Raw genomic sequence first — 144,179 nt, 5'->3', positions numbered from 1 at the left:
TTTCCTATCAATTTGTGCCAACCTCTCATGGACCAACATCTAAATATTTTCAAGGGATCTCTGGAGTTTGGATCAATCCTGTAAATCAATGATTGGACTTGCTTGAGTAGAAGCTCATGTGTAAAGTCTAATCAAAACCCTGCTGGAATCAGGGATATTCCAGGCAAAAAAAAACATTTCAGAAAACCAGGGACTGCCATATCCATGGGGCCCACCTGTGGAAATCCTTCCCAGGAGAAATTTCCCTCTGAGGGTTTGGAAATTCTTTCTCTGGAGGTGTTTGTTATTAACATTTGATGTTCTTCCAGCCAAAGCCAGATCCATTGGGCTTCACTTCAAAGAAGTCACTGAGGACCACTGTGCTTCCACCTGGAGGGGCTGGACCACACCTGCAAAATCTGAGGGTTTTGCTGACACATTCATGCCAGGGGGATGAAAGAAGAGAGAAAAAAAATCAAAAAAAGGAAAAGGAGAGTGAAGAAATATGGCAGATTTTAGGAAAAATAGACTGAGTATTTTTCCATCTTGGCCTGGCCCTGCTCAGAATGTGTGATTTTACCGGCCTGTGCCAAAGGCTCATTTTTTGGGGGTTATTTTTGTTTATATAAAGGAATATATTTCACTGACAATATTGTAGCAGAGAAGGAAATCTTTTGGATGAGACACATGTGCTCAGTCACTGGGCATTACATCCTCTGCTTTCTCTTTCTTGCTTCCTATTCCTCAGCAAGCTCTGAGGGAAGCCACAACAGCCCTCACGCCAAAAACCATCTTTCCTTTCCTCTTTCCTGAGGAACTTTGAACTTTTCTCCATGTCCTCGACAGCTCAGTGCTGTCAGAGGGGAGAAAAAGACCCTTTAGAAGCTTCCTCTGTGTTGTGATTGAAGGATTCTCCATTGGAAGAGGCATCCCCAATTATCCCTGTGGGTTAATTGATTGACAGGGGCATTGTGAGCTCCCAGCTGGATGGACAAACACCTGGATTCACCTGAGAGGGTGGAACGTGGATCAGCCTGACAGCCTGAGCCCCATTAGCAGAGGAAGGGTCATTAGAGAAGCAAACTCCTGCCTTGTTCTTGCCACGGCCGTGCCTCGCACGGTCCAACTCAAACAAATGTCCAAAGTGACATTCCAAGCATAATAAAGAGGTTTCCATATCCGTTGCACTCTCGTTGCACAACACCCTTCAATAGAAGTGTTCAGCTAATGGAAAACCGAAATTGCTCGGGGAAAAGAAAAATAAAAAGGGAAGAAAGAAAAGGGGAAAAAAAAAATCTCGTAGGTTTTTTCAACATCCTCTCTGCTTTCAGATGAGGAGGGAAAGGGGGATGTAGAGAAGAATGCAAAGAGCAAACACCTTAAAATGCCAACGAGGGCCTTTTGGAAGCTGATTAGAACCATTTGTGTGTGGTCAACAAAAAAAAAAAAAAAATAAATGGGGAGAGTTTGCAGAAAATGGAAGGGAGACAACCTCTGCTCTGTTCTGAGCCACAGAACCGATGCCAGCGCTCCTTCTGACTTTACAACTTCTTCTTGGCCTATCTTGATTAAAAATGGGGGCTGAGAGTGCTTGTTGAGAAACCTCCCAGGCTGTAATCCCAGCACGAGGGCAGAGGGAGAGCTGCAGGAAATCATTCCTGCCTGTCTGGGTCACTTATCAAACACAGCCAGCAAAGACACCCAGCCACAGCCAAAGGAAACCCAGGGACCTGCTCCTCACAAGGGAATTTTTCCTTGTGTTCAGTGGGAAACAGGGAGGAGAAAACAGCCTCTGAATTACAGCTGAAAGGGGGAAAAAAACCCCCAACCCCTCAAGATTTTCTGTTAAAAAAAAATATAGGCATGGATGGAAAGAGATTTATCTACTCCAAACCCATTTTTCCTTCAGTGGTGTCTTAGGTAAAATGAAATAAACCAAGAGGATTGAATTTCACTGGGAGAATGACTGTGAGGTCTGCTGTGCAAGCCAGATTTTCCAACCATACATTTAAAAGCGGTTACTCAAGTTTGGGTAAGAGAAAAAAAAATTTAAAAAAAAAATAAAAATAAAAAATACACTTACCCAATTTCCGAGCAGGCTGTGAATGGTGAGCTTGGGAGATGCAGAGGAACAGAGCCTGTATTTACAGCTCACACGGGGATCTTTCCAAAGGATGATGGTGTCAGGACTTTTTTTTGCTGCCCTCTTGACCTCTCGTGGGGGTTGTGTTTTATTTTTTGCCATCAGGGGCTTTAGAGAACATCAAATTCCTTTCCCCTTGAATGCTCCCAAGAAAAATGGGCAGCCAGGACGAGCTGCCAGAGGTCTGTGAGGTGCAAGAGCCGTGAGCATTTTGAATTTTGGAGTGCCAGTGATCCACACAGGCAGCTCAAACTGGAAATATCGTGCTCATGGTCAAATTAGCATCCATTATATCCACCATAAAAGCAGCAGCTGCTGAAAGCACTGGAGAGGGAAACCTGAACTCCAGAAATTCACTTGAAATTCACATTTCAAGGAATTTGACTGAAGAAGAGAGTTAGAAATGCAAGAGGGTTGAAATCTGGGAAGGGTAAAGCTGAGATCTTGTGGAGCATCCATTTATGAGCTCCACATACAACATGGGTGAAGGAAGAAATTTTTTTGTGCTGTTGATTTTTCCAGGATTAAAGGAGATAATTAATTTGCTAAAACTTCAAGCAAAAGATGAAGAATGAGAGGTTTGGCCTCCAGAGCTGGTGATAACAGAGTGGCTGGGAGCTGATACTGATCCAAGACTCCAATTATCCATGAGTTTCTCCACATTTTTCTAAGAGTAATTCAGTGACACTGACTGAATATTGAACCAGAAAATTAAATTATTATATTCATTATTAAATTATTATAAGTTAATTAAATAATATAAATATTGTTATTAAATCCTTGATGGGTACCTCAATCTAAGAAACCTCATGAAACTCCAAGAACTTGGTTTTATTTTGACCTGCTGGAACAATTCCCCTCATGGCACCTGTGTCTCTGTATGGACCAGGCAAACATTGCACTCATTTTTCTGGCTGGCTGCTTTTCTTCCCACCAAACCTGGTTTCTATATTTAACCTGACTTGCAGCAGCAGCATCACGGATTTTGTTTTTGTACTGAATGTTTGCAGCTTTTTGGCATATCATAATCTCTTGGCACACCTAATGCTTCTAAATGGTGCTGAAATAAATCACTCCTTTGCCTTCAGAATCCAAAATGTTTTGTGACTGGAGCTGAAATAGTGCAGTTGCTGTTCAGTGGTGCTTTAGTGGTAGAAAACAGAGGAAAAAACCCAAAATTTGAGGAGGAGACAGAATTCTTGACCTTTTTTTCCATAGCTGTGATGTTAACAGATGAGAATTCAGCAATGGGGAGAAGCAAACATATCAAAAATAAGAATTGTCTTAATAAAGAGAGCAAGATGGGACAAAGTTTGGCTAAAAATGGGATTTCTGAACATGTGGGTAGTTCTGTTGTAACCACACATTGGGAAAGTCTTTCCTAAATTACATGGGAGTCTCAGCTTTTGAGATCCATCTTCTAACCAAGCTCCTCTAATATCTTGCACTTACTTCCTGAAGAGCTTTAAAAATAATCATAATGTTTGAAATTTGTCTGCTACCAGCAGAAAACCAGCAAGGAGAAATCCTCAATTTAGCAAAATATATTGTTAATGCCTTCCTAATTCTAAGAGCGGTGGATTAGCTCATGAGGAATCCTTATTTAACTAATTAGTATTACTTTAAAAGTTTATCTGTTTACTTCCTCCTTTTAAACCCTGGTGAAACATCCATTCTCCAGCACAAGAACTTTTGTTTTAGTGAGAGGTGTGGGCAGAGCCTTCTATTTAAGGATCCCCTGTCTCTGTGTGGGGTAGGTTTGCAAATTATTATTAATTATTATTATTATTATAATCTGATTAAAAATGCTAACCCCTACACATTGCTGGATGAAGGGAGACAGGAAAAGAAAAAACAGAGCTTTAGTTTCCTCAGTTTTCTCCATAATTCCCAATGCTTGGGCTTTAAGAAGGATTTTGTAAGATCATTTGCCATTGTCCAAGAGGGTTCTGGTGAATTTGTGCTGTGGCAGGGTTACTTTAATAAATTCTGAGAGTTTTTGTCTGAGATTGCCCTTAAATTAACATCAGGTCCTTTCTTCGGCTGATAAGCAGCTCTCAGGAAGAAGGTACCAGAGTTTCTCTCCTTTTCCTCCCTTCTGACAAAGGAAATTCCTCTTTTCTCTCTCCAAGGAAGTAACTTCATTTTTACAACCCTGATGTGGAAAACTAAAAGCTCAGAAACTTTATTTTTTCTAATTTTATTTTCATGGAGATATTTTCTCTGTCTTTGCAGCTTCATCAAAGCTCTAACAACCAATAACCTCTTCAAAAAGGATTTATTTTTTTCCAGGATTTTCTTGTTTTTGCTGATATGGGAGTGAGGAAAGAATTCAGCTGTATCTCTTTATCTCCACTGGAAGGAAAGAAATTAGACAGATATATTACAAGCCTTATCTTATCCCCTGTGTCTCACACATGTGTTGTTGGAGGGAAATTTCAGTTCAGGGAACATGTGAAAAGTTAAAGGAGGATAAGGGTGCTCAAGGGACAGGGATGAGGTGGTGGGGAGAGTTTGGCTGCAGAGAAAATGCAAATTACTGCTGAGAAAAGGAAAGATGGAGCTGCCACTTCCACTCTTTCATCTTTTCCAATCAAAAATAAATTAATTCTTTTTTCCCCCTGACTTGCCAAGGGTGAAGGGGGATGCCTCTCAGCAGAAAAAATTGGGGAAAACATTTAATCCCTCAGAAATTCTGCTGCTAGGCTCACCTTTTATCATGAACCCTCACAATGCAACATGCTGCTCTCTTATTTTTCAGTCCTTGGCTACAAAATTTAGCTTCTATTAAATGGAGCTATTAAATACTAGAAAACAAGTTTTGGCCATTTTCATAATTCTATACCATAAAATCCTCCATGCTTTCATATCTAAAACAAGCCCAATATTGGGACTGTTGTCAGGATTAAGATTATGGATTTGTTCTACCAGCCAGAAATACCCCAATCCATATCAATTCCCTCCCATACTCCAAGTATGCATATCTCCTAAGGACAGATTTCTTTGTTGCTGTTCTCTTTAAAGAGAAAAAAAATATTTTGCTAAGAGATATTGAAGTCAAGCCTCCGATGTTTTTTTGCTCACTTGCTGAGAATTCAAGAAACCTTATTACTGCTGAGCAGGGAGTGTCAGGTTTAAACTGCAGGACTGTGGAAGTTTTAGGATAATTACAGACAGGAGCTTCCAAATTCACTTTTTTTTAAATTTTCTGTTTAGTGTTTGCTATACTTCATATTGAATATTTCAGATAAATTATGCTGGTGATTAGAGAAAATAGGGTGAGGAAGGGTAGAATCTATTTTAGAAAATAAGACATCACCTTCATGCCCAAACAACTTTAGTGGTTTTATCTATGGGGGAAAAACGCATTTCACACGAGTTCTCCTCCTTTACTGCATTCTCTGCATAGTGTAGAAAAGCAACAGAAAATTTGACAATTCTGTAATGAAGACAATGAGTTTTTATGGATGAATTTTGATGAGGAAGGGTGAAGGAAGCCGTTTGCTCCCAGCCAGGGCAGCAAGGGCTGAGAAATGTTCCAGAAGCAGCCAGGGCAGGGTTGCCTTCTCCTGACCTTGTCGTCTCATTAAAGGGGGATATTCAGAATTCCATATTCAGCCCCCTGTGGACTCCTCTGGGTCTCAGCTTTCTGTCTCTGGCAGGAACTGGTGCTGATGCCAACTTTTGCATTGACACAGATTGGAGTTGACACTGGCAGCAATTCTTTTCCAATAAATTTGACACCAGACACCAGAAATGTTTGCCACGAGGCGAGACTGTTCTCCAACTGCTCTCCATCCCACCAGTGCAGATCTCTCCTAAAAAAAAAAAAATAAAATAAATCTGTCAGCTTAACTCTCTGCAGCTTCTTTTTTGCTGAATAACACCTTCCTGCAAGGGGAAGTGCAGTGAGTGAGAGGTGATTGGGGAGCACTGCCAGCCTGCAGTGGCACTCAGGATTTGGGCACTGGGTGTTTCCAGCCCACCTGATGCTATGGCAAATGGGGTTCTACCATGAGAGTCCACCCCTGGAACCTGCCAGCTGTTGGCTGCTCCATCCCTTCTGGCTTCAGGAGTTTTAACAAGACGTTTCTGGTCTGTAATCAATGTAAACTTCCCATGCAAAATCTGGTGGAATGTCCTGATCGCTGAATAAAACACTCAGCGCCGCGTTTTCTCTCGAAGCACAATGTTCCCTGCTTTAGCCACGGCTCTGGAAGCGAGAGCAGCCTCCAATATCTCCTTTTGCCATCTCACATGTTTTAGAACAGGATGGAGCTGGCAGGTGAGATATCAAACAGAGAGCAGCCAGCACAGCTGGAGTATTTTGGAATCAAAATGCATCCCAGAGCCTTATCGCCCTCGGCAGCGTCTCAGCCCCACTCCTGTTGATACATACCCATAAGCTTTGGATTAGGTTTCTGCAAAGCCAGGAAGCTGTCAGCCTCAGCAGGACTCAGGCACGGGAGAAAAGTTATTTCCATGCATAAATCCTTCAAAATGAGCCCCTGGGTGTGTTCACACGTGATATTTTTAGGGTTATTGTCACTGTTAATAAGTGAACTAGTAATTAAGCAGCATTAAAAATATCTGTTGGCTCTGCACTATTTATTGAGTCATTTGATTGAGAGACACAGCTGCGGTTTGATGGAGTTTTATTTAATATTAAATAAATATATTTATTTAATGTTTAACAGCATTGCCCAGCCTGACATCGTGGTGTTCACAGGTGTGCAGGGGTGAGCAAGGCACCCCTGGAAATAAAGATCAGTGATTCAGAAAGGAAACCAAGGATGAGTCAGGAATGCCAGATTTGACCCTTGCAGGCTTTTGGGATGAGGATGGATGGTCAACAGTGGATGCCCAAAAGCCTCAGTTGCCCATGCTGTGGTACATGTGGCTTCCCATGGGGATCAGGGCTGCTCCCTGTGCCAGTGGAACCCCCAGAAATGGCTGAGTTGATGCTGTGCTGCACCTCAGCCTCATCACACTGGACAAAGTCACGTCCTCTCAGGCAGGTTTCTGGAGTCAGGTTTGTGTTTGTGCCTCCTCCCAGGGCTCAGAGGAGTGACTGCTCCCCCAGCTCAGAGCCCATGGAAACACCTGGAGAACCCAGCATGAGCTCCTCTAACACAAAACTGGCTTCTTTCTCCTGCGTTTTGAGCAAAACAACCCAACATTGTGATGCTGTCCCCTGCCTTGACTTGAACCCAGGCCTCCCAGCTGCAAATCCAACAGCAAATACCTGCTCTCTATTGAAAGCTGCCTAACTGGCTGCTCTTCCTGCTCCTCCAGCTGAATTTGCATTAAAGAAAGACCTGCAATCCTTGGCATTCCCTGTGCTGCTCCACATTTAGCCTATGGAGCTGGCAGCTCTCTTTAACGCCCACATCTGTCTGAGCTGGCCACAGCTGATTTATGTTTAATATCTCAAAGGCATGTGGTGCCAGTCCCACGTCGAGCTCTGGATTGTGGTGGTCCGTCTGTATTTGTTGAAATTGGGCCCAAAGAAGCTGGCTTGGAGCAGAGACTGCGAGGAATGTGAGCCAGTGGCCGTCCAGACAGCTCTGTCAGCAAGCTCAGGAAACTGGCTGAAAAATACTGGGAAGAGGCCCAGATTTCAAACAACCTGTGGAGCTCTCATGAGAACACACTGTTTTAAAACAGAAAGTTGAGTGATATTCTTAATTACAGATATTTTTTTTTTCGTTTAAAAAAGAAATGTTAATCATGGCCTTTGCCCTTGCAGAACACAAGGCACGTTCTCCAAATTCATGGAATGAGCGCCCATCATCCCCTGGTATGGAGGTTTCTTCTCTGTGCCCTGCACTGAGCATTTTTAATTCCCAGGCAGAGACAGAGATCAGGACACTCTTGGGGGTCTCACAGCTGTGGGACTTGTGGGTCTTTACACTGGCCTTATAAAGAAATATTTGCCTCAGGGGCTCCATTTGTGTCACCACCACTGCACAGCTCAGAGCTGAGGGTGGGTTTGGCTTTTCCAAGCTGTCATCTCATAAACCAGAAAGCCACCAGCCCAAAGTTCGGGTCCAAAGGGTTTTATCTCCTGAAATAATGAGCTCCATGGTCTTACACCAGGGACAGGACGATGTGAGCACAGAGGATTTAACCAAGCTCTCGATATTGGGGGAATGGGGTGAAATGTAAGTCTGTGGTGTCTGCTGGATGATCTAATCGTCCCTTTTGGTCTTAAATTTTATGAATTTAGTGTAATCTGGTTCATTGAGTTGATCAGAGTTTATCCTGGGAGAATGGAACACGGCTTTCAATCATGAAGAGGCACCTTGTGCCCTGCCTGCAGCTGAATTGCACTTGGATGCTTTCTCTTGAGAAATCCTCCTTGGGTTTTTTGCTCTTTATTTATTGGTCATGTGAGTGGGTCAGCATATCTGGAGCTTGGGAAATGGCACAGATTTAATATTAGACCACAATTCGTTATATCTGTATATGTTGGGACAGTGTTTCATTGCTTTTTCAGGGCAGGAAGTGACTGCCCCATATCCTGACTTGCACAGAGCTTGCAAAAACAGGTCAGTGAAACCTTGGATTTAATTCATAGTTTACTTGATTTTATAAGATTTTCTCTCTATTAAAAAGTACTCAGAGGATGAGTTTTACAACATTGAAAGGCACTGCTCATAAAATGTAAATTGGGAAAAATGAAAGTCAAATTTGGTAAGAGTAAAGTGTTTTATTTCATTTGAAAATATTGCATATGAATGAAAAGAGATTTTTTCCCTGTTTATAAAACTGTTCTTATTATTATTCCACATGTCAGTGCTCTACAGACTTCTTTGAAAATCAGTGATGACATTAGAAAGAGTAAATAGAGGAAAACACATTAAAAATTAGCTCTTGATAGTGACTCAGGGTTTAATAGCATAAAACCTTCCTTGTGGTATTTGGTAGAGGCTAAAATTACATGGCTCTGTCAAACTCTAACTATCAGTGAGTTACACAGGAATTGTCTGTTAAATACAGACAAGATAAATTAAAATACAATATTTTAATTAACCAAAATGCTTCTGTTGGTCAGCAGCTCGGTTTGTGCCAGCTGGCCTAGAAACTGTGAAAATTAACTTTACTGCTCAGTCCTGACTCTCTGGTAAAAGTGTGTTTGAAGAATAGAATTGGGAGGGAAGGAGAGGATTTGGGAAGTTTCAAGTGTAATGGAAAACCAGTGAAACAGAGCCCTGGATTATTTAATATTCATGTTTTGTACCTCTGGATCCCCACAGGCTGCTGCATGGACAGCATTAAATGCTGGCCTTGGTGGAGAGCTCTGCACAATTTAATAAGCTCTGGACAAAACCTCAAATTACCAGTCCAGAAATAAGGAACTGCAAAGAACTTCTGGGGTTCTGCTTCCTCTTTTTAATTACTTTGCTCCTTACTCTGCTGCTTCTGCAGGAAGTCTGTTCCAGAGACTTTTGCTGCCAGTGGAAATGCCTTGGTCTGAAGGGACCACCAAATTCAGCAAACTGGACATTTTCAGATCATTCGTTTCCCCTCTAAACCCACAAATGCCTGGCTGGCCAGCATGTGCTGTGTAAGTCAATATTGCCCCTCATCCAGGGAGTTTTCCCTGCTCCCAGAAGGTTTCCCTGGATGAATTCCCAGGGACAGTGGTGTCCCTGCTCTGCCTCTGCTTGGCTGAGGTGAGGAGAGCAAGGTCCCCATTCCAGGGAACGTCCTCATGGCTTCCCAGATAGATCTGCCTTTTCCTCTCTTTTCCCTCAAATTGGAATGGAATGGAATGGAATGGAATGGAATAGAATAGAATAGAATAGAATAGAATAGAATAGAATAGAATAGAATAGAATAGAATAGAACTCTGACTTGAAGAAATGCTCACTCTCATTCCTTCAACTTGCTATCTCCCAGTGTTAAATCTATTTTTTTTTATATTATTTCAGCCTTCAGGGTCCTCTGGTTGCTTACACTGAGCTTCTTTCTCAAGGTCGAGGTCTCCAGAATTATTTGGGATTCATTGTCTAATACTGTCTAAACTTTGGTGCTGTGGTTCTTGAGGACACCACTTAAAATTGGTCTCAAGATGGATCTTTGGAAATTGATATAAACTCCAAGCATTCCAGACAATGGGATCAGCTCCCCTTTAGCAGGTTTTGCTCTGGGTTTCCTTCTGGGTTACAATTTGCTCCCTTCTGATTCATTTAAAACCAAAGTCTTCCTCTGGAGAACAAGGTGCTGTTTAGAGATTGTAAAGAGATCAGGGAAAGGCTTTATATTAAAATTTCCTCAGGCAAGCTCACCTCAAAATTTGTTTCTTAACTTTCCTCGGTGTCTATCTTCACCCTTATTCTCTCCTTTAATTCCTGAAGTTTTCAGATGACCAGGACCAAGTGCAGCTGCTCAGGTAACCCCAAATTGTAACCCCTAACAACAATGGAAACATTTCTTCCTACCAGGCCATTTTTTCTACTCTTCTGGGTGATGATATTTCCCTTCTGTGCCTGATTTCAGACACTGAATCCTCTGAATTTTCTCTCCCCCCTCCAATGTGGGAACTTCCCACCCACTCATGCGCCCTCCAGCCTTTACCCCATGTTCTGTGCACTCTTTCTTGCTGAAAACACATTCAGCGAACTCATTTAATTTTGGGAATTATGCTCAGTTGCTCACAACCCCACCACCATCCTCACTGCACAGCAAACCCACGTCATCTTTTCTGCTTCTCCTTTTATTCTTCTGGTGGAGGAACTTCTGTTGTTTATTTTAATATCCTTTGCAAGGTCTAACTCAGCTTGACTTTTGGCAGTTCTCACTTTACCCCTGTGCTTGCTGACCTCTAAAATGCAGCTTCCTTTGCAGATTCATCTCTTTTTCCACTCCTATCCCTGACAGACCCTATGGAGCGAGCCTGTGAGCTCCAAACCCTTCAGGCTTTTCCTCCCTTGTTTGCAACGTGAGTCCCCACATCAGTTTTCCACTTGTGGTGCAAAGAATTTTCAAACATCCTGCAAGAACAGGTCAGCAAAAGCTTTTAGCTGGAGCTGCTTGCCCTAATCAGAGCCTTTCATAATCAGAGATCACTCTTTGAAATAAAATTGGTCAAACTAGAAACCCTCACAGCCACAAACTCTGGGGGTTTTATTTATTCCCTCTCTGTTTGGATCACCTCGCAGTGGCTGAGGTTTTATTCTGATTCTTGATCTCCTTTTTGAGAAGATTATCTCTAAGTGCCCCAAAACCCCCCAAAAGTTTAAAATGCATTTACTTTTTGTGATTTTATGGTCAAGGTATCTGCTGGTGATCACATCCCAGGTAAAAATAGTTTGGTGTTTATCCTCCATGTGTCTCCCATGTTCAAACAATTCCCTGTGGTATTACACTATCTAAAACCATTTCAGGTCTTTTTTCAAACCCAGAAACTTGAATAATTCTCTAAAAATTAAAGATAGGGCACTAATTTGAGCTTGAAATTGCTGAAATGATGTCAGATAATAGGGTATCCCCAAAAAACAGACCAAGGCACTGCAAGGGGATGAACTGGAGTGTCAAAAAATGAATAAATTAAACAATACCAGCACTGAACCTGGGAAGATCCTGCATTTATAGGGCTGTTTACACCCACAGGAACTTAATATGGTTTAGAGAATAAATAAATTTACTCTCTAAATCTCTCATACACTGGGGTATAGCAATAAAATACATAAAATTATTGACTTCAGAGAAGTGAAGAAAAAGCTGCTTGCACTGAAAGCAGGAACGACTTCGTTCCTTCCAAGAACCTTCCATGATATTTTCTGAAAGAAACTTCTATAATATTGTCGAAGGGCTTATCCCTGCAAGGAGATGAAGAAATGAAAGTTACTCATTTCTTGGGTTGCCTGAAAGCATTTTTCCTAACCATTATTTGACCAAAAATGAAAGGCTTTATTTAGTTCAGTGAGTTTTTCCAAAAGGTGTCTGCTTTGGTTGCCTTCATTTTTGATTAGGAGCTTGCAAGGTCTCTGCAATATTTCCAATGAAAACTGGGAGATGTGGGCTCTCTTAGTCATCCTGCAATTTTTTTTTTTTTTTTTTGCATAATTTTGCTTTTGTGGCGGAATTTTGTAAATGCATGAGTAATTTTCAGGAAAAACAAACATTTCTTTTTCCTTTTTTTTTTTTTTTATTTTTTAATTTTTATTTTACAAACATCTCCCTGGGATAATAATGTGCCCTTGTTGAAATCTGGTGCAGAAACCAGCTCCATTTTTCCTTCCCAGTGCCACCAGTTTCTCAGAGAACATGGAACAAAAATTAGAGGAGCACGCAGCTCCTCTCCCACAGAAATGCCAAACTGCAAATGGAATGGAACAGCTGAAACTCCCAGCGAGAGGCACGAGGGCTGAGCTTGCACAATCAGGGTTTCATCCTCTGGCACTATTTGTTTTAGGCTTGCAAAATCTGCACAAATATCCAGAGATTGTATTTATCCAGCACCTCCGCCACGGGACGTCGTGGGGGCCTAAGGAATGTGTTCAGGAAGGGATTAGAACAATTATTGGTGAATAAATTCACCAAAAATGGGAGTCTGGATGCAATATCTGGTTTATTTAGGTTTATTTTGTTCCTGGGCTGGTGGGAGCTGGAAGGACAAAGCAGGGAAAGGATCATTCTGTTCTTGTCCTTGTTTTTAACTTCTTTTCCTTAACCAATAACTGGCTGCTACTAATAAAGCACCACGATGATGATTGTTGTGATTATTACAAATGATCCATGTCTAATTTGAATTTTAAAAGTAACTGCATTCTGCTGTAACTTCAGATCTATTTTCTCATGTTTCTTGTGACTCTGAAGTCTTCCAATCCAGACTGGCTTTTCCAATCAAACATAATTTCATCAGGAAAAACAGATTATTTCAATAGCAGACTGGATTGCCTCACAATCCCATTCAAAATATCTGGTACTGTTCATGAGGAATAAATCACTTAATCATTACTCAACCATGAAAGAATTTGATGGAGACCCTTCCTGATTTTGATGTCATCTAATCATTCTTGGAAGTTACCAATGAAGGATTTGATCCCACAGCTGTTAATTAACTCATTACTTCTCTCTCATGACTCCTTTACTAATTTTCCTTCCACCAAGAGATGCTCTGGGGGGATTTTCTCATTGTCCAGCTGGGACAGTCATGTTATCATCACTTGATTTTTCAGCCTTAATTGGTTTGAGTTTGGACTTGATGATCTAAAAGGTCTTTTCCAACCTAGGTATTTCTGCAGTTCTGTCATTCTGTAATCATTAGTATTGGTGGAATTCGTTGGGACTGTGAGAAGTCTCTTATTTTTTAAAAAGTTCTCTTTAAGTTGGTTTTGAGCTACAGTTAAAGTTGGTGGCACACGTGGCATTAGTGTCTTGTTCCTCTTTGTAAATCAGAAGTGAGTATTCAACAAGGATTAAATTCTTTGAGACACAACTACAAAGTTTCCACCAATGTTTTCCCAGTAAACTTCAATTCTTACAGTCCCTCACAAAGCAAAATGTTTAAGGCTTTATTTAGATGCTGAAAGGTGTTGATGAACACAGATGGACTTAAGAGCTCAAAGTCAAGTGCATAAGTAAACATTCTGCTGAATGAGCCCAAATGATTGCAAAGTGTGATTTCCCCTTCTTAAATACAAATGAATGCTCACAAAGGTATTTTGCATTTATTTCCCATATGGTATTTGGACTAGCAAGCAGGGGAGCAGGACAGTCTGCTGCAGTCACAAATAAATACTGCAAAGAAGGTTTTGTGCTCTGGATCCATCTTTCACAGGGGCAGAACATTTGGGGAATGAGGATTCCAGCAGGTTTTGGCATCAGGAAATAGCAGCAGTGCCATGGGAGCTGCCTGGTTGGGGCAGTAACCAATTAATGAACATCAGCTTGATTTAAGATTTATGCAAAGATTTCTATCTATATTAGAGCAAAAATATTTAAGAAGGCCCATTTAAAATAATGGTCTTTCAGAAGCAAAAATGTACATTATTTTTTTAGTTGATTAGGATATTTTTTCGTTAATTAGCATATTTTTGGTGCTAAATGTTTGCTAATTTAATTAGGATATTTTTAATGCAGTTATGGTAAATTTCCTGGACCATTGCACAGGAGACATTAAACTTTGCCCTTTCTGAAAAAAGCAAATTGCTGGTCAACAAACATGATGGCAGTGGGCTCACAAATGTCATCCTTACTCAGGTGAACTTTCTGCTGGCTCCAAAGAGAATTTGCCCTTTGGAAAAGAAGAATTAAAACTTCAGGATCAGGCCTAGGGTTGGTCCCAAACAACACAAAGAGTCTTTTTGGATCAGTGTTAATTGCACTTTCCTGACACCATCAGTATCTTGCATCCCCTCTATGAAAAGTGAGAAAATTTTCCAGAAAATTAGAGATTCCTTTAATCTTTTGGGGTCTGCTGCACTTTACTGAGACCATCAGTATTTTGAATCCCCTCTATGAAAAGAGAGGAAATTTTCCAGAAAATCAGGGATTTCTTTAATTTTTTGGGGTCTGCTGTGCCCAAAGCATGGCAGATCAGTGACTCTTGTGCTCTACAGCCAGGCAATGGGCATTCACTGCTTTCCTTCATTAAACTGGAGACCTTGGTGGGCTGCTGGAAAATTAAAAAAGAAAAATAAAAAGAGGAAAGGGGTACTGGAGAGGGGAGGGCGAGCGCGTGAGAGAAGCACATGTTCACGGTGCCTGTGTATGAACAGCAAGCTTTTGGCCTGACATTTATTGAAAAAATAGATCTTACACTGTATCCACCCATCACCTGTTGAGAAACACTGACCCCATTACAGAGGTTGGATTTACACTGGCTCTGTATAACACCCTATAAAGGAGGCCACTGGTGCAAAAGATTAAAGAATGCTGTTAAGTAAGTTGTTTTATTTCTTTTGAGACCGAAAGAAAGCTGCAAAGTGAGAGAAAGCTTTCCTGGGTTATTTACTCTTCATTACCGGGGATCTTGAAGGGCCTTGTATAAACTGCTCCAGTCGGGTCATGACAACACTTTATAAGGTGCAAATGTTGGGGTGGAGCCAGGGCTGCACTGCCGGGGAAGGGAATGGAAAGGTCCCTCCCGAGCCCATGGAAAGTCAGTGCTAATAAAAGCTCGGGGCTTTGGCACGGCCTCGCAGGCACCAGGGGCCCATGAACACCAGTTTGCACCAGCAAAGTGCCCCCTTTGCACGCCCTGGCCTCCGTGCAGTTTCTCCAGGTGAACTTCATAAAGTCCTGGTTGGAGCTAAAAATCTCATGTTTAAGGGTTGGGGGGAAAAGAGGGGGGAAAAAAACCCCAACGTGTTTTTTACAAGCTGCTGTATAATGAATAGCCCATTTCAAGGAATGTGTGAGTTCCTATTAGGGCTCGGTGAGCGCTGCAAAACGTTTTCAGCCCATGTGTGTCCCACTTTTCAGACAAATGGCTTTCTGTGTGTTTGCTGCCTTCTGCTCTCTGCCTTCCCAAATCACCTGTGGGATCTTGTTCTACCTGGAAAAGGCTGTGTGGGGAGAGCTCACCTGCCTGGGATAACACCGTGTCTGCCTTTCATCCCTTTCTGTTCAGATAAAAATGAACAAAGATGAGAACCTTCAGCTGGGAACCTTCAGTTTTTTGGGGCCAAGCAGGCTGGAAGGTGAAGCAAGGCTTCCAAAGAGGTGTGAACGTTGATGGAGTAGCTACATCCAAGCTGGGAGATGGAGGATTGACCAGGTGATCCATCACATGATTTTGGGGTTGTATATATTGCCTGGAGACATCCTCAAATATCTGGGGCATCTCCAAGGGGCTGACAGATTCCACACAGGATCTGTGGGAGACCCTTATCCTAAATAACCTTAAACAGCCACGTGTGGCTTGAGCCCTTTAATCACCCTCTGACCAAAGGCTGGCTGGAAATGTGGCGACTCAGAAAACCCCAAAGGAGGGCGACAAACAGAAAAGGCATGTGTCCACTGCTCAAAAGAGGAAAAAGCAAAGGAGACACAGAGGCAGGAGGTGTTTGCTGTCACCAGCCATGGTGAAGGCTCCTCAGAGCAGTGAGGATCCTGGTAAGAGCTGTTTTGCTCACTTCTCATTCAGCAGAAGCCTGCAACTCTTCTCAGAATGAGCCCTTTGCTTTGGAGCAGATACAACCCAAAACCCAAACTCCTTCTTCTATTTTCACATCTGTCTGAAAAAAAAAATTGAACCACAGCTACAAAAACACTCTGGAGAAGTGGGCAGAGCAGCTCAGGAGGCTCTGGAGGATCTCTGCTGGCTTTGGGATGTCTCATGTCTGAGCTATGGCACGTTGCATCAGAAGGGTCACTTTAGGCAATGAGTTCCCCAAGCACTCCCTGGCCAAGGGCAGAGATGGATGGATGATGGATGGATGGATGGATCCATGGATGGATGGATGATGGATGGATGGATCCATGGATGGATGGATGGATGGATCCATGGATGGATGGACGAACTCTGGGCAGCAGATGTCAGGGTGTGAGAAAGTCTCCATTTATTCAGCCAGCCTTTGAGGAAGCTTCTTTCTCATCCCACCCTTTCCACAACTCTGTTTGGACACAAACATGATTTTTGTGTAGGAATAATTTCTTCATAGCCTGGAAATGGACAGTGAATGAGACCTTCTTTTGAATTTCTTTTTTTTTTTCTTTTTAGCTCCTCCAGGCTGGGAATAGTCCCTTATTTCCCAGACAGGGCTGTGAGGCTGGCATGTGCTCTGCATTTGCAGCAGGCAGAGCAGCTGCACGGAGCTCGAGGAGTTGGGCTCCTTCTGTGTGAGCAGGACTGAGCCCTGCAGGTTCAATTTACAGACCTTGGAAAGGCACCAAGGCCTGTCGATCCCCAGGCTTGTTTCAAGGGAAGGAAGGTGGCTTTTGGAGGAGGGCTGGAGCTGCCAGGTCTGAACACAGCTGGGACACACAGTGAGAGGCTGAAAAGGCTGGAACCTGTGCTCTGATGGTCTCTGTGCCAAGTCCCATGGCTGGGACAATAAACAAGCAGGAATAGGCTGTGCAGATGAATGCCTTGTCTTTGGGTTGTAAAATCCAAATGCTTCCCAAGTCACAAGCACCAGCACTTAGCTCGGAGGTCTTTAATGAAAGGGATGAACAGAAAGCAGCTTCACAAAGTAAGAAAAAATGGGATTTATATTAAAAAAAATACATCCAACAGCACTTTTCAAACTCTTAAGGGCTAATTAATTTAAAAAAATCTTTCCATTACTAATTTCAGCTAATTACCATCTTAAACTAATAAAGACCTTGGCTTCTGGGATCAAAGGCTGGTGCTTCAAACCAGGGCAAACTCCCTTGAAGTCACAGCTCCCAAACACACAGAAGGCCAGGAGAGGTGAGCACCAGGAGAGCTGATGGGGGAGACAGACCCATCCCCACCCCCTGCACCTTCACCTGGAACGTGGGCATGCTCCACTCTGGTTTCCACCACCCAGATCCAGAAGAAATTCCAGGGTCTTTACTGGCTGCTGTCAGCTGGACATTACTGCTCTCATCCTCCTCGTTAAGCCTCTGCGTTTTGGCTCCCCGGGTCAGAGTAAAACATCCTTGGTTGCTGATGGTTGATGACTAATTTGAGGTGAAAAGTCCTGAATAAGGAGTTTTGCACCCAACAACCTAAATCCCCCACTCTGGCTCTGCTTCTTTTAGAAGAAGTCCATTTAAAAACTGGATTTTGGGATGAATCAAGCGAGCAAAAGGAAAAACTGGCTTGCCAGCTGAATATTTAATTGTATCTGTGAAAGCAGTAAAGGACTAGGAGGGGGCAGGCAACGAGGGAGGAACAGAAATATTTTGGGATGGCTGGGAAATGCGCAATTTTTTTTTTATTATTTATCGACTCTGTTTACTTTAAAACACATCCAACTGGAACGCTAGGTGCAGACATAAAAATTAAAATAGAAAACATCCTGGGCCAGCCTCTCGGAGGATGCAAATTGGCATGGGAGTTCCCATGGCTTCCAGCACGGTCTGGGAACAGCTGCAACCCCAGTGAAGGCAAGAAAAATCAACTCCGCCACTGATTTTGTGAGGAGAGAGGGAGATGAGGTCTCTAAGTGCTAAATGATGAGGGGCATGGTGGCTCTGAAGGAGAGCAGAAAGGAAGGGGAAGCCAAGGCAGGTCAAGGAGCACAGGTGGGCTCCAGATCCGAGCCGGGCCACGGCTTGCTGCCGTTCCTGGGTGGTCCAAAGGTGCAGCCCCACCGAGGGCTCGTTGCTGTAAACCAAGCCCTGGCCTCCTGGACGTGCCATGGGCCCGGGGGAAGCGAGTTCAAGTGGGGTCAGCAGAAAGAATACGGCCGTTGAGTGGTAACAATGCGCGCAAATTACCGACAGATCGTGAAAGGCGGCCCCAGTCTGGGAAAACGCTGGGAATGAGGGGGGGAAAGTACAGTTAAACTTCATCTGCACCAAAGGGGGTGTTGAGGACTTGCTTAAAGTCTGTGTGATGCTCGTTGTTGATAGGAATAATCCCACGTTTTCTCGCTGTGTGGGTTTATTCCTTCTGGAAGGGTCAGAATGGCTGGTCCAGGCTGTGATGGAGCTCTGAGGAGCACCAAAAACACCTTCAAATCCATGGGAGTGACTGCAAATTATCAGATCTGCAATTGAAATTAAGTTTTCCTTCTCCTCAACACGCAGGAATCTCCAGGGAGACTGGAGGTGCAGAAAAACACTTTTTTTCTGCAGGAACCTGGAGTGTAAATCATGGTTTAGTCCCATCTGGGCAATTCTCTCAATTTATAAATAATTTCCTTTCTCCTAGCAAGTACTTCATGCATGCTGTGGGGTGCTGGAGAGCTTTTTCCCATTGAATATATGGATTTTCCCAGGTTACACACAATTCCATAGGTGCAAGACTCTGAAGAATAGACATCCAAATGTTCCTTTCACAACTGGAGCCTCTCTAGTTTTTATGTGGGAAAGGCAGCAGATAATCATTCAAAATTGAACAAAATATGTAAGAAATAGAATATTTACTTCAAAAATTATCAAATGAAATTAGAATCAGCTCACATTTTATCAATTTTTCCTTTTTAACACACCTTTATTAGCTGAAGAGAAGAGCCAGGCGACTGCCTTGGCAATAATACTGTCACAGAAACACGCCCCAGTGAACTCTCCCTGAGATAACATCTTCAATAATCTTTCCACTGTTAAACAAACAGCCAGAAAGGAAAACAAGAGTGAATCCAAATATTCATTTCTCCCTAGCAGTTGTGTTTTTGGGAGTGGAATGGTTCTGGATGGAGGAGCCTACATATGGCTTAGTTAATGGGTCGTGATAAGAGTGCAAACCTTCCTAAAGAGGAATTTAAAGTTGAGGGCACAAAGAAGAGCCTCTCTTGTCGTAACTTATGGGCTGAGTGCTGGCTTAAGGAATGCAAATAATCCTCAACAGACATGGCTGACACCCACTGACATCCATGGGAGATTTCTTTGGGAGAAAAGCAGCAGCATCTGGTAGTGCCTTTAAGGAAACCATGAGCTGAGGAAGCGACTCACGTTTCTCTGATTTTATTAGTGTTGGCCAAATCTGGGAGTTCTCACCTAGACTCTAATTGGACAAAATGTCTCTTGAAGGCAGCTGGAATTTGCCTGGGTTAGGAGTTCCATACCAGCTGAAAAAGGTCTTCAGGGCTGAGCCCCACTGCCCTTTCTTGTACCAGATGCTCTGATTAGGTGTCAGGAAGCCCCCACAAGGCTGTTCATAGCCAAGAGCAGGGCTCAAAGCTGAACAAGCACTGTGGCTGACAGGGAACAATATTTTCCCTTGCATCTGACCACGGTTAGAGAGAGAAAAGAAGACAGAACCATTCCTAAAAAAGTGAAGCACAAGCAAAAATTTAGATGGAGACATGCCGGGCCTGCCAACACCGTTAAGAGCACATATTCTGCTGTTTCATCTCCATTTCTACCATTTTATGGGATTAGGGAATGGTTTGGGTTGGAAGGGACCTCAAAGCTCATCTCATTCCAACCCCTGCCATGGGCAGGGACACCTTGTGTCTACCCCAGGCTACTCCAAGACACATCCAACCTGGCCTTGGACAATTCCAGGGATCCAGAGGCAGCCACAGCTGCTCTGGGCACCCTGTGCCAGGGCCTCATCACCCTCACAGGGGAGAATTTCTTCCTAATTTTCCACAAAACAGCATTTTGCCTTATTTTGGTCCTGGGAGTAGCTGTAGTTTGGTGTCCTCATGGAGGCCACTCTCACTTGAGAATTGAGGGCTATGGAACATGGTCAGTAATGAATCTAATTTGATAAAATTTAGAAAGAAAAGGCTTTGGATGCTTTTTGGACTTGCAATGCATGTTTTTAAAGACCTTTAAAATACTGATGAGTGCAGTCTCAGCAGCACTGAGCTTATTTCACTTCAAAGCTTGACCTAAACAACTCTTTGATGACTTAAACTTCAGAATCATTTATCCACCCCCTATTTTTTTCATTTCCATATAGATTTTTATTACAAAAACACCAATGTATGTGTTTTGATTTAAACAGCTAAAGCACTGGTTAACAGTCATTATTTTAAATGGTTGAGGCTTGTTTTGCTACATTGAACTTCCCCTTTCTATGGAAAATTGTAGGAAATTAATAAAATGGTCGTAGTTTAGGCTGTCTAAGCTTATAAATATTGAGATTTGGGTGGTGGTTGTGTGTGAGTGTGTAGGGACATACAGATGGATGGATGGATGGATGGATGGATGGATGGATGGATGGATGGATGGATGGATGTGTGGGAATGGAGAAGAACCTTGGACACACTGTGAATTTCCTAGCAGCACAAGTGATAGGCCATTTTTCTTAAGGGTTTTATTGGGATTTTTTTTTTTTTTTGGCTAAGGTGTGAAAATTGGCAGCTCGCTGCATTTTCTGACAGACTGCTGAAGATTGGCTAATTAGAAATCATGTCTAATTCCAAGTCAAACAAGCTGAGGCCACTAAATCTTCATGGGATGCTTGTCTGAAACGTTTCAGAGAGCGCTAACGTTTGCAGAAAGAACAATATTGTTGATCCATGTTCACAAGTCCAATCCACCACTTGCTGTAAAGCAAAAATAGTATAAAATTCTCTTTCTGTGAGTGATCAGTCCTCACACTCCTTCCAGGCAGGAAATAGAGCCCAAACCATACGATTTGTTTGTTATTTGTGTAAGTGATAACACTGATTTAAGTGCAGAGCTGGCTTTTTAGCAAAGGTTTGGTGGTTTGTTCAGTTCCCCAGCTGGGGTGATTAATGTTAAAGGATTTCCCAAAGGCCCCAAAATTCAGTGATGCACCAGCCCCTGTTGAAGCCCCCCATCCTCCTCCCCTTGTCATTCAACAAGTTCCTCTGCATTTTAACAAGCACCACACCGGGCAGGCTGAGGACAGAATTTTGGCCTCGTTTCCTCAAGCTTATTAATTTCAAAGTGCTCTTTTACTAAATCCACACCATGGGCTTCATGAATCCACATTCCAGCCCCAGAGACCTGGTGGACAGCGAAATAATTTTCCCCAAAGATGTGATTGGAGCTCCATAACTCAAACCAGGCAGAACTGGGTCTGACAAAGCCCGGGTGAGCACGTTGGTGCAAGCAGAGCTCCTCTGGCAGTCAGAGCAGAGGACTCAATGTGCTCCCGTGCACCATTACTCACCCTGTGGTCTGTGAACCACTGGTGGTCCGTGAGGCATCAGAACGTGGCCCCAGAGATGACGGAAATGTCTTTGTTGTGTTTTTGTTTTTAATAAAAAAAGGCACATTCTGAAACAAAAATAAATGAAAGGGGAGAAAATGTAAGCCCAGAGCACTTAAAACTTACCCTGGTTTTTATTTGGTTATAAAAGAAAGGCCTCACAGCAGCACCACACAGGAGGAGCCTGGGATTTTACATCCTGCATTAGTGAGGTTGTCCGTGGATTAAAGGATCATAGAATCTGTCTGTGAATTAAAGGATCATCATAGAATCATGGAATATCTTGGGTTGGAAGGGACCTTAAAGTTAATCTCATTTCAGCTCCCTGCAGGGACACCTTGCACCGCACCAGGCTGCTGAAAAACACTCAGGCAGCAGGTGAGGATGGAGACAGGAATGCCAGAAGCCTTCTCCTTCTGGGAGGGATGGCAGGCTCTCCAAATGAATAGGTGATGCCATTCCTCATTCCTGTGTCCTACCAGATATTGATTGTGATCCCATCTCCACTTTGGGATTCAGGAGCTCTGCTTTCCTCCCACCACAGCTGCCCTGTCACTCTACATGCCTTCTTTTGCCTCTGCGTCTATAAAATCAGGTCTTTTTAACTGAGAGTCACATTTTTCTACTGTTTTGGGGACTGACTAAACCACCCAAACCATCTGCAAATGCCTGAGGTGCTGCTGGAAGGTCTCTTCCAATCCTGCTGCCCGAATCTCCCACCCAACACAACCCTCAATAAAATAAATGCTGCTGGTTGAGAGGTTTGTGGTGAAATTCTGGATTTGGTGGGCAAGGTATGGTGAGATTATTGTGAAAACCAGCTTTGACAATTTGCATTTTCCTACAAGGAGACAAAATAATAATTTCATCGATTGTGACACTACCTGGCAATGGCATCACAGGTATGGCACCACAATGGCTTCACAATGACACCACAGAAGGGGTTATCCTAAAACATTTTAAGGATGAAAAAAGGCTTTGGGTGAAAGCAGAGAGGGCAATTCTTTGCCTCTGAAATCAGCTATTTTTTTTTCCATGTGGAGACTGAACCCACAAAGAAAAAAAACATCCTTATTTTCCCCCTGTGAACAGTTTGCCAGAATATTGGGAATATCACCCATTGTCTCACACCAGAACTGCTGGATTCCTTGGGCTTTGAACATCAGCATGACTTGAAAATGAGAGTAAAGTGTCTGGGATTTCATGGCCACCACGGGGCCATGCTGAGGTGGCCTCAGAGGCCATCCACATTCCCAAGATGTGTGGTCTGTACCATGCAGGCTTGGGAATGCTCTTTGTGGTCCAAAATTCAGCCTTGCGCCTGTTTTATTTATCCTGACCATTTCAACCACTATCTCTTTTTGAGCGTGGACGTTTTTTATAGATTGTGGAGATCATTATTTGCACTGTTAACTGCCCTCCCTTTCGTCCTTAGCTGTTTTTCTTATATACATATGAAGTGCTTTGGATCCAGCAGAGTTCATAGAGTACAAAGACTTGTGCTGCAAAAAAATATTTGCATTTCGCTCGTATTCGAGAGAAAGGTCAATAAAATAAAGCAAGATGAGAAATCGTGGGGTGAAATGCTGGCCCCACCATAGTCAATGGGAGTTTTGCCATTGCCTTCAGTGGTGGCCAGAATTTCACCCGTGTTGCCTCAGACATGGTGAATGACTCCTTTCTGTCCACATTTTTCAAGCCTTAGGAGGCAAATGGAACAGAAATAAATCAGTATCCCAGCAGAAATGCAGATTTCACCTTGTCCTCTCTGTTTCTGAATCCATAAACCATAAATTCTGGGCAAACTTTGATCTGCATGTTTGACTTGGGTTTTTTTGCTATTCCTGCGCTTTTCAGGAAGGCTGGCTTTGCAGAGGCTGCCTGGATGGGCTCTCTAGGTGGAACAACCTGAAATGCACAGAATTCTTAGAGGATGAAAGCATCCCTCACAGAGATCCAGGAGTGGACAGGCTGTCTGCTGCACGCAGTAACAAAGCCTGGAGCCAGGCTGGCCCGGTGCCTGACACAACACTCAGATCTTCCCCGTGGCTTTTCGCTCCCAGGGAGAGACAGCAAAGGAATCAGCGGGGAGACCAGTGGAAATCATGGTTTGACAACATCAAAGAGCAGCTTGGACCCCGTCCTTCCAGAGAGAAAAAGGTTGCCAGGATCCCATGAATTGGCTGACTAATAAGTGAAGTGCTGCCAGCGCTCCCAATTCAGGATGATTTGGGGGTGACCCACTGAGTGATGGCCACCGCCAGTGGAAGAAGTTAACAGAGGAAAAGCAGGGAGATAAAGGAAAATACTCAAGCAAACAGAGGGGTTTGGAATGCATAGGAGCACATAGGGGGGAATCTGTCTCTTGGATCAGAGCTGTCTGTGTGAGTAGTGAGGTCAGCAGTGACTCCCTGAGAAGGCATTTGCAGCTTCTGTCCCCTGACAGAGACACTGGGGTGTGGTGCCATTTGTCTTGTCCACACTGGCCAGGGCAGAGGGACAACACTGGGGGAAGGAGGAACACATGTGATTTATGAACAAGGAAACACATAATTTATAAACCAGGGTGGCCAGAGGTGCATTTGCACTGGGGCTCACTGGGGTCAGCCCCTGCTCGTTATTATAAATGATCTGGGGTTCCTTTATGGACACCAAGTCCCCATAAGGGAGGGCTGAGTGATTTGCAGGGCTGTGAGAGACAGCAATGACAGCTTGGGACAGCCCAGGACACCCAGGACAAGGAGAAGGGACAGGCAGTTGCTTTTGGGCAAGAAAAGATTTGGTGGCTGCTTTGTGGGTCAAGAATTGCTCACAGTGGATAGAAAACATTTTCTAGTTCTCCAAAGTTTGAATAATCCATAAAATGGTTGAAAAGTGTTGTAATCTTGATGTTCATTTTCCAAAAAGAGATGTTCAGAGGGATGTGATGAGCAGGGTGGCTCCTGGGCTGCTGCAAACCATTTTTCCCTCTCCTAGAGGTCAATGCAGAACTATGGAATCATTAAAGCTGGAAAAGACCTCCAAGACCCAGGCTTAGAGCTATCACCTCCCTGACAACTCAGCCACAACACTCTGTGCTGTGCCTACTCATTTTTTGAGCATTTCCACCACTTCCCTGGGGACCCTTTTCCATGTGCTCTGTGCCTCCTGAATTTCAGTTCACTCTAAACAGCATTGCCAGACCTTGTTCTCTCCAAGTACAGCATTAAAGCCAACACCTAAAAAAGAGGAATTATTTTAGCCACAGCCACACCTGTGGCAGCTGGGTTTTGTCTTTAGCTGGACCACTGGGTGACCACAGCATTGGGGAAGGGGAGCTGCTTCCAGCCTCCCTGGATTTTTGGCAAACCACCTCCCTGTATTTCCATACCTCAGATTTTTGCCTTGGCTGTTTACACTGTCAGCTCTTCAGAGGGTTTTGTGCAGCACCTTCTGCAACAGGACCCCGATCTCTGCAAAAGCCTCTGAACGCCACAGGAAGACAAATAGAGCGAGAGCATTTATCAAAACTTACAAAGGCAACGCTCTGCGCTTTGATTTAAAGCGTGTAAAATGAGTCTTGGAAAACATTCCTCCCAAGGAGCCGAGGATTCATCAACAGCAGGGTGGTGCTGGGAGCCCTCAGCACCCACTGGTTTCCAGCAGGATTGGCTTTCACCAAGAGGGGTGCACACAGGCACTGGATCTCACAGGACACCACAGATCTCCCTGCTTTCACTGGGTTTCCTTTTCTGCACCAAAATACAAAATCAAAAATTAAAGGGCACAAAATGCTGAGATGTTTAAAGAGATGAGGATGGAGAAGTTTAGCATCTTTAAAGCTTGAAGTGCTTATTTCTAAACTTAAATCTCCTCCCTTTAATTTGATTAAAAACTGTCTTCAAATCTGAAATCAATGAATCATTTGAATCAATGAATCTCCTCATGGATTGAGAGGCTGCCCACAGGGGTTCAGCTCTGTCCCGTGGTTTTTCCACCACAGGTCCATGGGGAGCCACACTGATCTGTGGGGAGGTCGAGTGCTAAGAACCAAGTTCCCAAACCCCATTTGGTCTGAATTCCCCTGTCAAAGCTACGGAATCATGGAATCACAGAATGATTTGGGTTGGAAAGGACCTTAAAACTCATCTGCCATGGGCAGGGAGACCTTCCACCATCCCAGGTTTCTCCAAGACCTGTCCAGCCTGGCCTTGGACACCTCCAGGGATGAGGGATCACAGCCTCACCTCTGCAGGGCCTCACCACCATCACAGGAATGAATTTCTCCTCCATATCCCATCAAAATCCACCCTCTTTCATCTTAGAGCCAAGCTGGAGTTCACTGTCTCAGCTGGTTCACATTGCAGAGCACAAGAGGGGAGAATGGCTTTCCAGCTTTTAAGCCAGGATAATTTGCTTGCTTTATTTTTATTTTATTTTATTGTAAAAATGGTTTAAATCAATCAAGTCACTCTTCAGAGTTATAGAGCTGCAATAAATCCTGGTCTGTTTGGACTCAATTTCCGATTAATTTTTTTGCCAAGCGCCCCAATAAAAATGGATTAATTTAAAGCTATGGGGAGAAAATATATATATAGAATTTTACAGCAGCTATTTCTTTAGCTGGACTGTGCTTTTCTTGTATGCATGTTCGAATCATTAGAATGGAAATAAAAAGAACTGGTAATTGCAGTGCCTGTAAAAAGTCATTAGACAGGAATGGAAATTTATAAAACCCCACAATTAATGGTGGATGAGTCCATACACACACACATACACAGATGTCCTTGAAAAAGTATTAATGTAGAGGATAATTTGGGATTTGGGCGAGGAAGGGGGCTTCTCTGAGGTTTAAATGCGTTATCTTCTGGCAGTCTTAAGTTGCCTAAGAGTCATTAAAAATTCAATTCTCACTGTTCCATCACCAGACACGTCCCTGCAGGAGTTTCCTGGGCCAGGAGGAACGTGGGGTGTTTTGGGGTGTAAAATAGGGTGCCCCACTCACGTGTGGAACATGCTGGATGGGAACTCCCACACCCACAGCAGGTCCTGAAACATGGATGGAGGAGTCACAGCTATGAGGGGCTGTGCCATTTCTGCAGCCAGACATAAAAACAATTTCTAATTTCTCTAAAATGCCCTAAATTCTCAAATTAACTCTGTAATAATAATGAATGCCAGGGCTTGACATTCATTGTCCAGAGTCTTGAGCACTGGCTTGAAGCAGGGACAGCAAATAAACCCTCCTGGCTTGGGACAATCCCTGTCTGCAGAGCATTTCTTTCTGGGAGTATTTCTGACCCCCAGTGTGACAGCTGCTGCCCAGACAGGCAAAAATCATCCCCTGGATGACCTGGGAGCAAACACCCCCTGCTCCAGGCTTTTGGGGAATGATTTTTGTGCAGTGATGCTGCAGCAGGACAGGGAATTGCTGGAATCCTGCAGGGACAGGTGATGGGAAACCTGGAGCAGCCACCCCTGGCCTGGGAGGGGAAGGTGGGAGTTGAGCTATGGGAAAGAAGAATCAGTGTTTAAACACTCAGCTTCCACCTTTTCCCTGCTCAGGAAGGACAGGGATGTTCATTTCAGGGCAGCAGAGATGGGCTCCTGTCACCTCGGGGTTACACCACACACAGGAGGTCTGGGCTGGCCTTGGTGAATACGTGGGAAACAAAAAGGGAAACAAAAATCATCCCTCCTTCACTCAACCATCACAGTACAAAAGGATTGTTCTTAAACTTGTGATTTAAAGGCATTGTCAATCCTTGAGGTCGGTCGTTAAATTTTAAAAGGAGAAGCAGCTGATGCTCAAAAACTGATCAGAGGGATCATTTACATGCTCAATTCGAAGGAAATTTAACCAAAAAAAAAAAAAATCACACTTCAAGAGAAATAATCTCAAACAAGTGAGATTTTCTTGCCAAATTCATTCAAAGGATATTTTCCCTCCTCCCATCAGCTGCTCTTGTATCCAAGGACAACAATCTCTTCTCCTTTCCAGAAAAGCTTTGGACTGACAATTTGTTTATAATATCTTATTAGAAATTACTAAAATATTTTCAGCATAAGACCCAGGGCACCAACCCATCTTTCCTCACTGGAGCAATAAGCAGCCACTGAGGCTCGACGTGTTGGGCTTCCTGTTTACATCCCCAGATGGCAAATTAATGTCTGCTCATTCCTGCCGTGGATTAATCTCTCCTTTTCCCATATAATCTGCAAATGAAGCCCAGATGGAAAGAATTAGCTGGAAATCTCCCCCTCCTCCTGCCCACCCTCCCTGAAAAAACGTTGGGAGAGGGGTTTTGGTAGCACTGATTACACTGCAAAGTTCTCCAGTGGTTCCTTAAGTCTGTTGGAATCTCCCACACAGCATTATTCTGCTGGTGTAACACAGCACATGATATATTCTGTCGTTACCTGCTCACAAGAGCAGGGATATTGAAAAGAAACCATTGGAAATGTGGAAAATAAGTAGTTTGAGACTAGTGGACACTAATTGCAGCTCAGTGAATGCAAGGAAGAGACTTCCCAAGAGCAGACAGGGACTGAACCTCCCCAGGCCTTCCCAAGCTCAGCCTGTGCAGACCATCAGCTCTTACACTGTTTTTGTGGTTTTGACACTGGTCTGGCTGGATATGAGTTCACAGTGGTGGGATTAAGCTTTTTCTGATCTAGAGATGGGGTAACTGAGAGGTCTTTTAAAAACATTTTATTTTTAGGCTTATCTGAAGGGTGAGACAATACAGATTTTATAATTTACACTATCAGAATCAGGAGCTATTTCCTAATTACAATACACTATTAGTGGTTTTTAACTTATCAGCTTTTACTACACCATGTTATAAATACCTTAAAACAAATATAAAATTACCCCTTATAAATCTTACTATAATACATAGTTTATAATTCTATTTCTCTAAAATATTTAATCTTTTTTTTACAAAACCATATTTTAAAACTTTTTTCTATTTCCATTTTTCTCTCAACAATATCTATCCTATTCCAAAACATTTCTAAATCAATATTACTTATCTCAAAATTCACATAACAATACAGAATATACAAAACTCCTATCAGATTTTAAACATTTTCTAGGAATCCATTTCCCACAATAGTCTGTATTCCTTATTTTTTGAAGGAAAAGCTCGCCATGAGATGCCTGTGATGCATTTTCTAGGCAGTGGCTCTGAAATCCCTGGATGGATGTTCCCTGTGGCACCTTGGCCGGGTGATTGATGTCACATCAGTGCCATCAGCTGTGTCCAATGCCCACTGGAATTTAGGGAATTTATAGCACTAAAATCACCCATAGGTGCCTTCCTTGCACAACTGGGAAAGGAAACATGAGCTGTGCCCTGAGAAAATGGGAGCAGGAAGGGTCATGTCCAACCCAAACCTAAGACCTTGTGCCTCTTATTAACTGCCTTATTAACAGTATTAATAATATTCATACCTGCTTTATTAGCAATATTCACACCTGCCTTATCAGCAATATTCACCACTGTCCGTGCTTCAAACACACGCCTGGATCTCTGAAGATAATGGAAAATGGCCTCAGGTTGTGCCAGTGGAGTTTCAGGTTGGATAATATGAACAATTTCATCACTGAAAGAGTAATGGAGTAGTGGAACAAGCTCTTCATGGAAGTGTTGGAGACACCATCCCTGAAACGTTCAAAAAATGAACACGAGTTCATGAAAATGGACATGTTCAAAAAATGAGTAAGGTGGCACTTGGTGACACAGTTCAGTGGGAATGTTGGTATTTGTTGGAAGGTTGGACTGGATGATCCTGGAGGTCTTCTCCAACCCTAATGATTCCATGGTTTCATGATTATTGGTGCCTTTTTCCAACATTCCCATCTCCAGAGTCGTTGTGTTGATCAAACCTTTAAGGCTGGGAATGTCCCACATTATAAATTTTCTGCAATCTCAATTTTTCACGATCATCCCTTTGGGAAAAGCTGAAGCTCTGCTTCCAGAGGGGCTTTCCCATCTGACAATGGATTTTTCCCATGGGAAAAACTCATCAAAGGGAATTAATGAGTTAATTAATGGGAATTAATGGTCCAGCCTCGCCTTCAATCCCATTCCACTGAAAGCCAAACCACAGATACACTTATTTTAATCCTCAATTATAAAATGGCTCAAATGAGTTGCCAACACTGGAGAACTCTGAAACATTTCAGACACGATGCCAACAATTATTTTATTTTATTTTATTTTATTTTATTTTATTTTATTTTATTTTATTTTATTTTATTTTATTTTATTTTATTTATCTACATGCTGCCACATGCCCTGAACTGCTCCTGAACCTTCCCAAATCCCAGCCCCAGAGCAGAGTTTGGATCCCAAGTGGAAGAAATCCATGTACCAGGGATTGGCTGAGAGGAATTAAGCCAAGAACCCAAAAATGTGATTTGGGTTTTACCCCACCATCTTCTTCCTGCAGAAGTCGTTAAATTCCATGGGGAAATGACACTTTAATTACCAAGAAAAGCTGGAAGATCAGCATTGATTGTCATGAAAATGACACAGATTTTCAAAGCTTTTTTATATGTGTAATTTTGGAGTTATTTGGATTAATTTTATTTTATTTTATGAGCATTTTAATAATTAAAAATGCTATTTCTCTGTTTGAGTGCAAGTGGTTTATGTCAAAACAATTTTTTACCTTCAGAAACACCCAGCTGTGAGGAAATAGAGAAATCCCTGTGGGCAATGGAGAAAACAGATCTGAGCTGAAAACCAAATGAAAAATGAGAAGAGAAATGAGAAAATGAAAATTACCCAAAATATAGACATAAAACCAATTTAATAATGATCAGTGACCTTTAATGTTAAAAAATGAGAAGAAAATAGCTAGAAAATGATAATGTTTGCAAGAAAATTTGCAATAAAAAGTCGTCTCTCTCCCAGTAAACATCAAGGTAGGACCCAGTGGAGAATTAATTATTTCCCACCCACAAATGCTTTAAAAAAAAGGATAATAACAATAAAAAAAGAGTTACACAACTTCAGTGTGAGCTAATTGTTCAAGGAAACAGAGTTTCCTCCAAGACTGATAAATCCCACAGGCTATTTCAAACAACTGGGCAGTAAATCACAGAGAAGTGCTGGTCCATTATACAATGAAATCAAAGTGATTTGCAGAACCCTAAATGTTTCTTCATTGCCCTTAATCCCACACCATTAAAATAACAAGGAACTCTGATAAGGTTTTCAGACAGTGACAAGGCAACAGGAAAATTATGGGCATTTTTATTTCAGGCATTTTCTCTTAGTGGTTTTGGTTTAAAATATAATGAAATATTGTAAATACTTTTATGAGGTTGTCATAAAAAAACCCTAATGAGCCTAAAACTGTGAGCTTTGTTAGAAGTTGGGAGCAGGACTGAGTCATGCTGCTACATTGGATTAAAAAAAATAAAATAAAAGCAAAAAAACAGCAGAATATTTTAAATCTAATATGATTTTTGCATTTAGAACATTTGAAAAAATAACAAGCCATTACTGTTCAGTGGCAGACAGAACATATTTAGAATATAGAGAACTAAGACCTAAGGGTTTGTAGTCAGTACAAAGAAGTGAAAAAAGAGTTATTTCCTTAAATCCCTGATGCCATTAGGACTTTTTGGCATAATTATAATTATAATATAATATAATATAATATAATATAATATAATATAATATAATATAATATAATTAATATAATTAATATAAAATATATAGTATATAGTATATACTATATAATATGTATTATATATTATACATTATATATTATATATTATATATTATATATTATATATTATATATTATATATTATATATTATATATTATATATTATATATTATATATTATGTATTATATATTATATATTATGTATTATATATTATATATTATATATTATTATATATTACAGGTTGCACCAAACCTTTATCACATATAGACATGTACAGAATAATTTATAATGTAGGGGACGTGCTGGCAGAGAGATGTTCCCTGTTTTTATATGACTTGTGTGTATGGATGCGGTGAGAATAAACATTTGTTGTATTCACTTTTGCTGCAGAGTTAATGACGTCTGAGAATGTCATTAATTAGAATTTATGACATCTGAGCCAACATTTGCACCTGTATGGAAGCACAGAACCCCAGAATGGGTTGGGTTGGAAGGGACCTTAAAGATCACCCCAGTCCATGGGCAGGGACACCTCCCACCATCCTAGGGTGCTCCAACCTGGCCTTGGACATTCCAGGGATCCAGGGGCAGCCACAGCTTCTCCAACCTGTGTCAGGGGAGAATTCCCTCTGAAAATCCCACCTAACTCTTCCCTCTGGCTGTTTGAAGCCATTCCCTTTGTCCTGGCTCTCCATCCCTTGTCCCAAGTCCCTCTCCAGCCTGTTTTGTCTGAAAATGTGATGCTGAAAATGTGACACTGAAAATGTGACACTGAAAATGTGTCAGTACACACAGAGAGCCATGGAGAGAAACTCAGAGCATCAGACATGACTGAATGAAGCTGCATGGATCACTTGCTGGTTTATTTTGGGATGTAACAGCTCCTGTGCTGTCATTTGCTCCCAGGAAATGGCTCACTTGGGGTGACACTCATTCCCGTGAGCCCAGTTGCTTGTGGAGTGACTGAGAGCAGCTTTCCTTTCAGCTGGGCAGGGTTTGAAGGTTTCTCTGTTAAAACAGAGTTTTTCAGGAGTGTGGATGATTTTCTGCATTGGCAGGGGCTGCCCCAGGGGGGTTTGGGGTCCCCATCCCTGGAGGTGTCCAAGGAATGCCTGGATGTGGCACTCAGGGCTCTGGGCTGGGGACAAGGTGGGGATCAGTTGGTGGACTCAATGTTCTTGGAGGTTTTCTCCAACACCAGTGATCCTGGGATTCTGTGCTGAGGTCTGAGCATCTCCTCCACATCAGGGCACCTCTGAGCAGCCCCTGCTGCCTGTTCAGAGCTTCACCTGCTCAGTTTATCCAGGATCCCATTCCCAGGGCTGGGAACACTGCTGGAATTCTGCAGGACTGGACTGAAAGCTCCCAGTGCTGGTGAGGGGTGGCTGTGAGTGCAGCTGCTGCACTCAGCCATAACTCACTGCTACCACTGAGCTATTTATTTACTGAGTTCAGCCAGCAGACTCCAAAGTGATTTAGATGTTCCTCCAGATAAAAACAGCAGAGTAGTCAGGGCTTTTTTGGCTTTTTTGGATTTTTTTTTTTTTTTTACAAATCCAGCATTACATCAGCAATGGAAAGGGAGCAGAAATGGCTTGGGTGTCACTGGGCACAGTTTGGTGTTTCTGCTGAGCAAAGAGCAGGAGGTTTTTCTGCTCCCCAGGCCTGTTTTGGTTTGGTTTTAGCACAGAAAAGCAGAGAATATAGGCATGAAGGGACAGAGGAGCACACTGGTGGAACAATGACAGTTCTCTGAGGTGCCAAGTAAAGTAAAAAAAAAAGTAATAAATGAGAGCAATCAAAACAAGGGAGGCTCTGGGGAGAGGCAAAAAAATCAATTACTAAAGGGAATAAAAAGATCACTGTCAGAGGATGACAGGAATTCCTGACATGAGGGATTTAGCAGTAAAGGACAGATTCCTTTTATTCTTCTTTTACTTAAAGGCAAAATATACATTCAATCTGATGAGAATTTTTGAACTTTGAACTCTGTGACCTTTAAAGCCTCTGAAATAAATCAGCAGAAATGGCAACAAACAGCAGAGCTGGTCCCTTGGGTGCCTTTGGTCACACACCCATCGTGGCATCGTGTGGCTGCAGCTCCTGGGGACAGACAGACAGACAGACAGACAGACAGTGGCCAAACTCTGCCCCCGTGCCCCCAAAGTCTGGGGGTGCAAAAATCCTCGTGGATTTTTACAGGATTATCCTGGCAGGGCTGATAGAATTAGGCCGGGGAGGCAGAGTGGGTTTTACAACAAACACCAGAAAAGTCACATTTTGCCCCAGTTTGCAATTTTGGTTCCTCCTCCAGTTTGCCCAAGTGAGGTTACAACACTGAATGGACCACAGAGTGGTTTATGCCAAGATCTAAAACACCCAGAGCCGTTTTACATAAGAGAAACCTTTAAATCCTGCCCAGCTTTTAAACCTTTCCCAGAAAGGAAAGCTGCTCTCAGTCACTCCACAAGAAGCCGGGCTCACAGGAATGACAGTGTCACCCCAGCTGAGCAGTTTTTTGGGAGTAAATAGGACCACAAGCCATGGTTTGGAGTGATGTGATTATTTTCTGGGCAGGGTTAGCTCCAGATTTTAATAAACACATGGCGGCATCCCTGCCTTAGCATCCCCAGGACCATAAATGACAGAGATCTCCTTAAATCTTAATTTCTGCCAAAGTCTCAGCACAAGGAAAGGGAAGAGAGGAAATCACAGAGAGCAAAGCCCTCAGCTCTTCTGCTCTGATCCTGGTGGAGCATTTTTGCCCGGAGGAAGGAAATTGTGTTCACAACATCTCCTGAGCTTTTCTGCTCCTCCCTACCTGTCCTGGGCCCTCATACAGTATAAAATAGTGCCATCTACTGAGATGTGTTAGCAGCTCCTGGGTACTCAGAAAAGCGGTTTTTACTGCTTCAAATCCACTCATTTTACCTTGAAAGCTGATTTTTCTATCCCTTCATCATTGTATTAACTCTCCAACCAGGACCTGCTACTCCAAAGGTATTAAAGCAGCTCAAACTCATCCTGGAAGAAATTATCCCAATGTTAGCAGGGCATTAAACCTACTGGTGTTAACGGAAAGTCCCTGATGAAAGGGCAAGGATATTGTGGATTTTCCTGTGTGGAGCACAGGGAGGTGTCCTGGGGAATGCAAAGAGGGCGAGCTGTGTTCAGCAGTGCTCAAAAGTAGTGGTTTTGTTTTGTGAGATGCACTGAAATCCTTTTTTTGGGATTTAAAACAGGAGGGAACATCTGAAAGGAAGGACCAGACAGACAGAGGCAGCTTGAGGCAGTCAGATGAGAATCTTATATAGAGATGGTGGAAAATCCTTCTTGGGAGCTGCTGAGCTGTGGAGCAGAGGATGCGACATCTGTCGATTCAGGCATTTTAGAGAAAGCCACTTCACAGAGGAAATATTTCCCTGCTAGCTTAAAAACAGGGGGAAAGGGAGAGAGATTTCCCTGCTTTGGAGATCTGTGGTTGGAATCTGCCAGTGTTGGTATCATTATTTTTGGCTCACACCAAAGGGGCTCCAGGAGAGCTGGAGAGGGACTGGGGACAAGGCATGGAGGGACAGGACCCAGGGAATGGCTCCCACTGCCAGAGGCAGGGATGGATGGGAGACTGGGCAGGAATTTCTGGCTGGGATGGTGGTGAGGGGTTGGGATGGAATTCCCAGAGCAGCTGTGGTTGCCCCTGGATCCCAAGGCCAGGCTGGACAGGGCTGGGAGCAGCCTGGAACAGTGGAAGGTGCCTGTGCAAACCCAGGGCACAAGGAATATCTCTCTGTCTGACCCCCAGGGCAGCACTGACTTTGACCCTCATTCATGGAGAAAGTTTCCCAGACTTCAAGATAGACTGGAATCCACAAAAGTGTGCAACAGATTATAGAGAGTAGTGTGGGTGTATCATTTGGTGAGAAATTGAGGTTTTGGGGTTTTTAGTGTGCCGTGGATGGAAGCAAGATGGAGGGCACAGGGTGTCATCCTGGGTTTCTTCTTCTTCCCCCTTCTCCATGGGTTTGGGTGGCATTTTGTAATTGGGCAGAAAAGTTGGCATTGCAGCTCTTTGGGATCAGTTATTGGGTTAAAAGGGAAAATAATCCAGGTGTCAGTTCTTCATTGGATAGTTCAGTATTAAAAGACCTTGTAACAAGAGATTGTTGGCCATTTTGTGCCTTGCTAATGATAGGCTGCCAAACTCATGGCTGTGAGACTGTTTTACTGATAAGAAATGATAAATACTTGTATTTGAGCATGAATTTCTGTCTCAAGTGCCTTCAATCCAGACCCAGAGAAACCCACAACTGGGAGACCACACCTGCCCATGGTAGGGATGGAATGGGATGTTTGTCACTGACATCTTTTATGAAAAATCCTTTCCTTAGGGTTCTTCCTCCTGAGAAGCTGAGAGGCCTCAGGAACAAAATGCAAACATTGATTATCTGCTGCTGTGGAATGCAACAGGTGCATCTGGGATTGGTCTCATGTGGTTGCTTCTAATTAATGGCCAATCACAGTCAGCTGGCTCAGACTCTCTTTTGTTATCATTCCTTTCTATTCTTAGCCAGCCTTCTGATGAAACATTTTCTTCTATTCTTTTAGTACATTTTTAATGTAATATATATCATAAAATAATAAATCAATCCTTCTGAAACATGGAGTCAGATCCTCGTCCCTTCCCTCATCCAAGAACCCCCATGAACACCGTCACAGGATGAATTTTAAGGTTCATTCCAACCCAAACTCTCTGTGACTCTTCATGTCTGCAGATCCCTGTGTCCTCACCATTTCTGTGCCTCCCTGCCCAGAAATCCCCGAGTGACAAATGAACCCCTGTAATTTTCCATTTGCCAGCCTCCTGCAGGAGGATGTGCCAGCGCTTGATTACAGCCCCTTATCAGATCCCAGCGCTGGGATTTTCCCCTCTCCCGTTGTTTTTATGAGCAGGAGAAGTTGTTACAACCTTTATTTTACAAGGCAGCACTGGTGGGGTCGCTGATTGCCCCGACTTCCCTGCAGGTATAAAGCTGCTGATTTATGGCAGGGGAAATTCATATTAACCATAAATATCCTAATAAGTGGCCATCTGGGAGAGAGGGCAGGCTTTGGATCCAGCAAGGACTAATTGCTGTTTAATGGGCAGCATCTCCAGCACCGTGTAAAACAAAGCTTTTGGCAGGGGGTGTTGCTGAGGTTACAGAAAAGCTTTTCATCTGCCAGGGGAAATGTGGCTGCTGCTGGCCCGTGTCCCAAATTAAACACAGAGATTCAGGCACCACCCTCAGCCACGTTCAGACATCACCTGGTTTTCCATCAGCGCTGCTATGATGCTTTAAGTTTTAGTTTTTATATTTTTCACATTCTGTGCTGCTTTAGTGTGTGGGTCTGAGCTTCATATAATGGGATGCTGAGCTCTGTGCACAGAGCAGGGACACAAAACAATTCCTGCTCCAGCTGGGCACCAAGGACAAATGATCCAAATCTCAGCCCAGGAGCACAAACACCGTGGGCTGGAGAGAGAAAAACAAGCAGGGTGGGACTGCAGGGGCCAAAGCTGGAATGGGACAATGAACTGCAAGGTGCAAATGGAGCAGAACTGATCCCAGGGAGAGACCCCGGGAGCGCTCGTGCATTTTGGGGCCATTTTGGGTCATCCTGGGTTCATTTTGGGACCATTTTGGTTCATCCTGGGTTCATTTTGGGGCCATTTTGGTTCATCCTGGGTTCATTTTGGGGCCATTTTGGTTCATCCTGGGTTCATTTTGGGACCATTTTGGTTCATCTTGGGTTCATTTGGGGACCATTTTGGTTCACCTTGGGTGCAGCCCTGGCTGGGCTCTTGTGCTGCCCCAGGTGGATCCATTGAGGAGATCCTTTTAATAAATCCCTCCATTATTCTATAACTCTGTCCAGCCTCTGTTCCAGCTCAGCCTTCCCAAGGCATCATCTGAGCCACCCCTCCAGGTCCCAGGTGCCCAAAAGGGATCTCCCATCTTCCAATTTCAGCATGGAAGTGTCAACTCTGATAAAAGTTTGCTGATTTTGTGACATTTTGTGTCTCCCTGCTGCAGGGATCCTCACAGGTTGTGTGCTGCCAAGTTGGCACTGGAGGTGGAAGGTGGGCACCGGGATCCTGTGGGTTTTTACCCAACCTTCCTGCCCAAAATGGGAATTCTGGAGACTTCTTAGATCTGTGTGATCTCCAAAAGGAGCTGCTTCTCACCAGCTCACCCATTGCTTTTTCATTCCAACAGAAACCACTCTTTGGCCAAAGTTTTATCCCAGATATCGACCTCCCTCCCTCCCTCTCCTCTCTTGAATCAGACTTCAAAGCCACCAAACCTCAGCAGCACTGGCACCGCAGGGGGAGACAACTGACTCTGAGGATAATTCTCATTTTTTCACACAAACCCCGCGGTTTTTGGTTCTCAGGGAGGTTCCATCTGTGCTGCAGAGCCCTGAGCCAAGGGAGCCCCTCACGGTTTACACCCAGCTATCAATGAAAATAATAATAATAGTAATAATATTAGTAATAGTAATAGTAGTAGTAGTAGTAGTAGTAGTAGTAGTAGTAGTAATAATAATAATAATAATAATAATAACAATAATAATACTAATACTAATAATACTAATACTAATACTAATAATAATAATAATAATAATAATAATAATAATAATAATAATAATAATAATAGTAATAATAATAATAATAATCTACCTCGATGTGGGAGCATTCCCTGTGCATTTGGGACCAGCTGAGGCCTGGCAGGCAGCCCTGCTCAGGTGTGAGCTGTGTCTCCTCCCTTTCTGTTCCAGATCATGATTAAGGAGAGAGCCCTGTGCAGATGTGAGTGATGAGGAGACACAAAAGCAGTTCAAAGGTCTGGCCATTTCCCTGCTCAGCCAGGATATTTGATGGAGTGCAGCTGAAAACATTATTAAAGAACTCAGCTGGTTTAGCACAACTCTTCAGAGTTCTCTGAACCAAGGTGCAAACAGCTTTCTGCTGATCTTCCCTCTCCTCACTTCTGATTTATTTAAAAGCAAGAGCTATGAAATACTTGCTATAATTTTTTTTTTAACCTCAAATTTAGTTTAAAGTTCTGGAAATAGATTACAAAAATGTGGTTTGGGTTACTCATGGTACGTGAGCTGTAGACACTGACAGAATTAAATCCTGGGGAAATTCTCTATTAAAGGAAAAAAAGAGAAAATTAACGTGGAGAGCAGAACATGGACAAGGCATCAGGTTTGTTTAAGCTGGTGGCCAAACACCAAGGAATAGGGCAGCTGGTGAGCTCTTGTGGAGGTGACAAACGCTCTCTGTGCTGTATTTATCCCCCATCCCTGCTCCTGTTTCCCTCTCAGCTGTCGCGGGGCCGGGCTGGATCCTGCAGCCTCCATCCCCAAACACCCCAGGGCAACAAACAAAAATTCCCTCAAGGTGTAGGGGATTGCTCCTCCTGTTCCACGTCTCCTTTTTTACTGCTTGTCACTCAACCCTCACTCAGCACTTTCGGTTGGAGTATCAGCACCGACACATCAGAGAGTTGGTGCAGATAACTGGAAGTGTTTGGGTGCTTAAATCCCCTCAGCATCACCCAGAAGAGTTTAACCTGTCAGAAGCTGATGGGGAAATTGCTGCATTCATCACCACGAGGTGCAGAACCAGCCTCTTCCTCAGCCACCTGGAAAAATAAACCCCAGAGCCACTGTGCCTGCCCAAATCAGCATTTCCTGCAGGGGTAGCAGTGCCTCACGCTGCATGGATTGAAAAGCAGCTTTTTCACCTCTCCTGGGTTCAGGATGCACTGCAGAACATCAGCAAGCTTTGGCTCCTCTGAGTGTGGTGACTTGTTCATGCTGAAAAACATTTACCTGTGTGAACAACCATCCCTTGGAAGTCATCTTTTGGAATTGGAAGTGAGCACCTCACTTCACTGCCTGGAATCTCTCCAGTGCACTTGGACATTTGCCTTTAGCAAGCAAAGCCACTGTGAGAGCACCAAGAGGAGAAACAAATCCCCCAACATGTGCAGGGTCCTGCTCCATGGTGCCCACACTTGTGAAAAACAATTTCTGCATTGTTTTCAGCAAAACCACTACCAGAGCACCAAGAAGAGAAATAAATCCCCTAACATATGTAGGGTCCTGCTCCATGGTGCCCACACTTGTGAAAACCAATTTCTGCTTTTGTTGGGAAGGATGAAAGTTTGACAAGAATGTCTCACAGATATATGTGCTTAGCAGAAAGATTTTTGAATGTGGAGTCTGATGAAGGAATAGAGATGGAAGCAAGCCAAGACAGAGACTGAAGGGGTTTATCAACCTGTGTGACCGTGTTCACAGGGATCTGAGGATGAGGGAAGAGACGAGGACCTGACTCCATGTTTCAGAAGGCTTGATTTATTATTTTATGATAAATATTACACTAAAACTATACTAAAAGAATGGAAGAAAAGGTTTCATCAGAAGGCTGGCTAAGAATAGAATAGCAAAGAATGATAACAAAGGTTTGTGGCTCGGACTCTCTGTCTGAGCCAGCTCCCTGTGATTGGCCATTAATTACAAACATCCACATGAGACCAATCACAGATGCACCTGTTGCATCCCACAGCAGCAGATAATCAATGTTCACATTTTGTTCCTGAGGCCTCTCAGCTTCTCAGGAGGAAAAATCCCAAGGAAAGGATTTTTCATAAAAAGATGTCTGCGACAAAGCTGTTCTTAGACAGATCCCCAAATCCCCCTCCCAGCAGAGCTGGAGGCAGCTTTTCCACACTCTGCCTGCATTTACAGCTCTCCATCAGCTTCTCCTCAACCCTGCGAGCCAGAAATGCCCCAGAGCCTCCCAGCTGTGCCTCCACCTCCTCTGCAAACCCCACCACGCGTGCAGCCCTCTCCTCATTCTCCCGCTGGAAATAAATCTGACCTGAGGAATTGCGGTGATAAATGAAGGAGCAGATTCACTCCTGGGAGGAGAGGGAAGGGCTCAGCTTGGCAGTGAAACCCCGGGCAGGGCTGGCACATAAATTTCTGCTGAGTGTGGAGATGAGTGGCGGGCAGTGTCAGGGGCATTAACACCTCCCATCAGGTGTGATTATTCCAGGCCGTTCCCAGCCTGGCATTTCAAAAACTCGGAGAGAAATCAAAGCCTGGGAGGTCTCTGGGAGACGTTTCAGGAGGCTGTAAATTTTATTTTAAAAGGAAGAATCTGGAATTGCATAAACAGCCAATCTTTTTCCTAACAAAGAGTGGGGAGTTTTACATCATCTTTTGCCAGTGATCAAATCACTTCTTGTATTAATAAAATGGTGAAATTCAAAATTATAAGCACATTCCAGAGGAAGAAAACCCTTGGTAAGATTAAACACTAACAGAGAACGTCTCTTCCCACGTAAAAGCTTATCCCTTGAAACACAGTGAGTGGATTTTGATAAAGCCCGTTTGCAGATGCTTTATTCAGACAAATCAGAAATGTTTTATCCACACTACAGACATTTCCCCGCTCGTGGTGGCCACCAAGGAATTCATAAGCAGCCAGCTCATGGAAAAGTCTCCCAGATATGAGCAGGGAACAAAAATCAGCAGCAGGGAAAGCGCAGCTGGGAGCTGAGGGGGAATTTCTGCACTGGGTGTTCCCAGTTCAGGACAAGGCTCTGCTGCCAGGGTTCTGCACTCCTGCTCTGCACCTGCACACGGGGCAGAGCTCAGGGCACATGCTCAGACCTCTCTGAGGTGTGGAAAAATGTTTTGGGGTTCAGCTAACAAGCAGCTCAAAGCTGGCACCATTCCAGCCAAATACAATCCAACACAATTCTCATAAAGTCAGATAAAATCAAGGAGCTTTGTGGCTGTGATCTTGGAGGAGTTGAGCCTCCATCTCTTGGAAAACAGAGAAATGCCCCTGGGAAATCCCATTTTCAATGCCACCTTCTCCTTTCCTTGGTTTCTGTGGTATTTAAAATTTGGCAAGACTGGGGATATTTCCTGCCTGATTACAGCTGAATTCGTGAGAACATTCTACCAAGGTGTGCAGGGGAGGGGGACTGGATGTTCACAGGAGCAGTGGAAAACAGTTTGTTTCATCCAGAAAAAATGGGAAATGGAAACAATCCTTTGCTCTGAAGGGTTTGAAGGATGATTTCTGAAGAAGTTTCTATTTAGAAGTGACACAAAACCTGTCAGGGGTAGGAGTGGAGTGCAGGAGCTCCAGGCAGCAATTTAACCAGTGTTTAATAAATACACACCAAACAATAGCTGGTGCTCAGAGATAATTTTTTTAGATATAGAATTTAAAAAATAAATCTGTTTTTATTTTTCCCTTATGAATTTACAATAAGAACAAAAAGCAAACCCACCCTGGCACCTTTGGTGCAAGAACACTGCTCCTCTCTGCTCCAACAACAACCTCTGTACCCACCAGGGAAAGGGAAATTCCATTTATTCCCTCAAAATCTTCCTGGGCTTTCTTCTCTTGGAGTGAGGAATCACAGAGAGGAACCAGAGGAATCTCTGTCCTTCTGCAGGGCTCCAATCTCAGTTTCTTCACTTCACTTCTGCCACATCTCTGCCTTTTGGCATCTGCAGCACCACCAGATACAAAAATCTACATTTTTTCAGTCTCCACCGCCTAATTCCTCAATGCCAAACAAAACCCTACCCAGTTCAGAGACCACTGCTCCAAACACCAGCCTCCCCAGCTCCTGCTTTCTCCTCCCCAGCCTAGGACAGCAATCTGGCTGCACTTAAAACACTTTGCTTCCCATCTTTCATCCCTTGGAAGGGACTGGAGAGGTTTATTGCACTCTGTGATCTTATCACAGCCCTTGGCAGGGAATGGGGTGTCCCATGGAGGCTGGAATTGCACCATGGTATCTGTGCAAGGGCTCCCTTCCCATCAGGAGCAGATACATTTATATTTATATTTATATTTATATTTATATTTATATTTATATTTATATTTATATTTATATTTATATTTATATTTATATTTATATTTATATTTATATTTATCCATATATATCTATATCCATATCTATATCTATATCTGTACCTATATCTATATCTATATCTATATCTATCTATTTCTATATGTTAATATCTATATTCATGCTTATATTTATGCTTATATTTATATTTATATTTATATTTATATTTTATATAATTAATTAATTATTTTGTTTATTTAATATATTTTAGATAGATAAATATTTATCCTAATCCTTCCAAGCCATGCTGGCAGCTTATTTCTGCACCAAATACAATTTTCATGGAGTATTTTCATGGAGTTTTTATAAGGGTTTTAACCCATTTTGTCAAATTGAAGGTGATGTTAAAGCACACACTGAAAGCTCTTCCAGCTAAAGGCTGTTGGGCACTCGTAGAGCTCATGGCAGCTACATAAAAAAGAAAATAATCTCATTTTTCAGTTATTTCTGTCATGAATTGTCCGTGGGTTGGGTTGCCCTGTGTATCAGCCACCCACGAAATGGGTTTAATGGCTGAAGAGCAATGCTGAGAAAGGAAAAAATGTGAAAATTATCTTCTCTCAATGTGTTCAGCACTCCCAGGATCTGTTTGCATGGGGGAGGACAGAATTTCATGTTTTCAGAGTACAAATTCACCAGGATTGAACACCATGAGCTGAACCCTTGTGCGAGGGAGGCCAACCCAACGCTGATTTACACCTGCCCAGGAGTCAATCCTCTGAATCCAGCATTAAAACCCTCTGAGAAAAATAAACCCAACAACAGCAGCTCGTTCCATTAAACAACAACAATTTTAAAAAGAAGAAATAAATTAAATGACACGCGGAGGGGGAGAAACTCTTCCAAAATCAAAGCTCGAGGGCAACGGCCAAGACGAGCCGGTCTCATCGAGGGGCAGATGAAAGAACATGTGAGTTCAGCATGATGTCATGGCTGTTTGTGCACTCAAATGGCCCTTTATCATCCAGCAGACACAAAATGACTTTCCAAGGCTCCCGCTGGACGGATGGTCTCTCTCTGGAATAAATGTTGACAAGTTTTATATCAGACCGCCGATCGCTCCCAACTCCCGGCCCGTGATTAACGACCCCACAAATCTTATCTGCTCCAAAACGAGAGGAGCTGGGTTTGTTTCCTCCAGATTAGGGTCCAGGGCTTAACAACAGGAAAATTGCCTGCTGAGCTCACTCTGCTTTTGCAGAGTGGCACATGAAAACGCAGGGCCAGAAAACAGAATTTCAGAACGCGCTCAGCCTCTCCTATCACAAAGCAAATAAGATACTCCAGGAGTGGTGATAACGCTGATTCCTGGAGCCTGGGAGCAAGGAATTGTTTGGTATCAGGCAGAATAGCTGTGAACAGAGAGATAGGCACTTGTAGGTTTCAATTCAAACATTAATTGGCTGATAAGATGTACCACGAAAAAATAATATCCAGCCTCGAGCTTCCTGGTGGTTTGTCCAAAGTGGAATGAGAAAATTTAGGGGGTGAGAGCAAAATGGGGCAAGGATTTGGGATTCCAGGTCTGTGGTTGGCCTGGATAAAGCTGATAGACATCACTGAATAAAAGTGGGAGGAAAAGGGGGAAAAAAATTAAATCCAGATAGGCACTTGTAGGTTTCAATTCGAACATTAATTGGCTGATAAGATGTACCACGAAAAAATAATATCCAGCCTCGAACTTCCTGGTAGTTTGTCCAAAGTGGAATGAGAAAATTCAGAGAGTGAGAGCAAAATGGGGCAAGGATTGGGGATTCCAGGTCTATGGCTGGCCTGAATAAAGCTGATAGTATTGAATAAAAATGGGAGAAAGAGGGGAAAAAGGTTAAATCCACCACTACCACATTTCTCCAGGCTTTCCCTGCTGCCTGAAAATGACCTTTATTGTCACACTGGTTTGAAGACAGCACAAAGACAAGAACTAAACAAAAAGTGGTGTCAGAACTATGCAGGTCTTGAAGTTGAGCAGAGCAACCAGCTGAAAGATTAAATTCCTTTAAAATCTGCTTCAAAATCCACTTAAAATCTGCACAATATGTAAAGTATTAAAAAGGATATAAAGCATTCCTAGCACAGTTTGGGAAAAGAGGAGCTCACCCTGAATGCAAACATCTTCATCCTTCTCTCCCCAGTTCCAACATTCCATCTTTGCACCTACAACCAAAGCTACAAAGAATAATTTAAAAATATTGCCAGACCTTTCCCCTGCTGTAAAAGGGCAGAGAAGAATTAAAAAGGAATTTTTTTCTCCCTGCAAAAACCAAAGAGTACTCAGCTGAAATACATTTGGTTTTCAGCACTCTGGCACGTTGAAATTTCCCTGTGAAATCAAGCGCTGCTTGCCAAGATTTTAATTTATTTTTGAAATGTAGCTTTTTGTCCCAAATGGTCAGTGGATTTTCTCTTAAAAGAGCTCAGAGTTATTGCAATATTAAAAAGAAAAATTGCCTTTGCCTTGCACACAGTGGGCTGCAGATAAGCACAGAGGGCTGAGCAACTCCTTAATTACCTCTCCTTAATATGAAATTCTTTGTCTGCCTTTAATTTTACAGCACTTTCATGCAAAGCCAGGGCGGTGAAGTAAACAGAAATTTCTCCTTATGCTTTTTGTTAAGTGAGAACATCAAGGGCCACCAATAACTCACCCAAGTGAGGAAAGGATGGAGCTGCAAAATGAGGCGGATTGTGGAAAAAATCGAATAATCTCTGTGGAAAAAAGCAATTTATCCCCACACCGGCAGATGGCTACAGACAGGGGATTCGGGGATAAATCTCATCTCATAGGAGTTACCTTCCAGGGCCTGGGCACAGCCAGGTTTACACATTTCTCAGGGGAAAAAAATGGAGTTTTTTAATCAATAAATACAAATTCAGTCGCTGATTTATTTCTTGTTTCAGAGTGGTGGGTGTCAAACACTGAACTCCCCCTGCCAGCCTCAGAAATATTCAGAAAATCCAAGATTTTCCTCTGGTTGATGGAAATTTTCTGCTTAGTGACAAAAAATGGGCATTTAAATTGAGGGCGGAAAGACTCAATAAATTGATGAATCTTAATAAGTTTTCCGGATGAGGAAAAAAATCACCATATTCCAAATAATTTACAGACAACAATAAATACACAGGAATGAAATGTAGTGCTGCTGGTTTAATTATTATTTTCTAGCATCTTTATTGTCTGATTAGTCAAAATACTAAAAAACCCAAACTCAATGTGAACTGAAATGATTTTTCTCTGCCAAACACCACTCCAGAATGCAAAAGTCCTAACAAAATATGAATTGAGGACAAGGCAAAGGGGATAAGTGGAAAATATTTAAGATATTATTTGCTTGATCATCACTTGTAGGAGTAGAATCCACCTTTGTGCCATTATGGAATATATTCATAACCTGGAATGTAGTTATATTACATTCTATTATTATTCTATTATTAATACATTATATTACATTATATTATAGAATGGAATTATATTATATTGTATTATATTGTATTTATACAATGTATTACAATATGAGTGTATGTTGTATTTATATATTGTATATATTACGTTATGTTATGTTATATTATATTATATTATATTATGTTATGTTATATTATATTATATTATGTTATGTTATATTATATCATATTATATTATATTATATTATATTATATTATATTATATTATATTATATTATATTATATTATATTATATATTTATATGTTGCATTATATATATTTATTTATATATTGTATATATATTTTTATATTGTATTATATCATTCATATATTTATAACTTATATATTGTATTTATATATAAATACATATATTTATATTTTAACAGTTTATATATTGTATTATATTGTATTGGATTATAAAATGTAATAGAATAATGATATATTAGTAATAAAATATAGTAATTAATAAATAATAATAACATATAAATAATAATACTATTCATAATAATAGTAAAAAATGTAAAAAATTATTGGCAAATAAATACACTTTATCCCTGAAACAAACACGTCACATGAAGGAAGGAAATGTTTGTCCACGAGAGGTCTCTAGAGCCCTGATAATCACAGGATATTTCCATGGATTCTGGTGCTCCTGCTTAAAATGAGACAAATATTTGGAATTTCACGTCCCCTCACCATCTCACTGGGTTGTCCCCTCTGGATCTGGCACATTTTGGGTTTCTTCAGCCAGAGGAGGAGGAGGATGGATGTGGGCACAAAAAATCCCAGTTATCCCATAGCTGTGAGAGCAGATCAGGCAAAGAGCAGCCTGAGTGGTTCTGGGGTTTTGGGATTCTCCTGCTGCTCATCCCAGAGGGAAAGGGAATTCTTTACTGGGTGAACACCCAGTGCCACTTCCTCCTGTCCCATCATTTGTCACCTGGGGGGAGAGGCCAACCCACACCTGGCTGCAATTGTAACTTGTATTACAAATTACAAAAGGTATCAATTAACAATATTTCTGTTCAAGTCAGAAGCTCAAGAACTGCCAGATGTTTACAGCACAACCACTTTTATAAGTAATCCCCATTTCAAGAAGACTTTATGAAACAAAGACAGTCTGGAAGCATTTATAGCTGATAATGTAGAAATCTTTGGAGAGCCCATTCTCACAATTTCACAAGTTTATATTTTTTGTCTAAACAATATTGGCCAGCCCCAATATTCCTGTGGGATATTGGCTCTTCAGTCTCAGTACTACACCTTTGAGTCCAGGTAAGAGTAAATCCAGGCTCTGCATAGCATTGCCTCAAAATGCAGCTCCTTGCTGAAGAGCTGGAGCCTCCTCAGCTCCTGGGGATCCCTCTCACTGCCCTGTCACCACACAGTGAAGAGTAAGACACATTAAACAGCTCACTTAAAGGAAAAAGCAGAGTTTATTTATGGGAGTCTCCATTTCCCTGCGTTAGTGACTGGGAATTGCAGAGAGAATCAATGGAGAAGCTGAGGGGAAGATAAAAGTTGGAATATGCTGGATTAATGCTGGGTTTATTACTTTTGAAAATTTCAGCCGTCACTTTTGGCTTGATCAACCAGTGTCATCAAAGGATGTCACGAGGACAGCAGAATTCTGCTTTAAAGAGGAATAAAATCAGTCTTTACCTCTTCTGACACACATTCCAGCAAGCCCCTGCCACAAGCAGGGCATTAATCTCCATACCCAATACCTTGGCAGATTCCTCCTTGGAATTTTTCCTGCTCGCCTCCCGACCCAAAAATGGAAACATTTCCCTGAAAAACAAACAGAGAGTGCCTGAGAGCAGCAGGCCTGGGTGAGGGGGCTCCCAGAGCACAGAATTCCTTGGATCTGCCCCCATGGAGCCTCCAGCAACCCCAGGGATCTGGGCTTTGAACAATGAATGCCTTCAGTGTGGTTTTCAACTCTTTTTTTTCTTTCTTTCTTTTCTGATTTGTGGACCATTAAAAATGTTCCAGCGGGGATACAGGATACCCTTTAAAATATGGAGATTTCTGTGCAGCACATGTGAACTCTTCTTCCTCGCTCCCCTTTCATGGAGCCCCTGGGAGCTGCTGGAAATGCTGGCCCTGGGAGATCAAACAAACTGGGGGTCTGTGAATCAGACAGGAGAAACAAATCCAAGAGGCAAGGTCCTGGAGCAAACACCCTCTGGAGTCATTGGAGATGACAAATGGGAAGTGCTTGGTCTCAGGAGGCTGAAAGGGGAGACACAGAGAAACATCCCAGATTGCTGGAAAAGGAAAGCAGCATCCTGGAGGTGATGCCTTGGGTTTTGGATTTTCTATTTTTCACATTCTGTGCTGCTTTAGTGTGTGGGTCTGGGCTCACATCAGGGGATGCTGAGCTCTGTGCACAGAGCAGGGACACAAAACAATTCCTGCTCCAGCTGGGCACCAAGGACAAATGATCCAAATCTCAGCCCAGGAGCACAAACCCCGTGGGCTGGAGAGAGAAAAACAAGCAGGGTGGGACTGCAGGGGCTAAAGCTGGGATGGGACAATGAACTGCAAGGTGCAAATGGAGCAGAACTGATCCCAGGGAGAGACCCCGGGAGCGCTCGAGCATTTTGGGGCCATTTTGGGTCATCCTGGGTTCATTTTGGGGCCATTTTGGTCCATCCTGGGTTCATTTTGGGACCATTTTGGTTCATCTTGGGTTCATTTTGGGGCCATTTTGGTTTATCCTGGGCTCATTTTGGGACCATTTTGGTTCATCTTGGGTTCATTTTGGGGCCATTTTGGTTTATCCTGGGTTCATTTTGGGGCCATTTTGGTTCACCTTGGGTTCATTTTGGGGACATTTTGGTTCATCTTGGGTTCATTTTGGGACCATTTTGGTTCATCTTGGGTGCATCCCTGGCTGGGGTCTTGGGCTGCCCAAGGTGGATCCATTGAGGAGATCCTTTTAATAAATCCCTGCTTTATTCTGTAACTCTGTTCTAGCTCAGCCTTCCCAAGCAGAGATGGGGATGGGGTTGTGCTCTCTGCTGGGGTTGTGCTGTGTCAGCACACCTCTGGCAAATATGAGAGGCACAGAACACATCTGGGGCCTTTTCTGCTCCATTTTGTGCACCTCAGCCTGCACAAAATCCTCATTCCTCAATCAGCGGGAATTAATAAAGTGCCACAAGTTACAGCCTTTCTAGGAAATATTGCTCAATAATGTTAGCAAATAGCACTGAAGTCAGATGTGGTGTGAGTGAGGATGGATTTAAATAAAATAAAGAATCTCCATCTTATGATTTGATATTTGTTCCTCAAGAGAGTTGGTCGAGTCCATGTAAAGCAGGGTGCAGAGTCACAGCTCTGTGACACTGGGAAAGCCTGAGGGAGAAAGGGATGGTTGGAAATGGGTTTTCATTGTCCAGTTTTTACTGACTGCAGAAGAGCCTCGAATGTGCTCCAGAGCATCCCTAAGGTTACAGGAGCCTTTGAGGGGCTGAAATCGGGATCCAGCTGAAACCAAATCCAATAATCCCTACCCAGAGCAGAAACATTTAGTGTTATGGTTGAATCAAGACTGGTTATCCATGAGAAAACATGTGAATGCAGATCCTGACTCTTCCTGTGAGCATCACTCTGTGTGCTTCAGTGGAGAGCTGGACTCCAGTGGAAATGTCCCACCTGTGGCTGGGGTTGGAATGAGATGATTTTTAAGGTCCCTTCCCTTAACCCAACCCATTCCATGGCTCTTTTTGAGTGCTTTGCCAAGATGTCCCTTTCTCTCTGAGACAAATGGAAAAAGATGGAAATAATGTTTAAGGAACAATTTCTGCACAGTTCATTAAGGTGAGGGATAACTGATCTAACCCTCACTCATTTCAGTGCTTTTCCATCATCTCCAGAACACCCAGTTATCCAGGAACAAGGTGCTCCCCTAAATACCCATTCAATGCTGAGCAGATCCAGTTGCGACCATGAAACCCAAAGCCAAGCAGTGATTGGCAGGGAAAACCTTGGCATTATCATCATGGCACATTCCTAATGTGCATGAAAACTGAGGATTCCTCATAGCCCAACACATCCAGCATCACTTTTTGCAGTCACAGTTTTAGCCATTTTACTGGGGGTGTTACAAGGAGCATCTACAGTGGGTCCTGCCAGGTTTCATTTACAGGTTTGACCATATTTGGGGGTTTTTTTGCATACTCTCCCCCCATTTTTCACCTTGCCTGCTCTGTTTCCCATCCCAAAAAGCTGAAATGCTGCTGTAGGTCTGGGCAGGGCCCAGGAGGGGCTGTGAGGAGCAGAGAGCAAACTCTGGGGTTAACAGCTAAAGAATGCTGCCATAGAATTGGCCAGACAGCCTCTTCCCCAGAGCTTTCCCGTGGGTAAAAGGCAGATCACAGCTCTTCCTTCCCATGAAAGGCCCTTTGATCTGCCTTGATGAAATGCTTGATGTATTTGGGGAGTTCAGTGTAATTGGCTGTGATGGCTCAGGGCTCTTCCCCATCCCCTGAGCTCCCTGTGCTGGGGTTTGTTCTGAGAGCCTCACACAGCACTCAACAGAGCATATTTATGGCTTTGGGAAAATCTCTGAGGGGATCAGTCCAAATCCTCCTCCTGCACCATGAAAAGCATTCTGTGGGGCTGCTCTGCCCTGCTGGGAGCCCAGCCTGTGTCCTCAGGAGCTGCCTGACACGTCCAATTATGGATTGCTCAGCAGCGTCTGCCGGGATTTATTCTCAGATATTTGGGCTGAGCATGTTGTCAGCCCTGCTGTCACCACTGAGGGCTGCCAGCCCAGCAGAGCAGAACGTTCCTCACCCACAAGGAGATGCACAGCTCTTACATCAGCGTTTAGAAAAGAAACCCTCCTTTCCTCACCTCGCCATGAATTATGACATTTATTCACAACGATTGTTTTGGTGTAGAAAGTCAGGTAAACAAGGCTATATCTGCAAAGTCACTTATTTTGTTAATGCAATAGGGGAAGGAAAACATTCCTGGCGTTATGGTTTTATCAGCTTATAAACATGTGGGAGAAGCCTACGTGCCTTGGAATAACAGCAGGAACAAGAGTGGGAAGGGAAACACTGGGATCTGGATGCTTTAGTAGAGACAACCCATTGTGTGACCTCACAGCTTTTCCCACTCCTCACCTCTGCAAAACACTATTAAATATTCTTAAACCCGATTTTTATAATTAATTTTTTCATTCTTTATCAACCACTTACCCAGCCCTCTCTCAAAGGGCATTTAGGAGTGACAAAAGCAACAAAGAGTGGGATTTCCTGTGCCAAATCCAGAAGGGAGGTTTGAAGGTTAAAAAAGGTTGTTCAAAAGGTATCAAGCGTGCATAATTTGTGGCAGAAGTAAAAATTGAGAGCCATCATCTGGATTTCTTTCTGAAAATCCATTTCTAACCCCTACAGCAGCCAGAAGTGCCAGTCTCTGATGTCCCAAGGGCTGTGACAAGGACCTCAGCCATGAACCTCTCCAGGTTTATTGTGCCCAGGGCCATTTCTGCCCTTCTTTGACCAAAGCACGTGGGGTCAGCACTTCAGGCACGCTGTCCCATGCTCAGCCACCAAGAAATGAGAGAGGACATTGTGGCTGAGAATGTCACTCCCGCTTTCCCTTCTTCATCCTTCTTGGAAAAAGGGACAAAAACGTGACATGCTGGGACATGTCAGATCTGCATCTCCACAAAAAAAAAAAAAAAAGCTCATTCACCACTCAGCACATTTGGAAAGTCTCTCTGCACAGAGCAGACACCTCCAGATGTCTCCATCAGTGACGTTATTTATAAGAGCAGCTCGTTAGGCTAATTGCTCCTGCAGGGATTTAACTCCACTGAGGGAGCCTGAACAGGGCTCAACTGTTCCAGGGAATTTGCTGCCACTCCTCCCTTTGATTTACACCTCTCGTAAAATTTTATGGCCAGATTAGAATGAACTTCACTTGCACTATGGTTTAATAAAAGTTTTTTTTTATGCCGAAGAAAAGCAAAAATCGATGCGGTGACTAATTACAGCTTTAACGAGGGGAGGAAAATACCTCAAAAGGGGAGACCCAAAAAGCGCCCCAGGACAGAGACTTTGCTTAGACACCTGAGCTCAGAGGCTGTTGGGAGAGCAACAGTAAAAAAGTCACATTTTAGGGAAGAGCAGTTTGGGATGGAAAGAGCAATGTGGGTTTTTATGGCAGATGTGAGGGAGTTGGGGTTCCAGTAAACGGGAGAAGGGAGTGAGCAGTTATCAGTCACTCTGCCTGGAATGTCTCTGAGTTATTTGGCTGCTGAGCGCGTTCTTCTGGAGGGAAAAGTCCACTTTGGAAATAATCAGTGGCTTTGCAGAGATAATTTGGCCATACAGTGCATTTCTGTTGATAAATTACAGAGCTCCCTGGGCTACACTTTGCTTCACCAACTGTAAAGCTACAACATAAATCCAAACAGAAAAAAAAGACTTTTTTTCCCTCCCTTTCTTTCTGCCAGTGAAATACAATGTCACTGAAAATGCCCTTTATAGCTATGAACACATGAAAAATTGCAAGAAGGAAGGAGAATATATAAGCACAGTAAAATATTTACCATTCTAGACATCAGTAGCCAGGAGCAGATTGATGGGAAATGCTCAGTTTGGGGCTGACAGCCTTTAAATGACCTCTTTACAAGGCCTGAATCCTGAAATTCAACGTGCAGGGAGCTCCAGGGGGAGGTGCAGGGGATTTTTGGGAGCATTTTGCCGTGACAGCAGCAGGAATTACAGGTGCTCCCTCCTCCAGATGCTGGGGAAGCAGCTCATCCCAAGCAGGCTCCAGCTGCCCCCCTTCATGCACATCACATGCTGCATTTCACTCCTGGCCAGGGCTCACCTCCATTTATTGCTTTTTTGGCTCAAAATTAATGCTTTTGGGCTGCAGAGGCACTTCCCAAGATGGATTTTTCCACTGAGAAAGGAGCCACAAAGTGAAGGACCACTTCATATGGTCAAAGCGTGGGGCTTGGGAGATTTATTTTAAATTAAATAAGTTATTCCATCTGTCCTGGACACAGGCTTGCTCTAAAGTAATTTGAAATCCAGGGAGAAAACCCCCACAGTCAATTATTTCAAGTCCTTGGAGCTGAAATACCCTACCAGTAGTTCATCACCTGGCAAATAAACCTGCCAGCTCCAAACTTTATTAATCATTTTGCTGTACCCTGCTTGAACTTTTCCCAGCTGAACTCAGGAGTGCTCTAATTCTCCACCCACTGGTACCAAAAGAAACAAGAAGAGGACAAAAGGAGAGTGATGGAGGCTTCATCTCTGCCTCCTCCACTGCAGCAACATCAACTTCCAGTAATCCTGGGAGACACATTTCCCCACAGCATCCCTACTTCTAAGCCCAGTTTCTGGAATTTAGGAAATAGCCAGACCAATCCCTTCCTTGATGGGATTTTTTTTTTAAATTTTTTGCCTGGACAGGGAGTTGTTTTTATAGTGATTTCTCAAACTGTGGTCCCAGAGTCATAATTAACTTTTTTTCTCATAATCTACATGCTCTGACACCTCCAAAACCTTGCTTTATTATGTGCCTGTCTTCCACCTTCTAAATGTTAATGTTTTAGCCTTGAAGAAATAAGTGAAAGGGAAAGAGATGACAAGAACTCCACAGAAAAAAAGGAACAGATGTTCCTGAGATCATAGCAAAACAAGCCACACACTTAATAGGAACAAACTGCGATGTATAACATCATTATTTTCCTAACCTTTCTAAAATTACCTATTTGACTGATTTCTGAGGTGTAAAAGGAGGCATAAGGCCTTCCCTCCTGTCAAAGTACCATTGTCTGGAGAAATTTAGAAGCTCCCTGTTTCAGCACCTTGAGACCACGAGAGCACAGGCAGATTTAAGACATCTTTGAGTTTGTGCAAGGCTCACAGGAATGTGGCCATTAGTACCACTGTAACTGGAGAAGGGTTTATGGAGGTGCAGCTACAATCCAAAGCTCTGAATCGGTGCCAGCCCCAAAAGAAATGCACCCAAAATTCAGCTTGGCTCATCCAGGGGTGCTTTGGGATGGAAGGAGGAGCACAGCACCTGCACCCGCTGGGGTGCAGCTCAAGGGCAGGAGCGCAGAACAGGGATCAGGTTATTAATTAGGGAATTAATTAAGGAATGGGGATCTCTCACAGCTGCAGGAGGGTGCTGATAAAACCAGCCTGTCACAGCACCCCAGCCTTGTTCAGTGACACATCCCAAACTGGGACATGCATGTCATAAATGCGGGGGGAATAATTTTATATTCATGCACCCATTCTGCAGAAAAAGTTGTTGCAGCAGTAAGTGTAGCAACTGCCTCAGAAAGGAAAAATTCTTCTTTAAATTCTGTTAAAATCTCTTCCTCTGTCAGCCTAAGCAAGGATTATAAAAACACAGATATGTGCACCCAGATTTCACTGTTTTCTGAAATAGAATGGTGGCATTATTCTAATTATAAGGTGTCTTTCCTTAATTTCTCCTCTCCACACTTTCCACTGAACTTTTTTTTTTTTTTTTTTGCATATTTTAAGTATGTTTAGTTTGCAGTAATTAATGGCAAGATGCATCTAGGTAGGGAATACCTACCTCAGGCCAGTGACTATTTTGGATTCTGTGGTTAATCCCTACAAGGGAATGATGAGGAATTCAGATCCCTTTGTAAACTGGATTACCAGACCCTGGCTTTCCTTCAGACAAGGCAAAATCATGTTTGTACCACTTATCTCATTGGCCATTAATGCTATTCCTAGAGGACACCTCACTTAGATGTGCTTGCTCCTGCTCCTTCCACTTCATGTTTTACAAAGCCACAGACAAAATTATCAAATCCTGTAACAGGTTTTTCCCCATGTTTTAATGACTATAACAACCAGAGAGTTCAGAAATACACAGTTTTTATTTCAAAAACAAATCTGAGAGAAGAGAGGAGCTGCTAAATTGGGTCAGTGATCCACGTAGCCTGAGGTCCTGGTCGTCACGGTGGGGAGCAGCTGGAAGTTGAGGAAAAACACCAAAGGACAGAGCATGGAATGATCCCTCCCAGTGCATTCCTCCTGCAATCAGACTTCCTTCAAATTGCCTCCAGACCACCCTGGTTAGCAACCACTGAAAGCTGCACTAATAAAAATAGATCTCATTTCTCTCCAAATCCTTTTATACCCTTGACCTCCCCGGCATCCTGTGACGAGCTCTACACTCAAACCAGTGCTGGTTTTTTGCAGGGAATTACATTTCTTTGGAAAGCTGCTGCTTGCTAGCATTGCTGGGATGTGCCTGTAGATGATCATGAGGGAGAGGCATCAGTGGCAGGGTCGGGTCCCTCTGTTCTGGAACCAAGCTGCAGGTTTGGAACCGGCTGGGCGGCCTCGTCCCTGCGGGAAGAGCAGCGATGCTGAGCTGATGTCTTGTGGAGAAGAAGAAGAAGAACAACACCCCCACCCTTTCATTTGTCCCATGGGGTTGATTTGGGAGCAGATATGAGGTGGAGCTGACAGGAATTGTGTCAGCAGTGCCAAGTGAAGGCTCCCTGGGGCTGTCTGGGCTTGCAGAACGAGCCCGGTTTGGGTTTTATCTGAGGCTTTCCCTGCTGGGTCATTTCCTCCACCAGGCAGGTTAGGACAGCCCAAAAGGGGAGGGAGCAGCTGCAGGTTCAAGTTCAACCAGCAGGTATTTTGCACTTTTGGCCTGTTTGATGTGCTTTAAATATGTCTGGTTTTCCAAAGGAGCTGAGGTCTCCATCTGCGGAAAGTCATTTATGGCATTTCCTCTAGCAGCCAAGGATTGGTGTTTATTTTAAAAAGCAAACAAAATGTAAGCAACAAAATTTGCCTTTTTCTTTCATGAGAGCAAAGGCTCCATATGGAAAAGGCTCCAGGGAAAGAGTGACAAACACATGGCAGCAGGAACAGCACTTCCCTGAAAATGGAAGCACATTCTTTGTGGATATAATTTTGCCCCTAACAGAGCCATTTCTGTGGGGATTTTCTGAACATTTATCTGTCCAAATAAATCCTTGAGTGAGCAAGTTTCACCCTGTAAACTGCCTCAGTTTGGGGTGAGGATTCTTTATTTCTATAATGGGACAGATTTTCTAAATAAGAGTGTCCAGAATGGAGCATCCTACAACTCATAAACCTACATGGAGACCTATATAAAACCCACATAAACCTATATAACAAACAAATTATATGCTGCACCCATTAAGTGCTTGTGCAATTATTCCTTTTCAAATAATATGAGTGCTTGTCAACTTAATAAACACATTAAGCACTAAATGAGCAACATTTTTTTACATCAGTTAAAAAAATCAGTGCATTTATGCTTCAAATATCTATGGAGTTGTAACCATACAAGTAAATACAGGAGGATGGTAATTTTTTACCTTTTCTTGCCTGTAATTATTTTACCTGTAATAAAATTCAACCAGGCCCCAGCCTGGTGTTAAGCCATTGAGTTGGAAATCTGCAATGCACTCGTGGAAAACTCCTCTCCCTGTCAGGCCATTGTACACCATGGGGCAGGCCTGCTTATCCAGAGCTGCAGAAACATCAAAGCTCTTGCCACCTTGGAGAAGAGTGAAAAGGGAACAAAGTCACCAACTTTCAGTAGTATTTTATCTCAAAACAATCCCAATATCTATTATTTTTGTGTATGGGGTTTTTTATGCTTTTCTGAAGAGTGATTGTTCTGCCTGCTTTGTAAATCAAGTAAAATGATCAACCACATTTCCAGCTGAATCCACCTCATAAGAGATGTTCTGATACCCCAAAAATGTGGAAATCCCTATTTTATGTGGACTAGCACAAACAGAATCTGTAACTCTCCCTCTGGATCCTGTGACCCTGACCCTGCAGTGGACACCTTTCACCCAGGACACACCACAACTACAATTTCATTTAAGCAGGGAAGTGCCCAGTGACAGTGGGGTTGGAACCAGAGGATCTTCCAGTCCCTTCTAACCCCAACCAAGATTTTATGGCTCTAAGTAGATTTCTCAGGGTGTAAGATGATGCATTCCCCAGGAATCTCACTGAACACTCTTTCCTCCACTAAAGGAACTGCAGGCCAAGAAATGAAGGCAGAGGCAGCTGGACTGTGGGGAGCTTACCAGCAGTAAAACTGACTCCATACTCCTCCTGGATCAGCCCATCCTCGGCCAGCTCGGCCAGGGAGGCGTTGGACCACTCAACGCCAGCCTTCCTCCCATCAGGAAAAAACACATAACCTACAGTGAGGCTGAAGGGGACACGAATGCAGCAGGTTTGAAGTTCAGCCAAAACTCAAATGCACCAGGAAAATGGCAGAGAGAATTGGGACTTTAGTGCCAGGGGAAGAGAAGGCTCTGGGGACTTTCAAGAGAGCTGGAGAGGGGCTTTGGAAAAGGGAGTGCCAGGATGAGGGGAAATGCTTCCCACTGCCAGAGGCAGGGCTAGATGGGATATTGGGAAGAAATTCTTCCCTGTGAGGATGGGAAAGCCCTGGCACAGGGTACCCAGAGAAGCTGTGGCTGCCCCATCTCTGGAAGTGTCCAAGGCCAGGTTGGATGGGGCTTGGAGCAGCCTTGGGGCCATGGACATTGATCTTTAACCCTCTGGATGCAGAGAACAGCAGTGAGCAAGGTAGGGCTCCTGTGGAATGCCCCACTGCAGCTGGAGCCTTCTCAGCTGGGAGTGCCCAGCTTGTACCTCTAAATCATCCAGACAGACAGACAGACAGACAGACAGCTCCATCAGCCCTCAGCAGCTGAAGGGAAAGGAAGCAAGGGGAAGGTGAAAGCTGTCCTTGTGACTAACTACAAATAGAAAACTGGGAGCATGAGGGAGTGGATGGAAATTGGGCTGTACAGGCTCAAAGCAGGAATTCACACAAAGGTGTCCTGCAGAGCAGCTTTTGCCACCTCTAAGATGAGTGGTTTTAGCAACATAAAGTTCTTTGGTCACTTACTGAGTTGTGGTAGCTGGCATGCTGATAACTGTTAAATGTGCTGCAGTCCCATCCTGCAAGAGAGAGAAAGAAAAAGCAGCCAGAGTTGTGCAGGTTCATTTCTGAGGGTGCTTCACTGGCTGGACCAAGAAGACACAGGATAGAACTCAGCCTATGCAATGTGTTATGGTTTCACACTTTAAAATCCTCTCACTACATCTCCCATGAAGATCTGGCTGCAAACAAATCCAGGAAAATAAACCAAACACATTCAGGACAAATTAAGGACAATGGGAACAACAGAAAGTCCAAAGCAAGAGGACACAGGAGGGAAACAAAGCCTGCAAAGAAGAACAAAACTGGTTTACTATGACCAGACTTTTCTAACCTCTATTCATCTATGTCTGGGAGCAGCAGATTTGGAAAATGTTAAGAAGGAACTGGGATCTCCTGGTTTTACTAATTTCTCTTCCATCCTTAGGTCTGGACTCTTCATGCTCCACTTGGGCTGCTCTGAGGCAAATCTAAGCCTCCTCTGATGATATAAATGTACAGACACTCAGGGTAAGAGGGCTCCAAGCTTCAAGCTGCAATAAACTTCTTAATGAAGTCAGCTGCCTTTTAATTAGGGGCAGAACAGCCACAGACACTTTGAGTCTTGAAAAACTGGACAACAGGGAGAGGTTGGTTATCCACACTGATGATACACAGGCACATGATAAATCAGGATTTGTACAGAAGTGGGATTTTCCAAGCTGGGAAATGAACTTTTATCCTGAATTCAGTCTAAACCCCGGCAATGCTGCCTATAATAGAGAGTTTTGATTTATGCCTGGCTTGGCAAAGGAAATGCCCTTTCAGGAGCATCTGCTGGGCTTGGCTGGCAGCTGGCAGGGGCTGCCCTCAGCATGCCCCTGGGCTGTGTGCTCCCAGCAGCCACAGCTCTGCCTCTCCCCCACACAGCACTGCAGAGAATTATGGCTCAGCACAGGCAGAAATATTTGCTGACTGCTGTCATGAAGGCTTAGGATGCTTCAAACACCTCAGGCTTCCCATTAATGGGAATCAGCTCTGCAGCAGCTCCAGGGAGTGCTGGGTACTTGCAGCAGCTGAGAATCTCTCCTGTAAAGCTGCCTGCCTAATTTTTCTTGAAAAAGCCAAAACAAACTGTTTCACGTTATCAAACAAGTTTTGCTTCAATCAGTGTAACAAAATCTCAGTTTTTACACACACAGCTCTGCTTTTGAGAGAGAGCAAAAGCTCTCAACACTGATCTGGGCTAATGGTGCCACCAGTGAGAACTTTTGATGTGCACCATGGATGTTCCCAAATCCTTATTTCTGGATACTTAAACATGCCTGAAAAGCTCAGGAAAATTTCCTGTATTGCCATGTTAATACCTACTTCAAAGTGTGCCAAAATCATCACATAACGGCGAATCTCAGCCCAGTCCCGGACACCTGCAAAAAAAAACCCAAAATCCCTCAAGCTGGAGTTTCACCATTCCTGGGAAATGTGAACTAACAGTCCCTGGCTTCACAATAAAGAATATATCCAAAATAATAAACAAATATCCAAAAAGATATTTCTTTTTGGATAAAGAAATACCAAGTCGTGGATAACATGGTAACCAATGTATGTTCCCAAACCTGTGCTGGTATTTCCTCTGGAATGTCTGTATTTCATGCCCAGGCATTGACCTGGTTATTTTAACAGCTAATCCTCCATCTCACTGCCCTGCCAGTGCCAGCTACACTGAGGGCATTCCCAAGGCAGGGAATTCTTTACCATAGGAGTGGCTCCGAATGCCTTGGAGGGAAAGTTCAATTTTCCCAGAATTTTCTATTTCAATCTCTCCCACAGACCGGCCCCACTGCTCGTGTCGGAAATGCTGCTCCCTTTGCCTGGAAGAAAGAAAGAAAGAAAGGAGTGGGTCAGCACAGGCAAGAGCTCCAATCCTCCTCAGGAATCTCCTCAGCGCCAATCTGATGGATTTATCTCCCAAAATGAAGGAAATTTCAGAGCATCTGGACCATGGCTATCCCAGATTTTACACATCACTTCTACATTTCCCAGTTACTGTTACATAATGAGACACCTGAGAATGAAACAGCAGCAAATTCTCACCCTGACAGGATAGAAAATCACCCTTTGTTTGAAGAAATGCTGGGCTGCCAAACAGCTGCTGCTTAGAACTCAGCAGGTATCACCAAAACACACACATTATTGATATACATAATTTCACACCGTTGATTCTCATATTTTTAGCTCTCCAGAGTTTCTGTAGTATTTTAAACACCCAGTTCAGCTCCTTTCTCATAGGATTATATTCCTTTTCTTAGCTATATGTGGACCATTGACTTTGGGAGCTGCCTAAATCAATGAAAACAGAACGAATAAGAAATATTCCTGATGCTGAGGACTTCACTCAGATACCTGTGTGCAGGATCCCCCAGGTGTGGTGTGGCATTGAAACCAAGAGCCATGTCCTTTATTAGAGCACTTCAAATTAAACCCACCTTCTAAATTCAACTATAACACACATCAGACCTTGAAGAGAACTATAGAAAAAATTATTATTAACCCCAGGAGTTATTAATCTTGTATCTTACTTTTTGACCCTGTGGAAGAGCTCGATGGTCCAAGGCTCCTGGGCTAAAGCAAGAGCAAATGTTCTGGGGTTACTGTCAACATTAAAGTTAAAAACATCTGTGGAGTTCTCCCACCTAGAAAAAGAGAGAGGGAAAAAAAAAAGACATTATTAGCATTCAGTTCATGCAAGGCCAAGTTGTGCACTTGTACTTTGATAGAGGCAATCTTTGTATTTTATTGGAAAATTCTGATTTTTGGCATTTTAAATGAGCTATGAGCTTACTGTACATCCCAAAGCAAAGCTGAAAAACTTACTGCAAAGAGAATTTAACTGGTACAAGTTCTCCTTCCTCCTCACTCCACTGCTGTCTGTAGGATCCTTTCCTGCAAGGCAAAGCACTATAATTTTATATCCTTATAATTTTATCTTATATTATAATTTTGTTTATATCCTAAACAAACAGCAAAATGTTTCTTTCATGTTTGGAATTGGAATAGAAGAATCCATAATACTCTACACCACCAGATTTATTTTCATTCCTTAAAAACCAAAGTGTTTTAGTTACCAAACAGCTTTGGGTTCATGCTGGTTAAATTTAAAATAAATGAAATATATTTCCAGATAGTGCTGAAAAAGTCTTGGGTTTATGTGTAGATAAATGAAATTAGGGAGTGCTGCAGTACCTGAGTAATCCATCAAAATTTATCTTCCAGCACATTTGGGGCTCCAAGTATTCCATAGTGAGTCCTCCTCCACTCCAGATCTCTTTGGATTCATCTCTCACCATCATGTTTGGGTGCTGTGGGTGCTAAAAAAAGGAAATATTGTAGGAAAACATTTGCTTAATTCAATTGTGAGGTTGCCACAAAGCAGTCTTGTTATACTAAATATGACTAAAAACCCAAAATAATGCACATCAATCCTCTCTCTTTTTTTCTATATTCTCCAAATAGGATTTCTCCTGCTTTTCCTGGTCATGGCTACTTAGTGAAAGAGATTTGTGAATATAAAGAGAGTTGAGTGGAAAGGGATTTATGTCAGGTCTTCTCCCCTTTAGTATGTAGCCAGCTCTTAATAAAAAAAGAAAATCCTCAGGCAAAAATCTGATTAATGGTATCTGATTAAGCTTTCTTTTCAGCAAGAATGAAGCAGATGTGCATAAAACTCCCTAAAAGCTTTTCCCTCTCTTTTAAAGAGGCAATTCCAAATGGTTTTTATAGCATGAAAATTAAAAAAGGGGGAAAAACCAACCATAAGCATAAAATGGAACTCATCAACCATGTGCTGCACCTGACTGGAAAGGCTGGATGCTCAAATTCCTCCTGGGGGATTTAATAAGGCACTTTTGAGAAACTGTTCTGTTTTGTGCAGATTATGGGAAAGGGGAATGAGTGTCAGATCCTGCAAAAAAGGGACATACCCACTACTCTGACCAGTTCTGATTTATGTTCTGACCGGTTCCACCATTGCCTTCAGACACAGCCCTGGTGCCTTACTGGTGCGAAGATGCAGAGAACATAAATTTTTGGCTTGGGATTCCATCAGAGGTTCAAGAAAGGAGTCAGGCACTGCTCCTGAACATCACTCCACATCCAGCACTCACTTCAAACTCTCCTATCCCATCCAGCCTGAGGAAGAGCCACATCTCACAGAGGCCAGCAGGACGTCGGGCGAGGCGAGCGATCACAAAGCTCCTGTTGGTCTCTGCAAAGCCGGTGAAGTACAGGGAATCCAGAGCCTGGGGAAAGGGAAATGCATTTCAGCTCCAGCTGGGGGCAGGAAAGGGAGGGGAGAATGTCAGCAATCCTTTGTTTTCCGTAGGCTTCTGCTCAGGGATCAAATTTTGGTTTCACTTTTTGTATTTCATAGCAGGCACCCTGAGAACAGCCAGGCAGCTTTAAAAGCAGCAGTGAAAGTTTAGCCAAAAGAAAGGAGAGCTCAAAAAAATGGGGTTGGGCACTGAGGGGTGCCAGGCACGGGGATGCAGGGAACTGGAGCACCTGAGGGATTGCCAGGGGGATGCAAGGGCTGGAATGCAGAGGATGCAGTGGGGTAGAGGTGGTGTAGGGCCACGGAAGTTTGAGTCCAAAGGGAAAAAAGTGTTCTGAGGGAACGTGGGAATGCTGTGGATGGGAGTTCCAAAGCTGGAGGAACACGGGGATGCCAGGGATGGGAGTTCCAAAGCTGGGGGAACATGGAGAGGCTGGGGATGGGAGTTCCAAAGCTGGAGGAACATGGGGATGCCAGGGATGGGAGTTCCAAAGCTGGAGGAACATGGGGATGCCAGGGATGGGAGTTCCAAAGCTAGGGCAACGTCGGGATGCCACAGATGAGAGTTCCAAGACTGGAGGAACACGGGGACGCCGGGGATGGGAGGTCCAAGACTAGGGGAACATGGAAAGGCTGGGGACGGCAGTTCCCAGACTGGGGGAACGTAGGGAAGCAGGAGATAGCGTGCCAGGGGAACAGGGAGATGGGAGTGCCAGGGATGTGGGACACAGGGATGCCAGGATACGAGAACAGTGTATCGCAGAAGCGGGTCCGTGGGAAGGGGGTCCCAGGGAAGGGGGTCCCAGGGAAGGGGGTCCCAGGGAAGGGGTCCCAGCACCGGGGGTCCCGGGTCACTCACGTGGGGGTCGGCGCGGAGCGGGCGCGGCCGGCGGGGCTCGGCGGTGCCCGTGGCCGCTCGCTGCCGGCAGGCGCCGAGGCAGAGCAGGAGGCAGCCCAGGGCCCAGCGCTTCAGGGGAGCCCAGGAGCCGGGGGCGGCCGCTCGTCCGGCCCCGAGCAGCGCCAGCAGCGCCGCGGCCAGCAGCGCCAGCAGCGCCGGCAGCGCCAGCATCGCGGGGAGCGGAGCGGGGAGCGGGCAGCGGGCAGCGGGGAGCGGGGAGCGGAGCGCGGTGCGGGACGCGGAGCGGGGCTGGCTCCGGCCGCCCCCAAACCCCGCCTCGGGGCCGCTCCCGTCCCGTCCCGGCTCGGATCGCGGTCATTTCCGCGACGGGGAAGTTGGATTTGCTGGGTTTAGTTACTACGCACTCCAAGGGAAGTTCAGGCAGTTCTGGAAGGACACTAGAGCAAAGCTTCTAGTGATGCGCGGCAGAAAAAGCGGGTGTTAGAGTCTCTTCCCCAATTCTTTGCTGCAGATCGCTGAAGGACAGTCCGCTTAAGATTAGAGATATGAAATAAGTGTTTGACAAGGAGGGTGGTGAAACACTGACACAGAGGTAGTGGATGCCCCATCCCTGGAAACATTTGGACGCAGCTTTGAGCAACCTGGTCTAGTTGAGGATGCCCGTGGCAGAGGGGAGTTGGACCAGATGACCTGCAAAAGGATCCTTCCAAATCAAACTATCCTATGATGCTATGATTCTGTGGTTTCTGATCCTGTTTTATTGGGCTCTTGGCATCAGTGGGTCCTTCTCTTGTTCCCACTGACAGCCCCCGCCAACAGGCTGCATCCCATTTCACTCAAGGACCAAAAAACCCCACCCACAGCAGGCACCTCAACATCTCTTCTGCTCTTCTAGGTACCATTTCTAGAAGCCATATTTTTGGAGGCTTCTGGCTGGCTGTACATGAGATCTTTTTTATTCCTTCTACAGTTAGCATTTAGTCTCATTTCCCTGCGCTGAAACAAACCCAGCCTCCCAGGAGAGGTTGAAGTGCAGCCAGTCTCACTTTGGAGAAAGCTGGGGCTCTCAGAACCTGGGCTTTCTTTTCTCCTGGGTGTTTGGACTCCCTGTTAGCTCTCCAAACTTCTCAGTAGATTCCCTGTTACTTGCAAAAACATTTATTGTGCATTTCTCTGCCTTGTTTCAACTGCGCCTCAGTTTGGTTTTATAACCACCTCTGCCCTGGTTTGTGTTTAATGGATCAGTGCTTATGGTTCTTTCGATTTTCTTCTTGTTTTTAATGACCTCCTGAGCTCTGCTGCTCCTTTTTGCCCTTTTCCCAGTTTGTCCTGATACTGATGTGCACTTACACTGCCTCAGTGGTCATGTTTCTGTTGTTCCCTCAAAACCTTTCAGCACTTTAGGTGTTCCTTTTACCTTCTTAAAAAGGTTCCTGAGTTTACACAGCTCCCCTTTTCTGAGACCAGGCACAGCTGTTCTGTGGTGCTTTACTGCTGTCCATGGGCCACATCAAATAAATTAAAAGGAGAAGGACAAAAGGCACCAGAGATACAGACAATGAAAGTTCTGAAATTAATTTCTGTAAATCACCATTGCTTCAGCCAATATTGAAGGGGCACATCCTAAATTTAAGCACCTAGAGCAGGCAGAGAGCCAATAAGGTTGTTTTCCAGAGGGTCAGAGGGATAATAATAATAAGGTTGTTTTTATATTTCAGGTTGTGCTGTGGAGGGATTGAGAACAGCCTGAAAGAAAGAGATGTGTCACAATGTTATCACCCTGCACCTGCAGCACGGCAGATGTGGCTCAGCCCACAGAAAGGCTGCAAAGGGAATAGATTATGAAAAACAGCTTTTCTTTCTTTGCTAGAATCTGAACACATTATTGACGCAGAGCTATAGTCAGTGGGGAAAGATCCACACAAATGACAAACCTTTGGGACTTTACAAACGTGCACAGAATTAAACCCTCCTCTGCCTGAGGTGGAAGGGGCTACAACAAATGACAGATTCTTTTTAACTCGTTTTTTCCCCAATGCAATCCATGAGCAGCTTTGCTGCACTCCCCCAAATTGCTGGAGTCCTTACACAAATAATTTGAATTTCAATATTTGCATGTCTGATGTGTGAAGCATTCCCAGCCTCCCCCTGAGTCTCCCCAGGCCACGGTGAAGGCATTGTGTGAATCTGTACCAGAGATAAGCTCCTTCCTTCCTTCCTCTCAGCGCAGGACATGGAAACAATTTGTTTCGTGCCACCTTCTGTTTCTACATTTCTTAGGTAATTTGTTTGAGGGCTTGAAGTTATCTCTGGCAAACAATTTATCTTGGCAATATTATTTAATTGTGGTGGAAATGGGTTCCAAATCATCAGGACTTGCAGAAGAACCAAAGTCCTGGGGATGTTTTTAGTGTAACACCAGCTCTTGTGTACAGAAACAAATCTAAGAGCTGCTCCACGTGTTCAGCAAAAATATGGGGAGGAAAATACTCAACTGATTTGCTTTTAAGATCAGGAGGAAATCAGGAATCTGTGACCGACGTGCGGTGCTAAAACACAAAGAAAAAGCAAGCTGCATTTAAGAATTTCTGGTTAGCATAAATTTAAACTTCTGTATAAGGTCTTAAGCATCTGCAATATTGCTGAAAAAAGATGTCACACAACCTAGCTTTTTTGTAACTCCTGGATAATTCTGGTATCTCAGCCAGCCTGAGATAAAAAGCACAAGAATGGTAGTTTTCTCAAGGGTTAAACTCACTGTAATTGAATAAAAAATAAGAGAATATTATTTTGTTTTCATTTTTATTCCTGCATAAATATTAGTTACATTAAGGAAAACACCAAGGGAGAAGGCAATTTTAGAAAACAAATCAGATCTTATGACTTTGTGTCTATAAATATTTACATAATTACATTTGAATAGCTGAGACATTGGTATAGACAAATTTCCTTTCGTATGTGCAACCAGCTGTTGGGAAATAGAAGAAAATATGCAAAATCAAGCTTTTCAGAAGCCCCCAATATTTCAGCTCAGAAGAGGAGACAAACAGGCACGTGAGCAGCTGTATTTTATTCCATTATCAGCACACAGCACCCTTGTGCACTGGCTGCCCGTGTCCCACTAGATGGTGGTCATGCTACAAGAAAAAAAGGATGCAGGAGCGTGCCCGAGTTGCCATCGTTTCTGTTTGTCATCCTTCAGCGTTTTTGTTTTGAAAATATCCGCAGCTCACACACTGCAAGGGTTTTCCCTGTACTTTTTGAGCCACTGGGTCTGTATTAATACACAGTGGGAAATCCTGAGTTAGTGTCATATAATATTTCCCTATCAAACAATTTAACTATCGATGTTTAGGCACAGTGAACAACTGCTGAACGTGCTCTTGAATTAGGTGCCAGAACACATTCCTGATGTTCTCAGAAGTGAAATCATAGAATCACAGATGGTTTGGGTGGGAAGGGACCTCAAAGCTCATCCCATTCCTCCCCCTGCCATTGGCAGGGACAGCTCCCACTGTCCCAGGCTGCTCCAAGCCCCAGCCAGCCTGGCCTTGGGCACTGCCAGGGATAAGTACAAATTAATGAGGGACTGTAATGGAATTTGACCACAAAAATATGTGTTGACATAAAGCACAAATTCTTCATGAAAGAACTGAGTACCCACTGCCTCTGTGCCCGGTTCTTGCAGGGGCAGGGTGATGTCCCCACCTGGGGACATCAGGGACCTGGAGCTGCTGCAGAGAGCCCAGAGGAAGCTCCAGGCTGATCAGAGGATGGAGCAGCTCTGCTGGAGGAAAGGCTGGCAGAGCTGGGATTCTTCACCTGGAAAAGTGAAACTTCAAGGTGACCTCATGGCAGCCTCACAGCACCTGAAGGGAGCCCACAGGAAAGATGGAATTGGGACTGTTTATAAGAGCCTGGAGTGACAGGACCAGAGGGAATGGCCTCAAACTGACAGAGTACGTTTGGATTAGGAGGAAATTCTCCCACGTGAGGGCAGGGACACCCTGGCACAGACCGCCCAGCTTAGCTGCGGCTGCGCCATCCCTGGAATTGCCCACGCCGGGTCGGACCACGGCGCAACCAGGGACAGCCCATGCCCTGCCTTCCGTGCCCGGCTCCAGCCCCAGCCCTGCCCTCCACGCCCGCTCCATGAGGGCGCTGCAGGTGTTCCTGCCGGTGGCAGGGGTGGGACGGGAGGATCGCTGCCCTCCGTGCCCACTCCATGAAGGCGCTGCGGGTGTGCCAGTGCCTGTGCCCGTGCCCTGCCCTCCGTGCCCGCTCCATGAGGGCGCTGCGGGCGTCCCTGCGGTGGCAGGAGTTGGACGGGACGGCAGGATCTCTGCCCTCCGTGCCGGTCCATGAGGGCGCTGCGGGTGTGCCAGTGCCTGTGCCCGTGCCCTGCGCTCCGTGCCCGCTCCACGAGGGCGCTGCGGGTGTGCCCAGTTCCCGCCCCATTCCCAGCCCTGCCCTCAGGGCCGCGCCAAGGGCGCCCCGCCCGCCGCGCTTGCGCGGAGCCGCGCGCGCGTCCCTTCCGCCTCCCGCGGAAGCGCCGCCCCCGCCGCTTCCGGGATCCTGCGGCTCCTGGGGAGCCTCGGGAGCCGCGGGCGCGGTGGCGGCGGGCGCGGAGCTCCAGCGGCCGGGGCCCGGCCCCAGCGCCCACCGCGCCAGGGCAGCCGCGCCGCCACCGCCGCTGCTGCCGCTGCTGAGGTAAATCCGCTGGCGGTCCCTCGGCGAGTCCCCGCGGCTGGGAGCGCGGTGGCCCCGGGAAGGGCGAGCGGGGAAGGTGACTGGGGCTGAGGTGCCTCAGGCCGGCTGAGCGCTGTGGGCGCACTTCGTGGGGTGTTTCTGTATCTCCCGTCGCTTTCCGCGTTATTTACACGCCTAAAAACTTAAAAATTCTCGCCCGGCAGCTGTGGGCAGGAGCGCCGGTGCGGAGGCCGAAGGGCAGCGGGCGCCTCCCGTGTGTGCCCGGCTCCTTCCCGGCCGTGCCCTGCCGCCTGCTCCGGGAGTTCCCCTCATTTCTGTGCTTCTCCTTTCCCTCGTTTCCAGGCGCTTGTAGGAAGTGGGAATGCAAATAGCTCTCAAACGAGAGGGTGGGTTCGTGCGGCACGGCGTGAGTGTGATCTGTGCCGTGGAAAAAAAGGGATTGGGAAATCACTGGCTATTTTTCGAACACTTATAAATAATATATGTTCCTTTTCCGGGTTAAGTAAAGGTGGTCCGTCCGCCTTGGACAGATCCGGTCAATTGGTCCAAATCAGGTGGTAATTGACGCGTTATGAATTAAAAGTCTGTACTTTTTTTACTGAGTATCCACTGGTGTGATGGTATCGGGATGCAGAATTACAGTGATGTAAGTGTTTGCTTTGCTGGAGACATAATTAGGTTGAAGTCGCCGTGACTGTTCACATTAACAGACTTAAATTAGCTCTTTTGAAGTGAATGCTCTCTGGCTTTGAACATTTGCAGATAAAAAGGAGCCGTAGTGGTTCATTAGGAGATGGAACTGATGTGAAATTTTAGTGGTTTGAGATTAGAGTTAAATAGCTGAGATCTCTTTGTGGCTGAAAGGAATTGGTAATACTTTTATCTCTCTAAATACTCTATCTCCCTTCTTGGTTTTCCTTTAGCATGGGGTATTTTGTATCATACAGATCTGATGATTTCTTTTTTATGCCTTTTATGAGGGTGGAGAGCTTTTAAAGAAAGTGAATAGATGGAATTTTGCAGTGGTTGAATGGCTGAACATGAAGAATATAGTGGAAATATGAAATGAGGAGCAATTCAACATGAGGAACAATTGAAACAAAGGCTTGAGCACTCCTCTAATGAATATTGGAAGTTGCTAGTGAGAATAGTTTGACCAATAGCATTATTTTTTGAACCTGGGAAGAAGAATCATATGGACGTGGATGTGGATATAATAGCTAAGATAAAAATGTGCTTGCCAGGTTGGTATCACAGAGCAATCACTGTGTGTGATACCTGAGCTCTCTTCAGTGGAGTGTGAGGGCAGAGCATGCCCTGATGAATGAAGAAATTAGAAATAAAAAATTACTCTCTCAAGTAGGATGTGATCCATTGCTGTTGGCAAAGAGGCAAAACTTTCAGGTGTCACACACCAGTGTTGACATTGGTGTGAGCCTGCGGCCCTGTGGGGTCTAATCTGGATTTGAGCTGTGGCCCTGATCCAGAGGAGGCAGAAATCAAAGCCCAGCCACAGATTGTGTTTGTGTCCTTCTCGGGTGAAGGTTGTTTCATCCAGGAGCCTTTTGTCCTTGCTGGATCAGATAGTGTTCTTTGCTGGGCAGCAAAGTCAGGTGTAATGTATTTTCTTTGACTTGCACATCTCAGGGCGAAAGATCTGTTCTTGAAAAAGATATCCTGTTGAACATCTCTGGTATTACTTTGTGCTTTTATTAAAGTGTTTTGGTATCATAAATCTATTCCATGTCTGATAGCAAAGCTTTGTAAAACTTTGTGTAAACATGTGTTCGGAATGCATGCATCAGGGTGTTTTCTTGCTTTTTTAATAACTTCTTTTGCTGTGGATTCTCATATCTGTGTTTTGAGGATGTTTATAAAGATGCTACTGCCATAAATCATAGAAATGGTTTGGGTTGGAAGGGACCTTAAAGATACAATTAGTTGTGTTGTGTCATTTGTCTTCCTGATGCCCTTTGCAACCTTGTCCCACTAAACCCAGTGATCTTACAAGGCCATCTTGGTGATCATGAGTTTATAGCATAACTTCTTCAAAAGTTGTGTGTGGTTTTTTATTCCATGAGTACATCTGCATTTTAGACCTGAGTTTCAGTACCAGTGAGGTGCAGATCAGATGAGAATTTCAAATAACACCTAAGAGTGGAACAGGGTTGGGTCAGGTTTGATATAACCACGTGTGCAAACATAACATTGGGCATGAAACACTGAATAATGTGGTGTTATCTTCTCATGCTAAATAAAGATTTGGACTAGGTCAAATTAAAAATTGTTGCTTGATATGTCAGAGGTTGAAGTGTAATGCTTTGCCCTTTTGTACTCTAAGAGTAAATTTGGTTAAGACAGGCATTGAAGCAAATAAATGAAGAGTAGAGGGAAGCTGTGAGCATCTGAGTGGGGATGCTGAGCTCTTCATAAAGGGAGAGCTTCCAAACATTGATCCCCTTCCCTCACAGGGACCCAGGTGTGGGCAGATCCCATGGGAATGCCTGAATCCATTATCCCTGCACAGCTGAGCTGAGGGGACACTTGCACACAAACCAGGAGCTGGTGGGGCTGTGACAAACACAGATTTGCCCAGGATTGCAGTTGGGATTTGGGGCTGAGTGAACAAATCACATCCCTGTGTCAGCAGTGAGCTCTCCAGGAGCTGGTGAGGCTGTGACAAACACAGGTTTGCCCAGGACTGCAGTTGGGATTTGGGGCTGAGTGAACAAATCACATCCCTGTCCCATCAGTGAGCTCTCCAGGAGCTGGTGAGGCTGTGACCAACACAGATTTGCCCAGGACTGCAGTTGGGGTCAGGGGCTGAGTGAACAAATCGCGTCCCTGTGTCAGCAGTGAGCTCTCCAGGAGCTGGTGGGGCTGTGACAAACACAGATTTGCCCAGGACTGCAGTTGGGATTTGGGGCTGAGTGAACAAATCACGTCCCTGTCTCGCAGTGAGCTCTCCAGCAGCAGCGGATGGCTGGGAGCTGAATGTGTCACCTGCAGGGCTGAGTGTGTCACTGCCATCCCCAGCTCCCCACGGGTGGGTGGCACTGCACGTTAATGGCAGCACTCAGCCTGTCTGCTCCCGTCTCTGCTCAGCTGCCACCTCGGTGACAACTTAATGGCTGTGCATTTCACAATATTGTGAAGTTTGAGGGAAGTCTAAAAGCTTATTTGTACAGCAAAGCACAAAGCAGTCACAGCTTCCTGCAGTGGTACAGGAGAGAAGGGGGTGGTTTTAAACGAAAAGAGGGTCAGCTGGGGTTTGATAGCAGAAGTTTTTCTTACTGAGGGTGGTGAAGCTCTGTCAGGAATGTTCAAACTCAGGTGCTTGGGGGTTTGGAACAACCTGGGATAGTGGGAGATGTCCCTACCCATGGTAGATGGTGGCACCAGGTGACATTTAAAGGTCCCTTCCAACCCAGTCTGTTCAATAATTCTGATATGTTCATAACAAACATTTGCATTACTGTCTAGTCTTGCAGTAGAATGTTTGGGTTTATTTAACTGTATGAGAGACTTCTCCTTTTCAATTCCCCTTGAGCTGGGAACTTTTGAAAATGGGTACTGAAGAACTCCACAGTAATGTTGTGTTTGGAGTATCTGATTCTTACAAGCTGCTTTCAGAAGCTTTTCAAGAAAGTGACTTTGTATTTGCTGTGGCTCTGAAATGTCACAATCCTTATGTTACTTTCAAAATATATTAAATTAACCTTGCAAAGAAGAGTGATTTCAATGTCTCAAAATTTACTTCAAATAAATAGAAAATAAAACCAATGAATAAGAAAACCCAAGGTGCTTCTTTAGGCAGCTTTAACCAGACAGCAATTCAGGCTCACACCTCCTGTTCTCTTCCCCAAATAGCAATGAAATGCAAGGTTCTGTGCTGCAATCCTGCTCCAAGTGCCAGGTGGTGATTTCCAAAAGTTAACAGCCAAAAATATCAAGGTTTCAAGTACCTGGTTTCTAAATAAAACACAAAATTTTTCATTGTAGCTACATGCAGCAAGTTTCAGAGTGCTACTACTGATGTCTATTATTCTATTATTATTCTGTATATTTTTCTGTTCTATTATTGATGTCTGTTATTATTTGTATTTAACAGTATTTTCCTGGTGCAGCTTTTGCTAATCAGTTTGTTGGTGATGTCTTTGCAGATTCCATCAGACATGACTATGTGAATGACCAGGGATAAGCCAAAGGCAGGACAGGATGTCAGAATAACATACAAAACATTTTTGAGGTATTTATTTTGTTTTGGATTTCTTTTATTGTGCTAAAATTTTTTTTGTTGTCTTTAAGATATTTAAGCAAAATGAATGCAGTAATTCTGTGCCATTCCATATTAAAAACATTTCTTAAAAGTTTTAGAAGCCCTTTTTTGATGAAGTAATAACTGATTTGCATGGTTATCTTCATGTTTCAACTGCTAATTATGTATTTTTATGACACCTAAATTTTCTTGACCACAATGGTTGGTGTTGTCCCAAAGTGCTATTTGACTTAATTGGACAGATTGTAGTTTTAATTCTGAACATTAAGAAAAATCAGGATGATTTGAACTGGGTGAAAAGAGGGCCATATTTAGGTTAAGCTTAAATTACTTTTAAAGGAGATAAAGTTCATTCTTTCCTAAGGTAATTTTCTAGTGTTTGACATCTTCATCCTTGACTTAGCAGCTGCATTCTGGTGAGAGAGAGGAATTTTGTCCAAAAAAAGCCCAATGTGTGAACAGAAAATACAATTTAACTCCAAGAAATTGTAATAGATGCAAGCAGCAGAGCTGGATTTCAGTTTGTTCTGTTCCACAAGCAGACAATGTGTCCTTCAGACACCTCACAGTGTCCTGGGAGCCTCCCAGCTGTTTTTGCAGTTGCTCTCACATCTCTCTGCTGCATCTGCATGGATTTATTTTCATTTCTGGCTTCTTGGATTGCTCCTGCCTGGATTTCCTGGGCAGAATGTGTTATTCTGATTCCTGAATCAGAGAGTTTTTAAAGGGTTTTATCAAACAGCTTTATCAAACACCACCTCAGTGCCAGTGTCTTCATCTGGTAATGGTCACTTGGGCCATTCTAGAGGAACAAAGTGAGCCCATATTCAATATCTTGGGATGGAAATTGAAATTGCTGTGCCATAATCCCTACAGTCATGTACAGGCTGCCATTAATAAGGGGGGAAAAGGGAGACCTCTGTGTGCCTGTGATAAATCAATAGAAATGCTTTCAGGTTTCTCTCAGACAAGGCCTTTAATAGCAGGAATCAATAGGATTTTTAGAACACAGTATACTTTTAAAGCAGCAGGATATTCTTGAGGCCTAATGTTTAAGTTTTAATTTGTCTCCTGTTTGTTGGTAGCACTTCAGTTCTGCCATTCCATGTCTTTCCTTGGGAGAGATGTCTGGAAAATAATTCTGTTTTCGTGAGAACTGTTGAGGCTTCATGTCTGGTTTTGGCTCCATGTTGGAAGGACAACAAAGGCCTAAAAGAGTTTCATGAAATTAAATGAATTAATGTGTTCTTTGAAAATCTGATTCATGTAATCTGTTGCCATGTTCATTTAACCAGAACCATTTGTTTCCCTTAAGGTTGGGCTGATCTGAGACCATTTGATAAGCTATCCAATAGATCTTGTGGTTTTTCCAAAACAATAACATTTTTTGTCAACAAATTTAGCTGCTTTCTGACTTGCTGCATTGTTTGTTGTGAGCAGTGTATTAGAACAGCTTTATTTCCATCCTGGCTCCTTTGTATTTTTCCCTCACTTGCTGGAGCAGAATGAAAAGTCAACAGGCTGGTGCCATAATTTGCTGTTTTAAAAGAGACATGAGCTGTAATTTAATGAAGACTTTGCCATTTTAGTTTGAGATAAAAGAGAGAAGTTGAGTTTTTGACAAAAGAGGAGGAGTGGTTTATGAGCACAGCATGATGGAAATGAAACCAGTCTAAAATCCCTTTGTCAGGCATTGAAGTTGCATGTTATTGGTGGGTTAACTCTGGCTGGACATCCACCAAAGCTGTTCTGTGTCTCTCTCAGAGAGGGGAGAGAAAAATATAAAAAAAAGCCTTGTGGGTCCAGGTAAGAGCAGGAGAGATCAGTCAGCAATTACCATCACAGGCTTGACCTGAGGAAATCAGCTTAATTTATTACCAATGACATTAGAGTAGAATAACAAGAAATAAAAGCAAAGTAAGAAACAAACAAACAAAAAAAAAAAAAAAAAAAAAAAAAAAAAAAAGCTGTGCCCCCTTCTTTCACATTCATCTTTCTGCACTCACAGAATCGCTCAGGTGTCGATCAAAAAAAATCCCAATTCTCTTTTGAACTTGAACATGCTTCATCTCCCAGAAACAAAACCCCAGAGCCAGCTGTGCTCTATTTCCTCATTAATAATGAATAACAGTGATGATGATGATGGTGGTGGTGCTGTGTTTGTCCCTGCAGGGCCAGGCCAGCAAACCATGCAGTCATCAGGGCACCGTTTCCGCGATGTCGAGCACCACCCGCTCCTGGCCGACAATGACAGCTACGACTCCTCCTCCTCCTCCTCGGAGGCTGACATGGCTGACAGGGTCTGGTTCATCAGGGATGGCTGTGGCATGGTCTGTGCCATCATGACCTGGCTCCTGGTGGTCTACGCAGACTTTGTAGTGACTTTTGTCATGTTGCTGCCTTCCAAAGACTTTTGGTACTCCGTGATCAACGGGGTTCTCTTTAACTGCTTGGCAGTGCTGGCTCTGTCGTCACACCTGAGGACTATGCTGACTGATCCAGTAAGTATCCAAGAGTTCCTTGGCATTGGATTGTCCCCTCCATCTGCACAGAAGTTTGGAGAAGTCTTCTGCTGGGAAAAGTAGTGCTAGAGTCAAAATCCTCGTGCTAGAGTCAAAATCCTCGTGCTAGATTCAAAATCCTCATGTCAGATTCAAAATCCTCATGTCAGATTCCAAATCCTCGTGCTAGATTCCAAATCCTCGTGCTAGAATCAAAATCCTCGTGCTAGATTCAAAATCCTCGTGCTAGATTCAAAATCCTCGTGCTAGATTCAAAATCCTCATGCTAGATTCAAAATCCTCATGCTAGAGTCAAAATCCTCGTGTTAGATTCAAAATCCTCATGTCAGATTCAAAATCCTCATGTCAGATTCAAAATCCTCGTGCCAGATTCAAAATCCTCGTGCCAGATTCAAAATCCTCGTGCCAGATTCAAAATCCTCGTGTCAGATTCAAAATCCTCATGTCAGATTCAAAATCCTCGTGTTAGATTCAAAATCCTCATGCTAGATTCAAAATCCTCGTGTCAGATTCAAAACCCTCAAGGTTTTGATGATACCTGTGCTAATCATCAGGATGGTACCTCTACTTCTCTGATTACTCTAATAATAAAGCCATGGAACAGTCAGTATAAAATTTATAAAAGTGTTAGACTCAAAAAAATCAGTAATATATTACTCCAGGTCCTGAAGTAGCTAATAAAGTTCAGTCTTCTCTGTCCTCATTTTTCTTACTTCTTTTTCATCTGATTTATTTTCAAAATTTGTGCCTTTATCCTTCTGCATCTCTTGAAATGCTCCCATGCTTCCCACGGAAGAACTTTTAGAGGTGGATGTGCTACAAACCTCAGGCACACTTGGCATAATGGAAAAACCACTGTTCCCTGTGATTCCTGAATTTTTGTCCTTGAATATTTGGAAAGGGAAGGGAGATTTAAACTGGACACACATTGAAGCATTGTAGGTGTAAGAGGTCTTGAAAGTGCTCATTTCTTAGAACTTTTACTCCTCAAGATTTCAAGTGATTAAATGGTTGATTTTGTACTAAAATCTATTACTGTTTTTAAGGAATAAGTTTAGGAAAAACATCTATTTTCTCCAGATTTTTGGAGAAAAATGGAGATTTTTCTCCAGTAGCAGTGTATAGAGAAACATTCAAAAACCCAGCAGGGTGTTGCAGTTAATGATTTTCTAGCTCTTTGATTTACTTCTGTCCACACCCAGTGATGAAATATCACAACTTGTACAAACTGTGACAGCTCAGAGAGTTAATGGTTTAAGGATTTATTGCTTATAAATATGAGCTGGTAAAGCTGGGTGTCTTTCTAGACCTGTGGTGGTTTTTATGATGCAAACTGAGATGAGTCACTGCTTTTTTCCTCCACTCCTTTCGTGCTGACTCCCAGAATGGAAGGCACAACTGTGTGATAGAAACTAAGATGAAAGGAATGAACTGCCTCAAAACTCAAGTGAATTAAATTTACACTTGTAACTCTAAAAAATAGATTTTTGCTGGCTGGCTGTGACTGTGAAAGATGGTTTTGAAATAGAGTGTATTTTTGTCAGCAGAATGCTTGAAAGCATGCTCTGAGGTTCTGATCCTTGTGGCAGGTGAACAGGGGAGTGTGAGATGTTTACACCAAATATTAACTGGGGTGAGAACGTTCAGATTGCAAAATCCAGCTCAGGAGTAGAACATGAGTGTTGAAGGAAGTCCCTGTGAGCACCTGGTCAGGTTTGGAGCACCACTCAGCCACAGAGCTCACCTGGGACAGGACCTGGGCTTGTCTTGGCCAACACAAACACAAATTTATTATTCCAGGCTATAGGTAACAAAAACTCCCCTGAGCAGAGAGGTGTTTGGCAGTGGAATCTGAGTTCCTGCTAGGTTCTTTATTCTGTCCCAGATGTTCTGAAGGTGTCTGTGTCAAGTGCTGATGTTGCCAGGGGTTTTTTTTTGAATGAGAATAAATTCTAGACTGTTGCAGTTGGCTCAGGCTGACCTGCAGAAGGCTCTCCCTGTGTGAAGGAAGTGCTGACCTGGAGCAGTGGTACAGAAAATCCACTTGGCTGCCACATCCCAGTTTGTTTCACAATCACTTCCCCTCACAGATAAGGCTTTATCTCCATCAATGAGCAGGGTGACATTGATGCTGAATTATTTTCTCCTTACTAATCCAAATTTAGATCCTGATCTCAGGATGCAGCTCTGTGATAATCAGATCAGAGAACTAATCACTAAAAGTTAATTTCTTTTCCCAATCAATTATTTTTCTTTTGAATCAGTTCCTTCAACTCTTTACCACAAAGCTGCACAATAAAGAAGATTAAAGGAGCTGTTCCTGGTCCTGCTAACAGTGGTCAAGCTAAAGATTTTAGGAAAGAAAATTACATTTCTCAAAAACTTGGGGCAGGTGGTTAAACCCTGGCTTCAGACAGTTGAAATAACATCTTTCAAGTAGTTGCTGATTTTTGTGGATGGCTTCACCCATTAATCAAATTCCACAAGAAATATTCAGGGTAACTCCTCAGGAAATGATGGGCAGTGTTTGTATCTGCAGGGTAAGATGTGTCTCCCTCTTCATTTCTGTGGGCTGGTGACAGGATACTCTATGAGAATTAAGCTAATACTTGGCCAGAGATGAGTCTTGCTGGAATAAAGCTGAATTTGAGGTCAAGCAGAGGTAATTTATTCATTTGGAATTGATTCTGGCTTATAGCAGACTGGCTTTGAATAAATGAACTTATTTCAGCAATTATCCTGAGGTTACTGGTATGAAGTCTATGAAATGTATTTTTAAATGCTCTCATGCCATTTAAGAAGCTTTTTCTCCTCTAATTGAAATGATTTCAGGGGGCTGTGCCCAAAGGAAATGCCACTAAAGAATACATGGATAATTTGCAGCTGAAACCAGGAGAAGTGATCTACAAATGTCCCAAGTGCTGTAGTATCAAACCTGAGCGTGCACACCACTGCAGGTATGCCAGAGTTCCTTCCACAGTTCTGCTTTTGGAGGCCTGGAATAACAGTCCTGATATTTGTTCATTTTTTCCCCCCACAAATTTCTTTTGGTATCCACTAAACTTTCAAATTCCTACATTGCAGTGTATTTTGTAAGTGTAAGGTACAAAAAATGACTGTGGATGAGGGGAGAGAAGTAAGGAACTCTAAGATTTTATTACAATAACTGTGCTCTGGTGTCTTAAATAATTTAGATCAGTGAATATCTTTTCCTGTACATCATTGCAGTTATTTGTGCTGTGCTGTGGGTAATGGCAGGGCAAAGAAAAGAATCTCAGATTTCTCAGGAAGCTGATTTAAGTGACTCCTGCAGTCTTAAATGAACAAAATTTAGAGTAGTTTAAAATCATTACTTTGTGTCACCTTTTCTTTGCAGCGCATTTGAAGTTATATGTGAATTGGCAGATTATTTTCCCAAAGTTGCATGAATAGTGGGTTAAATGCACTTCCACTTAGTGAAAATCCATTTGAATAAGGACAGAAGTGATGATCATTTGAACTAAACACGCTATGGAGGAGATAGTAAATGTATATTTTTAATTCCCAGTCTTTGGAGTGTTCAGGCACTGTGGAAATGCTTTTGTAGTGTTTATTGTGTGCCAGTTGAAAATAGCTGTGCCTGCATAATCAGGGCTTACATAAAGATGCAAATGCTTCTGGTGGCTCTCTAGGTGTGGGGAGTGATGTGTGTTGAATTGTGAGAAGTACTAAATCAAAATCTCTGCCTTAGTGCCTGTCAAAAGAACAGAGCAGAGTCTTGTCAGGACTCTGAGATGATTCTGGAGCTTTGTGGGTTCTAAATTAAAAACCTCATGTGTGTGTGTCAGTGCTCAGTGCTACGGCTGAGAAGCTGCTGCCATTTATAAATCCTCAGCCTTGGCATGGAGCTCCTGTTCCTCTCTCAGCTCTGAGTGGGATTTTGGATCTGGAGTGTGAAGGGAGAAGTTCCATGGATAAACAGGGGAGGATGGGATGCTCTGCAGTTGCTCTGTGTGTGCTTTAGGCTGGCTTTGCTCAGGTGCACATCCCTGGCTGTGCAGGGATGCTGCTGCTGCTGCTTTGTCAGCTCAGGAGGGCTCACTGGAGGATGCCTGGGGGTGGAGGCAGCACAGCTGCTCCCAGAAAATCCCTGGGGATCCAGGAGAGCTCACATGGCCTGCCTCTGTGTCTGTGAGGGACAGCTGGGAGCCCTGCAAACATGGCCTGCATCTCATTTCCTCATCCCATATTCAGGTTGAGACCTTGCAGGTATCTGTGGAAAGCATTTCCCACATTTTGGTCCTGGTAGAATTTGCTAATTTGGAAGGAGCCCTAAGTGAAGACATCATCTGTTGAAATACTCCAGCTCTTTTTCTGCCTTATATACCAGAGATCCTGGAGCTCAAATGCCTCCTTTAGAGCAAGAATTTGAGCAGCATTTATTTTTAAAGCAGAGCAAGAATTGATAATGTCTGTGATAAAGCTGATATTTTCAAAGGGTTTTTTTCCCCAAGCACCTGTTTGGGGTTCCAGCTTTGTCTGTCTTAGGCATTGTTTTAATCCTTGATCAAATATTTTACTTACAGGCAAAGGAGTGATTTTGGGGCTTGCTCAGTGCATCCCTGGCTCCACACAATATCTGAAAGGGAAAGGCAGAGCTAATTTGGAAGGAGCCCTAACTGAAGACATCATCTGTTGGAATACTCCAGCTCTTTTTCTGTCATATGTATCAGAGATCCTGGAGCTCAAATGCCTCCTTTAGAGCAAGAATTTGAGCAGCATTTATTTTTAAAGCAGAGCAAGAATGGATAATGTCTGTGATAAAGGAAATACCTGATCTTTTCAGAGGTTTTTTTTTTTTTCCCAAACGCCTGTTTGGGCATTGTTTTAATCCTCTAATCCTGGATCAAATATTTTACTTAAGGGTAAAGGAGGCATTTTGGGGCTTGCTCAGTGCATCCCTGGCTCCACAGAATATCTAAAAGAGAAATCCAGAGCCTGAAGGTGTTGTGAGGCTGCTGTCATGTTTTTCGCAGCAGTTGGATTTCTGGTTTAATTGTCTTTGTTTCTGTTAGTTTGATTCTTTGCCTTCAATTTATCACTGCAGGAGTTTACCCAATAGAAAAAGGGTTTGTTTGATTATGCTGCCAATTTTTTTTTGTTGGTTTGCAAACTCATTCCAAGGACATTAAAAGGATGATCTAGTCCCAAGTATTTAAAGTGGCAATTTGCTGATAGAAGAGGCTTGAAAATGGAAATTGAAGCTGGTTGCTGTTGGGAAATACTTACACTCAGAAAGCCACAGTGCATGTTTTCAGTAGTAAATTATTAACAGAAGAGACTCTTAGGATGTAGTTACGAAAATTGTTGTGCAACACTGCAACAGAAGTTCTTTTAAGGCAGAAAAATAGTTTCATAATACACATTAGTGATGGGGAAAAGAGCAAGAACCTTTTATTTGCAGCTAAGCATCTCTGAAATCAAGTGATGCAATTGAAGTGATGTTTTAGTGAGCAGTTAACATTTTCAGCCCTATCCTGAGTGAATGGGATTTCATTTTCACTGAAGGAGCACAGCTGTCACCATTTCTGCCTGCTCTGAGTGTTTGTGTGTGGGGAACTCTGAATAAAGTCACTGAGATGTTTCCACCAGGCTCCCAGGGAATATCTGTTACCCACACCCATTTCTCCTGAGTCTTTAGCTGTGTCTTTCTGAATGTTATCTTTGCCATTCAGAGCTGTAATTGCACCTGCCTGAGTTCATGGAGAGACTTTCCTCCATGCACAGGTGATGTTCTGTTTGCTTCTCTCTTGTGACACCCCTGGGTGCAGCTGGAGGAGGGATTTCCCCAAACTCCTGCTGCATAAAAAGGAATAAAATACAAGGGATGGGGTAGGAAGAAGGCAGAAGCACTGCTGGAAGCATTGCTGTGAGATTGTTGGGGGGAGATCAGGAATGAAGGCAGGGTTCCAGATATCTGAGCTCTTGTGAGAGCTCCGTGTGGGCTTGTGAGAAATTCTGAATGAGCAGGATGGAGTCCTGCCCACCTCACATCCTCCAGCCTTCAGCTTGATTGAGCCTGGGTAGGTTTTACTCAGCACTTCACATTAATGTTGCTTTTTAGAGTGCTGGCATGGATTCTGTGGCACATCAGGAGCCTTGTCTGGTTGTGGCACTCAGGGAAATGAGAGGCTGAACTTGCAGGCAGCAAGGAAAGACTTTGGAGGAGCGTCCTGAATGTCTCCTCCTGTGTGATACCCCCTTTTCCTGCACCAGGGAGTGGTTGTGGTGTTTATCTGCTGTTGGGATTTTCACTTGTATTTAAAAAATCATTTGTAGCAGAGGATGAATCCTTTCATATCCACAAAACAAAAAGCAGGGGGAATGTGGGGCTGGGTTTTGATAGCCCAGAGCAAAGGCAGCTTCATTTGGGATTCTGCCCCATAACCTGCACAGGGTGTGTACTGCCTCGTGCTGAATTACTTCAGAATCATACAAATGTGACAACTTAACAATTACTTTCTGCCTCAGAGCACTGATTTCCCCCACACCTCCCTGTTTTGTCTCTCCAGTGACAATAACCCAGCTTTGCTTTGTGGTTTGTCACTGCAGCACTTGTAGATACCACACCTAAATCAGCCTGTGTCAAAAACAAAGAGATTTTAATAACAGTGCCTGTATTTTTTAGGCTTATTTGGCTTGGTGACTGCTGAAGTGAAAATATTTAATATTCTGTGGGAAAATCTGGAGCACTGAGTGTGTGGCTGTCTTAAGTACAAAGCTGGGAAAATGGAATATCAGCATTGCTCAAGCTATTGATTTATGAAGAGCTACAACAGATGTTGCAGCTGTTTCATTTTTGGTGTGTAATTCTTCACATTTGGCTGCAGAACTGAGCCCTCTGCTGCTGTATGGCAGATGTAAAATGGAGTTATTGGAGTATTTATTTGGAGTTATTGGAGCATTTATTTGACTTCTGTGGACATAGCCTTGCCTCCAAACTGGGCAGGAACAAGAGAACCAGCAGAGAACAAGAGTGTTCAAGAACTCATGGACAAGTAGCTACTTGATAAGTGCTGGTTATAATTTCAATATTTGTGTTTTCTCTTGAGGAAGTGAGGTTTGATACTCTAAGCTGTGCTTTAGTTGAGATTTTGATTGCATAAGTTTAGAATTTTATGGCCAGTTGAGGTCTCAAAGAGTGACAGTTTCTCCCTTGAAGATGTGTATTTCTTGGGTTTCTTCGTATCCACAAACAAAATTTACAACTTGAAACCCTTTAAAAGTGAAATATTTATCTAAAAAACTTCTCCAGAAGGGAAATGTCTTATAATACTGAATTCAGATACCTGAGCTGCAGGTGTGTGAAGTTCTGGATTTGTTTTATTCTGAGGAGTATTTTATGTACACAGTCCATTTTGGAGCACCCAAAAGCTGAGTTGTGAGAATGAACAAGCAGTTTCTTTAAAGAAATGCAAATAAAATCCCATGTCTGCCGTTTGTCAAGAAATATTTCAGCACGTCATGCTGTGACCACTGGCTGCCCTTGGTTCTACATTTCAAATACAATTTCTACAATTTCAAATACAATTTCTCAGCAGAAGCCTCTTGTCCTTTTTTGCAGCATTTGCAAGCGATGCATCCGAAAGATGGATCACCACTGCCCCTGGGTGAACAATTGTGTGGGGGAGAAAAATCAGAGATTTTTTGTTCTGTTTACGGTAAGTGAGCAGCAGCAACTTGATTTTAGTCTGAATTTCCCTTGGTTATAACAATTTAGGTTGTGCTTGGTGAGTAATGACTTTAGAACATGATTGTGTTGATAAATTGTGTGGGTTTGTTCTTTCTGTGCAAGGGATTTCTACCCACATTCATTTTAATTTGGTGCTGTTGTTTCAAAGTTGCTTCTTCAAAGTTTTGCTGTGTTTTGTGCAGTGGCAGTGAGTGAAATGATGCTGTCTCTTGTTTGCAGATGTACATAGCCCTAATTTCAGCTCATGCTCTTGTACTCTGTGGATTTCAGTTCTTCTCCTGTGTCCGAGGGCAGTGGACTGGTGAGCAAATAAATACTTAATTTTCATTATCATAGTCTAGTAGATATTAGGGAAAAGTCATAGCATTCCTATTTTAGTCCCGTCTTTCAGTGATATCCTTAAAACATTTCAGATCTGTTTATCCATCACTTTCCTTTTCATTTCTGATTTTTTCTCTCCCTTTCCTTCAGTCATTCTCTGTAAGAGCTGTGGCTGTCAGGGGCATTTTCACTGCCTTTACTCACAGTAGTAATTTACTACCTCTGTAGTGGGAAGGAAACTGAGCTGGTCCTCAATCGCCTCAGCACAAAATCACCTAAATCTGGGCTCTGTGTGCCCCACCTCAGTTCTGGGAATGGCACCTGAAATTTAAACAGATTTCTCCCTCTTTCCATTACTGGAGCTCCTGCAGAAAGGAAATTCCCTAAACTATCCCAGTTTTTTTTTAATTTAGGCTTCTAGCTTGTATTTCTTAATGTTCCAGTGTGCCAGAGCTCATTTTGGTCTTGTGCTTTTGGTATATGAAGCAACAGGGAAATCCATGTGATTTTTATTTTTTTCTGAGTATTTCATTAAATGGATGGAATCTTAGAACTTTGTTTTACTTGAAACATTCACCTTCTGTACACTATCCCTGTTTAAATATAATTGAGTTAATCAGGTGATCAGAGGCTCTCCAGAGATGTGTGAGGCAGAACTTGATTACTTTGTGTGGAGAATTAAAATAAAAAGAGTAATAAAGCAATGACAGCCAAGTGGAACATCTGTATTAGCAGTCAGGGCTGAGGTGGGGATGGTTTTACAGCCTCTGTCTTGCAGAAAGCTCCAAGCTGCTTCTGTCCTGTGCAGTTCTGAGTTCTTCACTCCCCTCATGTGCAACCATTTATTTGATAGCCTTGAAATCCTGAGGCAGGATTGCAGAAATAGTTACCATGTGCTTTATAGGAAGCCAGAAGTGTTACTACCATAAAATTCTTTATTTTCTTGATCAGCAAATAAAGCTGCTGCAAAATCAGAAGTTTGTTTTAAATGTGAAATATTATTTCAAGTGTCAGACATGTAGGACATGCTCTATAGTTTACTGTTGGTTTTTTTGTAACTACAATATTTCATTTCCACAGAGTGCAGTGACTTCTCCCCACCTGTAACTGTGATCCTGATGATCTTCTTGTGCCTTGAGGGTTTTCTGTTTCTCACTTTCACTGCAGTCATGTTTGGCACCCAAATCCACTCAATATGCAATGATGAAACGGTAAAAACCTTGACTTTTTTTATTCTGTAACATTTATTCTGGGAAGATGTGATTAGATGGGGTTTTATTTGCATGAGGAGAGGCTCTTATTTCAGAGAAAGCTGCAAAATTTCAATCATTCATCATTTTTATTTTCTGCACTTGGGGGAAGACTGGAATGCTTCACTGGGGGTTGCTTTCTAACAGAAGTTCTTGCACTATTTGCTTTTTTGACATTTTGTAATTTGGTTTAAAAATGACAAAGAATGCAAAGCTTCTGAGTTGAGGTTTGACTTTCCCTTCTCAGCTGGTAGAAATTCCTGCTGGGTGCCATGGGAAGTGTCTGCTTTTCTCAGGTTTACACTGAAAAATCATTCTCTCTCATCTCTTTGTGATACATTTTATCAGAGGATAAAACAGTTTGGGCCTTTGGCTCCTGTGTCCTTAGATCTGCAGTGTCACACCTGGAGAGAATAATTGCTTGGAAACACAAGGGAATTGAATCCTGTGACTGTTCAATATTTTCTCATGTTTACAAGTGTATTTCTGTACTGAGGAGTAAGTGCAAAACAACTGGTAAATATTGAGCCTTCATTAGTGGGAAGCACAAAAAATGACCATCAAAATAATGCATTGGGAGAGTAATCCTGCCTGCAGTAATTGTGGAGCAGGAGCCTCATTGTCTGCTTTCATCAACTGAGTAAACAACTTGTAGTGTAGGATATTGCACGTGGATCCATCAGCTTTTCTGGGATTTCTGTCTTTTAGCTTTAGGGGAAAAGAGATAGAGATATGAGGGGGAAAGAGATAGAGATATCAACCTTCTTGTACATATTTTATGTTCTAAATCTTCTTCCCTGAATCCACAGGGCTAAAACACTTTCTAACTTCTCCCTTAATAATTAATAAATAACAGTAAGAAACTAATCAGCTGAGGCACAATGAAACAGCACAATAAAAATGCAAGCCCGGTTTTTACGACCAGGTTTTATATTAGATTAAACTAAACCTTGGACATGCCTGCCTGTGTTTGTTTGCAGGAGATTGAGAGACTGAAGAGTGAAAAGCCGACGTGGGAGCGCAGGCTGCGCTGGGAAGGGATGAAATCTGTGTTTGGGGGCCAGCCCTCCCTGCTGTGGATCAACCCCTTCGCAGGATTCCGCATCAGGAGGCTTCTGCTGCGAGGCAAGAAAGGAGGACCTGAGTTTTCTGTTTGAAGATGCTGGAACTTGCAAGAATCCTATATAGTATTTATTTTGGGGCCAGAGAAGGCTGTCTACATATAATCTGTGACCAGGTGAAACTGATATCAGACATTTGCTTGTAGCAAGCAGAGTTTTCTACGTTTATTGTCACAGACATCTCATTAATTCTGAGACAGGAACTGGATCTGCCATGATCTTCACAGCAGGATAAGCACGTGGTCACATTAAAGAAGCCAAATGTTGTCATGCTACTGTAATTTATTTTCTGAGATTACTTCCCCATTTTTTTGTTTTAAACCCTTTTTATTTGATAAATGTCTGGGGAATTAATTACCTGTGTGTTTTTATAATGAGTCTAAGTCCTTGGATGCCGTTGTCAATCATTAGGAGGAGCCTTCTGGTGGGAGTTGATCTCCAGTGAGACACAGCCTTCCTTGTCAGTCCAGATTTCAGGGAATTGTGCTTTGTTCAGTTCTCCTTTCTCTTTCAGCAGAGCTGTCCCTGTGTGTCCCACGCATTCCTCACGTGCAGGTGCTGCCCAGGATGGTGCCCAGCACTGTCACACCCTGCCCAGGCTCCCTAAGGCATGGCCTGTGTTTGGCAGTGCCCATCCCATCTGACATTTAGGGAAAGGCTGGATTTTCACTGCCTGGGGGCCAAATCCTGCCCTGGGCTGTGCATTTCCAGTTCCACCTGCTTTGATTGCAGAGGAGCTCAGGTGTGCACTGTGCAGGGATGAGTGGGACCAGTGTCCTGCAGTGTGAGGTGACACTGAGTGACAAACTGGGGCTCATTCACTGCAAACACTTTGTCCTCGTAGGGTCTTGCTCTGCCCCTTTTTTACTGTACAGACCCTTCATAGAGGGAAAGCTGTTCATGATCCCTTGGACAAAGACAGCAGAGAAAGAGGCAACTTCCCTCCTTTCTCAAGTACAGCACATCTTAAATGTAGAAACATCTGCAATATTCTTTTGGATTTAACCATTTCCAACCAAAACTACTTTGAAGAAACGAGAGCAATATAGATCTAGAACTGCTTTATGTGGGCCTGACAAACAACAGTAGTGCTAAAAAATGTTCATAAATCTGCAAGTAATGAAATACAAGCTGCAAGTAATAAAAATCCAGCTAAAAGTTGATTCTTTAAAAATGACATTTAGACTATTTTTTGTATTATTGTTAACCTATAAATGACTGACCATATAAAGGATAAAGCAGGAGCCTTGATGCATAGCTTGAAATCGTGCCTAGAAAGTAAATAGCTCCCTGTTTTGGGACTTGCCTTAAAATTGTCCTGTTCTTGCTTTTGCTCAGCCAGTGGCACTGGTGACCTGTCCCACCTGCAGCAGCTCAGAGCTCTGCATTCCACCCTTTGTGCCCTGCAGGAGCTGTTTCCTTTCTCAGTGCCCTGCTGCTCCATCTCTCTGTGGCATCCTGGTCCCAGCTCCATCAGTTTCTGTTCCATGGCGTGGCTGAAGGCACTGAGGGATCCATTTCTTGGCTGTGCCCTGTGAACAAAACTGTGCAATACTTTGGGGTGTTTTCACTTTGCTTTTGGGGGAGGGTGGTGGTGGGGAATGCTGGAGCCTTCCTAGGTGGAAATCCACTGGAATTGCAGTCCTGTGAACAAAACTGAGGGGGAAGCTGGAGAGGTTCCACAGGATTCTGTGCGGGTTCAGTTGCACATCTTAAAGACTGGGGAGAAAAAAAAAAGGTGTCTGGCTTTGTCCTGAGGCTCTTACTGTGTAAATTGTTCAATGGGAAAATCAGAAAATAGCAAAATAGCACTCCAGGTGGTTGGACCCTGTGACTTGGCAAATGTGTGCGTGTGAAATCCGGTTTACTCGGCTTTTCAAATCCTTACTTTGTCATTTTTTTTTAATGTAAAAAAGAATAAACTAATGAATTGAAGTCTTAGTTGATTAACTTCTCTGTATGTCAGGGTTTTTTTTACATATATTTAGATTGAAGCCGCTTCAGGGAAATAGTCTTTAATCCTTTGGTAATTAATTTGTATTTATATTAATTAACTGCTCCAAATTAAAGAGGTTCCTCTGCTTATTAAGAACTTTAAGCTACACTTTTTTAGCCCTTCTTGATCATTCCCTTTTCTTCATCCTCTGGTGTAGTTGCTTATTTTATTAAAGAACCATGGAAAGATTTACATGGGAAGGGATCTTAAAGCTCATCTTGTTCCCACCCATGTTGTCTGAGGTGAGCGGGAAAACATTTTCAGTCTGAAAACTCACCCCAGTATTCCATCCTCTGCACTTCCAGGGAATTTGGGATAAATACTGGTTTGAGTCTCCGGATTTTCTGTGCAAATGTCGGATTTTCCCTCTGTTTCTGCAGCCTCTGGAGCAGAGAGATTTCTGAGCCTGGAGAGCAGCAGGTTGGGAGCGTCCACCCAAACAAGGGGGAGGAGGAACAAATGGCAGCAAAGGATGGGGAGACTCAAAGCTGTTCACTTCCCCTTTGCAATAATTCTAAAAAACACTTTGAGATTTTTTTCTGGGTCTGTATCACACTCTAATGTTTCTATGGAGAAAAGAGCTCCAAATCCATGAACACAGACTTTGTGCCAGTGCTGCTGATATTTTGGAGCAGGTTAATGATTATGTTTGATTATGTTTATGTGCATTTTAAGGAAGAGTTTGTTTATTCTCTGAAGGGAACAGACATCCCAGCAGATGGATCCTGCCAATTTATCTCCTTTTTATTTTCTTGTTTAATTGCTAGTAGTAATGTCAGTATTGTTCCAGACATCCTTTCTGAAGTCTTGGACTTAGCAAGAATTCATTTATGGATTTCTTTATGCCTGTCCTTGCAGAAATGATGAATTTCTATAATTGTTCTGCTTCTCTCTGTTGGCTTCAGGCCCAAGAGAAAGAAAATGGCTTAAGGGGTTTTGCAATACAGAAATTGGACTGTAAAATGATTCTGGAATCTGTTAATAACACTAACATGAAGTGCACCAGCATTGGTTCTGTATATTTTTATTTTTGTCTTCTGAACAGGGTTACAGGTCAATTTTAATTTTAATGTGGTTGGTGCTTCTTCATTGATGAGATTTGTTACTTTTTTATTCTCCTTCTTTCACTTAGTCATGGTTTTTTATGTTCTGAATGTATTTTAAATTTTTTTTCCTGCCTGTGTTCCAGTAGCAGATCTGCTCCTGTCCTGCACTTCGCTCTTGTCATCCCCAACCAGAGCCCTGGAAATTATCCAGCAGGCATCAAAGCAAGCACAGGCTGCTTTTTAATAACACAAACAAAACTCTGCACCTCCAAAATATTTCTGTAATTTCTCCTTGTATTATAGTGCAGCATAAAGTTAATATTGGACCCACATTCAGTGTTAAAGATGCCAAATATTGGAATTGGCAAGGAAAGGGATAACTCAGAAATATTTCAATATTTTCTTGCCTGAGGTGCCCCATTCTGATAAGTAGCTGGCACCTGACAAGGGAAATATTATTAAATTATGGCTTTGAACCTTTTTTGTTAACAAACCATGCAATAAAATAGTCACTTGCAAGGTGTGTTTGCATAAAAATATTGGTTTAATTAGAGTGAGGTTTGAGATAGGGAAGCCAGAAAGAGTCACAGCAAAACTCTCTATTTTGGGCCTTTATACAGTGAATTATTGTTGCTGCAAATCTTCACCAGACCAGCTGAACACTGAGGGCTGAGTCTGATACCCACAGGTGCACTGACAACTTTATTTTCTTCTTAGTTTGTGAATTCTATCAGTATCCAGAGAAAGCCAGGCTTTGCAGCCAGAGGTGATTCTTTTTAATGAAAAATATGAAAAATAGATATCTGTATTGGAGAAATCAGTGGAGAACCTTGGAAACTGGGTTTTGAATTCAAGGAAAAAAGGCAAACTGTCCAGATGAAATACGAGAATATGGAATTTATTTCCCCCATAGATTTATTTTCTTACCATTAATGAGTATGAATGTACATTTAATGTCTGGAAGAGGAATGGGATGGAGCTGCTGGAGGCACTGGAAGCAGAGCTGGCTCACAACAGTTGCATCTGTCATGCAGCAGGAATGCCTGCAGTGGAACCTGCTCTCCAGATAGAGCTGTTTCAAATCAGGCCTATCAGCATAAAATGTCAGCTCAAATTCATCAGAGGCAGGAGAAAAACAAAACATTCTGATCCAGGTGAAACTCGAGCTGCTCTCCGATGGCTCCCAGCTCTCTCTGGCGCTGCAGAATGGCACTGCTGAAATTCCCCTGCTGCTGGAAGTCCTGCTGCTCCTCCCAGGTTCCCTTTCAGGGCTGGGATTGTGTTTCCTGCAGCTCCAGGTGCTTCCTGAGCAGCTCCAGGGGCTCCCCAAAGCCCCTCTGGGCTCCACCAGCTCAGCTTTGCCATCAGCAGGGACGGGTGGAACAGCAATTTGTGCAGAGGGTTGGACCAGGAATTCTCCATCGTGTCCCAAGGCTCAGGATGGCCACTCCTGATCCCTCAGTGGCTGTTTGGTACAGGTTGGTGCACAAATGAGTTTAGGTTTTGTGGAAATCTGATAATTTGCTTTGTAATAAGGTTCCATTCATTTAAATCAACTCCATAGCACAATGGCAGCACTTTGGGAGCTCTTGGGGCTGTGTAGTCACCACTGGGCTTATTTAATTTGTCGTGGAACTGCTGATTAAATTTTACATTAAGGAAGAAGCACCTTGTTTTAAATACAAACCCTTTTTAAAAAAAGTGGCTCACAGACTTGCCTGTTCCTTTTCTTGGCTAATTTAGAGCCACACTGCAGACATTACAAAGAAATACAAAACTACAGAAAAATCACATCTGTGTACTGGGAAAAGGTATTTTGGGGCACTTGCTTCTTCCAAAAATGTTTGCAGGAGATAACAAGCAGGGTTTGGGGTAAGTCAGCCTTGATTTGGGGTTTACCAGAGCAGCAGCCATGGTGAGAGGCAGAGATCCTTGCTGCTGTTAGATGTGCTCACAAGGTAGAGTCCATCCACTGGCTCACAAATGGACTCTGGATATACTGGAAATTATGGAAAATAGCAAAATGTTGGCATTTCTGATCATAAAAAAGAACTGGGCAGCATTAAAGGGCTGCCCTACTGGGACAAGGCCTCTGCGGGTGGAATAAGGCCTTGGCCTTCAAAGGATTGTGATGATAATTTTTCTTACAGCTTAACAGGAGAAATGGGAGTGCAATTAATTGAATTTGTGCTGGAATAGACCTTTTAATCCCAATTGAGGCCCTGCTGTGTGCACACAGGGTTACCAGGAGCTGTGCAAGGCTCTGGGACTGACGGAGACAGCGAAGGGTCACAGGCCATGGTCACAACCCCTGAAACCCAAAGATCCGCCAGTCCTGGCCCTGCTGAGCAGGGCACCACCCCAATCCTTGTGCCAGGGGCTGTTCCTGGTGGGAATTCCGTGCTGGGGCTCCTCTGCAGGCCAAGCCTGCGCCGGGTCACGGGCGGGGAAGGGCGGCAGCGGCGGCTGCGGGCAGGGGTGATCTGTGCTTGGGCTCTGCAAAGAGAAAGGGCCCTGTTCACCGTCAGCACGGACCCCACCGAGCTCCCAGCTCCTCCTTCCTCCTCTCCCTATCAAATCTCCTGCTTGGGCATGGCTGTGTGAGGCAGCAGCTGCACCACGGTGCTGGGCCCTGCGCTAGAGCCTAGCTTATAGTCTTCACTGCCTGTGCTGGCAGAGGGAGATGGAAGGGATGTCTCAGGAGAGGCTGTGGGAGAGAAAACAAACAGAATTAACGTGGATGCTGTTCAATGGAAAGCAGCAAACCATCCTACAAAGCCAGGAGCAGGAGCTTGGGGGATCCTGGCGTGTCCTTCTTTCCTGGTTTGTGAGGAGGCACTGGGTGGACTGGCGGGCATGGACCAGTTCTCCTCGGGGTTTTGCACTTGGGGAATGCCCCCAAGTGCTCTTCAATCCTTCGTCTCCTTGTCAGAGAGGAGCCTGCAGCCCCACTGTACCTCCTCTAATCTACTTTGCTGGAAAGGGGCTAAAAAGCTAAATAAAAGCCACTTAAAATTCATGATGCCAACATTTGTATAGCTGAGAAACAGCAAAATACACTAAGTACACAAATACACCACAGGAGGTAAATGATTGTGACTGGCAGAGGGAGGGAGACTGTGAGTACAGGACATTGTGGTTGTTAAATTCCACCTCCTGTTCTACTTTCCTTTTTCCACAGCCTGGTCCTGCAGGGGATAAATGCCTTAACCCACCCCCAGCAGTGCCCACGGTGATTGAGGATGGGCTTGTATTCAGGTCCTGTTGTTTGGCAGCAGCCACAGGGAACTCCTGCCATAAAGAACCATCTGTCCTCTATTGTGGCATCTCCCAGTGCTGCCAAATCCATAGAAACACTCAATCTTGATTTCTAGCCCTTTTTTTTTCAGCCTTGTGTTGTTTTAGTAACATCGCAAAACCCCCTCTGGGTCATGCTACCATTAAAAATCCTAATTTCTCTTTGGAATCATGGAAAGAAGTCAGTCAGGGGGGCTGTGAGCTCTGATTCCAGTGTAAGATTTAAACACATATAAATAAACTTAAAGAACTAAACTAAACTTACATTTACTTTAATAAACTTAAAGAACTTAAATTAAATTTATTTTTAAATAAATAAATAAACTTTTTAAATAAATAAACTGTTTAAAAAAGAAATTAAATTTAAAATTAATAAATAAATAAACTTTTTTTTTCTGAACTGTGTCTGCTGCCCAGTTCCTCAGCTATGCTGACACTAATAATGTAAATATTGTAAAAATGGGCTCTAAATAATGGGCTGTAAATAACATAAAAAGAGAGACATACGGTCTGGAGCAGTGTGGATCACAGAGGTCATGTTGCTTTGCAGGACATGTCCTGGCAGTGGTTCCAGGTTGAGGTTGGGAGGTGCTGACTGGTACTGGAGATCAGCAGAGGTTCCTGCAGGTGGGATTGGGAAGAGACATTCACATCATTCTTTGCATAGTTCCCCACAAGATGCTCTGGGCTAAATCTTTTTCATGCAGAGGATGTGGAAGACCTCTGTGGGTGAAGGTTAATGGCTCATCCTTGCTTCCTTCCCCTGCTCTCAGCCTCTGGCTGTGTAGGAGCAGCCCCCTGGGATGTCTGGGCTTTCAGCTGCTCTGCAGCTGCCTGGGCTGTGTCCCAAGAGCTGCTCATATCTGGATTTCCCCTAAAGTTATAACTTTTACACATTTCCAACAAAAGATGTGTTGTCTTCCTTAAAATGCCTCATGTTGGAGGCCTGAGTTGAGTCCCACACCACAGAGGGGTTCCTTTGCTGTGAATCTCACCAGATTTCCAGAGCTAGGCTGGAAAGAAAGGCTCTGGGGTTGGACTGGAGTGAGAAGGATCCTTCAAGCTACAATTCATGAAATGGGTTTGGTTGGAAGGGATCTCAGAGCTCATCTCATTTCAATCCATGCCATGGGCAGGGATGCCACCCACTGTCCCAGGTTCCTCCAAACGCCGTCCAACCTGGCCTTGGACAATGCCAGGGATCCAGGGGCAGCCACAGCTTCTCCGGACACCCTGTGCCAGGGCCTCCCCACCCTCACAGCAAAGAATTTTTTCCCAACATCACACCTAAACCTTGTCTCTTTCAGCTTAAAACCCTTTCCCTCCATCCTCACAGAATTCACAGAATGACCAGGTTGGAAGAGACCTTCAAGATCATCGAGTCCAACCCAGCCCCAACACCTCAAATATAAACCCTGGCACCCAGTGCCACATCCAGGCTTTGTTAAACACACCCAGGGATGGTGGCTCCACCACCTCCCCAGGCAGCCATTCCAGAACTTTATCACCATTTCTGTAAAAAACTTTTTCCCTAGTATCCAACCTGTATTTCCCAAAGAGCCCAACCTCACCTGAGCACAGGCACCTTTCAGGAGCTGTAGAGAGTGATAAGGTCACCCCTAAGTCTCCTTTTCTCCAGGCTGAACACCCCCAACCCTTTTCCTCCATCCTGACCCAAAACACCCCCCAGTGACACTTCGTCTGTCACTGTCATATTTTCTGAAAAATCCCTGGGAAGCTGAGAAGCCTCAGATAAAAATGAAAACAATAATTTCTGATTTGCTTCTCCTGCGTTTTGCTGCTTTGGAATGTGGTTGGAGATTGTTGATCCAACATGTGAATTGTTTTGACTTAATGACCAATCATGGTCTGGCTGTGTCGGGGCTCTGGAGAGAGTCACGAGTTTTCATCATCATTCTGTAGCCTTCTGTATCCTTTCTGTATTCTTTAGTATAGTTTCAGTATAGCACAATATATAATAATGTAGTGTAATATATAATAATGTAATGTAATATAATATAATGCAATGTAACATAATATAATTAATATAATTATATTAATATATTAATATTAATTATGCATTAATAATTATTGTATATTCATCTAAATAATTATATATTACGAATAATATAATATAATATAATATAATATAATATAATATAGTATAATATAATGCAATGCAATATAATGCAATATAAAATAATGCAATATAATGTAATGTATTGTAATATCATATAATATCATGTCATATCATATCATATCATACCATATATCATATCATATATGAATTAATTAATTAATCATATATGAATAATTTAGCCTTTTAAGAACACGGAATCAGCTTCAATCATTTCCTTCCAACAGCCCCAGAAAATCCCCCATCCCTACCTCCCAGCAGCATCTCCTGCAGCAAGCTGTCAATCCTGGCCACTCCGAAGAGCTTCACAAACTGCACCTGCTCGATCATCTGCCAGGTGATGCTCTGCAGGGGCGGCAGCAGCAGCAGGATGTCGCTGAAGCGGCCCCGCGAGTCGTACTGGCGGTCGTTGATGTAATCCTCCAGGTTCACCTGCACCTGGAAGCGCATGTTCTTCACCTTGCCCGGCTCGCTCAGCCCTCTGCAGTCTGGGACAGGGGGAAATGCAGTTACAGTTGCTGCCCTGTTGTTCTAGGGTGAGGGTATGATGCTTGTGTCCTCATTCGTGTGTTCTGGTTTAGGGAAAATTTGGGGGAAAACCTCCAGAAAGGAAACCCACACAGCCCCTCCCCACAGCCACTTTGGTAAAGATTCCTTGGAGAGAAGTGGAAATAACCTGTTTATTTAACAGGCAAAGCACCCCCTAGCACACAAAATGAACAATGTCAGATGACAACACTCTTTCACCCTTTCACACTATTTCACTCTGTCACTGCTCTGAAAAAGATGACAAATTCAGAAAGTCTCTCTTAGGGGTGGTCGCTCTGTTATCAGCCACAAGGTGCAAACTCTTGGTGTTTCCCAGGTCCCAGTCCAGAGCAGGCTCAAGTGGTTCCAAAAAAGAGAAAGCAAAAACAGTCCGGGGAAAAATTTGGACTGCTTAGCTAAACTAACTAATGAGCAGAAGCAAAAAGCAGGAGAAAAGCAAAAAGCAAAAGCAGCACCATGTACTGCCCTGTCTCTGTGTCCTGCCAGCTGTGGGAGAGCAGCTGATAACAAAACCCAAACCAAAACATTCACTCTTCAGAGCCAGTCTTGAAGGCACAGAACATAATATCCAGCATAAACAGAACACACAAATGGGGATCCAAGCATCATAAGGTCACCCTAGGACACCTGTGCAGGCAGATGTTGGGGATAGTGAGTAATGGGATGGTTGACTATCACAATTAAAAAGGGAAATATCATATATATATATGTTAAGAGAAGTTTTATAGATTTACAGCTCTGTTTTACCCCCTTGTGTTGTTCCTCTGTTCCTGGCAGCGTAATATTTTCTCCATTCAATTGAATAGAGAAAAGCCTACCTGTCTTCTGTTGTATTTTTTATAAGGTTTTAATAAACCTTGCTGAATTTTTTGGAAGTGGGTATCACTTCTCATAGGCAGGATGTGTGCAAGGAAAAAGATGAGAAGGCAGTGATGCTCTGAGTGTCCAAGATCAGCTGGCAGGTTGGGCTGCCATTGCTGCACATCTCACATGGAACAGGGAAAAAGTGAGGGGAATTGGAGGGAAAACAGTAATTGGAGGAGAAACAGCAATTTGAGGAGACTTTGAAGGGAAACTGTAAGAAAATAGGAGCTTGCTTCACATGGATGTGTCTGCCTACAGCCATTAGCCAAGGGGAAAAATTTAGAAGTTAAAATATTTTTCCTTCCAAGGAAACAGCCTGGAATTTTCCCCTGAAGACTTTGAGTCACAACTGCCACCACTAAATAGTCCCTGTATGTTGTGATTACACTCACTGCAGCATCAGGTTCTTGTCTTGCTCTCCTGCCTTTGACCTGTGGTCAATCCTTTTTTTCAAGGATCACTTGTCCATCTTAAGCAAATAAATTTATCCCTGGGTCGGGTCAAGTGCTGGCATTTGCAGCCTCCCACTCCTGCCTCTGCTGCTATCTAAACCTGAGATTTCTGGATCACTGCCCCATTTCCTTCACTGTCTGCAAGGAATCCACAGGCACCACATTTTGGGGAATGCAGTGCCAAGAGATTAGATAAAGTGGTTAACAAATGATTGTGTGTCAGCACCAAGCTCTGAGGACATTCCTGCTCGTTAGCACGGATGAATTTCACTTCACACTCCCTCCTTCCAGCTGAAACCTCAGCACCTCGTTGTCACATTGATCTAAAGCTGCACACTGATCAGCTGAGAAGGTAATTTGTCAAAATCGGTTTGATGAAAGGTAATTTGTCAAAATCAGTTTGATCCCTCCTCTGCTCACAGCAGGCTTTGGTGAGCCAAAGCTCGTGATGTTCCTGAAACTCCTGGATCTTGATCTTGAATCAGTGAATACAGCAAAAAGACCCAATAATTAATGGATGATACTCTGGTTTCTCCATGCTAAAAGACAAAAGGGCATTGTCTGGACTTGGGATTGTTTTCCCATGTCCTCCCTGAGCTCCAGACAGATACCCACTGGAACCTGGGCCGAGGCAGAGCCTCCTGTGCTTCTGGAATAAACACAGCAAAGCTTCAGAACAAACTGGTTTTTCTCTGTATTTCCCTTATCTCCATCCTGTGGATCAGCCCTGCCCTGGGTTGCTGCTGGCTTCCAGCAAGATCCATTAGCACATCCCTGATATTTCTGGGCACTCTGAGCAGCCCAGCTCTCTGTGGTTTCTGATGGTGCTCTCTGGACTCTCCACAATGCTGCTTGTTTGGCTCTCTCTGCTTATTATACATAATTAATGCAGGTATGTATGTCCTTAATGATCATCTCCTGCATTTCAGGCTGATGGGCTTTTCCAAAACCAAGCTCCTACAGCACCCAAACTCCTCCAGGGCCTTGCACATCAGCCTGGCTGGAATTCACACTCAGGAATTGCTCTCTTCTGCCTTAAACCTGCACTACTGAGCGCTGCCCGTTACAGCACGGGCAGGCTGGGATGTAGAGCAGCTTCCCAGGGGTTTTCCAGGATTTTGGAGAGCCCCCGGCTGCTGTGCAAGCCCTGAGAGGGAATCTCACCTGGGTCAAAGAAGATGATGGCTTTCAGGCAGGCGTACTCGTTGTCATCAATCTGGATGTCCCGCAGGGGCTTCACCAGCTCGTCCAAGATTCTGGTGGCCACACGGGCGATTTCCAGCTCCGGGCAGTGCATTGGGATGATGAAATCATTCCCTGGGAACACAAGAGGAATTCCCCATCAGGTTTTTGGCTCCAGCTCTGCTCTCATCCAGCAGTTCCCTGATAGTCCCAGTGCTGTTTGCAGCAGTTTCCAGCCTGCAGCTTTATAATCTGATCTGAGAGAGAAGCAAGGCCCAGATCTCATCCCCGGGTGCTCATTTATCTCACCCACACTGTGCACACAGCCTGCTCCGTGTTCTGCTCTGCTGTGCCCTGTGTTAAATCAAGCATCTGTTTGTAAGCAGGGCTGCACTGCTTTATTTTTGGTTTTCTTTTTTATCTCTCCCTCTTTTCTTTAATGTGAAGCTTTTTAGGGTCGGTATTCTCATTTGTCTGAGAACAATCCCACCTGTGGTGGAAAACACCTATTTTCCTATAAAATAATAAATAATAAATAATAAATAATAAATAATAAACAATAAATAATAAACAATAAATAATAAATTGATAAATAAATAATTTTCTTTTTCCTATAAAAGGAAACGCATATTTGCTCTGTAATTTTTAATAGACGTTTCTGATCAATTTTAAAGTATCTATATCCAAATACCTCATTGCTTGGGCCTTGGCAGTTTCAGGTACAAAACCAAGACAACCCAATTTGAGATGCCATTTAAATCCTGGGGATTTCTCATCCACAGTTTCAAAGCATTGAGGGAACAGTTACAAAGATCCCAGTGAATTTATTTGTTCCTTTTTTACTCCAGCACCGTGTCTCCACCCAGATGTGCAGCCCAGGAGTGCAGAGGGGGTTTCAGGGGTGCACAGTGCTTGGGAATGACCTAGGAGGGGTGAATTTTAAAAGCAGGAGTGTGTTTCACTACCTTACCTAACAGCAGGAAATCAGTGTATGGTATGGACCTCTTGGCCACCCCAAGGAGCAGATGTTCACCTGCATGGGCTCTGAGCAAGGCAACCTGGAGGAGACAAAAATGAGATTCCATTGGAAAGGCAGAGGATGGGGTGCTGAGCTGGTGCTGTTCAATTTGGTGTTTGCTTAGGTCTGGCAGATCTACAGATAAAGTTCTGTTCAGGGCTAGAAAATACCAGTGTACGTTCATTTTAAGAAGTGCTACATTCATGGCAAACTAAAAGAGAAGCTGTTTTCAACTAAAAGAGCAAAGAGGGGCTTAAAGTAATTTGCGTTCTTAGGAAATAATCAGATTCTATATTCAATTATTAGGTACTACTAAAGGCAAAATCAGAACTGCCCTGTAATTCAGAACTGCTGAGCAATTTGAGTTATTTGGAAATGATCAGATTCTATATTCAATTATCAGGTACCACTAAAGGCAAAATCAGAACTGCCCTGTAATTCAGAACTGCATCAGCCTGACACAATCAGAATTTTTTGACTGGATCTTTTGCAGGTTGGACTGACTAAATCGATATTTTTAGGGACTTAGGCTCCTGAAGTTATTTTTAACTGGTCCTTCTTTCCTCTTGTTTGTTCTCTGCAGAGGGTGATCTGTATGTTAATGCCAGATTCTCCCGTGAGAGCCCAGCTGGGAATTCCTTTCAAAGGCACTGGATTTACTGGGAAGGGCCATTGGTTTTTACCTGGTCGTCGAGGGGGAGCTCGCAGAAGGCTGGGATGTATTTTGCCCATTCCACCAGCACCAGGAGCTGCTGTTTCATGGATTCACACACGTCGTTGATGGTGGCAATCTTCTTCATGGCAATGTCTGCGCTGTGCACGGGGCTCAGGGGTAAATACTGAAAGAAAAACCAGTTTTGGCCGTGTCTGCACCAGTACAAAGCCGTTTTATCCCCCTCCACAGCAAGGGCTCATCCCTGGGGAGATGCTCCCGTTGTGGTTGGGCACTTCGTGCTCAGCTGCGTCCGACTCGCAGCCCATGGAGCAGCTTCCACGAGGTGGTGCTCAGTCCCAACACACACCCAGCCCTCCTCTGCCTCCTTCCCCGCTCTCCAGGACAAAAATCAACATTCCCATCTCAGCAGCGCCGTGTCTCAGCTTCCCACCAATCCCTCCAGCCAGCCAAGTGCATGAAATGCATCCAGCTTTTCTCCCCCAGGTTGCTCTCAGCGACACAAAACTGCTTTTTTGATCTCTCCATGGCAGGGAGAGGGTTAAAACCAATAATTTTTGAAAAGGAAGTGGGCTCATTGCTGCATGTAATGTGCAACATCTGGACCCTGTGTTTCAGTGGGGAAGGGGTATTTGCATAAGAATTTAAAGGAGGCTCAGGGTGAAATTAATGGTGGGGCGTGAAATAAAAAAGCAATCAGCGTCGGCTGAAGCCCAGTGGATTTACTCACATTATTTTTCTGCCTTGATAAAGAAGTTATGTGCAAAGATACAATCAACCACGACTGGAATATTGTGTTCAGAGCAGGACAGGGTGCAGTGAGGAAGGATAAAAGTCTGTGTGAATGCAGTGAGATTTTAGAGCTGCAGCCACAATTTAGGCCAGGGGAAGAGGGGACCTGGGCTCTGCAACATCCCTCAGCCCTTGGAATTTCAGCTTTCTATCTCCCACCAAAGGTGCACCTGCTCCCTGCGGGATGTATGGCCTTGATACTGCATTTTTCCTGTCTGCTTTTGGATATTTTGCATTTTCTTCCCTGTGGATTTGTGCAGGAGCCATCCAAGGGCAGAAAAAACCCTGGTATAGTGGGCTGGGATTGCTGAGGGCCATGGACCCATTTGGAGGGGCTGTCCCCACGTGTCCTACCTGCTGTGCCATGGCCTCAGCCTGGGTGAGGATGTTGATGGAGAGGGAGCCATTGTCCTCATAGCTGCTCCTGCGGATGCTGATCCTGTCACGCTCATTCTGCACGGCTGGAAGGAGAGACAGAGGTGCTTGTGGCAGTGAGAAACTCCCAGTGATTATGTGAGAAAATCCCAGTGGCTGTGCGAGTGAGAAAATCTCAATTGTTGTGCCAGTGAGAAAATCCCAATGGTTGTGTAAGAAAATCCCAGTGATTGTGCCAGTGAGAAAATCCCAGTGGTTGTGTGAGAAAATCCCAATGGTTGTGGCAGTGAGAAAATTCCAATGGTTGTGTGAGTGAAAAATTCCCAGTTCTTGTGTCAGTGAGAAAACCCCAATGGTTGTGTGAGAAAATCCCAGCGCTTGTGTGAGAAAATCCCAATGGTTTTTCCAGTGAGAAAATCCCAATGGTATTTCCAGTGAGAAAATCCCAATGATTATGCCAGTGAGCAAATCCCAATGGTTGTGTGAGAAAATCCCAATGATTATGCCAGCGAGAAAATCCCAATGGTTGTGTGAGTGAGAAATTCCCAGTGATTGTGGCAGCGAGAAAATCCCAATGGCTGTGTCAGTAAGAAATCTGCCCCAAGCAGTGGCTGCTGCCCCCTGTGGTCCCTCACAGGAGTGGATGGGGCTCTGCTCCTTCAAGACCCTCCAGTGTGGCTGGATTTGGGATAAACAGGCTCTGGGGAGGGGAAAAGGCCATTCCAGAGGGAGAAAACCAAGCACCAGAGGGGGATGAGGCCATTTGGGGTCAGAGCAGCACCCAGGGGGGGTTTGCTGGCCCTACTGAATTTGATGCAGCTCAGGGGGAATTTGGGGGTTTGGTGTGACCTCTCTCCACCTGGCAGTGCTGGAGCCCTGGCCTTTGTGCCCCTTTGTGCCCCTTTGTGCCCCTTTGTGCCATGGCTGCACTGAGGGCTCTGTGCTGAGCTCCTGGGGCTGCACCTCACCTCATGGCAGGGCTGGGAAAGCATCCCCTGATGCCACCTCAGAGCAGCCTTGGAGTGTCCCTGCCCCTGAGCTGGTGACCCCAGGGGACATCCCCACCCCTGGGGCATAGAAAGAGTCACTCCACGAAGGAAGCTCAAAGAGAAGGAAATTTAAATCTCCCTTAAAACCATTTCCTCAGCGTTGCCCATCACACAGCTGATTTCAGCCAGCCTGTGACACATGAAGACAGCACCAAGCCAGGGTTTGTCACCAGCCCTGCTGCTGCAAATTGCTGGTGGAAACCAGCTCAGAGTCCTGAAACAGCAACACCACAGACCCTGGAGACACTGCAGGAACCACAGCAAAATGAAGATCAACCCAGAGCTGGACATGCCATGGTGAATTGGGAAAAAACCCACTGATTTTTGAGGCCCATTCCACCCTTTAAGCCATCCTTCCCCCTGAAGCACCAGCCACATCCATCATGCTCCATCAGCCCTGCACAGGGAACAGAAGGCAGGGATTGCACTTCAGCATTTATTTTTGCAGCAGCCTCTGAGAGCTGACTCACCTCCACTGCAGCCATCAAGTGAAACAGCAGCAGAGAAAAAACATAAAAGAGAATTTCAATTGAACCCAAGCTGGTCTCAGTGCTGGTTTCTCCCCCAAGCCCTCGTGCCTCTGTCCAGCAGCTCAGGACTGGGGAAGAAGCCTGAACACACTCAGTGTTCTCCTGGCAGCTCCCAGATGTTGGCTACAACAGCTCAGAAAGGCATTTGTCACATCCCTGAGGCAGAGGGAGCAGGATTCAGCGTGTGGTGATAGGGCAGCACATCCCTCCTCCTCCTCCATGCAGCAATCCCAGACAGATTTCACTTTATTTGGGGTAAAATGACTCAAACGGAGCTGCCAAAGCACGACTCACTCTGTGCTTTAACCCCTTGGGTACAGAAACACTGCTACAAAAGTGGCCACTTTTGAGAAGATTTTTCCAGCAATTTTTTTTCCCTTTTTGCAGAATCAGCAGAGTCATTTTGCCACCATTCTTCTGAGTCTTTGCCTCACTGCTGGGTCTTGTTTTAGAGCATCAGGACTCATCCCTGGGAATCCATACAAAGGGAAAACGTGGGCATTGCTTTGCACAGTTTGAGGGAAGGCGTTTTTTCCTCCCAGCTCATGTCCAACCACTGCTCTGTTTTCCTAACCAACCTCTGAAGAGGGGCCAACAAAGCAAAAGGGCACAAAACAGGCAGCAGTGACAAAAATCAATGCCTCCCCTTATCAACAGGGTTTATTTTCCAAGATCTGGGGCTCAGCCTGGCTGTCAGTCAGGATCAGCCTGGCTTTGTACCTGCATCCATTTCTGAAAGGTGCCACGCACAAACACATCCCTGGAGCATTTTCAGACTGTGGGCACTACAGAGAGGCAATTTGTCACCAATTTAGAGAACAAACAGCTTTTGGGAGGCTTTGCTAACCCTGCTCAGACAGCAGCATGAGCTGCTCTGTGCATGAGGGCTCAGCCTGAAGGTGATGATGGTTATAGGAACCACAATCTTGGCACTTCATGGGTTTTACTAGACCACCAGAAAGGTCAGGGGCAGCATGTCAGGAGAAACAAGATTGACCCCATCTGTTTCATCACTGTTTTGTAAAATCCCCAAACACCTGGATTTATATCAGATGCTCCCCCATGTACTCTCAGGGTGGGCCTCTCTGCCAAGAAAAAGGACAAGTTTTGCCTTTCCAATCAAGCTACACATCTGATTTTCTGTAAATCCTACAGTGCCAGGCAGTCCTGGTCCCCATGACAGACTCCTTTAAGAAGCCTCAGCCTGTTTTTCCCCCCAGTCTTTTTATGGCACATATTTCAGTGCTTCCCTCATGCTCTGATAAGCTCAATCTTCCAGTGCAAGTGGATGGTACAGAGTGACTTTCTCAAGGTGATTGGGGTGTTATCTCTGAAAGCACCCAAGATGTGATGGAATTAGATACAAAGGAGAGTTAATGTTTCACCTGCCACAAAAATTAATCTATTACTGTGCAGTGATTATATTGCTGTATTTATTGTGTTTGTGAAAGGGAAGGGACAGGTCACTCCTGGTGAGGCAGTGGGAGTGCTCCAGGGACCTGGGGGTGCTGGGCTCAGCTGGGATCTTGCCTTTGCTGTCAATAAAACCCAACAAACCTGCAGGAATTACTAAAAACCCAATGCTGGATCCCTCTGTCTCCCAGGGGCTGCTATTTCCAGAAGTGCCTGGCAAAATATTTGCTGGTTTTTTTTCCCTTCTCTGCACATTCCCAAAGGCAGAAAACACCACAAAGATCCACCCAGCCCTACAGAGAGTCCCTAGGATGGTGCCGGGCAGGGCCAGCCTGTCCCCAAGCTGGGCTTTCCCTCAGAGAGAGGGGAGAGAGGGCAACATTGATGCTGGTGTCTCCCTGCAGGGACTTGTCCCTGGCTGCAGCATGTCCTGGCAGTGGGAAGGGGATGGGAGCACAAACAAACGCTGCCTGTGACGCAGGGCAGCCCTCCGAAGGGTTTGCTGTCACTCTGAGCAAGGCTGGACTCTCTGCCTCCAGCTCTGGGCAACCAAACAGGGGCTGTGGGATTGCAGCAAGCCCCTGCTTCCCAAACTGCTTGTGCTCACTGCCTTGCCATGGATGAGGAGCCTCCAGGGAGTGCAGTAAATGGGGCACAGGCACTTGTTGCAGACATCTTTTTATGAAAAATCCTTTCCTTAGGATTTTTCCTCCTGAGAAGCTGAGAGGCCTCAAGAACAAAATGCAAACAATGGTTATCTGCTGCTGTGGGATGCAACAGGTGCATCTGTGATTGGTCTCATGTGGTTGTTTCTAATTAATGACCAATCACAGTCAGCTGGCTCAGACAGAGAGTCCGAGACAGCTGCCTTTGTTATAATTCCTTTCTATTCTTAGCTTAGCCAGCCTTCTGAGGAAATCCTTTCTTCTATTCTTTTAGTATAGTTTTAATGTAATATATATCATAAAATAATAAATCAGCCTTCTGAAACATGGAGTCAGATCTCTGTGTCTTCCCTCAACCAAAAACCCCTGTGAACAGCATCACAGGCACTGGCTGGGAGAGCAGCAAACCAGTAACTTTCCACTGCAAATACAGGGGTTCCAGCTTTGCCTACACAGGAATTACTGTTTCCATCATTATTCCACTAAAACCAGCCTCAGTTAATGCTGCTGGGGTTGGAAATGCAGTGATAAATGGCACAGAGGGAGCAGGAGGAGGGCAGTGCCTGCGTGCTGCACTCACCAGTGTTCCTGTCTTCGCCGACAGATTTACTCCTCCTGCTGCCTGATTAATTTATATCCTCAAATAATCTTTTTTTTTCTGAGCTACCTCGGATTTTGTAGGTGTGGTGTGTTTTATTTGCAAATAAATCCCAATGGTACATGTACATTTAATCCTTTCAGGGGCTTGTGGACTGATTTATGACTACTGAAGGTAGAGAAGATCCTTTATCTTTTCCATCCTTCTTTGCAATAAACTGCAGTCCCAGCATTCTGAAAGCTGGCAAAAGAAATGTGCAAACAAAAGGTATGAAACAAGATAGAGGCTCTGTGAAGCACTAATAAAACTGTCCTATAAACCTGTCCAATTTCATAATAATAAAGAACAGACTCAAACCCTCCCTCAAAAACTCTCTCCTCCTTACTGTTGTAGCAGTAAGTGATATAACAATTTTTTTTTCTTCTGTATAAAACTAAAGAAGTTCATTCGCATTCATAAAATGCTTTGAAGGGGATGAGAGGTTAAATATTAGCCCCTCATTTTTTCCCCCCCACCAGCAAGCTGAATCCTGACAGTGCAATGCTGCCCTTTTAAAAGGCTTCCAGGTTTTCAGGCACTCAGCTCCATGTGAGGAGATGACCTGGCTCACTTGAGGAATCACACCCTGCTGATTTAGTCCGGGTTAAACATGATCTCAGGGAGATGCTAAAAATAGAATCCTGCTGTTTTCTTTGGGTGTTTGAGTACCTGGTGTTCTACTTAGCCACTGATGCTGCAGTGACCCAAAACCCTGTCTGGTGGCATTGTGCAAGACAATAGAAATCAAAGCTTCTGAGCCAACAGAGGAACTCAGGGGGAACAGCCAGTAAATCCCCAAAACATCCAGACCACCCCCTGGCACAGCCCCAACACAAGAATAAAGGAGTGAATCTCCTGTAGAAATCTTAGATTCTGATCACAGAGCTGTTAGGATATAAGAGGGGTTTTTGTTCAGGCAAGGCTATCCCTCCCTCCTCATCCTAAATTAAATGGTTGTTATTAAAGTGAATTATTGATACCAGAAATGCAACTGGGAGAGGAGTGATTCTGAGTGAGCTGTTTTCTAGGAAATCTGGGAACTGGACCTTCCACAAGACTCAAGTTTTGTCCCTTCCCTGCTCTCATTAGTGCTGATGGAACCTGGATCCCATCTCAGTTCACAAGCCTCTTGTGGAGGGCAGTCTTGGTCTTTCCTGAAAATAGGATCAAATTCAGGCTGTGCAAACAAGGCAATCTAAAGATCAACAGGTAATTTTCTCAACCATTCCCTGGGGAGCCTGTTCAGTGCCCAACCACTCTATGAGGGAAGAACCTTTTCCTAATATTTAACCTAAACTTCCCCAGCACAGTTTAAATAATCCTGCAGCCCCAGGCAGAGCTGGTCACCATGTAGCTCAGGTATTTGTATTATATATTAGGGGAGAAATTTTCCTTCTTCTACCAGGCTACACAGTTCCTTGTAATTCCTTATGCACTAGAAAAGTTTCCAAAAAAAAAAAAATAAAAGAGAAAGAAATATCCAAACGTGTCACATCATGTCTTACGACACATGAAGATTGGGGAGAAAAAAAAATAAAAACAATCCCTCTGGATCCAAAATTCCCATTTATCAGTTAGTTCTGCCAGGGAACAGCAAGTTCTCCAGGCTGAGCACACAGACACAGAGCAGTGGGTCAGTGGGGCACGGCGAGGGTGACCCCACCCCGGGTGTATTGTCACAGCCAGCCTGGGAATAGGATCCTTTCCAGCTCCTTCCCCTCTGTCTGGATAAACAATGCCACTGCCACACCCTGGAAACTCTGACTGCCGTTATTGGGGCTGGCCCCAAAGGAATGTGCCAGGGAAAGAGGGTTGTGCCAGTGCTGGGACACAGTATTGATATCATCGCTGCCACCTCCCCAGACCAACCCCTGCACACTCCAAAAGATTTTGTACAAATATTTGGCCACTCCAATAGTGAGCACCATCCAAGACATTGCTTCTCCTTCTCCCTAAGGCTTCGCAATGCTGTTTAATATTAATCTAGAACCACCCAAAAGCAAATAGCTGTGTTCTTTTTGTGCACACAATTGTGCAAGAACTCTTCTTTCCCGGTCCTGCACATGTGCTCGGGACAGAGCTCTGGTCAGCTAAGCGAATTTCTGCGCAGCAGTTGCTCAAGGTGCTCTAAAAATCTTCCTTGCCAAACACAGGAGCATTTTCTGAGTGCACAACCTGACTGCACTCATAAAAAAGTTTCAAGGAATGTGACGATGTGGAACTTGAAATGAGTCATCTCCCATCAAGCTGCACTCAGTGATGGAGGCATGAGCCAAGGTTTTATAACTTTTACCATAAAAACCAATAAAAATCATGCTTCAGCTCAAAGAATAGATCTGATAACGAGATTTCAGCCTTTCCAAGCAGCGCAGTTTGCTGCATTGGCAGTTGGCTTGATCCCATCTAGAACTGACCAAATCAGCTCCAATTTTTTCTTTATTAATTTGAGTACTATTTGTTTTTCCATCTGCTGTATTTACTCCATTTCTCCTAAATTAAACCAGTGGGCATTTTTGCTTCATCCATGATTTATGCCAGGTTTCAAAACACCCTTTTTCTCCAGGAAAACATATGGTCAGAACATGGGAAAGATCATTTAATCACCAGTAAAATCTTATGAATTACCAGAAATCGACAGCAAATTTCCCCTTGGGTTCTGTGGGGCCACAATTCCACCCCTTGGGTAAATTTGGTGACATGGAAAGAAACTTTCAAGCTCTTTTCTACCTCCCTCATCTTTTAGCTGTCTGTGGGCTGGGAAACAGCACAAATGAAGGGTAAAGAGTGGGAAACAGCACAAAGGGTAAAGAGTGTGAATAAAGAGTGTGAAACCATCATCCAAGAACCTGCACCTTAGGTAGGTTGGGCCCCCAGTTTGTCAGGCACTCAGTGGACAAGGAAAATCACAATAAAACAGGATCATCCATGCTCTCCCAGTATGCAGAACTGGACAAGAGCTGTGGTAGATCCCAGACTTCCCCAGGGAAGCTGCATGTAGGCACAGGTTGACAGAAATGTTTTTTTTTCTTGCAGAGCATTAGGCACTATGACAATATTTCCATTAGAAAAGGCACATCCTGCTGGTCACTGGCCCCCAAACCTACAACTCTGCTCCTCCTCAGTACAAATGGTGGGAAATGCAACAAAAAGTCTTGGCCAGAATGGGATTGGCCCTTCAGTGCTGGTGCTGGTGGTGGCTCCACAGTCACCCTGTCACCAGCAGCATAACCAAAGGGTTCTGTTCTGAGTCATGTCCCCTGCTGGGGTACATGAGTCAGCTGTGGGGGACACATGAGTCACCCTGCTGCTGGAGCTCTGCCCATGCCCTGTGCCATGCAGGAGAGGCTCCCACTCCTTCAGGCTGTACCTTGCCCTTGCATGCAGCTACGTGAGCATCAGCTGAGCCAACCACACCACCTGAAGCAGCAAACTGATGGCATTTATGAGATTGGAGGTGGCAGATCCTTGCTGAGATTGGCACAGGTGGGATTAGGGGTCACACCAGTGGGTATGGAGAGAGGAAATTGCCATTGTAAAGCACTTAGAGACCTAATAAGGCCCATCCCTTTTTCAGGACTAAAAAGCCAGTCTCACAGGATGGGTGAATAACTTCACTGGGCTCTCATTGAAATTGAAATAAAATGGCAAACAGCTGCAACAAAAAATATCTCTCTGCGACCCACAATGATCATCTCTCCAGCCAGTGCTGCTGCTGCTCCCCACCATGCTCTGCAGTGGAACAGGGCCTAAGACAGCAGCAGGAAGGCTGGAAATGTCTCTTTGCACCCACCTTCTTTCTTCATGCCAGCTCTGAAGCATTTCTTCAGCCTGCAGTACCTGCACTGGTTCCTCTTGTCTTTGTCTATCACACACTGTCGGTTGAACCTGGGAGGAGATGGCAAATACAACTTGGAGCAACCTCCTCACCCTGAGCAGCCCCAAATAAAGCCCCAAAGCTCCGTGAGCTCCTCTCTGCATGATCCTAGAGAAGAGTCAAAGGTTTGCCAGAAATGGATTGAATCAGTGTTGGCTTGGCCCAGCTCCTCGTCTTCCCCACCGCCGCTCCTTCCAGCTGGGAGCTTCAGACCACCCACCCTGCAGGGATTGGGATGGGTTTGGCCATGAAAACACTACTGTGACTCCAGTTGTGCTTTTGTAGGAGCTCCATCTCCCACGTCCAGACAGTTTTTGGGTGTTTGGCATTGGGGTTTGTCTGGTTTCACTTGTTAACTATGCTACGATCTGTGTAGAAAAAAACGCGTTAAGGGCCACAAGGCCTTTGGGCCTGCGGCCTTGTTCTGAGGCCCATGGCCTCCCAATTCCTCCTCCTTTCCATGGGGATTTAGGAACCCTTGTGCTGTTCCAGGGGTGGCCCACACAGCCTTGGCAGCTCTCCCCATGGAGGGTGAAACAATGGAAGGGGAATCTTCCATGCAGAGAGGAGACGACGTGGGACCATCAGGCTGTAAAAGCTGAGGCGCTTTCCCAGACTGGGAAAAAGCCAAAGGTGCAAAAGCCCAAAGACTTTCAGAGGAATTCATGTCTGCCATAAGCACAGCTCTGAGCTGGGCTGAGCTCACCAAATAAGGGCTTGCACACAAGCTTGGCTTCAATGCTGTGGATCTTCCCTGAGCTGCCAAATATCACAGAGATTCATGGATTCCTGGGGAGAGGCAACAACTCCGCTCCCAGGAGACCGACAGCTGAAATTTCAAATAAACCATTACAGAGCTCATCTCCTCCTGCAGAATTCCCACAGCTCATGGGATGGGCATTGTGCAGATGGACACTGCTGTCACCTCAGGTGTCTTCCATGTCCTGGAGTGGTAAGGGCACCAGGAACATTTTGAACAAGTAGGGTGACTCGCATTGGAAACATTTGGAATGCCCTTAGAGGAGGAAAAGCTTTGGAACAGAAAGAAAACTTCCAGGTTTTAACTAGAGATGAAGGGCTTAAGTGTATTGAGGTTTGGGATTTCTTTCCACTTTCTCCTGTGCTAAAATAAATATCATTTTTCCTAAGGTCAAATCAAGATAGCAGCTTTATAATTTATAGCCTCCTCCTGGAAAAAAACCCTTTCAAATGTATACCTGTGTGCCAAAGTGGATGTGAATCATCTCTGGTCCACACATATTTCTCAGAATATTCATAAAATCATCACTGATAAGTGAGTGCACATAATTTATTGTATTTCAAAACAAGAATGGAGAAGCTGTGAGAGGGCTTTGGAGGTGACAGATTCCTGGATGCCTGTTGTTCTTCACCAGGAAAAACAAGAAAGATGAAATCTCTGGAGCTTTGGTCCTTTGCCGCCTTGGCCTCCCCTTGCTGTGCTGTGACAGGGTCATGGTGCCACTCCACACCCAATATCTGAATTTAGGTATTTTACACATCAGTCAAACCTCAGGTTTTAGGTTGGACTGGAGGATCTCAAAGATCTTTTCCAACCTTATCCATTCTGTGGACTATGAGTTTCCCTCCATTCTCAGGTCTATGATTTTCCCTCATTTTACCCCATAGGGAAAGCAGTGATGGCGCATTCGCTCAATGCACCACAGAAGGTCTCAGGGTCCAAATGAGATAAGACTGAGTTAAGAGATAGGACTGAATTTAGAGATAGGACTGAGTTTACTCCTTATAAACCAAATTGCAGCGCTACTGCTGGCCTTCACAGCGTGGCAACTTGACATTTGAGATACAATCCCTTGATCCCAACCCCAAATAATTTCCCACATAAATCGCATTTTTTGTTAATTGCCAAAATTTGGTACCTGCAGGAGTAGACGTGGTTCTTGCGGACGCTCCTCCTGAAGAAGCCTTTGCAGCCATCACAGCTGGAGGCCCCGTAGTGCTTGCCAGTGGCTCTGTCCCCACAGATGGAGCACAGGGAGCTGACACCGTTGGGGAGCAGGTTGGGGTTTGCTGACTCGGCCGCGATGGCATCTGTGGGCACAGAATGGGGACAGTCAGAGCTCTCTGCCATGGAAATCTGCACTGGGATATTGCATGAAAAATCCCTTTGCCAAAATTTTTTTCTCCATGTTTTGCTGCTTTGAAATGTGATTTAAAGAATTGTTTACTCACCATGTGAATTGTTTTTAATTAATAACCAATCACAGCCAGCTGTGTCAGACTCGCTGAGTCTGCCACGAGATTTTATTATTCATTCCTTTCTAACTTTCTGATGTCTCCTTCTTCTATTATTTTAGTATAGTTTTAGTATAGCATTAATATAATATAATATAATATAATATAATATAATATAATATAATATAATATAATATAATATAATATAATATAATATAATATAATATAATATAATATATAGCATAATGTATAATATAATTAATATAATGTAATGCAATATCATATAATATATCAGCCTTCTGAAACATAAAGTCAAGATTGTCATCCTGGGGACCCTCAAACACCACCACAGAAACTTCTGAATTTATGGTCATGCTCTTCCCAAGCTCAGCTCCTTTCTCCTTTCTGGTATTGGTGTTTTTCTTCACTTAAATGATCAGAGAGATTTCAAGCTGCATAGCCCAAACTGCTCTTGAGAATTTATCAATTATCACTGCTTTCCTGGAGAGATATAAAGAAACCTCACTTGCATGTGATTTTTTTGGTTTTGAGGGATGGGGACCCACCTCCTCAATGAGATGCCTGGAGAGCATGGTTCAAAGCTGGTGTCCACAGAATAAAATGGATAAAAAGCTCATTAACTTGAATAAATAGAATGCAGAGAAGAAACAGCAGAGAAAAAAGGAAGAACTGCTTCATGCCTATGACAGAGGTGCTGAAGATAAAGGATTGCTCTTGAGAGCTCCTCTGCAGCTGGAAGGCAGAGACAGCAGCTCCCACAGGGATCACTTCAGCTCTAAGTCTGGTCCCTGCTCTGAAATTCTCTCTGAAGATGCTCACTGCTTTCCACTAGAAAGCAACAGAGGTGTGCAGGAAGATCAGATTTCTAAATTAGGGACCTAAAATTAGGTGATATGAATGCCCTCTGTCATGTCCTCTATTTGTACCCACTCATTTGGGGCTGGAATAGCTCTGCTGAAAACTCCCCCTGGAACCTCTCCCTCTGCCCTAACCATCAGACTTGCTGCCCTCTCAATCCTCCTAATTGGGGAAGGAAAGCACAGGAGGCCCTTGCAAGGAGGGCAGCTGGCAGTGCTTGTATCTCCCCATCCTTTTGCAGAGCCTGGCACTGGCTGCAGGGTGATTTTATGAATTTATCACACCTCTGGGGTGTTCTGTGCTCCAGGAGATCCCATCTCATCTCAGTGACCTCAGAAGAGTCCCTGGGACAAGGCACACCCTGATGTGTCTCTGGGATGGGATATCCTCCCAATAGAGGTGGGGAAAGTTCAGCTTAGCAGATTCTTAGAGAAAACTGCTCAAAGGGGAGGAATTGTCACCTGATCTGCCTAGAGAGAGTTTTCTAATCCATAATGCATAAAAACAGCTCTGGGTAATCCACACACAGGATATATACAGAGAGAGAGAGTGAGAGAAGGCTATTTTTGTGCGTGAATACACATTAAAAAATTATAGTGAAAATATCTGCTGTGCAATAAAATTGTAATCAAACACCCCATAAAAAATAAATAGCAAAGCCAACAAAGCTTTAGTTTTTTGAAAACTGGATAGTTTCTTAACTAAGGCTGAGACCAAGACATTTTTAGCCAAGATTTCACTAATGCAAAGTTCAGACATCCTGTCACCTCCTAAAATAACCCTTTTGGTCCATATTCACCTTCTGGTGTGTGGATGAGTAAATAAGTGGGTTACAGCAAGATGGGAGCAACATGACAAGAAAGAATGACAGCACCAAAATCATTCCTGGGTCACAATGACAGGAATTGAGATTTGCCTCTTCCCAAATTCTGTGTAAGGTTCTCCCAGCCCCGACATTTGTCAGGAAGTGACACGTGGGTCCTTTGGGAACAACATCTATGTCAAAGATGTTTAATGGCAATTTAGATTGATTTTTAGGTATTTTGGTATTTTTTTTCAATTATTCTTGATTTTATATTACTTAATAACTTAGTATTAAATGAACAATACAGAATATTCCTTTGAGGATAACTGCAGAACATTTGGGCATCTGTTGTTCCATCCATTTTTTGGGGGAGCACATGACCATAAACAAAGGCACTGTGTTGGATTCCATTTTAAAAATTTGCACAACCGAAATAAAGATAAGGCAGCCAATTTCCTCTTCACTCCCCTCATGCTTTCTCTAGACTTCAGAGGAATCAAGCCAAGATCAAATAGTTTAGATCTCCAACAGACTCTTCATCCAGGACCAGATTGCAAAATATTCCTCATGCTGGGAAGTATTTACTCACCAGAAAAGACTTGATTTCCTTTTATATAGGATGTGAGAATCTGCTTGCTGTTATAAGGAATAAATTAATAATCTGGCCTTAAACCAGGTGTTACTGGAGGGGAACCATCAGCACTGTGTGTGTGAGGGCCCTTGGAAATTAGCAAACCAAATTTTGCCCTCACTTGTATCCATGGAAGCACAAACAAATCACCAGTGAGCTGGGTGGCTCTGGGTTAGGGCAGCTCCACAGCTAAAAATTCAAACCCTGGGAGGGAGCCACGTGTGCTCTCCAGCTGAATTGGCTGAATGTGGACACAAATTTTTACAAATAAAAGGAAAGCCCTAATCCAGAATGCACGTTAATTATGATCACAATTATAATTACAAAATCCTGTCACCAGCTAATGATGGGCTCCAAATGAGAATTCACTCAGAGAAAAGACAAGCACAGCTGATATCACAGGCACCAGGAGACTCTTTAACACAGCTTTCAAACCTCCCCAATATTTGGGTTTTTCTGTGAGGAAAGACCAGGATCCCTGGCAGCAGAGTCCCCTGCCTGCCTGTAAAATCTGCTTTTGGTGCTCCAACCCTGCCTGCCACAGGGAGATAACCTGAACAGTTCCTGTGCTGTGCCACAGGAAATCTCCACTGCAGAAATGCATTCAATTCTGTTCTCCACGAAGAGACCACAGCTCATCCTGATTTTGTGTGGCTCCCAGGCTGAGCTGAGGCTCTGCTTGTGGCCAGACCCCTCACTGGGACTGCCCTCGACTTCACTGGCAGAAATATCTGAAGCTGGGTTTTGAGCTATATATAATTTTTTGAGTTATATATAATTAAAAAATATATTAAAATCTAATATATAATAAAATATATAAAAATAAATAGCGTTATAATTTTTGGAGTTATATACAATTAAAATGTATGTGAAATATATAAGAATAGAATAGAATATTATCTATTATATATGATTATATTACATATCATATATCAATATATATTATTAAGAGAATAAATTATATTATATAATATAGAATTATATAATACAGAATTATATTATACAGAATTATATAATACAGAATTATATTATATAGAATTATATTACATTATATTATATTACATTATATTACATTACATTACATTATATTACATTATATTACATTACATTATATTACATTATATTATATTATATTATATTATATTATATTATATTATATTATATTATATTATATTATATTATATTATACCATACTATATATTTTTTTGAGTTATATATATTCAGTGTGCAGACTCCCTAAGGCTGAGAAGAGCACCCAGTGGCTTCTCCAGATTTGGGATCAGCCAAGTTCACAACTGAAATGCACACAAAATTTTTGGTACCTACTGCCTCTGTATGTTAATCATTGTCTATGATAATGCCAGTTTTACAGTGATAAGAAATGACACTGAGGATGTTCTCATCATACCTGACTCCTGCACTGCTTTTCCTTTCAGTTCCTTTACTGGCTGCAGCTCTTCTAGATGCGTATTGTAAAAGAGAATTGTCATGAAATACTTTCCAGAGTGGCCTTTATCTACCCGGAAATCCAAGTTTTGGTGCACATAATTTGCAGTTAACAAATCCCCTGATTACATCTGCTGGGCTAGAATGTGAAGAGATCACAAATGTGGGTTTAGGGCTTGAACACACACAAGGAAACTCGGTGCCAAAGCCAGCATTGTGAAACCTGTACACACAAATGTAGGGCAGGAGGGGGTTTAAACCCTGGCCACGTGCAGGGCAGCCTCTTTCCACATCAGCTTTTAGCAAACAGAGGAGTTTTTGAGATATCAAACCTAGCTGTGATTTAGTGACCCCACATCCTAGAGGAGTGATGATGACGGTGCTGTTCCAGGCTCAAGGGATGGGAAATCACTGCCAAAACATCTCTGGTGGCTTTTGCACACTCTGAACTGGCTCAGACTGGGAAAGATTTCACCAACCTCGTGCCAGGGCCCCAAGGATCAGTGTGGGGTGTGGGGCTGAGGACAACGAGCACCACCACCCTGGCAGAGAGTGCTCCCCAACTCTCCAGTGAAGAATTGGGGCTGCAGTGCAGCAACGCTTCACATCTTCACCAAAATGACACAGCTCTGACAGGAGTGTGAGGGAATGGCCAGTAACCACACATAAAAACTGAGAATATGGGTTGTAATGCCAGCCAAGGTGAAGGAAACAAATTTGTACAGAATGGGAAAATTTCTGCTGCTGCAACACATATTTCACATAGGAAAGACAGAATTAGTAGTGATTTTTGCTCCTTTCCTTTTGTCATTCTATTTAAACCTTACATATTTCTTATATCACTCCCATAAAGTGTTGTATTCTTTATTTTGAATTAATCCTAAAACATTTGCCAAATTATGAGCTATTTGAAGGTGGAAAATCCAAACTACATATCTGGGCAAATCTCAGAATGATAGCAGCTTCATAAAGAAAGATCTAAGCACAGGAAGTGCTCCACACAATTTCTCTACCCAAAATTTTGATGAAATAATGTACTGAAGAAGGAAAGAGTTGGTTTCAAGAAAGCATGACCTTATTTGAAAATATTCCAATTTTCACTTTTGGAATTGTCCAGACAATAAGGAACTGCACTGAGTTCACCAAAATAAATATTTCATCCTTTCCTGTTCATATTTATAGAGGGCAAAGCTGTCATCATCTAGTAAGGAAAATTCAGATGAACCTTAGGAGAGATATAAGCAATCTTTAAAAAATCCAATATAGTTATAAAAAGTACCTAAAACGAGGTTGTTTTTTGATTCTAAGAATTTTTTAAATATTTCTGAAGCCACAAGGAAACTGTAATTTGGAATTACCTTAGGCGACTAAACTCAGCTGGACAGCAATAGATTTCCATGCATGGCCATTTCATGTATTTTTTTGAAGTTATTTTTACAAATGATAGAGAAGGACACTTACCCAAGACAAACAAGCTAATTTCAAAGCAGCTACTTCCCGAGAGAGCTGGTTAGTCATTAACAGCTAAACAAATAGCACAATACCGAGTTCGATAAAGTTCAGAAAAAAACTCAACCTGTCAGTTCTACTGCATGAATCAACAGAGAGCCCAAACAGACATTGGTGGTTCGTTTACAAAATTATATTGAATTTCGGGGAAATTTGTGCCGCTTCAAAAAGTGGAAAATATCTTCTTGTTCAATGGGAAGTGACAAAGCAAAACATCTGCGTTAAATGACATTTCTGGAGTAGGATAGGGGGTGGAAAGCTTTCTGCAAAAATAAGATCCAGTCTAGCTGGAGCTTACAAAAATTATATATATTGAAAAACCTTGATTTGGAGACAGTCAGAGCTTTACAGAAGGCAATTTTAAATTCAAGTTCCTTTGGGCCTTTTAACTTTACTTGTCTCCTGACCTCCCTCCAGGCCCCACAATAATAAGTCTAATCATTTTATATTGTAGGTGATATCCCTACTGAAACTCTGATTTCCTTTGATGAGCCAGTTAATGAGCAAATGTGAAAATCCCATCTTAATTTCACTAAGCTTCTTAGCAAATTAAAAGCCTGCCAAAACTCTCCAAAGGGATCGCTAACGCCAGAATCTCATTCAGTTGTACAATTGGTTTCATGCAAGATGACCAAAATGCCCTTTATTTTTACACAGCGAGCAGTTGATTTCAGAGGATGGAGTACCCTTTATGCCAGAGTAATTTTGACTGCAGAAAAATTAAATCCCACACAAAGTGCTTTATTCCTGCAAACCGAGCGGAAGTGTCGGCGTATAAACACTCCCGCCTCCCAGCCAAGTCCTTTGTGCCCTAAAAACTCTTGGACCATCTTGGTAGCCAGAAAAGGAATACAAAACTAGCAATGGTTTGGATATTGCTTCTCAATTCAAGTTCCCAGGACCAACTTAAACAGGGCACACGGTCATGGACAAATGCCGTTTGGGACGACATGTTTTCCTGAGGATTAAATATCAACTGAGGTCGTATACGGGAATGAGCCACACATTTGAACGAGAAATATTGGTAATAACTCCCCTCCTAAGCTATACAGCAGGACAAACCCAGGGAATGCCATGAAGACCTCTACCAACACCTGCAAAACTTGGTGGGCTCTTCAGGGCATGACAATCAGCCCACCAACGAAAAGAATAACCCAAAAGAATAACCCAAAATGGGACCGGCAAGCAAAGGGGTCGCGTTTCAGCCCAAACAACACCATGGATGCAACAGAGGTTGACAGGTCAGCTGCTTAAATATTACCCCTTCCACCCTTTGCCCCATACCTCCCACCAGCCTTTCCTCTGTGTCCAGCTTTACAGCAAAAGTGGCGGAGCTTATTCAAGAGAAAAACGAATAAAAATCTCACCCGTGTTGTTGGGGAGCACGCGGAGGTTGTCGAATTCCAGCATGGTATAAGAGGAGTCCAAGGAGTCGACATAATCTGGCATATCCATGTCCATGATGGACTGACAAAGCTTCATTATTACTTGACAACAGCGAGGGAAGTGGCAGAAACAGCCCTGCTGTCAATCACGGCCAAGGTTTCCTCTGCAGAGAGAGACACCCCGCTCCTGGCGGTGACAAATCATTACCCAGCTCTGCCCGCAGTCCCTCCCCGCGCCAGAAGAGAAGGGACGAGGCCAAACCCTCTGGCACAGTCCCCTCCCTTCCCGGGGTGCATCTCGCTCTCTGGCTCCTGATAAGGTGATGCAGATAAGGCCCAGGCTCAAACGCCTTGGATTGCATCTTCGGGTCAATACAGCAGCATTTATGGCTGCTCCTGCACAAACATTTTGAGAAGGGCTGGGGAGAGGCCGACACACACATGTGTCACTCTCCCAGGGCACAGTGGTCACATCCAATCACCAATTGTCACCTTGCTGGCCTACCAGCCCTTGGGGGAAGAGCAAACGGTGTCACTTGAGGCTCATGAGGACAATAAATCAATGTCCCACAGAATGAGGACCATTAAGGCAGGTCAGCATGGAGAACCTGATTTCTGTGTGACACCACAGTGCTCACACTGTGAGTTGCTGCTGGAAGGGGGAAATGATGCTTCATTCATGCCCTACACACCCTGCTCCATAGGCAGAGGAGAGCTGGAGGAGGTGACTTCCACCCACCACCCTCCATCCCTCTCACCTGTGTCTTCCTCCCGACTCCAGGCAGCCCCAGTGTCCCAGAGCTCCCTCTGGGGAAGAGCTGGGCTCTGCCGATGAATTGTCATCATGGAAGGTTCCAAACATGGCAAATGATGGAAATGGAAAAGGCTGGGAGGACTGGGCAGAATCCCCCACAGATGTGTGGTGTTACATTTCACGCTGGCCCATGCCTGGCTTTTCTGGGAAAGGTCTGTAGTACAGAAATTAAATTCCAGTTTTTCCCCCACAGGCCCATGATGTTTGGTCTGGATTTTTTTATAATTTACTGAATTTTACGCGAACCAGCTTTTTTGATTTCCTGAATTTTACAAAAAGTTCTTTCCTTGTTAAGGAAAGAACATGAGCTGTGCTTCAAAAGGCTGGAAACAAAACTCAGCCATGCAAAGCCATACAGCTTGGAGTGATTGGTTTATTCCCACTTTGATCTTCCAGATGCCCTCCCTGACATTACGGTTCCCTCTCCAGTGACGTGGGTTTTGTGTCAGAGGGTCTTTCCTCTCCATGAGCTGTTCTGAGAGATCCAGGTCAACATCCTGTTGAATTGGGAGGAAAAGAAGAGTTCTTGAGAAAGAGGGAGACGCGTTGCCAGAAAAGGAGTCTTGGCCAAAAGGATGGGATTGCCAGACTGCCTGAACTCTCACTGAACCGAGGAGCAGGCTGGCCCCAAGGATCCCAGCAATCTCCAAACAGCAAGAAATACTAAAAAAATCTGAGGTTTTAACTGTTTGCATTATACTAATTTGATTCAACCCCCATTTCAATTTATTTTTAATATCTTTTTCCATATCCTGGGGCTTTACAGTGGACATTGCAAGGGGTTAACTCCAGATAGGCTTTTCCTCTATAAAGTTTGGGTGTAGAAACTTTCAGCTTTACTTTCTTATCGTTTCTGGGAAATAAAATAATTTCATGTGCCATATTTTCCTTTTCCTTCTTTCCCTTTTTAAGGACGTGTTGTAACCAGTGGTGCACAAATGACTCCTTGCTTAGATAAGACATTATGTTTTTATCCTTGGACTGTGCCCCAGGCTCCCAGTAATGCCAGCATCAGCTAAGTTGGGATCTGATTACTTGTTCTTGCCTCTTACTCAATGTCAGGCTTGATTATGCCCATTAATCTGGTTGGTTATTTTTTTAAACTGAGCCGTGGGCACCATCTTGCCTGATTCTCAGCACTCTGCTACTATTATAGCAAGGTTTTCTCACATTTCTACAATTCTAGGTTTTTAGTTTTGTTTTTTGGGGGGTGTTTTTGGTTTTTTAAATGGATTTCTCACCATTAAAATAGCCATTTTGGTATTTATCAAGATTTTGGGCAGCAGTGGCTCAGAGAGGAGAAATCTGGGCTCCTGCCCTGATCTTGTTGGCTTTAGAGATCTCTCAATGTTTTCCATCCCTCAGAATGATGTGAGGATCAAGGATAATTTCCAAGGAAAGTTGTGGGATGAGGATGTGCTTGGACAATTTTCATTTTGGGAATGACAAAAGGTTACAGAGCAAATTTCATAGCTCAGGACCAGATTTCAGCACCACATCCACACAGATAATCAGGACTGACTTGTGCAGGGTGGAGCTGGAGGGACAGAACGTGGCATTTGTTCCAAACAGATGTCAGCACCCTGCTCCAAACCACTCCAGCACAAAAGCAGCCCTGAAGATGGACAAACCCTTGCTGAGGTTTGGGCAGCATCATCTTTTTCCTCTCCCTGCTTTCTTACATCACTTTCTGAGCCGCAGCTGCAATCCAGCCGGGACCTGCTGGGGCTGAGTTTTATCAAAATCAGGAGAAACCAAACTCACCCAGAGGTGGCCTCACATCTCTTCAGGTCATTGTGAAGTGACAATGAAGGGACAGTGGCCCAGCCAATAGCCAGGAATCTCCAGCTGGTTCCTTATTGCCTTGCCATGATCCAAGCTGAGAGAGCAGCCAGGGAGGGGAGAAGAGAACTCAAATCTTTCCCAGAAAGATGGATTTGAGTAGGGATTTGTGAGGCTGGCCAGCACTTTGTGCTGAGACACCTCCTTGGGTGCTCAGGCACTCACTCACCTGCACAGGCATCTTAGATGGATAACCAAGGGCAAAACTGGTACAACTCAATCTTCCCACTTTGGAAATGGATGCCAATCCTCCTCCACATGGACACAATCCTCTTTTCAATGCGTTTTCCATTGATTCCTGCTTTGAGGCTGGATATAGCTGGAGGGTGCCGGGGAAAGGGGAGAAGGGAGAAAGAACCAGAGTTAAGTTTAATAAAAATAATATGAGCGTTCAAAGTTCGAGCTCTGGGAATGAATCAATGTGGATTCTCCCGTGTGAGGGCACAGGGCAGGCTCTGAAGAACACATGGAACCAATAAGACAACACTTTTATTCCTAGAAATAAAACTCAGGTGCTCTTGGGAACGCTTGTTAGACAAGATGAAGTGCAGCAAAGATAAGGACACTTTGATTGATTAAGAGAGAACACAAAGTACTGTGGGCAGGGCGTCAGAAATAACATTTCTTTGGCGAGGTAAGTGATGGGGGAAGATGTTTGCAGGTCATGCACATCCATCTCTGGAGGCTGATTTTAATGGAAAGGAACTCGGTGCTGCATATGGGGAGAGGTGTCTGAGAGACTGAAACTTAATGAAAGACTTGTAGGTATGCAAAATGGTGAGGCAGAAGTCACTAAATGGATTTTTGGAACAGAAGTTTTCTTCTTTTATTCATAGAAAGCCACTGAAAATCCCCTACCACTGTTGTGAAATTTCCTCTGTCTGAAATGCAGCAATAATTATATTTCTGTGAGCTTGCAGGGTTCAGGAAAAGGGTTTTTATGCAGGGAGCATAAATCCATCAATGATCAGGTGGTTCTCAGAAGCAACACTAGACACAATACTACCTACCTGGACAGGTGGTGTCGGGACAAAAACAATAATTTAAAGACAGAAGGCAGCAAGGCCCTTTTCTGGGTAATGTATAATTAGAAACAGCGTGCTTCTAACATTATAAGCAGTGTGAAATCATATCCTTAACATGCAATTACATTTCAAAGTTATCTAGAGCAGATGTTAGTAAATCAGCTCCCTCCTTTCCTGGGTGAAATTTGATATTTGTGATGCACTAACAGCAAAATGTTTCTTTCCATTTTCAGGTATTTCTTTTTACAATGAACATTACATTTCTACAAATTGTGACCTCCACTGGGAGGGTCTCCTTGTTCTTCCAGCTGTTACCTCCCAAAAAGATTCTGTCTGTGTAATGATTATTCATAAATATAAATAATTCAAGAAATTTCTGAAGTCCAATGATGGACAATGACCTGATGGACATGGGAGAGCATCACCCATCATGCAGGAGGATGGAGAGGAAAAAAAAACCAAAAAAATATCAGGGCCTTCACCTCCTTTCTCTCCAGACAAACTTATTTGGCTTTCCTGCTGCCAAACACGTTCATTTATCATTTACTCATTTTGCTTTAGAACAATGAGGTTAGCTCTTACATAACAACCCTTTGGAGTAAATAGAAACTTTTGCAAGCTCCAGTCACTATGCTGGAAAAAATCCTTTACAACAATTTAAACAAACAAGAAAAAGAACAAAACAAACCGAAAAAAAAAAAAAAAACTCCAAACAATGACTCCCCCTCAAAAACCCCACAACAAAAGACCAAACTCAAACCAAGCTAAAAAACCCTTAAAATCTCTTTCCACCAGGTTGGAACGATGGATTCTGGTCTTTACACACTGTCAATTACAAATCACCCAGAGACCCCCTTGCCAGCAGTGACTTCAGGCTGGCTGATTGGTGAAATTTGTGAAATTCCCACTTATTGCACCGAATGTTCAGCACAGATGAAACCTGACTTGGATTTGGGGAATAACTCCAAGATGTTTTACATTTTTCTGATGACCAAAGGTCAGGCTGATGACTTGTTCTTTCTGAGTTCACTTAACTTTTGTTCTTGGCTGCAGAGCACTTGGCCAGGGCCGGAATTTCAGAAGCACAAAGGGCTCCCTTTGATTTCCAAATGGGAAGAGCCTGAATTTCAGCTGTGTTGAGAAACAGGAGCTCTCACTGGGAATAACAACTGGATTTGCAAAGAAGTAGCCACAGGTCACTGGTGATTTAGAAATAAATCCCCTTTTTTGGACACCTGAGTGAAATCTGATTAAAATCTCATTTCCCTTACGTGGGGTCCAAGACCTTTTAAAAACCCGTCCCTGCCTGGCAAGAGCTTCATAGCCAACACCTGATGCCTTCATGCACCAGTTGGAATTTCTGTTCTTTGTTTTCCATAAGCAGAAGTAAATTCTCAGAAATAAGAAATGCTTGCAATATTTTTGAAAAAAAAATAAATTTCCTCACATTAACAAATATCAGTGGGTATTCCTTGTGGATACTTAAGAGGACTTCTTTTCCTTTCTGGAAAGAGATCAGCTGATCAACACTTGAAATAATTATGGAAAACAGGAAAAAGTTTCATTTAATACTTTTTTCTGTGGAAAAAATTTGTTGGTTTCATTTCTAACTGAACTTTGAAGTTCACTGAAGGAAAGGCAATTAAAATATTTAATAATGAACATAATTAAAAGTACTAAAAGGGCAGAAACAAAACATTTTCGTTCCTATATTTGTTTGCAAATGTTAAACACGGTACCAGTTTCTGACTCAAGTTTGGGACCCTTGGCAACATTTTAAAACTAAAATTAAAGTTATGTCCCAGGTAACAAAACTGACAAATTCGTGGGAACATCACCCTCTGTCTGAAAATGGAAGAGTTTCAATAGAGATTATGTCTGGCACAATCAACTCATGAAAACATCAACTTGTTTGTGAAACTCCACCTCACTCACCAAAATTAAGACAAGACGTACTTTAATGAATGTATATTGTGTTCCACAGGTGAGATTTTAGCAGTGTTTCACTCTAAGGCCACTCTAAGGCAGGGAAATGTTGCTTTTCCAATTATTTCCTACAAAGATAGCAAGCTTTTCCTAGGCTGGGCTTACATGGGAAAATCCAAACTCAAATAACTGCGAGAATCTGGGCTGAACTCTGCTCCACTTTGGAACAATCCATCCCAAATTCCTCCAAACTGTTGATCTATCCAACACTGAACAGAAACTGGAAAACACAGCTCTGGAATATGCTGTCCAGAGAACCAAAACATGGGGAAGAAATAATAAAATAATCAAATTTCCCTCACTGCCCTTGGGATGAGTGGCTTCCATGTGTTCGTTGGGATTTTATCAGTCAGAGAACCACGAGGTTGCATCAGAGAGCCCCATCACTCAGTCACCCTGATTTTCACCATCCCAAACTAACATTTCACACATGGACTGGAAAAAATCAGTATCTCTGCAAGCCCTGAAGAAAAATTGGCGTGCCATAGAATTATTAAGATTGGAAAGGACCTCCAAGACCACCCATTGCCCAGCACTGCCAAGCCCACCACTACCCAACGTGCCACATCCACACGTTTTTAAATCTCTGCAGGGATGGTGACTTCACCATTCCCTGGGCAGCCAGTCCCAACACTTGATAACCCTTTCCATGAAGAAATTTTTCCTACTATCCAATCTCGGCCTCCCCTGGCTCAGCTTGAGGCCGTTTCCTCTCCAGAGGGTGATTCATCCCAAACTCAGGTGTCCAAGGGACCTCAGAGGAACTGCTCATCACTGCCAACCTCCCTCCACGGAGGTCACGGGCATTTTAGGTGAACTCCACTCAAACTTTATGGAAGGTGAAGTCACAGAAGATAAACTCTCCCTGCCAAGAATGAAAATGACACACGGAGCCATCAGGAATTGGGTTGGATTCCTCCACCATTGGTGATGTCAGCCCCTGATTAAAAAAATAGCAAAATGTAAATAAATAAATAAGGAGGAAATGGCAAACAGCTAATAAATAAAATAAAGAAAAATGAACAAATAAATAGCAAATATGCCAGCCTGAGACAGGGCTGGCAGCAGGAGAGGAGATAGGAGCCAGGGAGAGCATTACCTCACCCAATGTAGCTGGAGTAGGCATGGGACTCATCTGGAGCACTGCACTGCCTCTGGGCAAGAATTTGGCTTTTCGTGCTGCAAACACAGTTTAGTCAGGAGTGAGCAGCCTTGAGGAGAATATTTGCTGTGACTCCCATGTCCCTGTGAACACCATTCCTGCCACCCTGAGCGTTTTCGGTGTTGACACTTCTTCAGCTCTGTCATTAGCCCAGCTGAGGAGAGAACAGAAATGTTATTCAAGCCCCAACGTGGGAGGTTAGGAGGCAAATCCTTGCCTTGCACTGAAAACATGATGAGTGTTTTATGTTGGTGCTGTGCTTTCTATTTCAGGGAATGCCTTTGTTAGGTTACAAACCCTTTCCTAGCACATAAAGTACCATTTTTAAGGGGTTCGTCTACCATAGCTATATTCATTTATTTTGATCTGTAATCTCTCCATATCCCCAAAAATTAACCCAGGACTTGATGTTTGACTTGTATCTTACAAATTCCTAGTTTTGGGTTTAAAAGCATTTGCCTTGTCCCTTGTTTTTCTTTTGCATTTTAAGATTTCTGTGCTGGAATCTGGATCCAGTTTGCTCACAGTGAAGATTCAAATGTCACCAAAATTCACCTTTTCCAGTTGTAAGGTTGTTTTTTTTTTTTTGTAAACCATTCCCTCAGTGTCTTCACACTGTGTTTTTGTTTTATGAGATGAACCAAGAGATTGTATTTCAGAGAATCACCAAGAGTGGGTTGACCTTTGACTGTGATCACAGAATCATCAGGAGATTTACAGTAAACTGAACAACATTCCTTCCAGGGAAATGAGGCAGCATTTCTTGGGTGGTTTTGATTTCTGGGTGTAGTTTTGATTTCTGTTTCTGTCCCCCAGATTTCCTATTTTTGCCATTCTTCAGACGAGATAATAGTTCAGGACAAAGATGGAATTCCTCCAAAATACTCCTTTCAGCATTGCCTGCTAAGTAAACTAAGCGCAAATATAAAAATTTCAGAGAGAAGACAGGCCACTCAAAAAAAACCAAGACAAAACCCAAAGGTTAAGTCCATTTTATCTGCAACAATCCATTATTTTTTTGCACATTTGACCTTGCAGCTCATTCACACACACAAACATTTAGTTGGAGCTTGGCATCAGGATAAAAGGGAGAAGTCCTCAACCAACATTTTAAGTGTTCTGGAGAAAAAATTTCCATTTCTGCAGGGAACCTGAAAGGTACAAACCTAAATAAGGTACAAACCATTAGGTACATGGTTTGTAAATAAATATTGATTTTATTTTTTACATGATGGATTATCTGAAATGTTTATTGTGTTGAAATTGAGGGGGCTTTGAAGTAAACATCTATGAGTTATAATAGCATCAAAGGGGGAAAAGTCAAGAAGAAAAATTAGAAAATCTTACAGAAAAGATCCCAGAATTGTAGAATATCCTGAGTTAGAAGGGACAAGGATCCCTTCTAACTCAGTTAGAGTTCAACTCCATCAAGTCCAATAGCTTGTTCTAAAGAACTGAGGCACAGGAGCAATTCCCCATTTTTTCTCTGGAGTTTCAGGATTATGTGTTCATCTCTTGGAGAGGGAATTTGGTGATAGAACAAGGAAGTCATGGCTTTAAACTGCAAAAATTTAGGTTTAGATGGGATCTTAGGAAAAAAATCTTCCCTGTGAAGGTGGAGAAGCCCAGAGTGGGTGCCCAGAGCAGCTGTGGCTGCCCCTGGATCCCTGGCAGTGCCCAAGGCCAGGTTGGACAGGGCTTGGAGCACCTGGGACAGTGGAAGTGTCCCTGACATGGCTGGGGAGAGAATGGGATCATCCATAAAATCCTTTCCAACCCAAACCATCCTTCATAATCCGAAATGACAAGTTATTTTTAAAGTATTTGGGGCAAATTCAGACAGATTTTCCTTTCTAAAAGATTCTCCCCCCAGTGCACAGACATACTGACATGTGGAAAGATGCTTTTCATGACTCCAAATTGAAGAAAATTACTGTAAACACCCAGCTATATTTTCCCCATAATATCCATTTTTGAACACTTCAGTCTCTCCCAGACTGTCTTACTCATAATTGCCGCCCTCTTAGTGGGTGTAGCAAAAGCAAGTGACTGTTTGCCAAGTGCCAAACACACATCTCCAAACCCCTGAGCCTCACAGATATTTTCAGGAAGCTGTAACCCCCGATAAATCCTTGCAGACCACTGAGATGAATAATATTTGTGGATGCATTTTTGAGGCTGCCATAGTGGAGAGGTATTTGTGGCTTTGTGGGCTTTGCCACTCACATGGAAAACTATGCTTTCCCTATATCCATCCTATAGGCTATATTTTGCACATCTGCCTTTTATTTCATATTAGGACCATTTCATATCTTCAGGAGTATGTGCCATCAAATGAATCATTTAGAAATTGGAGTTAACCAACAAATTATACACTCCTCTGTGGTTTTTTTTTCATTCATGAATTGCCAGTGTCAAGATTCCCTCAGGGCAGAGTTTTTAGCAAATCTGGTGAGCCAAAATGTATGGTAAATGTCAGAGGCACAGGGGGGACAGGTCAGACCTGCATTTTTACACTATAAACCTATTTACAACAGCTATTATTCCACATGGAATAACCTAATCTCTGTCTGGATTGGGGTTTTCTCCCCCAGATATTTCAGGAAAATATTGTGGAGGAGCTCTCCAAGCCAAGCTTCATTTCTGATTTCAGTGATGTTTAGAGCATTACATGGGGTTGTTATTCCACGGTCCCTTGCTGGAACAGGTCACTGTGGCCTCCCCTGCCTGCCAATTACATTTTGCTCCAGGCCAAAATTCTGCATAAAAACACCAATGAATTACTAGCAGAGAGAAAAGGCTCTTTACTGCTCTTATTTCTACTTCAGCAATGCTTAGGGGATGGGAGCTCCCAGCCCAGGAGCTGCTCAGAATAAAGAAACATCCCTGCTGATAACAACTGCAGTGACAAGAGGTGAGGAGGAGAAGAAAAAGGGAAACCAGACCAGCTCAGTCCCACGTGCACGTCTCATCTTCCCCACCAAATAAAGTCACTGCATTGTGAGAATCACCCAGATCTGACCTCACTGCATGGAGTTTAACCAGCTGATAGTTTTATTTAACAAGGAGCTGAACTGATCACAGAACTGATTTCAGCATGAAAACAAGAAAGAATGGAACAACCACTGAAAATTATTCAGCAACATCTCATGAGCCAATGGAGCCTCCATGAACTCAGAAACACCATCACCGAGGACTGGAACAATTTCTTTTTGGCCTGAATTTCACTGATGGGTATACAAGGCATACATAAAACAAATTGCCTGTCACCCTGGAACTCTGTTTTCCCAGTTTTATACAACAGCTCATCTCATCTTTCTCCTGGCCATCTCCAGCCTTGCTGCTTTCTTCCAGTCAGGACTTTCTAACTGGCATTGGCCCCCAGGAATCACAACCAGCCTGGCAGCCACAAGCAATTTACACTCCACAGTTGCAATATTCTCTTTATGCACTTAGGTTTTGGCCCATTTTTCTCTCTAGAAGATTATGCAATGCTAATTACATTATTTTTATTTTTTTTTTTTCCAGGAGAGTTGATAGAAACACATCCAAAGGCACATTTCCCTAGGCAATAGCCTGCTTTAATAAATTCTGGTTGCACTGGAAATATTTGTATTCTCATCTGTAAAACAGAGATTAGGCAAAAGTTCCTAATATTGCTTAAGCACTTCAAGCCAAGAAACAATTCCATTGTACTTTAAATTAAACATGTGTTTTCACATCATTCTAAATTCATACATTTCTTCCCCAAATGTATGTTCGAGTTGCACATTCATGAGTTTAGATCAAGATATTAAGAAAAAAAACAACATTTTCCATGTGCACAGCAGGTGACACACCAATGCACTGCTAAACCCCACACTGCTGATCAAGTGCATTAAATATTTTTGCAGAAATCTAATCTAATCCTTGCCTGAAAAATAAATCCCAGACAAGAGCAATAAGGATAAAGGGCTTTCAGAGAAAGCAGTGCTTGTTTAGGCAAGATGGATAAATTGTGGATAATTTATTATTAATAAATGGAGACATTATTATGGATAATTTATTATTAATAAATGGATAAATTATTATGGATAAATAACGAAATCCACAAAAATTCTTCAAAAATTATTTTTCATTGTTATCATAATGGGCAGATCCATAGACATTATGATAATCTGTAGACAACCAGATTTAGCTACTGGACAATTTATCCCAGTAAGAAATACCCACAATTTAAGGGGGAAATCCCTTTTCTCTTTCTTCTATGCTACAGCAGCAGCACTGAAACCAGCTCACCTAAAGTAGTGTTATTCTGGATTTACCATCATTCTGAACAGAATCTCTCCCAATTAAACCCACCCAGAGCATCAAGAAATCCCGCTGGCAACACAAAAACTTTTTGCTTCATTTATTCCCAATTTTCAGCGGCACAATAAGCCATAAGCATCAGCCATGGACACCCTGGTGGGCATGGAAGCCTTTCCTGGTGCAAACAGAGCTTTCCCAAAACTTTGAGCACCAGATATCAGCTTGGCTTGGCTAATTGAACAAAACCCTCTTTAAAAACCTTGATCAAGCAGTGAGGGAGATGCTCAGGCTTTCCTCTTACTGCAGATGGCAGCAGAGATGCTGACTCACCCAGCAGAGCTGCTCCTGCCTTTATTTTCTGCGCCTCCAGAGCCTGGAAACAGCTTCCCCCTGGAATGGAACAGGGCAGAACCCAACAGAAAACACAAACGAGGGAGTCAGGAGTGGGTTCTGGATGTTCTTGTTGCTCCTGGCCACCTCCTGCCCTGCTTTCCACGCACGGTGTTTGCGCAGCCTCCTTGCAGAAATCACTTGTCTCCAGGCTGCAGCATCAGGGAGAGACAAACTGGAGGAGTATCCTGGAAAAGGAGGAGTGGGAGATGTGAAACAGATGTTTTCCCTTAATTGCTTATTGCAGAGGCAGCCCAGTAACTAATCCACCTGCTGTGCTCCCACAGGGATAATTACCCACCCCCGTGCTCCCAGCCGGCTGAATTTGTGTTTTCCATGCCTCATTATATCCATCTCTGCCCAACAACATGGCCCAAAGTGCTGCACAAGTGCCACGCTCACACAAATACCCATCTCCTTCTTGCCCAGAGCAGCTGGGGCTGCCCCTGGATCCCTGGAAGTGTCCAAGGCCAAGCTGGACAGGGCTTGGAGCAGCCTGGGACAGTGGAAGGTGGATTGGAACAAGAGGATTCTCAAGGTCCCTTCCAGCCCAAACCATTCCATGATTCTGCAGGTCTAGGTACAGAGCTAGAGTACTTTAAATTAGTGTTTTCAGTATTGCTTAGATATAGAGAATCACATGGCAAGCAGGGCTTTCCAGAGAACCAGGAGGTGTTAATTAAAAATAATAGCATGGTACACGTGAGAGGAGAGCTTCCTAATCAATCACAGCAGTAAATAATTCATGTCTGAAATCCCTGTTTCTTCTGAGACCCCTTTTATCATAGGAAGTGATCAGGAAGACACAGCGAAGGCTCCTGAATATCCAGGTGATGTCTGTGCTGATTTTTAGCTTGCTCACACATTGCCATTCTGAGTCACATTCACCACAGAGCAATGTTTGGTGTTCACCCATCATTTTCCCCAAATATTTCAAGGCTTGCACTCAAAGGTGGTGCCCAGGGAAGAGAGAAGCCCTTGGTAATGAATTTTGATCATGTTTAACACGCAATTAACAGTTACAAAAAGTTAATTGAATGAAGAAAAATATAAGTTTCAAGGGATCTCTGCTTCTCACCTTGGAAGCAGGGGCAGCCCAATCTCCAGTGCTCCAAGAGTGGAGCTGGATCCTTCTCACTGCCAGAGGAATTTGACTTTGATGGAGTGGATGGCGCACAAGTGATGGGAGGTGAAAAATTGCCACTGACTGGACTTGATAGGGCTGGAAACAGAACGTGACCCGAGCTCCAAGCCTGGTTCTGCTCCTCGTTAGCACAGCCTTCATCTCTCCTTCTTTTCCAGGGAGCTACTCGTTTCAGAGCCTCAGGCAAGAGCCAGCACCAGCTGGAGATAATTTAGTCCTACTTCACTAATGTTGATGTCTCTGGATTTAATATTGGCTTTTCTGGAAGCCTCCTAGGGCTCTCTGGCTTGGCGAGGTGGCTCAGGTAGTTACCCTGAGCATAATATTTTGTTAACCAAGAGGGTGCAGATCTATTTCAAATACAAAACAGGAATCTGCTCATCCAGGACTAACAGAGCTCCCCAGATCTTCCCCTGCTGAATGCTCAGCAGCCCTCAGCTCTGGGGAACATCTTCAAAAGCCTTTCAGGCTTAATTAATGCCTTCTGGAGTAACACTCCAAAGCAAAATAAAGTCCTCAGAGGGAAAATCCAGTGGCTGGAGAGATGGATGTGGATGTGCTGGGAATGCAGAGAGGAGGGGGGAGCATTGAGCTTTGTCAGGGGGATCACCAAGAGCTTTGCTCAGTGAAAGAGGCATCCAGGAGCAGCCAGAGAGCCCCCAGAGTCTCCCCTGGAAATACCTGAGCCAGGGTGATGCCTTGGGAAGGCTGAGCTGGAACAGAGACTGGGCAGAGCTACAGAATAAAGCAGGGATTTATTAAAAGGATCTCCTCAATGGATCCACCTTGGGCAGCACAAGAGCCCAGCCAGGGCTGCACCCAAGGTGAACCAAAATGGTCCCAAAATGAACCCAAGATGAACCAAAATGAACCCAAAATGAACACAGGATGAACTAAAATGGCCCCAAAATGAACCCAGGATGAACCAAAATGGCTCCAAAATGAACCCAAGATGAACCAAAATGGCCCCAAAATGAACCCAGGATGAACCAAAATGGTCCCAAAATGCACGAGCGCTCCCGGGGTCTCTCCCTGGGATCAGTTCTGCTCCATTTGCACCTTGCAGTTCATTGTCCCATTCCAGCTTTAGCCCCTGCAGTCCCACCCTGCTTGTTTTTCTCTCTCCAGCCCACGGGGTTTGTGCTCTGGGGCTGAGATTTGGATCATTTGTCCTTGGTGCCCAGCTGGAGTGGGAATTGTTTTGTCTCCCTGCTCTGTGCAGAGCTCACCATCCCATTATATGAAGCTCAGACCCACACACTGAAGCAGCACAGAGTGTGAAAAATAGAAAAGCTCAAACCTGAGGCCTCAATGAGACCTGAGCAATGGCCTAGGGAGGAGCTGGGAGGGAGCCCAGATAGAGCAAGTTTTGAAAAGAACAGACAATAAAAAGCTGAGGGACACCACAACAGCATTTGCCCATACCCTTGTGCCTCGGGACAGGCACAAACCCATGAGCTGGCATCCCTGGCAAAGCAGAAATCCAGAGGGAGATTCAAGCATTGAGCCTTGCCAGACTGGCCATGGAATATTGTCCTGCCCCGTTGCTCCTGAGCTCCGTCCAGGGGTGCTCCCAGCCTGGTGTTCCTCCGTGCAGGATGATTTGGGACAGAGGGACATCAGTGATGGAAAGGAGATCCCAAATGTGCCCCATCAGAGCTATAAACACCACGGGTGTTATCCCAGGAGCAGGACAAGGGAAGGGCACAAAAAGACTGAAGAAATTTGTAGGTTTGCAGTAACTTTAGTTTACCAGGCTCCCCTCAGTCATGCCCAGCAAAGCCAAATTTAAATCACCTTTTTGCTTTAATTTCCAGCTGTTCAGTTGGATGCCTGCCTTGCACATGGGTGTGGTGGGAAATGTTGGTGTGGTATACATCACAAACAGAGGTTTTCCTTCAAGCCTCTCAAAACCCCATCTGTTTTATCAGTGTTGCATCCAGCTATTTATGCAGGTAACTGCAGTCCCATTACTTGCCAGTGGCATGGAAAAGCCCTGGAATTAACCCAGCAATTCTGATGCCTGCAGTAATTGTACCCTGCCTCCTCTTTCATGAAGAGAAAAATTTGCTACAAGACTCAAGATAAAACAAATAAATCCAATACAAAAGCCCATCTAATTGAATTAAATGAAAGTAGCCTCTCAGACTGCCCTTTCTGTGAATCACATTATCTTCATGTTTACTGACTCTTTGACAGGAGACTAAATGATCCCAAATTTTATCAGAATAAATCAACTAAACATAAAAAAAAAATTCCCCTCTAAAAAGGACAGACGTTCTTAACAGTCATCTGGAACAGATTATTCCTCTCCAAGTAGCATTGTTGATACTGAAAATGTTGTAACAATATCCTTTTCTAATGTGGTTCTGCTGTGGCTCCATCCATAATAAAACCAGTCAGTGCCAAAAAACCCACTTAGCATGACAAGCCCCCCAAAACCTGGATTATTTGTGTAAGATTCTGGTTTGATTTTTCAAGCTCCATGATCTGATGAAATTTCTTTTCTTTTTTTTAAAGGAGACCAAGGAATGAGCATCACCTACTCTGGGGAAATGTTTTTTGTTGAACCATACACCCTTCAAGAGCTTGTAAATCCCAAATGCCACTAAAAGAGATGGAGGCTGGAAATCAAAACAATTGTCCCTGTTTCCAGCCTTGTAAAGCTTAAAATAACTGCACCTTTTTTATTTTCTTGAATATATATTGTCAGCTGAGCAGTATGGCTGCCTTCAAAGGTTACAACAGATAAAGCAGAATTTATATTAATCTCATAAATGATGGATAAATGTTAATCAAAGAACACCACCTTTACACCAAGATGCTCAGAAAAATCCAACAATATTGAGGACAAAAAAGGAGGCAACTTAAACAAAACTACTCAGCAGAAAGAGCTCAACACTCACCTTTTTTAAGCCCAAATTGATAGAAGAGTGCTCTACCAGGATCCCAAATAAAAACATTTTTACCACATGAATGGTGGTCAGTGCTGGGAAGATGCCTTCTCTTCCTAAAAACCATCTCCACTTCTCCACTCACAGATATTTGTGTCCCATTATCCAGCACATTTCTGTCCCAAATCATTAGGAAGGGATCAGGGACAGAAAGATGAGGACTGCAATTCCCCAGGAAAATGCCATTTAAAATTACAGAATTCTGTGTTTTTCACCCTATATTTTCCTTTTCCCAGTGCTCACTCGCTGATATATCTGTTCCCATCCTATTTACACAACCTCAGTTTCTCTTGATGTACACATTCACGGTTACACCAAAAACCAGTTATTCTTCAAACTAAAAGCTCTTCAGAACCTCATGGGGGAAAAACAAGTAAAACAACATCACCACAGAGCCTGTTAGATGCTGGACATTACCAGTTCCAGCTGTTCTATCAGCCAAACACTTCCAAACCATTTAGCCCAGAGCAGCGAATCTCAATGAAAAACTGATCAAAAAGAAAAATAAAAAAAAAAAGAGAAAGAAGGGATGAGAAAAGTCAGAGCCACTTCAGAACTTCTTTGAAGTGTTAGTCTGCTGTTCCCTGAGGTCACTGAGCCCAAGTGCCACCCCTGGCAGGGCACGAGGAGCCCTGGGTGCAGCTCTGCATGGAGCAGCCACAAACCCGGCCAGCCTTGCCTCTCCTGGCAGCTGCTGGGACCAAACGTGGCCTGGAGTCACAACAGGACCTGGGCTCCCTCCCTCCAGCCCTGCCACCCTCGCTGGGAGCTTTTCTTCTCCTCCTCTTTGTTGTCTGTGCTGCCCGAGAGCAGAGGTCCTGCCAACCTACAATTAGGGAACAAGAGCTGTGCCTTTGTGCTCTGCCTGCCCAGAGATAGGGCAGTAATTCATGGAGCCAGCATGCCAAGGGCTCGCCAGCAATGTCAAAAGCAAGTTCATAATAAATTACTCTTTTTGGGGCACTTCCTTTGCTTGCCAATGGAGGAAAAGCAAAGAAAAGTGACAAAGAGCCCCTCTCGTTTCCTCCAGACAACTGTGATTTATTACAGGCGAAACAGGGAGGATTCCAAAAACATTACTGCTATAAGGGAAGGTAACCCAATCTCCAGCAAAAATAAACAGCCATGTTTAAATAAACCTTCTGAGAAGTGCCACTGCCCTTTTCCCTGGAAATTGGGGGAGCATTTCTGTGCCCTGACATTGTTCTGCTGTGTGAGACACTGACCCAGGGATCTCGTCTGGTTTGGGTGGCCTGGTAAGTCATCAAAGGATAAAAGGCAGAGAACAAAGGGGGAAATAAAAGTATTATGAGCTGCAGCTGAAGTGCCTGACAGATGTTGGGTGGTTTGTGGGAACTGCCTTCCATCTCTGGAGCAGAGGGTTCACCCTCTCACTGCCCAGGCTCCTGCTCCTGCTGGGGAAGGGTGGGATGGGCAAGGTGTGTGCACCCCAGCACACCACCCCAGAGGCACTCGTCAGTGGTTTAGGGGCTTCCCCCAGCTCTCCCATGAACAGTGAATTCAATAAATCACAGCAACACTCAGGTCACATACCCTGCAAGGGTCCTCACAGACTTTAGAGCTTGCAGCAGCACCAACCAACCCAAGAACAGCCTTCCCATGGCTCAGAGGACGGGATCCAGCCCCTCTGCACTGACCATCTCCAGATCTTTTTCTCTCCTCAGTGGGAAGGGTGGGAAGGTTAAATCCCACCTTGTTTCCTCCTCTCCTGCTTTGACACCAGGATGGCACATTGCTCAACACAACCAATAGAAGTGGGTTAATAAAGAGTTTGGGAACACATGCAGACCTTCAAGAGAAGCCAAGTCAGGGGCATCCAGCCTGGCACAGCTTCTGGAGAGATGCATCCACCTGCCCAGTGGCTGAAGTCCTTCTTTCCCTCCTTATCACACACGCAGCTCCCCAGGCTCTGATGGCGTGATGTGTGAGCATTGCTGTGCTCCAGAGCCTTGCACAACCCCAGGGATTTACTCAGAGTGATCCCAGGCACGCCCTCTGCCTCCTCTGCTGCTGGCCTTGCTCTTTGCTTGACTTCCTTATGCCAGAATGGCTCCCTAATTAACACGAGCAATTAGGAGAACTCATTGCAGGAATGTCAGCCCCGTTCTCCCCACTGAGATAAGAGATGATTAATGACACCAGGCAAATTAATCATACAGCTGCTTGGGTCTGTGGATCTCTTCCATGCTGTGAACACATCAGACTCAGGGTGGAGTTTTTTCTTATTGTGCTGTATGAAGCTCATCAGCAAGAGAAAGGTAATTAAACCAGTCTTTTATACCACACTCAAACTAGTAGGGTAAAGGAGAGGGGAGAAAAATAGCAAAACTTGTCTTTTTGGATTTCTGTGATGATGATGAAAAGGCTGGCAAGGATAATTTATGGATTAATAGTGGTCTGAGCTGCTGTGGTCAGCTGAGAACAAGAGCTTGCCCGTAGCTTCAGGCAACACAGGCAGGGTTAAATCCCTGAGGACATCCTAAATGCAGAGCAGGCAGTGCTGCCAAGGCTCCAGCCCATGGAGACAGCAGAATACCTTGGCACAGGCTCCAGAATAGCTGGCATGGGAATCAGGGAGCTGCTGGCCAAGAGAAAATGCCAAGGGAAGAGGCATGCCTGCAGCCACAGCCCTGCAGGAGTTGGGTGCTGGCTCCCAGTCTGCGCTATCCATCCACGGCTGGATAAACGCCCTGAGGCAGAGTCCTGAGGAGAATCACAGCCCTCACCTGCTCATTCAGTGGTGGAGGAGTCACCTTTGAGGTGAGGGACATCTCCCTTACCCCTGGGCCTGGAATTCCTCCTGTATCCCATGCCCTGGTGCCAGCCCTTGTCTCTGTGGATGGCCACGCTCTGGCTCAGCTCTCAACCAACTCTCCAGACTGAGCTCTGTGACTAAAAATGCTTTGGGAACAGCCTCCCCTTGTAGCCAGAGGCCTCCTAAGAAGACAGGAAAATGGAGGATTGCTCATGGTCCCAGGATGGGAATGTGAAAGCCATGGGAAGAGATGGACACCTGTGTCCCTGCCCCACCTTCCTGAGGGCAGTGATGGTCAGCTTGCCCAGAACCATCAGCAGAAGGGACATTCTGCTGCCCCAGGAATCTCCTGGTGGAAATGGAGGTGGATTTTCAGGGGCTCTCTAGCTGGGCAGCAAGCCAAAGAGGAGAAGATTAAGGGTCCATACTTTGGACTGAGACACTCTGAGTTAAACCACCATCAAACATTTTCCAGGGGTGACTTCAGCCCTAAGTGCTTAAAGTGCTTGGGAGATCCAGCACATCCAGCTGTGCTTGAGACACCCAGCTCATCAGCCCAAGCCCCTGTGAGGCAGAAAGGACGCCTGAGATCCTCTCCAGAGCTCCTGAAGCACACAGCCTGCACAAATAACCCTGCAGGAAAGCTTCATTTCAAAGCAGCTTGCAGTGAAAATAAAACACTTCAGCACGAAGTGTTCTTTGAAGTACATACCTGTAAGCATGTGCTGTTGTGATTTTTTTGTATAATTTCCTAGGTTGATTAGAAATGGACCTATAAAATAAAAATAAGATCTTCAGAGTGGTCAGGAAAGCCCCACCTGAGTCATTTTCTCTGGATTCTCAGCCTGGGCTCCTGTGGTGTGAATTGTGTCACACATCCTAATACAACTTCAAAGGAGACACTTGAAAGAACTCAGAAACCACCACCATAAACTGACTGAGAGAGTATTTTAAGAAGTATTTTAACAAGTCAACTCAAATACCTTTCAGTGAGAAACTCTCTCAGACTCTCTCACTGACTGCAGGGCTTTTTTTCTTTTTTCCCCATGGAATAGTTGTTTTACTCTCCCCCCCAAAAATTGACTACTTACACTTCTGATCCCTGTTCTTTCTGGCAGCTTTCACATTTCCATCATTTGGCAACACAGCAAGGATTAGGAGGCTTCCTGATGTCCTCCTCCTCCCTGAAAAAGAACACACGGCTGACGTAAACGTTTTGATTTTAATATTTGGGCACACAACCAGTGGGGATCTCTCACCTGCTTTGTTGTCACTTTTTGTGCTTTGCTTGCCTCGCTGATCTGACAAAATGCAGTGCCAGATTTATATCAAGGATTTATCCTGGAAAGTAGGATTCTCTCCCCATAAACATTCCCTGCTTCTAAGGCTGTGAAACACAGCATGGAGCTCCTAAAAGGGAGAAGAAAACAGAGGAAATAAAATACCACATCTACCAGGTAACAGGTTATGATTTGGCTGGATTGGTTAAAACAGGGAGCACATCCTATTGTGAAGGTTTGGTACCTCCTTAACATTTTTGGTTCAAAATGTTCCTCTTGGTCTGGGCCTTTTTGGGCAGATCACCACAGAAAAGGTGAATGGAAATCCACTGATTGAGGAGTGTGCATTTGCACCACTAAGAGATATCAGGCAGCCATAAAAGAGCTGTAAACCAATATTTCATATCTGGTCACAGCAGTAGCCATAAACAATGTGTGATACTCTCACGTGCCTGATCCGTGACACCTTTTATGACTTTATCTGCAGATTTCCTCAAACCTGGAATTGTCCAAGGCCAGGCTGGATGGGGGTTGGAGCAACCTGGGATAGAGGAAGAGAGAAAAATGGATTTGAAAAATCCAGAATTCTCCAAACCTGACAGAAAGCTCACACAGTTTTGTACATCTGTGTGCAAACACTGAGATAAGGTGTGCTGATTTAGGAAGGCCATGGAATAGAGATGTTATTGTTGAGAGACAGATTGAGCTAGAAAGAAATTTTAGTAAGATTGAGAGATTGAACTAGCAATTAGTTTTAATAAGTTTCAAAATATGCTCTTACAAAAATATTAGATATTTTAAAGAATTAGAAGTGCGAAAGATTCATAGTAATAGGACCATGTGGGGAAAAAATAGTCCTGCCCCTGATGGTCAATAGGTGATACAACCTTCTCTTATTATCCTATTACTTTAAAAAGTCTTTAAAACTTCCATCTCCTCATCACTGCCACATTTTTAGCAAATTTAAGGGCACGGGTATTTTCTTTTTTTGCTGTTTAAGAACATTTACTGATGGAAATTTAGATTACTCCCTGGCAGCTGAGTGTGGGGTTTGAAGCTGTAAAATTTAATTAAGCCACTAAAGGAGGGATAAAATAGGACTGATTGTTGTGCCCCAGCTAAAAGTAGCTTGGCTGACATCACCTGGGCAGCAAACAGAAAACCAGGGAGCTCCTCACATCCCCCACACTTGGCTGGAGACTTTGGTGCAGGGAAAGACAAACTCCCCCCTGCCCTGGGTGAGTCTGTGCCCTCTCCACATCAGGAACAAGGACATTAAAGTCTCTCAGACCTGTCTGACCTTGAGGATGATCTTTCCTGTTTAATTTGACTGCCCTAAAACTTGGGAGCAGAACTGCAATTTCAAACTGGTAATTACTTGGCAAGTAAATAAACTACAGCAGCGCTGGACCCTGAAAAGTTAAACTACCATGTGAGCTTCCATTAAGTATTTTATTCATACTTGTTTTCTACAGAAAGCCTCCAAATTTGAATTAAAACAGAAGAGTCAGCAGGAGGAGAAAGTGCAAGCTAAGTGCAAGATATTTCTTTTGCTTTCAGTTGCTGCATTAAAGGACAAGAAGCCAAGAGGAAAATATTAAATAAACATCAGGAAATACTAAGGTTTTGATGTTTCATGACAATTGTTTTCAGATGGACAGACATGAAATAATCCCACATCAAACTGACTGTGTCTGACATGCCTGCCACCAGGTATGGTCCAAGAGAGGCAGATAGGGAGGAAGTGGTGAAAGGGAGGATAAATCATTCAGCCAAAACCCACTCCCAGTTCCTCCAGCCCATTCCAGAGAGCTCTGAGGGTTGTTAACACCCACACCTCTCCACTCCAGGTGTTTGTCAGGATTTTCCTCCAGCAGCATTCCTGAAAGGTCACTCCTGACAGGAGCATCCTGCTGGAAAACCTGTCCTCACACACCTGCAGGACAAACTGGTTTTCCAGCAAGATCAGGAGCCCGACTGTGTCACAGACATCTTTTATGAAAAATCCTTTCCTTAGGATTTTTCCTCCTGAGAAGCTGAGAGGCCTCAGGGACAAAATGTAAACAATGGTTATCTGCTGCTGTGGAATGCAACAGGTGCATCTGTGATTGGTCTCATGTGGTTGTTTCTAATTAATGGCCAATCACAGTCAGCTGGTGAGAGTCCAAGAGACAGAGAGTCCAAGACAGAGCCTTTGTTATCGTTCTTTCTGATTCTATTCTTAGCCAGCCTTCTGATGAAATCCTTTCTTCTATTCTTTTAGTATAGTTTTAATATAATATATATCATAAAATAACAAATCAAGCCTTCTGAAACATGGAGTCAGATCCTCATCTCTTCCCTCAACTGAGACCCCTGTGAACACCATCACAGGACTGGGCAGGAAGATGCTGGGGGTAAGGCCTGAATGAGGAATTTGTGTTGCTCAGAAGCTCAGGGAGTTAAACTGCACTCAGATGACACCACCAGAGAGTGACACTGCCATGGCTCTTCTTCTTGAAGGAGAATCAGGCAAGATATTCCCACAGATCCCATCAGGTCTCTGGCCTGGAGTTATGGAGAGTATGGAGAGGTTTTGATAGCTCATGGAATGGCACCCCTGGAGTTTTTTCACCTCTGGAAGGGAGTTATTCCACCTTTGAGCCGCACTTGGGAATGGCAGCATCAAGCTAAGCCTGTTCAAAATTAGGAATCGACCTGGGGGAGCTAATTCAGAAAGGGTGTGAATTCCAGTCAGTAACAATGGATATCAGTGTTCCTGTCCCTCACAGCTGCAGGAGGAAAAAGCCAAGTTCTGTCTGTTCCAGGTCATCTGTTTCAAGACATCCAGGAAACAAGCTGCCCATGGAGTTGGGCAGGACACTCAGCCACTGGATTCCATCCTGGAGAACAAACAATGAGGAGAAGGAATTTCTTGCCTTGCCTTTCCTGAAATCTGAACTGCTGTTAACCAGCCCTGTTGGACAGCAAACCCACGATCGCATCCCACACAGCATCTCTGGATTCAGCAGAAGGAAACCTGGGATTTTGGGACGTCTGTCTCCAGAGAGGTGCCCCCTTCTGCCTTTCCCAGCCACAGGACACACCACAATTCCTGCTCTCTACCACAGCCCTTCAAGGAGCAAAGAAAGACATTTCTCCAAGACTTCTGTCTTCCAGGAATGAAAACATAAGACCAGATTTACTCACAAGTTTCTTCCAGGGGTGGCAAAGGAAGGAGAATTGGAAGAGCAGGAACATTTCTAGTAGGTGAGGTCCCTTCTGAAAGATCCACATAACCCATGCCAGTATTACCACAGCTTGCACTGAATATTTCCTTTTAGCAATGAAATTTAAGGCTGAAATCTGAGCTCTTGGGACCCTGGTAATTTGAATGCCACAACAAAAACTCAGCTCTAGACCTGCTCTTTATTTATTCATATATGAAATATGAAACATGAAATATCTGGGCAATATGAAGGTTGAAGTGAGATGACCTTTAAGGTCCTTTACAACCCAAATCATTCTATGATTCTATGAATTATGAAAATGTGAAGCTGCAAATTTCATATTTCATATATGAATAAATAAACATGGAATGTCTGGGCAATATGAAGGTTGGAGCTAGATGATCTTTAAGGTCCCTTACAACCCAAGTCATTCTATGACTCTATGAATTATGAAAATTTGAAGTTGCAAGCAAAGTTCCGCCCATGCCCTGCACGAGCCTTCCCTCTTCCAGCTGTAGAAAACCAAAATTCTCCATTAAAACCTTCCTCTTCCATTACCCTAACTGTGCTTGGAGCCCACCTAGCAGACCACCTCTATTCCTTTATTCTAGAATTTTCTTTGGAAGTTCAAGGAGCTTTTTGGAGCACAGAGTGGCTGTTTTTGCTGTGCTGTGGACAAAACCAGTCCCAGGGCTCAGCAATCTCCTCTGCAGGACATCCTTGTTATTCCAGCTCCTCTGTGGGATGGCAGGATCAAGAGAACCACAAATGGTGTGCAGGAAGGTCTGCCCATCTAGACCATCTATTCCTCTATTCTGGAATTTTCTTTGGAAGTTCAAGGAGCTTTTTGCAGTGCTGTGGACAAAACCAGTCCCATGCCTCATCAATCCCCTGCAGGACATCCTTGTTATTCCAGCTCCTCCATGGGATGGAGGATCAAGAGAAGCCCAGTGGGTGTGCAGGAAGGAGGGGGTGACCTCCAGCTCTGCTCAAAGATGGGTGTTTATTGCTTTCCCAAGAAGATAAAGCTGAGCTCAGTCCCTTTCGTGCCAGCACTACTGAACCATTCTTGTTTCCTGTACGTGGAGGTGGAAATGTCATGCTTCAGCCCTGGTTTGTGCTTTTTTTTTTTTTTAAATTTCTTTTCTTATTTTGTGGTTTCCATGTGCTAGAAGTGCCTGGGAGATGTGTGCTCTGCAATGTGAGAGGCAGCTGCTTTCATGTAGCCCCGTGAGCAGTGCCAGCAGTGAAGGTGTTACTGGAGGAGTTTTTATTGCCAGGATTTCTTCTTTCTGTCTCCGGGGCTGAGGCACCACAGCAGATTGTTAACACTGCTCGGAGCAGCAGGAAAAAAAAAAACCCTCAGAGCTCTTTAGGCTCTGTTAAAAGGGATTGGTGCACGTTTATGACCTGCTTGGGATTTTATTGCAGCACACAAGTCTTGGGTTTCTTGGGTTTAAAACATGACCCTCCTTCTGTCTGCTGCATCTTCCAGGAGCCAACATTGGCACAAACGACTCTCTGCCCGTTCCTCCCTGACCAGACCAGTAATTTAACCCCACTTTTAAAGGAACAAACTGGTTTTAGTTTCCATCAGAGTTAGGGCTGATTTCCCTGGCCCTCTGCTCCTCACAAGGGCAGCAGTGACATCCAGCAGCCACAGAGTCACCCAGGAAGATCCATGCAGAAAGCAGCTGCCCAAAATAAGTTCCAAAGCCTCAGTTATTGCCTTGGAACACATGGGAATAGTTTAATAAATCTGAGAAATTCTGTGGAAGGGAGAGCTGGAGGGCAAAGGCTCCGAGGCAGCGTAAAAGCTTGAGCAAGGGGCATTATAATGACATTAATATTTATTATAATTACATCTGTAATTGTACTCAGGGAGATGATTTCTACTTCTTTTGTGTTAGATACAAAAGGTAGATTTCAGTTTATCTGCTTTCAATTACAAACATCTCTAAAATGACAAAACCTTCAAGGCACAATAGATATCCTAGTTACAGATAATTTCCCTAGAGAATGATCCACATTTGTACCTTCAAAAAAGCAATTAAAGAATATCTGTCCAACCAAATATCACCTCACCTCTGACCAGCACACAATTCCTCTTGGTGAATCCCCTACAAACCCAATTTGGTGCTATGGAAACAAAGAATTGTCCCAAATCATGTCACTTTTTAACTCAGGGCATGTTTAACAAAACATTTGCCATAAAGATTTCAGATATCCTAAAGCTGAAACAACTCACTGAGCCACTGAGCGAGAAGAGATCAAATGAAAAAAAGATGAATCTGGCAGCATAATTTCATTAAGATGCCAAACTTGCAGTGGGACAGCAAAAATAGGAAAAAACCTCCCAAGAGCTCACCAGTGCCCTGATAAAATGGGAAATCATCCAATGGAGCAGGAAAATCTGAGACTGATGTCCTTTCTTGCAAACTTACAGCCTAATTAGGGAAGCTACAGGGAGAGTAGACAGCTCTTCTTGACAGCAAACCCAGCAGAAATTACTGCACTTCCAAAGCCATCATGTCATTTAAAACATCCCTTCAGATATGGGGTAGGGGAAAAGCTTCCATAAGAAATAGATCAGGAACTTCTTTTTGTTCCCTGCTTCTTAGAACTTTCCAATTAAGAGAATTCTTCTTTTTTCCTAATTTTATAATATTGTATCTTCTCAAAAGTGAGAGTATTTTATCTAGAAGCTTGATTTTCTACAAATAATTATTACCAAAAAATAATAAGGGAAGAATTGTACCTAATTTCTGGCTCCTTTAGTTCCTTTCCTGGGATGATCTTGCAAAGCGGTTTACACGTCCCTCAGCATCTCCTCCTAGAAATAAAATAAAATAAATAAATAATCTTCCTTTCAGGGTGTTTCTTTTTAAAACAAGACCAGAAATAACTCCACTTTTTGCCAAAGCACTTCAGAAACACAAAGCACCCTCCAAACCGAGGTGAGGCGCTGAGGGCAGAAATAAATAGGAGGGTGTTAATTGCAGAGCAAACATCAATCCAATAACAGCTCTGGGGATGCCAAAGTTGCCACTGGTGAGGGGCAAATCTGGTGACAGCAGCAGCAGCTGAGGGATAAAACCATGAGGTGTTCCCTGGAGGATGCTGGAGCACCTGGAGGGACACCCAAGGTGTCACCAAAAGGTCTCAGTGCCATGGATGCATTCCCCAGTGCTCTGCCAGCACACAGCTGAAGTTAAACCACCAGTAAACCAGGGAAACCACCAGGAATTTCTCTCGGTCCAAGCAGGAAGATTTAAATATTCTTTTTTTTTTCTTTTGGTCTTGTTTTTGGGGTTTTTTTGGGGGTTTTTTGGAGGTTTTTTTTTGTTTGTTGGGATTTTTGTTTGTTTGTTTTCTTTCTGGCTGGAATTTCTCAATAAAACCTTTGAAATGACAGAATGTCTATGGAGAGAAAAAATCCTGCCTGTCCCTGGCAGGACTGAGGGACACTGAGCAGCCACCACGGTTGGGAGAGAGATCCCTGCATCTTCTCCCTGTCCTCATCCCCATGGCAATTCCTCCACCTCTGGCTGAAATTCCCTGTGGCATCAACGCAGCTCTTCCCAGGACCAGCAGGTTTAGGGCTGTGGGGATGGGATCCCTTCAGGAGCCACAGAGCAAACTCCAAACTCACTTCCAATCAAAGTTTTAAATGAAAGTTTGATTTTCTTGCAGTGAAATATTCATTCCTAGGGAAGGGGAGAGGGCCTCACCATGGCCCCATTGGGAAGCCAGCCTAGAGACACTGCCTGTTTGCTGAGGCACATCCTCTTCCCATCCTACCCTATTTTCCCTAAAATAACTCAGCCAAGCAGTAATTCATGGTTATTGACTAAGCTATAGAAAAATCTCAGGGGAATCAAGGAGATAAATGGCCTTTGGTTTTCCATAAATAGGGGTGATGGTAACAGAGCCTTTATGCTGCCTCAGGCAGTGCCAGGAGGGTTTGCAGCTCCTCTGCAAATCTGTAGGATTATGTTGCTCCGTGCCTAAAAACATATTTACACTGGGAACAACAGGCTGGGTGGGAATGGCACTTTTTATACTGACAAACCACTGGAAAATAAAGTCCTTGATAGAATTTTTGCACCACGCTGAAAAAATAGAATTTAGGAAAACATAAAGGCACATGAACTGACATTAATAATGGTGAAAATCTCTGGGTTTTTGGGCAAGTGTCTTTCCTGGTTGTGCCCACCCTCCTGCAGCTCCAGTCTCCCCCATTTGCTCCCTGTGGGAATGTGATGCTGAAAGGGCAGATATTGGATCTGATCCACCTCTTCCCTGCTCATTTCTGTTTTTCTGGGTAATCTCAGGCTCTTCCAGCTGGGGAGGCTGTTTGAGCAAGGTTAATTCTACTGAACACAGCTGCGCCTTGGGTTGTTTAGAAGATGGGATTGCTGCTGCATGAGCAACCCTTCAGACTTGTTACTACAGCCTTAACCTTCCTTTTAAAGCCACTGATTACAGGCACAATGGGTTTCCCTGGAATTGCAATTCCATAATTCCTGTGATCAGCACTAGCAGCACATCACGGGGGCAGTGCTTGCAGAAAATAGTAAAGGTAACATTTTTAGAAAGTTGGAAAAGTAGATTTTAGAAACAGAAAGAGCAGGGAAATTAGAGCTAGCTGCAAAATTTGAAAGTAGAAAAAGTTTCATTAGTACAGCAAGCAAGGACATGAAACAATAGCTTGAGTTTTAGGCTTGGCTGAGATAGGCCTTAAAACTGCAGAAAAATATGCTTGGCAAGATAGTGGAGGGTTTTAAACTTAATAATGAAGTATTGTGTATTGTTAATAGAAAGAAGACAAGCGAGCATTGTGTGAAGCAGGTGTACGTGT

The 144,179-nt window shown here is 43.7% G+C and overlaps 3 protein-coding genes across 3 annotated transcripts; 1 reads left to right on the top strand and 2 right to left on the bottom strand.

The window, feature by feature from the left end:
* Nucleotides 1-54,873: 54,873 nt before the first annotated feature.
* On the bottom strand, nucleotides 54,874-63,303 carry LOC131089644 (uncharacterized). The gene is made up of 11 exons (XM_058034475.1): nucleotides 63,094-63,303; nucleotides 62,068-62,202; nucleotides 61,148-61,272; nucleotides 60,779-60,847; nucleotides 60,484-60,597; nucleotides 59,660-59,775; nucleotides 59,276-59,331; nucleotides 57,893-57,945; nucleotides 57,057-57,184; nucleotides 56,356-56,512; nucleotides 54,874-55,320 (listed from the first exon to the last, which is right to left on the bottom strand). The coding sequence occupies exons 1-11, from the start codon at nucleotides 63,301-63,303 to the stop codon at nucleotides 55,233-55,235; spliced, it is 1,251 nt and encodes a 416-aa protein (XP_057890458.1). The 3' UTR covers nucleotides 54,874-55,232.
* A 4,428-nt stretch (nucleotides 63,304-67,731) lies between these two features.
* Nucleotides 67,732-86,969, top strand: ZDHHC7 (zinc finger DHHC-type palmitoyltransferase 7). The gene is made up of 8 exons (XM_058034278.1): nucleotides 67,732-67,803; nucleotides 71,967-72,052; nucleotides 74,255-74,583; nucleotides 77,437-77,561; nucleotides 82,208-82,304; nucleotides 82,556-82,637; nucleotides 83,738-83,868; nucleotides 84,888-86,969. The coding sequence occupies exons 3-8, from the start codon at nucleotides 74,272-74,274 to the stop codon at nucleotides 85,062-85,064; spliced, it is 924 nt and encodes a 307-aa protein (XP_057890261.1). The 5' UTR covers nucleotides 67,732-67,803; nucleotides 71,967-72,052; nucleotides 74,255-74,271; the 3' UTR covers nucleotides 85,065-86,969.
* Nucleotides 86,970-90,643: 3,674 nt separating this feature from the next.
* LOC131089444 (hepatocyte nuclear factor 4-beta-like) lies at nucleotides 90,644-116,543 on the bottom strand. The gene is made up of 10 exons (XM_058034195.1): nucleotides 116,414-116,543; nucleotides 109,476-109,647; nucleotides 107,494-107,588; nucleotides 99,389-99,495; nucleotides 98,253-98,408; nucleotides 97,522-97,609; nucleotides 96,534-96,686; nucleotides 93,756-93,992; nucleotides 91,875-91,988; nucleotides 90,644-90,777 (listed from the first exon to the last, which is right to left on the bottom strand). The coding sequence occupies exons 1-10, from the start codon at nucleotides 116,541-116,543 to the stop codon at nucleotides 90,644-90,646; spliced, it is 1,386 nt and encodes a 461-aa protein (XP_057890178.1).
* Between the last annotated feature and the right edge of the window lie 27,636 nt (nucleotides 116,544-144,179).

The sequence above is a fragment of the Melospiza georgiana genome, chromosome 14 (genome assembly GCF_028018845.1).
Source record: "Melospiza georgiana isolate bMelGeo1 chromosome 14, bMelGeo1.pri, whole genome shotgun sequence".
Classification (NCBI taxonomy): Eukaryota; Metazoa; Chordata; class Aves; order Passeriformes; family Passerellidae; genus Melospiza; species Melospiza georgiana.
This window is presented reverse-complemented; position numbering and strand designations above follow the sequence as displayed.

Coding starts and splice junctions, on each gene's coding strand:
- LOC131089644 (XM_058034475.1), bottom strand. CDS start 63,303: ATGCTGGCGCTGCCGGCGCTGCTGGCGCTGCTGGCCGCGGCGCTGCTG. Junction 60,598..60,778: donor CCAGTTAAATTCTCTTTGCA/GTAAGTTTTTCA, acceptor CTCTTTTTCTAG/GTGGGAGAACTCCACAGATG. Junction 59,332..59,659: donor CATTCGGAGCCACTCCTATG/GTAAAGAATTCC, acceptor TTTTTTTTGCAG/GTGTCCGGGACTGGGCTGAG.
- ZDHHC7 (XM_058034278.1), top strand. CDS start 74,272: ATGCAGTCATCAGGGCACCGTTTCCGCGATGTCGAGCACCACCCGCTC. Junction 74,584..77,436: donor GGACTATGCTGACTGATCCA/GTAAGTATCCAA, acceptor AAATGATTTCAG/GGGGCTGTGCCCAAAGGAAA. Junction 77,562..82,207: donor GAGCGTGCACACCACTGCAG/GTATGCCAGAGT, acceptor CCTTTTTTGCAG/CATTTGCAAGCGATGCATCC.
- LOC131089444 (XM_058034195.1), bottom strand. CDS start 116,543: ATGAAGCTTTGTCAGTCCATCATGGACATGGATATGCCAGATTATGTC. Junction 96,687..97,521: donor CACTGATTTCCTGCTGTTAG/GTAAGGTAGTGA, acceptor TTGTGTTCCCAG/GGAATGATTTCATCATCCCA. Junction 91,989..93,755: donor GCAGGAGATGCTGCTGGGAG/GTAGGGATGGGG, acceptor TCCCACCTGCAG/GAACCTCTGCTGATCTCCAG.